Source organism: Caretta caretta, chromosome 6 (assembly GCF_965140235.1).
Source record: "Caretta caretta isolate rCarCar2 chromosome 6, rCarCar1.hap1, whole genome shotgun sequence".
NCBI classification, from domain to species: domain Eukaryota; kingdom Metazoa; phylum Chordata; order Testudines; family Cheloniidae; genus Caretta; species Caretta caretta.
The window spans coordinates 115,241,821-115,385,999 of NC_134211.1; the positions used below are offsets into that span (position 1 = coordinate 115,241,821).

Below are 144,179 nucleotides of genomic sequence, written 5' to 3' on the forward strand. Positions count from 1 at the left end.
CAGCAGGGCTTACCTAATCTGGTTTCCCTTGCCTCAGATGTCCTTTTCCCCCAGTAAATCAAACTCCATATTGCAGACGTTTTTACTATACCTCTCCCCTGGTGAGAATCTGGCTGGTTAACAGAAGAACATTTAAGTAACAGCATATTTCCTACTGGATCCCAGTCCTTGGTGCAAGGTTTTTAGTCCTCCCCCAGCTGAGGGCCTGGTGCCTAATCACATGGTTTCCTCCCAACAAGCCTGGATCCTAGTCACAGGATTCCTTCCATCACCTGACCGCTAGTCTGAGAGGTAAACTAGTTACAGGTGAGGCTGAATGCATGACTCCCTTAAAAGCTAGCTGACCTATGACACTGGCTGTTACAGGCCAGTAAGCCTAACTTTAGTACCAGGCAAACTGGCTGAAACTAACGTAAAGAACAGAATTATCAGAAACAGATGAACACGATTTGTTGGGGAAGATTCAACATGACTTTAGTGAAAGGAAATCATGCCTCACCAATCTACTAGACTTCTTTGAACAGGTCAGCAAGCATGTGGACAAGGGTGATCCAGTGGCTATAGTGTACTTAGACTTTCAGAAAGCCTGTGGCAGGGTCCCTCACCAAAGCAAAGGAAGCAGCTCTTAAGCAAAGGAAGCAGTCCTGGGATAAGAGGGAAGGTCCTCTGATTGATCAATAACTGGTTAGAAGTTAGGACACAAAGGGTAGGAAAAAATGGTCAGTTTACACAGTAGAGTGATGTAAATAGCAAAGTCCCCCAGTTATCTGTACTGGAACCTGGGCTGTTCATAAATCATCTTGAAAAAGGGTAAACAGTGAGGTGGCAAAGTTTGCTGACGATACAGAATTATTCAAGATAGTTAAGTTCAAAAAAGGCTGCAAAAAGAGTTACAAAGGGATCTCACAAAACTGGGTGACTGGGCAACAAAATGGCAGATAAAATTCAATGTTGATAAATGCAAAGTAGTACACACTGGAAAACATAATCCCAACTGTACACACACAATGATGGGGCCTAAATTAGCTGTTAGATCTCAAGAAAGATCTTGGTATCCTCATAGATAGTTCTCTGAAAACATACGCTCAGTGTGCAGCAGCAGTCAAGAAAGCGAACAATGTTAGGAACCATTAGGAAAGGGATAGATAAAACAGAAAATTTCATAATACCACTATGTAAATCCATGGTATGCCCACAACTTGAATAATGCATGCCGTTCTGGTCATCCCATCTCAAAAGACACATTAGAATTGGAAAAAGTTCAGAAAAGGGTACATAGGTGCCGACTTCCCCGGGGAGCGGGGTGCTTTACCCCCCCCCACAAGGTCCCTCCCCCACTCCACATCTTCCCCCTAGCCCTCACCCCTTCCCTGGCCCCACTCCACCCCTTCTCCCAAGCCCCCACCTCTTTCCCTGAGTGCGCCGTGTCCCCACTCCTCCCAGAGCTGACCTGAATGCTATGAAACAGCTCTTCGCGGTGGGCAGGAGGCACTGTGGGGAGAGGGAGGAGTGATCAGCGGGGCTGCCAGTGTGGGAGGGGCTTTGGGGGGCAGAGGGGAGAGTAGGTAGCTTGGCTGCCGGTGGGTGCTAAGCACCTGCTAATTTTTCTCCCTGGGCGCTCCAGGGCTGGCACCTATGGCACCAGAGAGTCGGCACCTATGGTAGGGCAACAAAAATGACTTGGGGTATGGAACAGCTTCCATCTGAGGAGAGATTAAAAGGATTGGCACTGCTCAGCTTAGAAAAGAGGTGATGAAGGAAGGATATGACAGAGCTCTATAAAGTCATAAGGCATGTGGAAAAAAATGAATAAGGAAGTATTATTTACCTCTTTACATAACACAAAAACCAGGGGTCACCTGATGAAATTAATAGGCAGCAGGTTTAAAACCAACAAAGAAGTACTTCTTCACAAAACAGAGTCAACCTGTGGAACTCATTGTGAAGGCCAAAAGCATAACTGGATTAAAAAAGAATTACATAAATTCATGGAGGATAGGTCCATCAATGGTCAGATGGTCAGGGACACAACCTGTTAGCTGAGCTTAACATGCAGTTGAAGAACAAGTATTCAGAATGGAGAACAAATTGAATCCTAATCCCTTTCATGCATTTTAAAACAGAGAAGAACAGGAGAGCCAAAGCTTCAATCCATACAGTTTACAGTCCAGAATATAAAAAGAATTAAGAACAGCCAAACCAGATCAGAGCTGTGATTCAGCTAATCCAGTACTCTCTGTCCAAATCAGACTCATGCACCATCTAGGCCAGATGTTTCTTAGAGAAATGCAAGAAATTCTGCAGAAACAGTTACGAAATAGCTAGTCCAAGGGGAAACTTACTTCCTAACCTATTTTCGATATAGGTTGGCTTATACCCTGAAGTATGACAGAGTTTTGTAACCCTTCCAAAACTCATGTGTAAACATGGTGTGTTAGAATTCTTGCTATTATAGCTCTGGCTGTTCATATAAGCTCCTTTTTTGAATCCCATTCTTGGTAAAGATTCTACTTAATATCAAATGTCTATCAAGCACATGAACTAAAACATCTGAGGAGCAGACAGTCTAGGCAATTCAGTAAGTATCAGCCAGGAGATAGCAAAAACAAAAACAAGAAGCTGGAAAAAAGTCAAAGTCTGGTCAGAAAATACAGGACTATTTCAACCAAACTTTGCAGCCTTAATGCTATATTGTCTCTAAAGAGAAATCCACGATGCAAGAGCAGTAAAACTAGAGCACACCAGGAAACCTCTAAGTGGTGTCAATGTAATCAGGCTGCAAACACAGTATACCACGAAACGGAAATAACCTTGAATGTCTGCTGGTATTTTTCGCTGGAAAGCAACAACAGGATATGATAAAGGGACAGAAGTATGGAGTTGGCTGCCAGCACTTACCTAGCTCCATAAATTACGTACTGCTACACCACATACTGAAAGGAGCAGGAAGAGAGGAGAATAGTCTTTTTATGGCATTCTCCTGCATGTGGTGCTTTTAAAGGCACTATTCTAGGAGTGATGTCAGTTTTGGCCAATCAGCATTGGCTTATATTGTGAGGTCATAAGCAACGGGATATTTACTCCAGGAATAGCTACATTGGTGGACCAGATCTTTGCTTCTTTAGGCACTCAGAATGCCCATAAGGTGTTTTGCAGGTGGAAGGAACGGGCCACTAAATGGCCTCACTCGTTCGAGAGATTTGGCTAAATGCTTGACGTCAGACTCCACAAAATCCTGAACTTAAGCTAAACAAATGTTGCCAGCTGAATTCTGTTTATTTTTAGCAGGGTTATTAATTCTTATTTCTAATGAGCAATTAAAAATGACTGGAGATGAGCCTGAACCAGACCTCTGGAAAATCAAAACTCTCCATGTTTTGGAAGAGTTTGCACAGGGATCCTAGTTTAGCAACGTATGCCCAATACTAAGAGTAGCGCAAAAGCCAACATAACGTATATTTTCAAAACCAAATACCTACATTTAGGCAGCTACTTCGAAGCCACCTGACATTTAGAAGGGTGGGCACCCCTGTATTTCATTGAAGTCAATGGGCGCATAAGGTGCTCAGCTCCTTTGGCAAACAGGCTACTTATTTAAGTGCCTACAGATGTAGGTACCTAAATTTAGTCACCCGAACTTGAAAATGTTGGCCATATATTATGTCTGCTTCATTGACTGGTGTTTGTATCTGGCTGCGCCTCTTCATGCTCAGATGCCCTTAGAAGGCATTGGATCTTGGAACACACTAACTGTGTGCTGTCACTCATCAAAAGGTTTTTATCCATGGTGACATGGTGCAAAGTAGATTCTCCTCCTCACTTTTTTAAAGGATATCGCTGCACTTGAGATAACCTCCCGGGCTTATCTGTACTGAAAGTAATGTCATCAGGCTGTCAGAACACCTCCCTCAAATCAGCTGAGTTGGTGTCATCTTATGTATTGGGTGTGTAAGGAATGCCTAAATGTGTGAGGTTTGTCATTTTACAGCTGTTCAATGAGGCCCTTTCAAGGGAGAGTTTGGCTTCATATCTGCCTTCAGAAGCAATCAGCAATCCAAGCAAAACTAAAGAGGCAGACACACTGCACTTCAAAGTGTGTGGACAAGGCAGGATCTAGGGACACCAAGCCTATTCTGTCATTTGTCTCCGAGTATTTGCCCGTTTTCTAAGCGAGAAGGGATCGTCCATCTCCTCTCAGCTTTTCATTTGCTCCCAATTACTTAAATGTTCAAATGCAGCACTGAAAACATCTCCATAGTATTTAGACTATAAAAAAATAAAAATTAAAAATATTAACCTGCAGATAGCAGATCCTGTGAGTTTTCCATTTCTGTCTCCTTTCCAGAATCTGTGGCTTGAATCCTCCATGGTAATTCTAGCCTTGGTAATAAACGCGCTTGATGGACAAACAGCTCTGTGGCCGAGGCGTGCACCATTCAAACACAAACACATGCCTGCTGGACCATCTATTAGCCATCTGATCAGAGCTGAGTGCTCGCAACTACACAAGTCTTACATCCATCACCCAGTAATAGAGCAAGACCCTTCCTATAGTGATGCCTACAGCTGGTCAAACTGTTCACAGAGTGCAATATATTCATGCATTGAAGCTTAATTTTTCCATCTGCAAATTGCCTGACTGAATTTTACAGACCATTCCCTTTCTGCAGTTGTTTGAAGAACTGTTTCTTCCTACAACTTGTTCAGAAAGTGGCCACTGGTTCAGCCTTTGCTCTTTTTATTTTTTAAGGCAAATTATATGATTGGTCAGTTATATGACATGTACTGTTTCCAATACCTGATAGGGTGAACATAATGTTAGGTTTCTGGTGTTTTTGTGCAAACTTATATGTGAAAAGTCCAACGGACAAATATCCCCACAGAAACAAGGGAGGCTACGAGAGTATGTCAGTGAGGAAACCCTCAGTGCTGTCTTGAATTGTTGGAGAACGCATAGATAGCACAGTTACAGGGGCCTCCAGAAAACCGCAGACAGATGGATGCTGAGATAGATTTCTGCAGCATTCACCCATCTCCAGGGGTCATTCGCATTGAAATCACCTCTATTTATCCATGTCAGGCCATCTTACACTCTAAAATGCTTTCCAGCTAAACTCAGGTTTAAAAGACCAAAAAGCTGCAGCGCTCACTCATTACGCTTTTAAAAGCCGTAAGAGAAGCTAGATTACATGGCATTGAGAGCCATAAACTTTTTGGCATCAATTATTTATTACTGATGACTAAGGAGCAGGAATGTTATTTGTTGACTTCAATCAGATCAGAACAGGAGAGCAACGCACGTCACTTGACTGGTAGGAGACGCGCCCAAATATTTTTCAGACCGATGTATGGGTTTTGCTATTCCTTGAGCTTATTGTTTTAAATTCACTTACAAGTAAAAACACAAACTCTTGTCAGAGTGCTCACAGTCAAAAATGTGTGGCTTATGCTAAGAGTCATATTGGGCAAATATACTACTACCAACATTGTAATCAACACATTTATATTCGAAAACACTGTAGCATGACGTCTTGTTTTAAAGTTGATCTACTAGGGAAGTGTCAAATATAAAGGGAAGGGTAACCACCTTTCTGTATACAGTGCTATAAAATCCCTCCTGACCAGAGGCAAAGTCCTTTTACCTGTAAAGGGTTAAGAAGCTCAGGTAACCTGGCTGGCACCTGACCCAAAATGACCAACGAGGGGACAAGATACTTTCAAATCTTGAGGGGGAGGGGAAAGACTTTTGTCTGTCTGTGTGATACCTTTGCTGGGAACAGATCAAGGATGCAAGCCCTCCAACTCCTGTAAAGTTAGTGAGTAATCTAGCTAGAAAATGTGTTAGATTTTCTTTGTTTTGGCTTGTGAAATTTGCTGAGCTGGAGGAAATGTTATTTCTGTTTTTGTGTCTTTTTGTAACTTAAGGTTTTGCCTAGAGGGATTCTCTATGTTTTGAATCTGACTGCCCGTAAGATTATCTTCCATTCTGATCTTACAGAGTTGTTCTCTTACCTTTTTTTGTTGTTGTTGTTGTTGTTCTTCTAATAAAGTTCTGGTTTTTAAGAATCTGATTGGGTTTTTTGGGTCTTAAAAATCTAAGGCTGGTTCGTGCTCACCTTGTTTATTCTCACGCCTCCCCAGGAAAGGGGGTGTAAGGGCTTGGGGGGATATTTTGGGGAAAATAGGAACTCCAAGTGGTCCTTTCCATGTTCTTCGTCTAAATCACTTGGTGGTGGCAGCATACTGTTCAAAGACAAGGCGAAATTTGTGCGTTGGGAAAGTTTTAACCTAAGCTCTTAAAAATAAGCTTGGGGGGTTTTCATGCGGGTCCCCACATCTGTACCCTAGAGTTCAGAGTGGGGAGGGAACCCTGACAGGAGGAAAGAGAGTCAGACTGATTAGGAATGCTTAAGCAGTAACTTAAAGTAATATGAAACTGAATTAGAAAGTAGCGTATCAACTGTAATATTGAAGAAAACGGTTGAAAAAAATCAGTAGGCTGTAGAAATGGGAGGTTCAGCAATTTCTATACATCTCTTCGGTGTTCATGCGGCCGCCTCCCCATCTGATCATCATTTCTACTCACAAAGCATCCGCAAAGTGGGACAGTGCTATTATCCTCAGCGTACAGCGCTACCAATCAGCTTGCCCAGGGTCACAAAGGAAGTCCATGGTAGAGCCAGGAATTAAACCCAGGTCTCTCCAGTCTCAGACTATGACCCTAACTACTGGACAGCCTTCCTTCCAAAGTCAAAACCCGTGGGGCACTTTACACGCTAGTCAATTAAACAAGAGAGGACAGTTTAAACCGGACCATTATCCTTGGATCATGAGGGGCGGATAGGCTGAAGTCTAGCAGTGTTCTGAATAAAACGAGTCTCTGATCAGAGAGTTAATCTGACCCTCAGACCACACCATCATCTCTTGACTCACACCTACATTCCTGAGCCTGGTCAAATAACAAGGCCATTGTCAAAATTAGCACGTCAAAAGAAAAGGTTGTCCCAAAAATGCAGGTGAGCGGACAGCATATGTTTATGTGAGATGGTGAATGGTTCCCTCAAATTATCTAGCTCTGGACTGCAGTGAACTAGAAGAATTTAAACACTGATCCTAGACAACCTTTTGGCCAAAGGTTCTTTTGGAGTATCACCCATTTCTGCACATGGGAAGGGTTCCAAGGGCAGTTCCAATTTGGTCACTTTTCTCTCTCAAACAGGACTCAATCTGACTGTAGTGGGACCCTGAGCACAGCATTTTTTTGGCTCCCCCTCTCCCAGGTCCTAAAGAGGTTTCAAAACACTCCTGTGTGGTATCAAAAGTGGTTGTTTTTTCCAGGCTGGCAAACAGCATGTTTATGCAAGTTATGGAGAGCAATAAATCTGGCATGAACATGTGTCAGAGCCTGGAAATACCCTCAGCCATTCCCACGATCCAGAGAACTCCAAGGGAGGGAAGGTGGAATTATTTTCCTTTCTCCCCTGAGCATGGAGAAGCCAGACAAGAAGCCTATACACCATCATCCCTGCATTTACCCTCCTCCGTGCCCAGCTAGTGCTTCCCCTACCACTCCCCCACCTCTAGCTGGCAGTAACCTGGTGGCTCCTTTCACTATGCCCCCAACCCTAGTCTGTACTTCTCCTAGTCTCTAACCTGCTTCTCAATACTCACTGCACCAGGACCTTTATTTGGAAAAAAGTCCAAAATGGCGGACAGGCCGTGGATAGGACGATTGACCTCTACGCTCACAAAGGGCTTTGTTAACTCCCAGTTGGAGCTAGGACTTGAGGAGAAGCTTCCCCAAGGCAAAACAGTGACACACTCAGCCTCCAGCCAGATGATCAGGCCTCCAATAGATCTTGGGTCCCGGTGTGCTGAATTCCACTCCTGGGAGGTAGAGGAAGAAGGGGGGAAAACCCTGGCCCATGTCATCCCCCCTCCCTGCTCATTCTGTTGTAATAAATGGCCAATCATAATAGATATACCTACCCAATAAATGCAACCCTGAAGAGATCCCTGCAACCTTGCAGAGTCTTATGCAACCACGGATGGGAATGTTCAGCACCAGATGGAATGGTGGCAATGTCTCACTAAAAGACAGAGCCAGCCTAGCTCGGTTTCAAAACACTACAAGGAGCACGCTCACAGGAATTCCTCGCAAGAGCTATAGCCAAACTCTCATTGTGACATTGTGGCTCAGGAATGGTTTTCAGATCCCCATAGGGCAGACTCAAGACCCGCTCAGTATTTGCATGTTTCTCACACAGCACCATCTCCACTTGAAGGACACTGCAGAGACTTGAATTTCAGATGGGCTTGAGTGCCCATGGCTCCCATTCACTTTAAGAGGTGTATGTGCTCAGTACCTCTACGGGAAGAGAGGAAATTATATTGGGCCAGTAGGGCTCAAGTATGACCAGCAGTACCTGGGAGAGCATCATCTTATGCCAGTATTTTCTTCTTCAAAAAGTCTCAAAAAAAATATCAACCAGCTGAAAAAAGCAGGATATCACAGATCCCAGTAATAAGCAATAAGGTGGGTGTTTTATACACCAAGACCTTTACCCCTTACTGAGATCTGAACATTACCATACTTCCCATCTGAATCTGAAAGTCCTGAACTTATGAACCACTATTTATAATGCAGTAGCACCTACATCAAAAATTTCAACCCCCTCCCCCTCCAAAGTGGCTCCTGAGTATATTCAAAACCTGTCTCATCCAGCTCCAGATACCAAAAATCTGACAAGCCACAGTAGAGGGCCCTTTGAAGGCTTGGAAGGAACCATCTAACCGAAAACCTTTTGACCTCACTCCTGTGTGATATTTTAAAATTGTTTGGAGTAATTGCTGCTATAGCACCTTACAGCAGCTATCACACCATTTTGTATCAATGAGCAGGCTGGCTTTCATCCGGGTCAGTCATACCGGACAGCTTCTGAACTTGACACAACTTATCAGAGACGGATGCGAAAGGGGATTGACTATGGGAGCTGGGTTTGTTGATCTCTCAACTGCCTAACGATAGTCAACCATTGTGGACTCCCTGCCAAGATATTAATGTTAATGAAGAACCACCACTTCACAAAGCTAATACAGACCATACTGGAGAACAAAAGATTCTTCGTGAACTTTTGTGGAAAATGGAGCAGAAGACGATGACGGAAGAATTGCATCCCATGAGGAAGTGTCTTAGCACCTACATTAATTTAATATTTATACAAATGAGCAGCCAAGCTACCCCAGCACAAGGACCTTTATCTGCACAGATGACCTGTGGGTCACCAGCCGGTGCAAGGAGTTTGGTATACTACAGAGTACTCTGGTGAATGCACTTAACAGCCTAGACAAGTACTATTCAGCCAACTAACTGCATACTCACCCAGCAAAGATGCAAGTCAGTGCATTCCATCTCAAAAAACAAGAAGCCAAATGCTAACTCAACATCAGCTGGCTTGGGATGAAGTTTACTCACTCCATAAATCTCATGTACCTTGATGTTAGTCTCTGCCAGACACTCTTTTTGAGCTCACATAGAAAAAACTAAAGCCAAGGTTAGCATGCAAAGCATTCTCAGCAAGCTGGTTACATCAAAGTGGATAGCAGACCCATTCACTCCGATCAACAGGACTGGAACGTTGCTACTTCTCTGCTGAATATGTTTGTGCAGTGTGGGCATAATCCCCTCACACAAAGAATCTGGACCCTGTACTTTACATTGTCTGCTGCTATATTACAGGATACCTTAAGCCTAGCCATGTCAACAGCCTCTATATCCTTGCAGGCATTACTCCTCCTGATATGCGCCTGGAAGCTGAGTGCATAAGACTTCTTACTCTATGTGAGTTGACAGAAGACACAACAAAGTTTTCTGGCCACTGCTAGTCCCCTCATGTTGAACCCTTGTCTGTTTGGGTGACAGTTACAGCAAACAAGAGCAGGGAATGATCCCATAGCCGTGTGCTTCAGCTCCCGCCAGCCCAGCTCATACCACCCAGTGCAGATCAGCTCTGCACTATATGGTATTGCCTTAAAATCGATGCCACACTGGAGCTGGCCAGTCTACAGATGCGATGATCAAGTGGGATGGAATCACTGGCCCCACTACCTTTTTTAACTGATTTAACTGGGAATTGGTCCTGCTTCGAGCAGGGGGTTGGACTAGATGACCTTCTGGGGTCCCTTCCAACCCTTATATTCTATGATTCTATGATTCTGTAACAAAGATCCTCAAAATAGGAAACATCTCCCACTACGACAGTTGCTTGAGCACGAATGCACTTCTAGTGGCCTGGCGGCATGCAATGATCAGGCAATCACAAGTGCACAAATGTGGCAGGAAGCAGTATGAGCACATGACAAGCAGCAGCACCTAGCGAGAGCTTGACCAAGTCGGGACTCCATTGTGCTAAGCACTCTACAAAGCTGGAGTGAGCAATGGTCCCTGTCCCAACCCACATATGAGAATGATGGTAAGACAGAGCAGGTGGATAATGTAAACGAGCAGGCAGGGGATTGGAGGGAAGTAGGAGAGGGTAACAGAAATAACAGGGCATTTTATCATAGACCTGATGTGTGCTGTATTTGGAGTCATTCAGTAATCACAACGGTCACTTGAACTGGATTCACAAATTCTGGATTAACAAAAGTTGAGCTACAGACCCAAACATTTGGGGTCGGGCTCAACTCTCTCATATATAAACACATATATCAGAGATTACATCTGTGGAGGTTATGTTCATACGATAAACTAATTTAACATGCATCTTTGAATGCTTCACCTGTTCTGTCCCCTACTGCCTTACCCCAGGATTCATTCCAACATTCCAACTACCAAGCAGCTTCAAACAGCTGCCTATTTTAAAGCCACACACACACACACAGTACATACATACAATTTGCTCCACATTACAGCTGTCTGAGGCCTGTAAGAGGCAAAATTGAGTCCTAGCTCAGGAATGGCTTTATGTATTGCACCTGTGCTAACTCACAGCCCTGCATAGGCTGTGAAGTGGAGATTATCAACTCCTACATATATGGTATATAAAGAACACCTGATGGTGTGGTGTGATATGAAAGTAAATTTTACTGGCACTTGTAGGAGGGGATCTGCATAACTCCCTTTTGGCTTTAGAATATATGAATAATGTAACCATCCAAAATTCATGCTGACAAAAAGTACTGTGTATCTAAAGCTGTGTGTCCATACTCTCAATTATATCTATTTCCAGACAAAATTTACTTTAAAATGGAGTTAAGATTGAGAGTGCATATCAATAATTTAGGATAATACACAGAACAGGAATGTTGTAATTATCCCAAAATCAACACAACATGCCTAGATTTCTTTCAGGTATGGAAATTCATAGTTCAGACACTCAAACAATCTTAATTATTTCCTGTGGTGACACCAAACAACAACTATAAGATCATGATTTAGGTAGTATAGTATTGCACTTATGGTCCCATATTAGAATAAGTGGATTTTTAAAAAAAAATCAAATGTTTTTTCTTCTCTCTGTAGGGCTTTCAGTTATGAAGAGTCATAGGAAAATAACTGCCACTAATCCAAAACACAAAAGCCTTTCCAAACATAGCCTATGCAGAAACTTTCAGCGAGTTTTAACTGTAAGAGATGTTTGAAGAGGCTTTGTTATTCTGTTGCTAAGATCATTTGGGAGAAAAACTGTCCAATACCGAGTGGTAAATTTCTTAAAATGACCCAATCAACTTTTACCTCAAGCTAACTAAATTGCCAGAAAATTCTGTAAAAAAACCAAAAACAACCCAACCAACCAAAAAGTGTTCTTTACTCAAAGTAAGTACTCAAATTTTGTGGAGGATACACTATATTCTTCCTACATAAAGTACTTGAATCCCTGCTTTAGGTGTAAAACTCAACCTTAACTATGGAATGTATTATACAGTTATGGCAGGACTCTTCAGATGTCACTGTTAAATAACTTGCAAAATTGTGTAAGTGTGAAAAAACAGCTGCAGTTAATTTTGCAATAGATTGTTTTGTGGGGAGGGGAGAGTTCTCTGTTTTAATCTGCCTAACTAGAGTCAACTTTTAGAGCAGAGTTGATCCTTTAGAGCCAGGCATTGGTGATTGCTTGCATGTCATTTGTGACTAGCTCTGTTCCAGGACTGGTCTATATATTGTTTTATATACAAAGCTACACAAGAAAAGATCCTGAGTCTGTAACACAGATGTCTTTTCCAACAGGAAGCTGAGGTGTAAGGCCTTGACGTTTGTTACCATTTAGGAAGACAATACACACCCAACGATTTTCATATGGTCATACATACCCCATTGTACTAAATGCCTGTTAGAGTACCCAGGGAAAGACAAAAGCAGAAGAGCAGATTTAAAAAGAAAATTGACAATGACTTATTACATTGAAAGATTTTTTTTTTTAAATTTTTTGTAGAGTTAGGCACTGTATGTGTGGGTGGGTAAGTGAGATAGTTGTAAAAGGTTATGTCAAATTTGTTATAGCCCTTCATACTATGTCCTGGTTTACCCCCTCTTAACTATCTTACTATCTGCTTCATTATTCTGAGCCCTACAACAGTAAATAAAAATAAAGTTTAACAAGAACTTATGGATGTTTAGAAAGGTCTCTTGTATTTATTCTTAATGCTATTAAGTGATATCCAAAAATGATAATTCAAATTACACCTCACTTCTGCCAGTTCGCCTTTGAGAAGGGAGGGAAAGTAGTGTACAAGACTCCCTTCCTCCCAAAAAAACTCGGAACAAAACCCAACAAAATAAAAAGGTACATTAGATCACAACCAGCATCTATTTTACTATGAGTTTTGACTGTCTGGGTAGTTTGAAGCAGCTTTGTTACTCTACAGCAGCCACAGGAAAGAGACACTTTCTCTCCGTGGTCACCCATTATTTATTAGGATCATTCTATGGACCCTTACTTTGGGCAATTAGCAGTCAAGGGTATAAAGGAGAAAGCTCCCGCTGTTTGTAGAGATTCTATGCTGCCCCTCCAAGAGGTACATAAATATATAAATAATAAGTCTGCCTCGGGGCCCAATGCCATGAGCTATGCAGTCTAGTTACTCTCCCCAGGTACTGGGAAATACCCTTCCATAAATTCCAAGCAGTTCATTAATGTAATAAAGGCAACATCAAGTTATTTTTCTACAATCAACTTTTCACTCAGGCACAATTTGAACTCAAAGGGGTTAATTAACTGGCCCATTGAAGAACAAAAACAAACAGCGGACGGCAAAGGGCCAGAAGAACCACAAGCAACACAAAACTTGGTAAGGTGTTCCAGGTCAGTAGCGCACTGGAGCATAAAAGTGAAATTACTTTCAGAAAACCCCAAAAGGGGAGGTGTACAAGGTTTCTTTGTGAATATACTTGAAAGGCTATATATTAAAAGTCATGCAGTACAAAATTCCTTCTTGCACAGATAGGTCACTGACCAGACTAAAACATGATCACTGAGCGGTTTTATCGAAAATAATGTAATGTTGGCATAATGTTCAAAAAATATCTATAGTAGCAAGCACACTGGTGGCACATTGCAGAAATTTATGGGAAAGATTAAAATGCAAGGAAACAGTACAGATGACAGACAGGGGTTTAGAAGGAGAGGGGGGAAAAGAGATGCAATTAAAAAACAAGCAAACCTTAAAAGTGACTGAGCCTTTATATTTGACATTTGTTTTAGGGTTAATAAAGATTAAAAGCTATCCCACTCTCCTCTTTAAAGGCAATTCTCAAAAATACCTCCTTTTCCTTCCTTTCTGTCCAGGTGCCTCATTCCAAGTAATTTGTCTTGTCACCACATGCAAGTATCATGGAACAATGCCATTTATGCAGTAGGGAATCCATCCAGTATAGCATGGAAACCAAGATCACGCAATCTTGTTTTGCTGCATGATTTCAGAAGTATACCCAAGTGGGAGTGCTCCTTGAACGAGATGGATAGCAACACCAATAGTCTACATTGAACATTTTACTGTGACACCCTAGATATATTGGGGTGGGTGTGTATTGGCCCTTTGAAGAAAATACACAGAGAAGCTTTTCTAAGTATAGGAAAGGTCAGATATTTCAATTGATATTAAATTGCTATCACCCTTTACAGTCTCATTTATAAACATAACCTACAAGACACTAGGTTAATACTTGTTTTGTGGAATATGGGAAGCGATCTTGTAATTCTTTATAATCATTTGCTTATGCACATAAAATGCACTAGTTTTTTGGCACAGATATGTTTTCACTTTGGATTGTGTAAGGGTAACCCCTTCCCTTATGAAGCGATTCAAAAACACTAGCAACTTTTACCTCTGGTAAGCACAATAGCTGTTTGAAGATTTGTATTTCAAATGCAGTGTTTTATATTGCTTAGTGATCTCAAACATTGTTTAAATTACTTGGTATGTGACATCAATTATTTAAATAAGCAAAATTAGCTTTACAAATACCATTTGTTAAGACCCAACTCCAAGCTCTTTGGTGGATAGCAAACGCCATATAAAAATACAACCTGTAATTTCTCATTCTGCTGCAGCTGTAAAAGTCTTTGCAATTGTTTGTGTTTGGACATCAGTCATCCAAAACAGCCAGTAGGAACATCCCATCAATATCAGCACTAACTTCTAATACCAAAGTCTTTCCCCTGCCCTCTGCAGCAGGTAGCCACAAACATCGGTAGGAGTTCCCAAAGGCAATAGGCTGTTTCTGCATCTTGAAAAGATATTTTCTTCTCTGACAGTCATAAGCAGCTAGTGCTGATCCCCTACTGATGTGGAGTGGGGATATCTTCTAGCAAATAAGAAATCCTGGAAAAACCAAGATTGGCTTTAGGAAGTCATAAGGGGAGTGATGTCTCTTCACTATAACTTTGGATGTTTTTTGTGGAACCAAATTTATTGTATGTTCATGTACTCCCTGCAGGAATCAGGCTTATCAGCCTAAAGTAAAAGCAGATAATTCCCGAAGTATTTCAGAAACAGCTCTAGTTTAAGTCAAGCAATATTAGTTCTTCAGTGAAAAATGTATTAACTGGATGAAGAGTGAAAGATGAACTTTCAGGCTATATAGTGTCCAGTGCCCCGGTTCTCCCAGAAATATTAGTCTGTCAGTAGAGGAACTATTTACAGTAGAACCTCAGAGTTACAAATACTTCAGGAATGGAGGTTGTTTGTAACTCTGAAATGTTCATAACTGAACAAAACGTTATGGCTGTTTTCAAAAGTTTGCAACTGAACATTGATTTAATACAGCTTTGAAGCTTTACTGTGCAGAAGAAGAATGCGGCTTTCCATTTATTTTTTAGTAGTTTACATTTAACAGTACTGTACTTTTTTTTTTATTATTATTATTGTCTTTGCTGCTGCCAGATTGTGTACTTCCAGGTCCAAATGAGGTGTGCAGTTGACTGGTCAGTTCATAACTCTGAGGTTCTACTGTAGTATGTTAGAGGCATCATAGGTTTGCATTAATCAAGTAAGTCCCACTATATTTAAGCCATGTAAGTTACAATTGGCAAGGATACAGTTGTACCTAAAGCAGACCATATACTAATATGGTGTCGAGTACAAGGACTGGACAGCTGCAGAAGGTGGAGGTCTGTTTAGGAGAGTAGCTTTTTTTCTTCCTTTAAAAAAGTTTTACACTCACTGCAAGTACTTAAATCACGCTGTAGGATGTTTTAGAGTCTCCCATCTTCAACTGATGAAGCAGGGGAATATAGCAGTAGAAAGGCTACTGTTTACATTAGCCAACAGTTGAGGCTGGAGCCCCTCCATATGGTGCTCAGTTCTAATAGGTTACGTATCAGCTAAAAGCACTCTTAGTGCTCCTGAAATAGAGATGGTGAAGGAAAAAGTCTGGAATTTGATCTGGAAGCTAAAGGTGGATACAATAGTGCCACCAGGTTCAATTTCTAGAGCTAGTTGTCATGTTGAACAGTAAAGTATTCAATTTTGATGGAGCATAAAGGCAGCCAATCAGATAGCACAAGATACTGCTACCATTTTCCCTTAAGTGTGCGGATGTTCAGAGGAAGCCAGTTACACAGGGTTATAGGAACAACCCACAGCTAAAGCAGCACTTTGGTTCCTCGTTAATCTCACCTCCCAATGGACTCAAATTTGAAAGTGCTTCTGCAGAAGCAAAGTAAAATGGATTTCTTGAAATAGCAACTGAACCCACTACTCTGCCCTTCAAAGTAGGATGATGTTGTTCAGCAGAATCATAGGCGTATAGAATGCATTTTGAAAGCAAACACAGTTTAAAATGTATTACACACAATGAGGGAATCATTTTATTAGATTATGGAAGACAGCAGCATTTACAGTACAAAAAGTTACAAGGGTAGCAGAAAGTATTTTTGGTTTAAATACTTAGGATTATACTGGGGAACATGTGAAGGATAGTACCCTTTCTAAAGCTACCTCCTAAACCAGGATATCAAAATAAGTTTTGAATATTTAGCACAAAGTAAAAAAAGTTACAACAAACATTGTTATAAAATGCTTTAATAAATAGTTTTCTTCTGAAAGTTATTTAAGAACATGTCAAACAAAGTGTACTAAACAGAAGATCCTGCAAAACAATTCCTGCATTCATGTATAAAATAATTGGTTTCAAAACATTCATGTTTACATTGTTCATTGGCCAGGGTTTATACTTTTAGATAAACATCCGCTCTTCTCACTGGTAGGATAACTAAGTGTATGCAGGGTTATGTTTTTCCAGTAATTAAAATAAACGTATAGTTTGCCCAGTTATAGCAATAATAAAGCTTTTAAAAAGTCAAAAACAAAATGCACAAGCCTTCCATTACGAACAACCATTTCTCGAGGTACTCCATCTTCTGACTTTGCCAACCGTTTTCTTAGAGCAATAGATGAATAAGCACAACAGAAACAAGAATGAGGAAAATATTGTTCCCTTCATTAGGCCTGTATTTAAATGCAAAAAATATGCAATACCACATGTAATTAACATTCACAAAAGAAAAATGCCTTGCTATGTTGTACTGTACAGTATATGCACCCTCTACTGTTCTTGAGATGGGAAGAACTTGGGTAAAACAAACGTTTCTGGACCTATTTACACGTAAAATGGTTGTGTTCCAATGTAAATACAAATGACCAACAGATTCCTAACATTGATTGTATTAACTAACATCATCTTCTTATCTGGACATAATACAAAAAAGTTTTATAAACTGCCATAAAACCTCCCTTTTGGCAACATAAATTAAAAGGAATGACGTAAAAAAAAGACCAAAATATTTTAAGTTATTAAATCAAATATACAGAGTGATTCATTTAATATATACATATTTACAAAAAAAGCATTTTCACAATTACAAAATAAACCATGTCAGTTCTCGCAATTTAACTATATCGGTATGGCAGTCTTTGACAGTTGCTATAGAAAAAGTTTAATCTCAAGGCACTTGTCACATGCTTCAATACTGCAATTCTAAAGTAATTAAAACAAAAATAAAAAGGCCACTTTTAAACCACAGTTGAAAGATCTCTATAATTTTTGTTCCTGTTACAAAGTGTGTAAGGCAAATTTGAAAAAACTTACAGAAGCTACTAACGTAACAAGTGCAGTGAGCTGCCATTAATAGAGATTTGAAGTCAAGAAACAGTTTAAGTTCACACAATTTCCTCAACCAGGAGGTTTTAAAGCCACCATTAAATTAGAGCAAGTAATAAAAAGAAATACATTCTGTAAACAGTGTACAGTCTCTTGTAATAAACTTTACACATATATTGAAAATACAACCTCTCTCCTCTGCCATACAGCGAGTGTATTACAAGTAAACTTTACAAAAATAGCAACTATCAAAGATTACTTTTTTTTTCATCTGACAGTCATTGAATAATTTATACAAGGCTAAAGAAACAAAATAAACTTTTTTTTTAATTTTATTGTTTTTTATTTAATTTTTTTTTTTACGCAAAATAAAGAAACTATGAACATTTGACTCCAATATTTTAGTCCTTGATGCAAAGTGGAGATGTCAATTTCCCCCTCCCCATTAAGTGTAGGCACAGTACGCCTATGTTCTGAATACAGGTTAGCCTCTACCGCCTTCAAAGTTTGATGCATTCACATTTTTTACAGATCTGTTGTCCATTTTGTTTATATGATGGGATTTCTTTACCGGACTGCTCTCTGATGTGTCAGATGCCTTTGCTGACAAAGGCATTGAGAGTTTGTTTGTGAGGAATTTGTCCATTTCTAAGACTTCTCTTTCCTCCTCCTCCTCCTCCTCCTCTTCCTCATATTCTACATATTCCTCCACTGCATCACAAGTTCTTTTTTGAGGAGATATAAAATTTTTGCATTCATAACGAATGTCTTTGTTACTGTAAGGTTTGTCTATAGGATTTCTTATGGGATTTAAAGGTGCCCATTGGTTGTTGGTACTCTCCTCTCTATGTGGGCGATTTCTCTCTCGCTCTTTTCTTCTCTTTCGAGTCCACCATACACAGATGATTATACAAGTCAGCCACACAATACTAAAAACTACACAAAGTATTGGAACCAGATAATCTAGGGGACAAACCAAAACAGAAAGCCTGGTTACTGAAACTAGTTAGACAACGCTGAACATCTGCAATAAGAAATATCCATACATATGCTGCAGGTATATCCTCTCAGAATCCTTTTGGAAAGGATGGAATTGCCATAAAATATTAAGTTAATTTTCTGCTTGAAACTCTAGTCCTTTTGACTGGAAAAAACGGTTCCTGAGAAATATGATGGCAGAAAATCAGAGGAGATTTCTATTCTACTGGACATTGCTACATGAGTATATACACTGGTATATAACACCATTAGAACTACATTGATTAGTTGATATCTGGATTGACTTTCTTCCAGTTACCTTTCAGGAAGTAAAGTTACATAGGAACTATGTATTCATGGCTTCTCTCTCTTTATGGTATATCTTTATGTGATCTTATGTACTACTGATGATACAGCTATTTTCTACTAAGTGTAGCTATCCAAATACTTCTGCATATAGATAAAGCACTCTCTGTATACCTTCACTTGAGTTAATGGAAACTATATTCCTTTCAAATGTGTCATATGGTTTTTTTTAAACTTACTTCGTTTAATACCCTGAACACTGATCATGTAAATTTAAAAATATTACATCTAGCACTCTTAGAAGTAAAACTAACAAGCAGAAAAAAGTACAAGTTAGTTATTGACATTTGCTGTGACTGCATTCAGTCAGTGCAAACGTATTACCCTTTCTGCATATCACACTACAAGGTAACAGTCAATCGAAGTAGCAGTTTTTCTTCATTCCCTTTCTCCTCTCCCTTCCCAGCAAGCCCCATTGAGTGCTTCCACAGCTACATGAATACAGAAATATATCAGAGAACAGGCTATTTTCCCTGCAAATTATGTTCTTTTAAAATCAACCTCTGGGAGATCATTTGCTTTGGAAATGTATTTTTGCTAGCTACTTTTACGTCCAGTGGAGGATAATTTTCTGTTTACTTCTCCAAAGTCAGGAAGGGAAGCAGTATTAGAAGCAAATATAGAAGAGGAAGTTTCAAGAGAATTCAAAAGATGGAATACGTTGTGCTTTTCTTTGAGACCTGGGGTATTGCTAGGGAATTATCATGAAAGATTCTAGTCATATCCTATGCCAGCCAACACTATGCAGTCAGACTGTGTAGCAGGAATACCATGCAGTTGCCTTAGATAAAACCTTAAGATCAGGAAGAATTAAGTCAACGGCCTACGGGTGAGCGTACTCCAGGATAACTGTTCTATGGCCATGGTACCTAGCTACACCAAGATCTGGAGCACACCTCCTTCTCAAACAAATGCCAAAGAGATGGATTTGCATATTTGTCCTGACTTTTCCAAGAAAGAAAAAAATTGTTCAGAAGTTTTTTTGGACAAGCTATTTTCTTATATAGAAGTCTCAGTTTATTGTGAATAAGGCAGACAATGAGGAGGGTTTGCAAATCTGCTCTGCATATCAGAACATCAAATGCAGCTTAGCCATTAAGACTGGAGGGCTGAGTCAACTTGGAATGCAGAGGGCCCAAATTATATTTCATCCATTTGGAGAATGACAGACTTCTACAGAGTTTTACTTCTTTTCCCTCTGTGACAGAGGAACTCAGTCACCACTGCTGTGCTGTCAAATTCAGTTAGATGGTGGCTGAAGGCAGAATACTTTATGGAGAGGAGGGCCATTCCCACCAACTTCACTGCCAAGAGGATATTAAGCTTGCGTTCTCATGGTAACCAGACTTTCTCCCTCCGCCAGACCAATGTGGAGTCATCACTTAAGTAGGTTTGTGCCAATGGTCACCTGAAAACAAGGGGTCTTGGAAGGAGTCCCCATTCAGGTAGGTGACTCTGTCCCATCACCAACCATGGGATGGTCTGTCTGCTTAGATCTCAAAGTGTATGAGAGGTAGATGAAGTGTTTAGCTCAGAATCTCCTACCTCAAAAAGATGTTCCTTATCATCCCGTATACACCTTATGATTCAGATAGCCATGGACAGAGATATTGGCCTTCAGAGGCAGTTGAGAGTGAAGAATGGGATACTGTTGCCAAGTTAACTTTAAAGTAGGCTAGTCAAAGACCATGAACAGCAATATTTAATCTGTAGATTCCATGTGTGTTCTTAGGAAGAGATGGAGCAATCAGGAGCCAAGCACACTGCACCAACCATTTTAAGGATGGGAGAGAGTATTTGATGAGCCTCCTATAGTTAGACTGGTTTCATCCTCTGGAGAAGTGGGAGACTAAGTAATCCCATTCCCCAAGAATGACTCTCCTGGTGGCAGGAGATATGACAGCCTGGGCTCAGAGTCTGGAACCAATTCTACCTCCTCTAGAGAATTCCTGTCCAAAAAAGAGATGAAGATTATTTTTTGCCTCAGAGGACTTGGGGGAATATGTGAGGAAAAATGTGTCAAATTTCTTGAAGGATGAAACATTTCTCTACCCCAACAGTGAAAGCAAGGAGGCCATACATGTGACTGACCAAGACTGTTGGTAGGAGGACTCCTTGGATGAGATCTTGGAGAAGTTAGGAAGAGACTGGGTAAATCTCCTGTCACTGTAAGGCTCCCATTCTGGGATTCCTGGTTAGAGAAAAAAAGAGTCCACTAGGGATTTCCCACAACTGCTTCCTGTATGTCTCTTGTGCTGGGAGGGACTGCTGGTGTGTGACACCTAGCGTACAGATGTTCTGCACCTGCTCTGGCCTCACATATGCTTAGGGATGTATTGTCAAGTGAAGGATCCATTCAGCTGTGCCATATCCCTAGAGGCAGAGAACCACAATACGAACTGAATGGATATGGAGAGCAATGACTGATTATATCAGGCCAGATGTTAAGAAGCGATGAGTATCTTTAACTCCTATGGAAGTGACTAGGCATTGAGGATGCTCAGCACCCTGCAAGGTTGCTCATACCATGATCTTTTCTGATCCTGGGATAGAGACATGGAAAGTTATACTATATGTTCCACTGGTGTCCTTTTCCCTGTTTTGTTATCTAGAACAAGCTGGGGGGTGGGTGGGAAAAAGAGGCAATTCAGTATGCCATTAAATGACACATCTGTTATGAGGCAGGAAACTGGGATCCTACTACAAAAAAGCAGAGAGAGGGTGACAAAACAGCTTCATGATTGACTGCTACTGCCCTCCTGGCAGGACAGAGGAAGATAGCATCAGAGCACTGAGTATACTTAAAACACTAATGTATCTTCAACTTACCGGATGATGAATGCCCAACAACTATGGTCTCTACTTTGACTTCAGTAACTGCCAGCATAACAGTGCTGTTTTGCCGTTTGGTGATTGCATTTACTATTGTATTAGCAGCGTTCTGTATTAGACTGTTATCTTGCTCATCTTGGTGTGGGATAAAAGACTAAGAGGGAAAAATGGCAAAAATAATTTTTATAATTCCAGATCTGTACTTCTCTATATCAATGATTAATCTTAATTTAAATTAGCCGTACAGATTGATAGTTACACTGAAAGCAGTTTAGAACATCCTAATTTACTATTTCCACAGGGTGGCTGGTTCATTTTGAAGTAGTATGCAAATATTAGGACAATACTATTCTCTAAATCTGTCACATGGCAGAAAGACACTGTCCCCTGCTATATGTCAAGTAGAGGCAGCAGACCTCTACATTGCTTACACCACGGAGCCAAACTTAGTCGTAGTGTAAAGGGTTTCAAGATTATCTCGATATGAGCTTGCACTAGTGACATAATCCATTATATTTAAACTGTGCAGGTCCCCCTACTTGCATCATAGCTCAGCATGCTCTTTACTGGAGCTGGTAAGCAAAGATAGCCTAGCTCAGACTCTCTGTCTGATACCACACCTTCCAGCTGGATGTACTGTCCTACTACCTAAAAGCAACTTACAAAGAAGATCCTGCCCAAACTCCCTTACAAGGAGCCAAATAGTTCAGCAGGATTTGAGTCAACCATCACTTAGCTGACTCATATCCCTGACAGATCTCCCCCATCTCCCTTCACTAATGTTTTCAGTGTTTCCTCTGAGCATCCTGAAGGCTGAAGTTCTCTTTGCCCATAGTAAATATACAGCAGTCATGAAAGCTTCTTTACTCGGCAGATGTGCCCCACCAATAACTTTTTTCCCCTCAAGGGCTGCTCAGTGTCTCTGCTGAGATTGTCAATAACTGTGCCAAATTGTTTTTGTGATTTGGGCCTCTGTAGACTAGTAATTGTATTGAACTTATTTCAAATAGACAACTTCACATAAACAATAATATGATGGCAATTTTCTGCCACTGTGAGAACAAAATTTTTCAATACAGATCCATGAGGTAATAAACAATTCTAGTCAAAAATATAGTCAAACTTAATACGAATACTGGTATCTGTGTTGGATGTAAGTGTGTTTCATTTATTCTTCCCAGGTTCAATCTAACTAGACAAACAATTTTCATGTTTAGTTCAGGAGAACAGTCTAGTACTTACAATAGCAACTTCCACGGCATTCTCTGTGGAGTATGATAGATCACACAATACTATCAAAGTCCTGTCCCTAGATACAGTCCGAGTGGCTGGTAAATATCGAATTTCAGAGCAAATGTTTTCAATGGTAGTGCCCTATTAGAAGTAAGATAAATCATATCTTTCAGTGCAAGTTAAAAATTGTATTTAAAAGACTACTGGTGCATACAGCTTTATCAACAATTTTACATAGTTATATGAATTCTGGCAAAAACAAGCGTGGGACAGATTCTCTGGTTGACTCTAGCAATATTTGGACCAAACCAGAGCAGTTTGAACAGCATATACTGGTAAATACTTACCCAGTTTTGTATATATGTTAAAGGAGAAATATTAAAATAAGCCTTATGTAGCTCTCTAAATTACAGTGGGTTTCTTTATTTTTGCACTGTGGCTGAACGACAACATATTGGAGCAAAGTTCTCATAGTACAGCTTCAGACATATGATGAAAAGAAGTTTTGTAAACAGAGGGCAGTAACAGACATTGATAAAAAGCACGTTTTATATGCACCTACACAGGGTATACACGAGAATCCAGTGTTTCTATGCTATTGGGCAAGTGTAAGAATTTTGTTCTCACCTGGGGTACCTTGTCTCTGTTAAAAATTAAAGTAATTCTGGCACAATTATTGTCTAAATATCCAGAACTAGGCGGACACTTGATATTAACAGGTAGAGGCTCCAATGTGCTGCATTCTCCCCAGTTGGTGCAAGGAGGTTGAAAACATTTGATATACATTATTTCTTGGCATTCTTGACCAATGGGACACCAATTGTTTGCATGATCCTGATGTTTTTGTAATAAACATGGTTTACTCCCACACCACACCTAGAAATTAAAAGGAGATGAAAAAATCAGTTAATTATTGATTCGCTACAATTTACAGTAATTACCAGTAATGCACAGAAAATGGTAATGATCAAACTCGACTTTTATTCTTACTGAAAACAGACAGTTATTTCTACAGGTCATATGCTGTAGTTTTAACTCCTGTCGCTCTCTTTAATAGTGTGCTTCAGATTTAGGTACTCATGATAAAAGCTTGGCCACATTTTCCTAGTGTGACAATGATGATCAGCCCATCACCACCACAGTCTTACAAGACTTTTCATACAAAGCACTTAAAGTATCATTATCCACATTTTACGGAAAATTAGGCAGGGAGGCCCAAGGTCATCCAGCACACTAGTGGCAGAGCTGCGATTATTATTTGTATTACTATAGCTCTTAGGACAAGAACCCCATTGTGCTCAGCACGTTACAAACACAGAACAAGGGAGAGAGAGTCCAGACAGTTTACAAACTAACAGATGGAAACAGAACATAGAGAGGGAAGTGGAAGGAAACATGAGACACTTTTGGTCAGTGTGCTGAGCCTACTGCCCAGCACACCAGCAGTCTCTGTGGTGTCACATCTTTTCCGTGATGGCTACAAAGAGCTCGAATGAGGAATTTGAAGGATGATAATAGTTAGTCCTGCAGATATTTTGCAGGTCTCCTCCTAAGCTTAGGATCACAGGATTATAGAATATTAGGGTTGGAAGAGACCTCAGGTGGTCATCTACTCCAACCCCCTGCTTGAGCTTGAGGAGCGTTCTATCCACTAGGCCAGGGGTTCTCAACCTTGTCATTCTAAGCCTCCCCTCCTGCAACATGCTATAAAAATTCCATGGCCCACCCATGCCACAACAACTGTTTTCCAGTAGATTAAAAGCCAGGGCTGGCATTAGGGGGTTAACAAGCAAAGCAATTGCCCAGAGCCCTGCCAAGCAAAGTTGCTCAGGCTCCAGCTTCAGCCTGGGAGGAAGGGTTCAGCCTTCAGGTTTGGCCTCAAACAGTGGGGCTCAGGATTCGGCTTTCTGCCTGGGGGGCCCCAGAGTGTCTAATGTTGGCCCTGCTCTCTGATTTATTTTGGAAGACACCCTGAAACCTGCCCATGGCCCCCGCCCAGACCTCTCATTGAGAACCACAGCATTGGGGCATGTTACCTCTTCCTGATAACATCTCAGTTAGTCTTAACTTTGGGGTGGGAAGAGACACTCAGGTGAATAAGTACCATGTTACCTCACTAACACGCTTTATTCCTCCTTCCTAGGAATGAGTACTATAGGCACACTCTGTTACTGGGTGGTATAGATCACCTCTAAGTACAGCTACATTTTAACCGTATACACCTGTCAATGGTGAAGCCTAATGTTATACAGATTCTTCTCCTAGGAGCACATATGGTGCCCTTGGAAGTCTAGACTGGATAGTAAGGATGTAGACAGTGTTGTAGCCATGTCAGTCCCAGGACATTAGAGGTAATATCCCTCACTGGACCAACTTCTACTAAGAGAGACACGCTTTTGAGCTTACACAGAGCTCTTCTTCGGGTAAAAGATATTACCTCACCCACCTTGTGTCTCTGGATATTAATGGAATAAAATATATGCTTCCTTATGTATGAAAGCCACAAAAACAAGCTGTTTATTTACGGTGATAAATTCCATTTATAGTGCACCTTTGATCACCTCACTTGCACTACACCCACTAGTCTTCACTAGGACTATCAAAATGAGCCACCAAGAAGCTAGTAATCATCATGTTTTAAAAACAAATCAGATCTCAAATTTACATTATAACTATCTGAAAATGATCTAGAAAATCATAGAAAATTCTTTGCCCTTGAGGCATGTGTAGCTGGACAAAGAATATAAAGGCAGCTAGCTTTACTGCTGGACCAATCTCCAAAGTCATTAGAAATCTTTTAAAAAAACAAAACAAAACAAAAAAACTTGGTATTTTTTCCTACAGATTTTGTAGGAGTCTATACTGTGGTGTAATATTACAGATATTATTGGCACTCATCTGAAATTATCTGTGTAACTCACAAGCAGCGAGCAACATTGGTGCTATTTTTCATAAGCTCTCCAGCTGAAAAGCCAGTGTGTGTTAGCCCCATGAGTCCAACTGTGCAGTCCTAAACACAAGCACTGTATTCTAGTGATGGTTTGAAAGCAGCTCAGAAGTTTGGAATGTTCGATATAGCAAAGTAGAGACTAATTAGTGGGCAGATGCACTCAAATTGAATCATGCATCTTTACTACTATTACCTTACCCAATAGGATACATATATTATTGTATATAGTAGGGGTGATGTACATGGGGAAAGAATGCAGAAGAAAGGGGACTGAAGACTAATAACTTGCACATGAAGAAATCCAGGTAGAGACATACAGCTAAAAAGAGTATTTCAGAAGAATATTTATAGGTCTAATCATTACCTTGGTGCAGTCAATATGTCCATCCAAACAGTGGCAGTTGTTGCATTCTTCATCCCATCTGCTGCCATGAGGAAATGACATTCCTTTAAGCCGGCAAGATTTTCCAAAACCAATCACTTAAAAAAAAAGTTAAAGTACAGTTAGTCTTTTAAAGTACTGAACTGAAAACTAATACAGGCCTAAATTAATTTGATTTATCTACAAGAGCGAATAGCATACACAATAAAAACTATTAGTTATGAAATACTCAGTTGGTTCTTGAGTTAATTTTTTAATAGTTTTAAATTATAAAAAAAGGAAAGTTACCCTCTTGGCATCTAGGGCCAACTCTCCCAGGAGGACAGGTGCACCTGTATCCATTTATTTCATCTATGCAAGTGGCACCATATGCACAAGGCGAGGACTGGCATTCATCAATGTCTAAACAAAATCAACAAGTAAAATAGTCAGTGGCAAAGATTCAGCATGTTTCATTATATGTCTAATTACAAGCAATCAAAAAGAACAAGATCTGCTATCCTCACTTGTAAGGACTGTTTTGCTATGGGTCTGTGCAAGAGATAATTTGACTTTTGTGCTACATGCAACAGCTGCTTAGTCTCAGCAGTTTGAACCTTCTTAAAATGCATGCCCATTAATGTAGGCATCTGAATTCAAACACTAAGTAGTAAATTGGCTTGGCTGTGTTTAAAACAAATGGACTTTGTTAGTATAATCTGGCCCATCAAATGATGAAAAGTAACGTTTATGAGTCTAGTCTCTTCCCCATACACCCATGTAACTTCTGTTAATGTCAACAGGCAGGGAAAACAGATCGAGTTAATAGTTTAACACAAAATGAAGCTAATTATCTTACTTTAAAAAGATTTTAAGAATCTCTCTTGCAATCAGGGCAAGAATTTTTGAAAAGAAACTCATACGCTTGGCCATAAAAATCCACCCCTTTAAAAAAAAGAGCAAGGAATCAAATGCATAGGTAGATGCACAGGGAAGTGCATTTTTTGTAACACTAAGGAAATTAACAGCTGTCATTTACACAACACATTCTTTAACAGCAGAGTATACACGGATACTTAAAGTTGCAAAACCAGGAATACTGAGGATAGGTCTACACTATCGGTTAAGTCAATCTAATTTGCATCAGTCAGGGGTGTGAACCCCCCTCCCTCCCCAAGCGATGGAAGTTGTGTGCGGTCCACACCGGCGCTGTGTCGGCAGGAGATGCTCTCCCGCCGACAGAGCTGATGTTTCTCACCGCGGTGGAGTAATCATGCCGAGAGGAGAGTGCTCTCCCGTCAGCAGAGCGTCTCTCGCGCTACAACAGCGCAGCTGCATCGGTGTAGCTGTGCTGTAGCGGAGACTTGCCCTGCATGTTTTCCTTTCCAATAGCCGTCTTCTCAGCATTTCTCCCTTTCCCAGATCAAACATTTTAAACTTATAAATCAAATTTCTTCCCAAGATTCACCATCATTGTATAAGTGAGTGTGGTTTTTAAAGTTGTGGTTTGTAACTGGAAGTGAAAGTGGTATGGAACAGCAACATGACAGTTATCAGCAGAGCTAATGGAAAATGACAAGTGACAGCAGAAGTACATGTAGGTCTCCGATGCCCTCCTGGAGGGTCAAGAGAGTGGTTTACCATTCTGTGCTAGATTCTTAGCAAAATCCTAGAGTTGGCTGGGGTTTTAGGAGAATACAATAGTACCTACACCAAGCAAGTAGAGCACGTTACCACTCCTTGTTCCTTTCAAAAGGATCCTCGTTAAGTCTATCATTTCACCATATATATGTTGATCAGCATTCGCTGTTATCAGTACCACCACCGTCAACCTAATGATTGATTTATGGTTCAATTCTCTCACTTACTACAGAGTAAATAAGGAAGAGTGCAAATCAGGAATCCTGTAACAGATACAGCTGTAACCATGCTAATAGCTTTATCCCCCACCCCATAACGAGGCCACAAGAGTCTGCTTCAGCCTCTGAGCTAATGGACCTGCTCATGCATTTAGGTACACATGTCCCAGGTTCAGTATCTGCAGAAAAATCCAGTTAAGGGCATCATTGTAAGTGGGGTGACAGTTGCCAAGATAACACCGGACTCATCACTTGATACCCCCTGTTGGGTCATCTAGGAGAGATTAAACCCAGGAACTCTGGGCCTAAAGGCATGAATCTCTATTGCTTGAGCTGAAGGACCAGGTGCACAGGCACAGAGGCAGTCTATATGTGGTCTTGCCACGAAGGGGGACAAAGAGCCACACTATCAGTGTGGGTTACACAGTATTAAAGATTTCGGGGTTTTATTTAAACAAAACTACAAAGTTCATGTTTCAATGTAAGGCTCATGTTCATTCGGTCTTCCATTTCCCCACCTTACAAAACGCAGCAGTTAGTTTTTACCATTCTCATGGTCGTTATTGAAAGATAGCACTAAAGAGTCCTTAAGATAAGCTTGCAAATGAGGTGCTACATGTTCCATGTGTTACTCCTTTTGTGACTATACTCTGCCCTGATCTTTTTGTTTCAGTTAGCTATGAAATTTCCAACCCATTATGTCGGCAGTAAGAATCCAGAGGGAGAAACACGAAGTTATCACTGCGAAGAAGGCATTTGTTATGGTTTAAGCATAAAAATATGTGAAGTGTTCTCTCTCACTACAAACCTAATGGCAGGAAAGAAAAGGCCAAAAAACAAAACACCTACATAAAATCCAGCAACAGAACTTTTGAGTACAATTTAAGCCAAGTATTTTAGTTGCATTTATCAAATGAATAAAGGGATTCTGTCCCAGACAAAAAGAGCCCATTATTTACAATGTGAGGATCAGTGTCTATGAATAATTCAGTTAGCTTCTGCTTCATTATTTGGGGTACAGCTGACCTAAGCTTAATGCATGAAATGTCAAAGGGTCAAGATAACAAAGATTTTGGGTCTTGATGGCATGACCTCTCAGTCCTTCAGCCATACAGGTACTTACTAATTCTGCAGTCAGGACCAGCAAACCCAGGAGCACATTCACATCGAAACCAATTCACACCATCTACACAGATGCCTCCATTGTAACTGTAAAAATAATAAACCTATCATTACAGTGAATGCTCTCAGGGTAGATTCACAAGCCTAAAGATAAACAAAAACCCTAGTTCTTTCACATAGGAGTCTGTTCAAATGCAAATTTCTATTGTCCCTATTCATGGTATTTTCTCACTGTTCAACAATATGGAATTAAAAAATCCTTGCTAATTCATAATATGAGTCTATTTAATAAGCCATATGCATTGTTTTGTTGGTCTCTAATTAAACCTTTGTTAATTAAGCCTTCTGCTTCTGTTTAAAGGGATGATCTGTTCCCACTAAGAGAAAGGATATCTGGGATATTGTTAGATGAGTTATTAAGCAATATAATTTATCTGATAAAACAATATTATAGGAACTGTGGGAAAAAGTATAGTTAGGAATATTTATAAAGATATGAACACAGCTCAGGAAAAAAATGCAATGGCTGTGCACAAGATGTAAAACAGAAATTGAAGGTTTTCCCCCCACATTGTTTGGAAGTGTACAAAATGCAGAGGATGGATCAGAAAATGAAAACTTGCAAGATTTACTGGATGTTTGCTTAACGCAGAAGTTTGCATTTTAAAAACTTAGATTTTACATAAAAAACAGAAAATTATGGGAGTAGCATTGTTAGTAGCAAAATGTGTTAAGACAATGGACAAAGGAATCTGTATTTGCAGTTTCAGAAGAGAGTATGTGTATGAATATCCCGCTACTTATCAAATTTCACTAAGACATTTTAGAAGATTCAGAGCCAATATTTGATCTTAAATGGGATATAATTTCTTGTATTTATTATAGTAAGAGCTAAGCAAATAATGGTCAATGAATAGTATGGGTGAACTAAAATTTGTGATGGCTACATTCTTCTTTCAGGGAGTATCTTCACATTTTTCATTCAAACTGGATAGCAAATATTTTAATTTTGATCTTAGTTGTGATTCACTACATAAAATGCTATTCTTTTTTTTGACTGGATAAACTTTCAAAAGTACTTCTGGCATGAATACTAACACAAGATTTAGAAATTAATTCTTATAAATATTTTCACCAGTGAACTCTAAATTGCTCCATTGTTGCAGAAAGCAAAAACAAAAGAGGGAGCACAAATAAAGCATATTTTGTGAAAAGTTTGAGCAAGAATGTTTAGAATGTTCTCTTTATAAGCCCAGGTCTAATTATGTTTAGAGTACAATTTTGATTCAGTGAAGGATGAATATTTTTAAGAGTAACATATAACAATATGTTCAAGTGCTATGAAAATAAAAGAATGAACAGAAGGTTTGTAGTACTTACCATGGATGGGGGTTGCAGTCATTGGTATCTATAATGGAAGAGTAAATGAACTGTATGAATTTTAGAATATGTAGCATGCCAATTATAATCTGTAAAACTAAATCTATACTAAAACTAAAAACCTAAAGGAACAAGAGTATAGTAAACCAAAAGAAATTTTTAAATTTTCATCTGCAATCAAGAAATTGTAATACGGTATAAATACACTAACTACAAAACGGGTTGTTTTCAGGTGAAACTCCATAAAGGTAACAATAAAATGGTTTAAAATGAGCTTTTACATACAATATAAGTGACAAATGCTAAAGACTGTATCTGGCCATTTAATTCAGTGACCTTTGAACTCGTCTCAGTTGGATAGATCACAACTTCAGAGATTAAAGTGCTGTGGGATAGCAGCTAAACTCAGGAACAGACAGCAAGACTATATTCACAATTACAATGGTATTGGCTATTGCTAATTAAACCAGCCTCTACAGTTTCTTAAAGGAGCACTACTCCTTTGACCTTTCATATGCATGTATGCAATTTACCCAGTTATTTTTTAAACTTTATTGTATTTTACAAAACCTTGCAATTATAAACAAATTCAGAGTTTTTAGGGTTAACATCACCAATATAGTCAACTTTGAACAATCTAATAAAGGCATCATTTCAGAGTTGATTTAAGGTGAAAATGTAGTTCAGAGGCAATGGTTTCTTCATGTTATGTCTTGAGGCAGCAGAAACGCAAACTTTGCCCCACCTAAACAAATCATCCTGTTGGTACGTCACTAAAAGAGTGAAATGTTATACTACAGGAAAATAAAAGCCAACCATTTTAGCATTCTTAACAGGATATATAGTTCAGTCTGCTTTTCCACCTGCTACTAGTTTTAGAGACAAATACTCAGAGAAAAAAAAAAATCTTTGTAAAATTTTGGGAATAAACTTTCAAAGATCATTTCTCCATAGGAAATTAAACATTTATGTTGGCAAAAATTAGGTGCAAAACAAACAAGCTCTCTCAGTTCATTAGACAAGCTTTGTCCCCTCTAGCTACCTCCCACCCTGAATGATTCATACATGTTGGCACCTGAACATTAAAAAGCTGCTTTGGTTTAATTAACAGCTTTGTACCAGATACTCCTAGTATCTTAGTGGAAAAAAAGTGAAGTCTTACTCTGTGTGCATGTACGTCCTTCCCATCCTTCTTTACAGATGCAAGAAAAAGAATCGCCACTGCCAACACATGTTCCCCCATTCATGCAAGGGTTAGGAATACAGCTGCTGTTTTTAGCTTTGATTTAAACAAACAAAACAATTATGTAAAACAGTATCAAAATCTAGATTTCAAACTTATATCCCCATTTCGGTTGGTTCATAGTAATTGCCATACTGGATCAGACTCAAGGTCCGTCTGGCCAGTACCAGACAATACAGGGGAAGGTTTGGGAACCTAGAAATAGGTAGATATAGATTACTATATCTCCTGTGTTAGTTCTGATCCTGATCCCTATTAGTTAGAGATTGCCTTAAGCATGAGATTTAATATACCTTTCAAATTTTTGTTATGACTATAACTCTGAGTATTCCTGTTATCCACACAAGTGTCCAATCCAAAAGTCTTGCTAGTTTCTTGGCCTCATACTCTTCCTGTGTCAACATCTCAGGACACAGTGTGGTAAATATGAATGCCAAGCTATGATTTAAAATTCTATAACCTAGTTAAACATGAGTATGATATATATAAGAAATAGAACCAGAGCCAAGTGGAATGACTAAAATTGTGCTGTCTTCATCTAATTTTTCATCTCACATTTCTAGTGGAAGTTTAGTACTCATGAAAACAGTTCTTTAGAAATGGAGATGGACATCTTCCATTAGTTCACATAACAGGTACCAAAAACAAACTAATAAGACAGACAAAAACCCAGGCCCAGCCCCAGCCAACACAGCAATGCAAGCTTCCCCATATTGCTCCCAATGAATTTCTACCATGCTTCTCCATGCCCACTCCATCTTTTCTTGGAAGTCTTATTAGGTAGGAGTCATGGTGCGAATTGTAATGCATATTTTTTATTATATGAACATTCTACTGAATACTGGATAGACGTGACAAAATTCCTGTTCAGGGTCTACATGAAATGAAAGGTATTAAAAACTTATGGTCACTGGCCACTGGGTTGGACTTGAACTAGCCTCTCCCAATTACCAAATATTTGAGAGCTATCTAGAATCCTCTCTGCCTCAACCCATTTTGGACTCTATCACACATCAATGAGTAAAGTTAAAAGCTTACCAATGTTGCAAGTGCTCCCTTTCCATTCTGGAGGACATGAACATCTAAAAGTGTTTCCATCATCATAACATGTTCCTCCATTGCTACAAGTATTGGCATCACACTGATATTCACCTAGGAGCCACAACAAAACAAGAACTAAGCAGCACATCAAGAGTGTATGGAAGTTAAAACAAGATATTAACATTTTCTGTGACAGACATTGCAGAGTATGTTTGGATGTAGTTTGATTTCTAATTTTTAGAACAAACTTAATATTTCAATGTAATACCATTAAGAAAGTGCACTGTTCCATTTGCTCTGGTATTATAATGAAATCAAGCAAATGGCAGTTATTGTCTTTCCTCCACTGTTAATTCAACAGCCTAACATGTTGACAAGAGTTTTTGTTTGTTTGAACCTTTTAAAAACCACCACCACCACTGTTTTGGACTGGGAAGGAGATTATGAATATAGACTTTGATTCCTCCACAGGTGCGGTCTCAAATCCATTTGAGAAAACTGGTAGTTTCCCCTCCACCCTTTATGGGAGAAAGAATAGAAGTATGTGCACAAAAGATGAATATGAACAAAGTAAACACTTACGTGAATGGCAAGTTTTGCCTTTCCAACCATTTTTACATTCACAATAGAAGTCATTCACCAAATCAATACATCGGCCTCCATTGTGACACGGATTAGGGGAACAGTCGTTAAAATCTATTAAAAAAATTCAAAGTGCTCAACAAAATGCGGTAGACTAGGATAGAGGAGTTTCTTTTTAAAAAAAAAATTAGGTATATTGTCTTTTGTGAAGAAATAAAATGTCTCCACACAGAGACAAGAACTGGTCAGAAGTGCAAAGAAAGCTTCAGACCTTGGCATGAAAACAGTGGCAAAAAGATGACATGAGAATCCAGAGTTTAATACTGAAAACCATGAATTAAAAGATGCCTTAGATGTTTACATTTTCTTTTAAGAATTTTTCAGATTCAAAACTATTTTTGGGAAAGGTACTATACTGACCGATCTGGAGACCGAGCTTTTGCTACCCAAAGAACAGGTACTGCTCTGGCACCGTTAGAGCAAGCTTCCTCACACAAGGCTTGATCCAAAGCCCACTGGAATCATTGGGAAGATTCCAACAGACTTCATGGGGCTCTGGATCAGGCCCATACTGCCCCACCAATGGGCCTCAACCCAGACCTAGAGGGACCATCTCTAAGTGGTGTTCAGCATTTGTTAATTTAAATACTTGGCCCCTCTGATAAATTTTTTGCATGAGATATAAAATCATCTGACACCATCAATATTACCTGGGAGTTTTAGAACAGGAAGAGCAGAATGCTTTTTTCTGTTGAACTGGGGAAAATTTTTGTAGGCAGAACAATTATCTAAGATGGAATTTAGCCAAGACACCATGTTAACATCTCTTGAAAAAGGACCAAAGGGTTAAAGGCCCATGTTTCACATCTGATCTGAAAAATGGCAACTGAAATAGCCATGTAAACCCCTAAAACCAAGATTTAGAAATGCTTTTCTAATTCAGAGGGAAGAGAGATCTTCTTTGCAGTAATCCATCCAAGTACTGATCAAATATTACCCTCTTTGCATTCATCAGTCCAAGGTGATAGGAACATAGGCCCTACTCATTCAAGAGGGGAAGTTTTTCCCTCATGGAAGACGATCCAGATAGGATATAACTTGGTAACAATTGATAGTACATTCTAAAGTCTAGGTTATATTTAAGTTAGTTCTTTCATTCCAAACTCAATTACATCAATTGTTATGGTTATGCTTTTTTAAAATATGAGAGTTCAACATTTGCTATATATTTAATCGACAGTATTAGATGACTCAGTGGGTTCTCAATAGTGGGGCGAATGGCATACCTCTGAAGCAGAAGTCCTTGGGAAGAAAAACTGCTCTGGGTCAGTTACCAGGATACTCCAGTACATCAATTACACATAACTAGCCTAGACAGCCTCTGGCCGGCATATTTTTGTTTTTACTCTAATAGTACTTCTGGAGATATCAGTAGGAATATTTATAATCCTATCTTAGAGTTTAATTGAAGAAAACACGAACATCTCTGCGATGCAGACTGTTTGAGCTATTCATTCTTCCAACCTCTAGCACTTAAGATTTAGTTGTGGTCCAAGTCTGGGCATTAATCTAGATTTCCATCAATACCACCATAAAAGACTGATTCATATCACAGGTTTGTTTGGTTTTTAGTACACCTGGACTATCAGATTGCTTTTGGTATAGTGACAACTGTGTTGCAAGAACATTCTAAGGACCAGCATATGCTTTCCTCTAACTATTCTGAAAACGTATCAGAGGGGTAGCCACGTTTGCCACTTTTAAAGGTCCAGACTAAGAGTCCTGTGGCACCTTATAGACTAACAGACATATTGGAGCATAAGCTTTCGTGGGTGAATACCCATTTCGTCAGATGCATGTAGTGGAAATTTCCAGAGGCAGAAATTTCCACTACATGCATCTGACAAAGTGGGTATTTAGCCACGAAAGCTTAAGCTCCAATACGTCTGTTAGTCTGTAAGGTGCCACAGGACTCTCTGCTGTCTTATTTTGAAAATGTTAATTAGCAGGATGAAAAATGATAATTACTGAAAGCTTTTATCAAAAAGCACGCTGCAAAATCAAAAAAGCGCTGCAAAATCAGGTTACATTCACATTTAAAGAACTGCTCCCCTTAGAAGCTGCATTCTTAAAGCCTCTTAAACAGTCATTTGGCAAGTGGAATAGGAAATGCCACGGTTCTATAGAATGGTCAGAGAAACTCAATTCCAACATTCTTAACTGCAGACTAAATGCCTCAAAAAATGTTATCAAAGCTAGAAATTTTTAGTTGTACCCACTTGTGTCACACAATTCTCCTTCCCAGCCACTTAAGCAGAAACACCTAAATGAATCTACTTCATCAATGCAAGTCCCGCCATTCTTGCAAGGTTTTCCAAGACAGTCATTGATATCTAAAGAGAAAGTCAACACAGGGTTATAATTGGGACTATTTTAATCAGTGAATTAAATGCAGAAGACAGTTTCAGATTCGTGTTAAACATTTTGAAGAGCTAGGTCCCGCAGAGGGTGTGCCAGATTGACAGCTCTGGAACTTATGCGCTCCATTTGTCCATGTAAAATGGGTGCACACGCACACACTTGTTTTCAAAAATGGTTAATGGTTCTAATCATATTCTCACTGTTGATACTGGGAATTTCCTTCCATCTGGCAAATACTCTAAGTCACTGTACCAAAAATGCTAACAGTGCACGGCAGGCTCTCTTACACTGCCTCACCAATATGCCTCAAAACCTGCTCCAAGAAAGTTCAAACTCTACGTCTAATGAATTCATAGCTTCCTGTGGAGGGATTGCCCATGAGGGTGCCAGTTGTAATGAAGACACCCATTCCCTAAAATCTGTATTAAAACCACAACTTGTTTTACAGAGAAAACTGAAATAGTATCATAATGACTAAAAGTCATTACCAAGATGACCCGGCTTTGAACAAGCAACCTAGAAGCGAAGCATTAACATTAATTGTCCATTTTTTAAAGAAAATTTCAAAGCAACGTTCCTTTAATGATTGAAAAAAAAAAATCTCTAAGCCTTCAAGCTCTTTAAAAAGATAGACAGACTTCCACTTACTTTCATGGCAGTACGTTCCAGTAAAACCCCTCTCACAGGCACAAGTAAAATTCCCTCCTGGCTGACTAATGCACCGTCCATGAGGCCCGCAAACATTAGATGAAATGAAACGGATACCTTCCTGTGTAGCATTTGTGAATACTTCTATTGTACAGCTGTCTATTACTAAGAATAAAAAGGTAAATCAGTTACTCTTAACACCATTAGCTATATATAGAAAAGATTGTGCCAACCAAGAACTGTGGCTTTTTTAATCTTAGAGTAGTAAACACATTGTTCATATCTTATTGGAAGACATTTTATGCACATTCTAAGACTATAACATTAAGTGAAAGTTATCTTGCATTACCCTGCAAGTAATACACAAGATTACAAGCATATTTCCCATTCCCCCAGCCATCATGTACTTGACATGGTCTAACTTCTGCTGGTGACAGACAAACTTTTGAGCCACACACACAACTCTTCTGCAGCTCTGTGTGGCTTGAAAGCTTGTCTCTCTCACCAGCAGAAGCTGGCCCAATAAAAGATTTTATCTCACCAACCTTGTTCTCTCTAATAACCTGGGACTGACACTGCTACAGCTACACTGCATACATAGTTTAACTACAGCACTTTGATAAGAGACACTACTCCCTGCCACCCTATAATCCTCTGCATTTTTCTCCCATTGTGTTCTACATGACTGCCCAAGTAATGAATTCCTGGGGGACAGCACATACCTTTGCAAGAACTGTTCTTGCAGTGGTCCTTGAGGTGAGAACAATTCTTTCCATCATAGTCATCAGAGCAGGCACAGTAATAATCTCCTCCTAGATCATAGCATTTAGCCCCATTCTTGCAAGGGTTAGGTTCACAGAAATCAACATCCATCTGTAATAAAGAGTATCAGCCATCAGGAACTATTTCCCAGCACGGTAAGCAGCATTATCAATGTTGCTATAGACACTGATGAAGTTACTTTATCAGGAAATTAATATTAAACACAATGTTTATAAATTGTCTATATTGTATGCCATTCTACAGCTTGGATACAGGCTGCAAGTTACTTTAGTCAAGTCCATTGCAAAATAGTTGTTACTACTATAAAGGATCACTCTGAAGATTCAACAAGGACTTTGTGATCGTTCAGTTTTGTCAGCAAGCTGAGTGTGAAAAAAAAAGGGTAAGAAATGATGCATAAATAAAATACAAAATTTAAACTCAAAAATGTCATATTGTAATCTCTACCCTTTACTATTTCTGTGTCTGCCCTCTAATACTGTAACTGAATTGGACACTGGTGCATCTGTATAGTTTTCATACAATCTACTCATGCTTGCAACTATTTGGCACAATACTTCCAGAGCATTAAAAATTCCCATACAGCTGCTTAATTCTCCTGCCACCTCCATTGATAGCAAACAGGCTTTTCATTACTAACTTCATGAATGTGCATATTTAAGAAAGATGGTTTAAAAGATCTCTTAAATCCTGTCTGTTACTACTATTAGGATGAAAATGCCAAACTTAGACAAAAAACCTCACAGCATGTAAACCTTTACACAGACACATCCTTTTAAGGAAGTGACTCATCTTAATATACAGTCTTCTTGTGTCTGCTACATTTGCTTAAAACAGTCCTTACATGCCAGTGAATGAAAAAAGTACCTCATATCACAGTACCTTTCCTACCAACTACTATTCTCAAGAGCCTGTTTTACTTTAGGAAAAGCTTTAAGTACTATCCTGTTTTAGTGTCCCCCTGAGAAAAAAGGGAGGAGATTTTATTAACTTCACTGCAGAGTTTTCATTATTTGCCTGTAATTCTGACAACTTTATAGACAGTCTGAAAAAATTGTCTGTAGCAAAAAAAAAAAAAAAAAAAAGTAAACCAAAGGCTCAAAAATCATAGATGTGTTTCAATTCAAAGCAGCATGTGCAACTGAAATATTAGAGAGTTTTCAGCAAAATATTTTGCTCTGTTCTTTTAGAGTGTGTTCCATGCAGACTACAAAAAGCATTTAGATTCTGAGAATATCTTTCTATCAGAAGTTTCCATTCGTTTCCTTCCATTAAAGTAAATTTCCCTTTCTCAATTCACGTTTAGTAGCTGCTACTTTAGCATCTGGAATCAGCAGTAGAGATTTCCTGCGACACTCATGGCAGTCAGCCAACTCCCTCTCTTATTCATCAGGTTTGATAAACTTATACATTGTACTAGAAACCACCCAAAAGGAAGAGCATTCAAATCATCAGACCCATGTAGAAATAGCATCTAAGCTGTGAGTTAATGGATCAGTTTAAGAACTGGTTCATGGCTAATACTGGCAACTCATTTTTTAAATTTTAAATAAACAGGGTACTGGTACTGTGAAGTAGTTGTATTTCAAGCAGAGGAATTACTTTTGCAATATTTTATTAAACTGAAGAACAGAGATCCTCAGCAAAAAAACCTGGCACAACCCCATCCCTAAATTCTAATCTACCCTCACTGGTGGATGTTGCTGTGCTACGGTTCTATCACTGCTTGTGTGACTGCTCAGATATTCACATGACTGAAAATAAAAACTAGACACTAGATGTTAAGGGGAAAAAATTCTAGGTTTTGTTTAGAAAGGGTTGAGTGCCCTCCCCACAAAAACAAATCTTCAGCCTCATGAGTGGTTTTAATTCTTACTCATGCTTTTTTATGCAAGTTCTAAACCCTGCAGCAAGCAACATCTCCACACACTTCTGGTGCGATATCAGGTTTAAGATCCAGATTCTGCACTCTACTCAGGATTGGTGAGGCCTCAGCTGGAGTAGCGTGCCAGCTGGGTGCCACACCTTAGGAAAGATGTGGACAAATCAGAGTCCAGAGGAGAGCAACGAAAATGATAAAAGGCTTAGAAAACCTGACCTATTAGGAAAGATTTTTTAAAAATTTTTTTTAAGTGGGCATGTTTAGCCTTGAGAAAAGACGACTGAGGTGGGGACCTGATAACAGTCTTCAAATACGTTAAGGGCTGTTATAAAAAAAGAGGATGGTGAGCAATTATTCTCCATATCCACTGAATGTAAGACAAGAAGTAACGAACTTAATCTAAATCTCCCCTAATGCAGATTAGGTAGTAGAAAAACTTTCTAACTAGAAGTATAGTTAAACTCTGGAATAGGGCTCCAAGGAACATTGTGGAACCCCCAGGATTGGTGCTTTTTAAAAAACATGCTGGACAAACACCAGTCAGGGACGATCAAGGTTTACTTGGTCCTGCCTCAGCGCAGGGAGCTGGACTTGACCCCCAGCTCTACATTTCTAGAATTCTATGAAACAAATTTTTATTTATGCTCAAATAAATTTGTTAGTCTCTAAGATACCACAAGTACTCCTGTTCTTTTTGCGGCTACAGACTAACAGGGCTGCTACTCTGAAACCTATGAGAAACACACTTACCCACATGCTTATCTTTAAGCACATAAATAGCCACAGTGAAGTCAAAGGGACTACTCACAAGTAAGTTTAAGAACAGGCGTAAGTGTTTGCAGGATCAGGCCTAAATACATGTTTGAGTATATCAAAAGAGCAGAGGTCTTCAAAAAGATTCAGAGCAAAATCATTAGACTTGTTTAAGAAATTCTGAATCTTAAAACACTAAGGGTACGTCTTCATTACCCACCGGTTGGCAGGTAGCGATTGACTGATCCCCGAATTGATGCCTGTACTCCACCTCGGCAGGAGGAGTAAGTGGAGCTGACGGGGGAGCCGCCGTGGTTGACTCGCCAGCGTGAGGGCGGCCAGGTAAGTCGAACTAAGGTACTTTGGACTTCAGCTTTGCTATTAGCGTAGCTGAAGTTGCGTATCTTAGTTCGAACCCCCCAGCCCGAGCCCAGGCCTTAGAGAGATTCACCAATATATGTGCTTACAATGCTTTACAGTTACACGCATTAGGCTGTAGCTTTAAATGTTACAGCCACTATACCACTCACTGTACAACAAATTTGCTTATTCACAGAGTATCAAGTAACACTGCATTAATCTGTAATGCTCTGGCCTTGGGCTGCTCTAATTTAAACCGGAAATACGTTTCTTTCCAGAACTCAATCCATCAAAGCTATTACAGCAATTTCAACATCGCTCTCACCTCACAGAAAGCTCCTGCAAAGCCCTGCTGACATAGACAACGGAATCCATTGACCAGGTCCTCACAGTGTCCTCCATTTTGACATGGATTGCTTGCACATTCATTTATTTCTATCTCACAGTTTTTTCCTAGATAACCATGAGGGCATAAGCAATGGTAACCATTCACTTCATCCTACATAGAGGGGGAGGAAAGGGCAAGACTGGAAATAAATGTTTATTGTAAAGTACGGTGTACCTCACATTTTCAAGATTGATCTTGAATACTGTATTTACAAACAGCATCAGACAGATTTTGGCTCCATTAAAAGAAATAAATCAAACTCATGAATTAAGCAATATACAAGCAGTTTGTGTCTCCTCCCACTTCATCTTCTTATTGAACTAATCTGTAGATACACATATTGCATACAAGCACTGAATTAATATGAATTTTGATTTAAGATTTTAAAGATGAGCACTTTCCCTTACAAAAGTTAATGTGATTAATATATTTTACAAAAAGATTACCTTACAAGTCCCTCCATGTTCACATTGTCCATGACAGTCATTAATATCTATTGAAAAAAATATACAAAGACATCAAAAATTTACAGCAGAAGCTGAACCCCTTGAAGTCTAAGGGTCCAGAATTTAAAAAAAAAAAAAAAAAAAAAAAGAAGAAGTCAGTACTAATTATTTTGAAGGAAGGATTTTGACAGGATGCTTAGGGGTAAATAGGTTTGATATCTGACTGCCTTAAAACTCATTCATGTTTAAAATCAGAATACAAGCTAAAGTATCATATCAATTACATTCATTATTTGAGACAATATTTTTCTAAGGTAGAACGGAAAGACTGTATTTTAAACTATATCATTCAGTATATCGTGTGTTTGTATATTTACAGTTTTAGTCCAATTCCACAGCGGAAATCAAATGCTTTATATCCAATAAATAAAGCATTTCTACAGACTTCAATATGCACTCCCAGTTTACTTTGCCAAAAGTTAGAAAAGCTACAGAGGCATTTTGAAACAGCATAAAAGTTCTTTTCCCTTCAGTCATTTAGAACTATGGTTACCATAATCTGTGATAGTTCTTTTTTTAAAGAGAAAGTTACCCTGGGTCGATATATATATAAACAAACACACACACACACACTCTAAAAGAAGAAATACTAACTGATATGACAATTTACTCCTTTCCATCCTGGAATGCAGTCACAGTAATATCCACCAATGAGATTTTTGCAAGAGTAAGCATTAAGACAGGGTTTCCCCTCACACTCATTAGCATCTGTGAAACAAGATAAAAGAAGAGAATAAAGAACAAACCCAGAAACAGACCCCCTTTGCACCAAGCAAAGCCTCCATGCAATCCAAGCATCAGTTACAAGAAACAGTAGAATTTTACTTATGTATGCCACGAAAACAGTCTCTATATTGTAGCTTTTCAATGCAAATTCATTTACATTCTTTTACATGCAAGTAAAAACATCTTCCCCTTAGACAAATCTCACAGATAGTGTTAGTTATGAAAGTGAGAGAAGGCTTTTCCCCGAGTAAATTACTGTCACACTAATTATAAATCAGCCATTGCCACCATTAAGAAGGAGCTACCATCACCACTATTGTATTTTGAAACAGAAAAGTAAACAGGCATCCTCTAAGATCAGTTACAATTGTATGTAGGTGTCAGCTTAGATGCTTATAGGTACTAGTGTTTGCTTCCAAAACTATTAAGCAGGAACCAAGATATCAAGAATAAGTGACCCATATCTTACAAGTTCACTGAAATATCTATCCTGATATAATAGAGCTGAATACACAAAAAAAAATTAAAAAACCCCCAGTGAGTAAATGCAAAGTGTGGAACTGTCTTCAAGAGCCATAAAAAGCAATTACTTACCAAGCTGGCAGGTTGCTCCAATCCACTGTTGTGGACATATACACTCAAAGCCATTAACACGATCAACACAGGTCCCTCCACGAGCACAAGGGTTAGACTCACATTCGTCAATATCTGTAAAATGAAAAGATAGCCATATAGAACATTTCTGGAAAGTATGAATTGAGATTTTTTTCAAAAGGGAGCAAGGGATTTAGTCACACATCTTAAGTGAACAGTGTGGATAAATCCTCTGCACTGCCTAGAAAGTCTCAACCTTTGTTCTTATTTAACTTCAACATGAAAAAAGTTTCAGGACTTTCTGTGTGTGATCTATGACACCTCAACATTGGTGACATACAGTGGTTTTTTTTTTGGTTTTGATAGTATACTGTTCTGTATTTTCCCACTATATTCCAATGAAACTAAAATCTCTTTGGGGACTGAAAGCTGCCACTTAAACACAGTTTTCACACTGTACAGTGCTGTGTACACCATTGTTTATAAATGTATGATTCCCAAAATTTTCTGGAAGATCTCTGTCCTCATAAAGTAAGAAGATTCACTGAATCTATTAGCACAGATTAAGAGGTTTAGGTACTCCTTCACAGGTGCCTTCAGTTAAAGCAAACCAAACCAAACATTCCCTAAGGCATATGAACTAGTGTACACTACCCACAAGGAACTGGTTAATAAATTCCACATATTCAAACTAAAAAGGCTTTCAGATCGCTAATATGAAGTCAGCAACATGACCGACTCTGCTCTTAAGCTAGTTTAAGCGGTGCTCCGGTGTGGTAATGGAGTTAAAACATCACTAATTCGCAACCCATATAGAATGGAATACAAAATATTTACACATAAAATTATAAATTAAGCAGTTTGAAGAGAAACATTTTCATAACATATATTACTATGCAGGAAGATTGATTTATTTAGGTGCAAGGAAACTTGGGGCATAACATACATACACTGTGTTACATAAAGCGGGTAGTTAGACTTAGGGCTTGTCTACACACACGCTACAGCAGCGCCACTGTAGCAGTTTTGTGGAGATGCTACTATGCTGCTGGGAGAGCTTCTCCTGTCGGCATAGTTAAGCCACCTCTGCAAGAGGTCACAGCCATGTTGATGGGAGCAGCTCTCCTGTTGAATAGCCCTGTCTACACTGGGGAGTTAGGCTGGTATAACTCTTTCACACCCACGAAGTGTGTATGCAAGTCTGATGCATGTTTGTAATGCAAACGGGTACTTAGTTACACTTTTGTTAACTTTTAGTCCTATACTGCAAAACTAGCTGCTTCTTTCAATGCCTTCCTGTTTTTCTAAGTAACACAAGAACAAAACCATAGAAATACCTGATAAAACACAGTTTGAAATTCACAACTACTGAACAAAAATCAACTGGCACAGCATGTTACCTACTTTGCCACGTAGCAGATCTTATTCAGCAAAGTGTATAACAATCCTTCAAGCCCAATATGCTAAAATCAGCTGAATTGTACCTACCAACAGCACACGTTGGTCCGCTCCACCCTGATGGACAATGGCATTTGAAGCCCGATGAAATTTCATGGCAGCTTCCACCATTAGCACAAGGATTTGATACACAAGCATGCTCAGCTAAAGAGAAAAGAAAGGTTTTCCTAAGTAGAATGATTACACAGTAACACCACAACCAGGGTCTAAGATTATTTTTATTGGACACCTTCTAGCCAGAACTCACTCACTAGCCAGAGGCAACATAAAAAAGGGAGGATGCCTGAACAGATGGGAAGCTCAGGCTCTCCCATCCTTACCTGCTGTGATAGGAATGGTGCTAGATTACTATCAGGGGACTGAACCTGGACCCTGCTCAGGGGCATCATCTTTCATATGAGCCTCTCACCTCCTGTAACTGCTAGGAAACAAATGAGAGACCACCTAAATGTCTCAGAACCACCTGACACTTGGAGGTATGTCCACTAACCTATTTCTCCCTGCCACTCCCTCCACAGCCTCTGCTTTTTGACCTTTCACTTCTGAACTGCTCCAGTGCCTTTCTCTACTGATACTCCTACTACAGCTTCCCCAAGATAAACAGCAACAGTTCAAGTGAGAAAGGTTTCATTTATAGAGTAATTCACTCTGCAGCTGTTCCCTGGGAATTATTTTGGGGACTATATTATTAGTCCGATGGCCGGTAATATACAGGAGGTCAGACTAAATGATCACAGTGCTCTCTTCTGGCCTTGGAACCTATAAAGTAGAGCTGCCTGCAAACTCAGAACAGCAATGCACTGGATTATTTTTGGAAGGTTTTACACAACTAGAGAAATAGTTATTTTAAAATCAAGTTAGACTCTGGATGATTCAGGTGCTTATCATTTATCAGGGAATGTTTCCCTTTTTGACCTTAACACACAAGGAGGTTACCCAGTTCACATTTAATACAATTTGTTCTGGGCAGCAGTTAGTCGTGGGGGCAATAGAAGTGATTTAACACTACAACAGCTCAATAAACCAATCTACTTTATCAACAAGCAGTCTAGCCTTAATCTGTAGTAATTATAGCTAAAAAGCCATGGCATTAGGAGCCACACATGCATTTTGAGCCCGTCTCCCTTTTTGCCAAGAGAACTAGAAACTTCCGCCATCACACTTTAACAAAGTGAAGAATATATTCTATTATTGTCCATGTTATCCACATTGGTGCAACAAGATCGGCTAGCTACAGCTATAGTCAAAATTTACTACTTCCATAGCACCACTAGACCACATAGCTCCATATGAGAATAAATTAAGCCAGGGGTATGTTTTGATAAATTTACAGTCTATGTCTGGAGATAACACAATGAATCAAGATCAATAGGTAAGTGGGAGAGAGAGAAGGAAGGAGGAAAAGTGCTCAGAGGAAACAGAGTAGGGACACTGTTTCCCTTGCCAACAGTGATTCATGAACAGCAGATTTTGATAATTTGGAAGAGTCACATTAAGTAGTTACCATCATATTGAGATTAGATGCTGGAGTGGCAATGGGGAGCTCCAGTGGTAAACACTGGAGGTTAGCAGTGGAACAATAGCTGAAGTGAGTGAGATTTTTGAAGAGGTTTGATGGAATGAGGACATTTGGCAACAAAGAGAGAAGAAGTAGTCTACAGAGTGGTCTGAAGAGTTCAGTGAGCAGTCATAGCCCATCAATTAAACTGAGCAGGGATAAGAGTGCAGGGAGCAATGGTGAGAACAAGAAAGGAGATGTATGCAGAAGATTCAGGGATAATCTGACCATAGTTACAGTACAGTCAAACATGAACAGCCAAAAAAAAAACCAGGGAAAAGAGAATAAAAGAAATATAGCATAGCTATGAAACAGAGAGGAAGTAATTTTCAGAGTAGAATCGGATAGGCTCAGAGCTGCTACACTGACATCAGAGAAGCTAGAGGGGAGGAGGCTACAACACAATTATGCTCCAAAACTCTTCTTCTGTGCTCCCCTGGACATAGTTTTGTAACTAACATTTTAGTCTCAACTGTTCTTGAGAATACTCCATAGCAGGCCTTGAGCAGAGTTTTCAATCATAGTTTAATCCTGCTGAATGGGGTCCAAACTGATATCCCTTTGTAGGAAATGTAGTTTCTTTTCTTCAAAGTGAGCGGAATAACTGGCTCATTGACTTTCTAAAAGTAATTTTTTTAAAAAAAAATTAAAATATTTATGTGCCCTCCTCTCTCTTCTTTGATCACAGTCAGAATACCTGCCCAGGTAGACTTCTACTTTACTACAGGAGTCAGGGCTAGAAGTGACTTTCACAAAAGCCTGTAGCATCCTTAAGATGATCCAGGTGTATATGCACATGTGCGCACAGGAAGAAGGGAGGGAGAGAGTACAGCAGAAAAAAGGTATGCCTGCACCCTTTTCCCAAAATAATATGGTACAGTTTAATACTTGGGGGGAGGAAGGGGAAGCAGCATAAGAACAAAAACAAAACAAAAACAAAACAAAAAAAAAGGAAGAAAGGAGACACACTGGGCCTGATTCAATCTCCAGTGCAGCCAGCGGAAGACTTTCCATTGTCTTCAGTAGTTTTTTGATCAGGTCTTTAAGAAGGAAGATAGCAGGACGCTAGGTAGCAACACAATCTGTACCCCTCCCTCCAAGGACCTGAATTTGCAGGTTGGTGGAAAAATCCTCTTCCTGCTTCCCAGAAAGGAAAAAAAAAATTGGATTTTGAAAGGGACCTCTTTTGATGACTAGCTTTGAAAGGGAGGGCAGCTTTAAGTACAAGAAACAATTCCTCCCTCTCTCCATATGTGGCTTAGCTGCGGGATGTGTCACTGCAGGGAAACCAGCAGGCTGCTTAGAGCACACAGCTTCCTTTCCCCTCTTCAACTGCTTAACATAGCTTCAAATTAAAGTAGATGCATGCAATGGTCATCAGTACCGATTTCACAATTCTTTCCAGAGTAACCATCTGGGCAAGCACAGTGATATTCATCTGGTTCCGTGTTCATACAGGTTCCGCCATTCAAGCATGGGTGGTGATTTCCACAGTAGTTTAAATCTGGACACAGAAAAGAAAAGAAAATGGCAGCTGACAGGTGTAACATAAATCCCAAAGTTACTGTTTTAGTCCACAGTCAAGAGACTACAGGCAGACATACAACGCCTTCCTGGCTTGAATAACATTATATCCTCCTCCCACTTAATCCATTTTGACTTCAAGTCATCAATCCCTAGCAAGCCTGTCATCTCATTGCTCTCCGTGGAATAAGAAAGGATGGACAAGAGAGAGAACTGTATCAGTAAGAGGGGAAAACGTATCATTCCGAGCCCTTTGCCTTAAAATGTTTTTATTTTTATGATGGTTGAGCAGTCATCTGCCACAAAAAGGATTAGTCACAGATGTGCTCAGATAATTGCACATTGCAAAAACAGTTAATAAGTTCAGTTAATCAAGCAATTTTATTAATTTTTCCTGTAAATTAACATTAAGTACCTTTGTTACATAGCAGACCACCCCAGTTGGTTTCACAATTACACTGCCATGGTTCTTTACAGCTCCCATGAGCACAGCCTGGGTAGCGGACACACTCATCACAGAACTGTCCTTGCCAACCATAATGACACCTAAGAAGTAAGTGCACATGTTAAACGTGCTTAGTTATCTGCAATACAGGTATTTAGAGTGTTATATGTTGAACAATCCACTTGTTTTAAATAATGAATGATAAATGTAACAGAATATTGAAGTGTTATTTTCTCTTTTAGAACTTGTTCTGCAACTTGCCTAGTTCAAGAATGGTATGAATCTTTACTATAATTCACTAGGAACAAAGAAAGCAGACCCCCAAAATATCACAATAGCTTATTCTAAAACAGTACACACACGTACAAACCTGTTCTTTCACAAGAGATCCAGCCCGACACCAGTTAGAAATTGTCATGCCTCACGGTTGTGTAAAAAGATGGACTGCATAACCTAATAATTATTTGAAATGAAGACTGCAAATTCTTTTAGTGGACTAAGAGGCATACATTGTATTTTTGTTCTGTGAAGATGGCTGGTGAGAGATTAGCTAATTTGTTCTAGAGTACTACACTTATTTCAAGACCTGGGGGTGATCAAAGATGCAGCTGTCTTGTCAATTTTCTCCGAGTTATTTTAAGAACTCTTTCTGCAGATTTAGTCTGTTATGTTCCCACTGTTCTTTAGCAGCTTATTCTAGTGTCCTCCTTACTTGGAGCATACAAAATAAAGTAATGAACACTTGAGAAATACACAAAAATTAAAGCAAGTAAAAACCACTTGGTAACAAAACTTTAAACTAGGTTTCTTCAAAAAAACCTTTCCCTTCAGATTGGATTTCTTTGTAACAATGCAGACATATACTACAAGGCCAGAATTCTGTTAGCAAAAATACCTGTGTGCTCTATAGGGAAGTTTTGTCTTGCACTTTAAAAAAACTTAAGTCTCCAACAAGAAGTTATGGCTTTTTTAAGTCAGAAGGAAACTCACTGAATAATTATAGCATTAAAGAGACTGCCCCAAGAGAGTAGGTGTACTATGTTAAATTACCACCAACAAAAACAGCAAGAATTCCTTCCTTACCTCAGATGGTCTTTTTTAAAAAGTATCTAAATTTTCCAATACAATCCTATTTGACAGTTAATTTAAACTGGTTGTCTGCTGAACTGGCTATTAAATATGCTTCACTATATCCAGAAAGTCTCTTTAGAAAAATCGGTTAGACTACATTGTATGGATATAATCCTCATATGCTCTGAGAGGGAGGAGTGTCAGCAACAAAACTACATTTTTCATATCCATGTCAGCGTCTCAATATCAGTACCCCTTTGGAATGCAGTAAAAGAACAGAACTAACATTTGTAGCCACCTTGTGAGTGGAAGAGAGGAATCAAATAGGGAATCCCCATTCACTAGGGACTAATATATTAGACTGTTTAATAAGGAGTTGTGGTTCCTGAGACCATATGCTAGCAACATGATAATTCGGTCCTCTGTGTCAATACCAACACAAACTACTCCTTGCTTAAAGCTCTGAATTTCTGCTAGTTACAAAGGTAGCTTTTTTCATGTACAAACATATGTTTAGTGTCTCACTGGTAAACTTCTGGAACTATACCGTGGAAGTGACAGTGCTAGAGATTCCTACTTACATTGTAATCCCCACAATTTGTAGGTAACTGTAAACACAGTTATCTACATATTTCAGGAGACAAAGTTTATTCAGATAATTAAAAGATTCAGATAAACGGGGGTTGCCAGGAGTCTGCAGAATATATAAGCTCTACAGGACAGCAGTTCTCTCCTCCTGTGTTAATATGTTGCATGGTGAAATGAGATAAATAATATTAGAAAGCTAGTTCATACTAAAAATTCATCCTCTAGGCAGTACCAATTACATACCCACAGAGTACAGCTGTTTCCAATGCTAGGATACCTACTTATGGTAAAGCATGCATGATTTCTTTAATGTTTTAAAATTTGGCAATACAATTCTGATATTTAAGTGCATTCTCAACACACACACACACACAGACAGACACTTACTTCAGCTACTGTAACTTGGTTCATTATTGCCAACACAAAGTCTGTTTTAATCCAAAGAATAAATACCTACTGACAAATGTTGCATGTCAACGTGACTATGACAGGAAAGCGTGTTTCAGTAACTCCTATTTAAATGGGCTATGAGAAACTGAAAAGCTTATGCATTAGCAAAGCAGAATAACTGGTCAAATTTCTCTTTTAAAATTGTGATGTGCTCTAGGAGCACAGAGAGGGCAATATAAATGATCTTCTGAAAAATGGAATTGCAAAGCGGTTTTCGCCCCTGCTAGAACACACAAAAACGTTTATTTGCTAGGAAAGGGTTACTGCTCGTTCATGACATTAACTGTAAACTTTGTTTCCGGTATAAGTTGAGTTACCATAATAGCCCTAGGGAAATCATTTCTACAAGCTACCAGGAGTCCAACCAAAGGAACACTATGTTTACGAGTCAAAAGGTTACTATGTGGTAAACTGATCAGTCTTCAGTTTACAAGGAAGAGCAAATTAGGATTTCCTCTCAAACAGGAAGTCTGGTCGCATCCTACATTAGCAGGTGCTAGAACAGCTTTAATTCCACTTCCTTCTTGAAAGAAAACTTTTACATGGATCTCTGCTTACTCCTAGAGCAAAGTGTGATAAAAAGAAAAAACCTGGTTCAACGGTTTGTGTATTGAAACCTGTGAGAAAATCATGTCAAAGCATTAAGGAAAAGAACTTCAGTTCACCGTGATAAAAACAAAGGTTCAGAGAGGAGTGGAGTTGCATTTAGAAAAAAGAGAATTCATCTATTTCGCCCCAGTAAACAAAGTCTAAAGAGAAGCAGTTTATGCAGCCAACAGTGGACTAGATTAAATTTCTGCCATTATGAATGGGAAAGCATTCTTGAAGTTTCCATAATCCTAGGATTAATTTTGAACCCGATTATGAATATTGTAAACCATTTTTCCTATTTAAAGTGGAATTCACCCTGTACAAACACCTAGGCTCAGAAAATCCAAGATTCTTGATTGGGGTTAATTTCTTGTCCCTTTCTCCCTTCCCTTTTCTGCCAGTTTTACTAGCACTAACTTTATGACCATGGCTATGCAAAAGCAAATCAGAGCTAGTTTAATCTAAATTTCTGGGTCACTATCAGTACAAAGGAAGTTACCATAAATAGATTGTTATAGTTTAACCTTCCCTCAGGAAATCACTAAAGCATACGCATCAAGTCTTAGATCAGACAGGTCCTCTACGTCAGGTTTAAGATCAACAAAGGGAGTGCAACAGGCACATGATCTTCAGTAATTTTAATTAAAAACCCTTAAAAATAATGACCAGTTCTACAAACTTAGCTTAGCTGCTTTCAAAAGCAAAATGAAAAGGGCTGCATTTTCTTTAGACTATAGAGGGATTGGTAACAATGGAAACCTACAGTTTAGATTAAGGCTGAAGTAGGCTATTTTAAAGAACAGTATTAGCAAAACACGTAGGGACATCAAATTTCAAACTAAATAAAGGTAACCAAAAAGGAAATAATTGTGCAGCAGCTTACTACATATGCAGTTATTTTAAGCTATATTAGCATGAACTGTATCATCAATATATTTAGGTTTGTATAAAATATTTGTTCACATTACTAGTGAAGCATGGCATGAAGTAGGTAAATGAGGATTGACAGCCAATACATTTGTAGAAATGCTAAGTCTGAGTGCATTAAGGCAGTGTGAAACAGCTGACACAAGGTCAAGATATCCCACAAGAGTTTAAAATAAATAAAAGTATCTGGTATACACTGCAGCCTCAAATTGTATTCAGAAACAGCAGCAAAAAGCATTGAAAGGCAAGAACGGGTGACAATGTGGCTGCAATATGTTTCTTTAATTTTTTATATTCTACTACAAATAGATTAGATTTATAAGTGTGAAGACTATACAAAGTTAAGACCCAATCTGTCGAACCATTTTGTGGAAGAGGAGTATTTACCAAAACGAGAAACAGACATTAGTAACCATCATGCAAGCGTCTGATCTGGCAAAGTACTGAGATGTGCTCAGAGTCTACTGACCTTAGTAGGGGTTAAGGATTCTTGGCATCTCTCTGGTGGTGCTTGCATCTTGTATGATTGGGCCCTTAGTTTTCAAAAACAGATTCTTGGGGCTTGTCTACATTACCCGCAGGATCGACAGGCAGCAATCAATCCAGTGGGGGTCGATTTATTGCATCTAATCTATCGACCGCTGAGTGCTCTCCTGTCGACTCCCATACTCCACTGGAGTGAGAGGCGCAGGTGGAGTCGACGGGGGAGTGCCAGCTGTCAATTCACCACAGTGAAGACACCGTGGTGACTAGATTCAAGTACGTCAACTTCAGCTACATTATTCACGTAGCTGAAGTTGAGTAACTTAGACCTTGATCCCCCTCCCCCCAGTGTAGACCAGATCTAGGTTAAACACATGGAATTATAAAGCTGCCAATGCATGATCCTGTTCACTTTGCTGTTTCATGGAAGTCTTTGCCATTTACTGCATGTAATTTACTTTATTTTCATTTTTCAACTTGTTCTACTTTAAACTTTTGAGAGGAAAAATGGATCTAGTTTAACACTCAGAAATAATACCACCAGTGTTTGCAAAGTAGACTCACTGGAGACACTTGAATCTTATTCCTCTCTTATTCACCTACCAAGACAATCAGGCTATCCCTACCAGTGTTTAAAATAGGCCAATGACTTAGAGGCTATAGAACAGCACATTGTACACTGGAATTCGTTAAATCACCACTCTCTCTCTCCTAGCCACAGATCTGTGGAAGTCAGGATTTAGCTGCACACTTCTTTCCTATGAGAGAAGTAGCTGAGCTGAAGTTTCACTAGACAAAACTCGTAACATACGTTACTGTTGAACAAAACTAACATTTAGTGACCAGACAGAAAAGGTGTGTGAGGTAATTATATATATTTATTGGACCAACTTCTGTTGGCAAGAGACACAAGCCTTCAAAGTTACTCAGAGGTCTTCTTCAGGTCTGGGTGACCAGAGCAGCGAAATTGACTTACAAAGAGGGACATCTTAATTTTGAGAGCTCCTCCCTTGCAGAAGCCAGGGGAGCATTTCATATGTCAGACTGTCACATGAGTCAGACTCCATGCATAGGGTCCAGGGATAGCACCCCGACAGGAATCTCAACAACTGAAAGCAGCTGGGCTTGGAATTGCATATGGACTTCCCTTGGGGAGTCCAATTAATCTTTTGCATCTACTTTCAGCTAGTAGGCTTCATGGTCTGGCTAAATATTTCCAGCCCTGGTGGTAACAAATCTATATTATCAATGTTCAAAACAAAGGTGAGGAAAAACTTATTTACACTCAGAGCTAAAGCCCACCTTAAAGGCTAATTATCTCTAAAAGAAATTAACTGCAAGTGGGCTGAATCTAGTGATCTTGAGTCCCATCACTTTGTTTTTACTGGTCTCTCTTTAAGAGTAACATGAATTGAATGGCTTACACACACACACACACGCCCCCATCAAAAAAATCCTTTTTGGGGGGCACAGATTTATGCCATTTGCAGACCACACTTCTATAGACTGATAAAACTCCTCAATACAATATGCAGGATTCTTTCATTATATCTGCATTAACAGATACTTCACCACTACAGTTGCACTTCAAAAAAAACCAAAAACAAACAGGAGTACTTGTAGCACCTTAGAGACTAACAAATTTATTAGAGCATAAGCTTTCGTGGGCTACAGCTCACTTCATGGGATGCATAGAATGGAACATATAGTAAGAAGATTTTATAAACACACACACGGTGGAAGTTGCCATAGAAATTGTAAGAGGCTAATTAATTAAGATGAGCTTCAGTATCCCTCTACCATGTATCCTGGCAGGCTGCGGAATATTAGGCTCCTACCACTCTTTTGGTTAAAGCAGTTCAAGGAAGCGGAAGGAACCCATTACACTTCCAAAGGCTGAGCTGAAACACTTCAGCCTAAAATAAAAATCCTACATCCTGCAAGGCAGAAGCAAACATCACAACCGTGTCCTGTTACTCACATGTGTATTTTTTTCCCCTACAGAACCTTCCTGACAATAATAAAACTCCTCCTGCACTTAGACTTCAATTAGAAATTTTAGCCAAAACATTTATGACAGGAAAACAAAGCAGATCCAGTGATGCTAATGACAGAAGCAAAATGCATCATTCAGTGGGTGGAAAAAAATCCACTAAATCTTCTGATGACATACACAGGATGGTGTTGCACAAGCCAAAACAATAGCCATGTCTAGTTATTTACTTAAAATAGGTATAGTCTGCTTAAATTTAAGAGTTAAATTGTTATATATTAGGAGACAATGCTGTCTAGTTACTAGAAGAGGACACTGAATTGGGGATCCAGGTTTTAAAACCTGTTCTCGTACAAGCTCAATGAGGAGTGCTTCGCGATGTCTGCTCAGGTCTGTTAGAGGCTTTTTCCCTCCAGATCTGAGAAAAGCTTAAATTGGGCCTCCCTCGTCTTCTCAAGAAAGAATGCCAAACTGAACATCTATCAGGAATATGCCCTCTACACCAAAACAGAAAAGGCACCTTGAGTCCCAGGTATTCAGCAGGTATTCTAAACCCCTGTGTGAGAAAAGGCCCCAACGCTTTTTTGTTTTGTTTTGTTTTTTTGGGGGGGAAGGGGGTTACTGTTGTATTTGAACAGTCTTTAAACAACTAATCCTAAAACTACACTAACTACAACTGTACTATTTACACTAGTACTAATTATACAGACACATATACACACGAAGAGAGGACTTAAATTGCATAGTGTGCAAAAAGCAGTGGACACTGCCAAGGGTTCCCTCTTGTAAGCACAGGCAGTAAGAAAGAAATGAGGAAAGATTGGGCCCAACTGCTCTTTATCTCTCGGAGAGGGGGAGCAAGCGTACCTGGGGGCACGGATACCACCCCAATGAACAACGCTGGCCAAAATCTCATTTCCAGTCCATCTGACTTCGTCTAAACATCCTCTATAGGACACGTTTCTCTTTATATTTTAGAAATGAATTTTTTTTTTGAAGAACAGATGCATGATATACACCTACCATAGTTCTATGCTGATTAAGTTTTAATTTAATAACATATTGAATACTGAGATTTGGGCCTTTTAAATTGTTTTTGAAGCAAGATTATTTTTAAGCTTTTACAGAGAAACTAAGAGGAAAGTACACAGGCTTTATACACAGCACTACCATCCTGGCAAGGTGGGAACAATGTAGCTCGGATACTAGACATACCTGGAACTTCTCCAAACACATGCCAAAGTGGATCATGAGGAAATGAGAGATTAAATTATTAAGTCAATGACAACTTGTTGAGAATGGTACCAAAAGACTCAGATAACCCATCTAAGAACTAGCCTTTAGGTTCTCCCATATCTATTGGCCATCCGGGATCACTGTGGTGTGCAGGGCCCAGTTACTCTGAATAAGGTTACCTCAACAAATAACTGTTGGACCAAAGTTAACCCATTGTTGTATAGAAAAAACAATACAATCTAGTATTTAAGATCTGCTGTTGTCCAAACTGTAAAAAAAATCCACACACCAAACACACACAAAAACAAATCACCCTCACCACCTGAACTTTTAAACAATAGTCTGATGTGAATCAGCTCAAGGTACTGTGATCAACAAGAGCACTTAGCCTGCAACTTAAGAAAAACCCAGTTTTTAAGGCAGATTGGTGGTCCCAAATCTAGCTATTTTATCAGACCGTTTTTAACAGTTGATTCCGATCTACACAAGAAGCAATTGGTTTGATATCAATGTCATTTTGCCTGTCATCTGAGCAAGCTTTTCATGGTTGTTTCTTCTGAATGGACTCTGCAGTAAAATCACCACCACATGAGGAAAGCCATTTCTGAAGCACAGCCTATTCCTTACCAAGTAGAATTCCTACTTATAATGTTATGCCCTGTAAAATACTTTAAAATTACTCAACTCCATGTGAAAGAGGACTTGTGGCACCTTAGAGACTAACAAATTTATCTGAGCATAAGCTTTCGTGAGCTACAGCTGCTGCTACTCTGAAACCTGTCAACTCCATGTTGACACTTATTCTAGAATGAGGTACCAGCATAGCCACCACTTTCTCAAGAGAAGAAAATAAAACAGAATGAAAAAAATCCTATTCCTCGCCCCCCAACCACAGGACACATCAGACCATTAGTTCTCAAGATAACTTTTTACAGGGGCTTGCTATAGGGGTTCCCAAAACAAGTTAAAATGAAGACCTTTATTTTTGTTTTCCTCCCTACAGTGCTAACCAGACAAAAAGATTAATTGATAAATAGCTCAAGCAACACTAACAAAAGGACTTAAAAATCAGAGGCAAGAAAGCTTTCCAGCAGATAAGGATGACAGTCCTGCTCCTGCCAAAGGCATAACTGAGAATTTAGTTATTTACCAGTGGAATGGCTGCATCAGACTGCTACGGTTCTAAGGTCTGCCTCTGCAGAAGCACTTAGTCCAAGGAATCACTCTGAATTACTTGATATCAAGAATAAGAAAGCAAAAAGCTACTTCAATAAAAAGCTATAATTAGGATCCTCACACTAAATCAGAGATTAAAAACAGATTTTGAAATTTTTTCTGTATACAAAAACAATTGTGAAGTTTCAGAATAGGGCAAATCAGTTTATGAGCCAGACAACTGGCACCAGCAGACTTCCACTCCTCTCACACCCATTCGCCTTCCTCCCATTTTTCATTTTCCTTTAGAGTTAGAAAGCAGTCATTGTTTTTACCTGTTAAATGAGGGTGGCAATAGTCCAAAAATCCAAAGAAGGAATTTAGATTATAATTCAATAGCTCCAAATGCAATTATCCCAAGTATATCTAAACAGTCTTCCTTGCAAGGCTGTAAACAAAAGGTCGTGCCTGCAAGTCTTGTTTATACTTCACTCCACGTTTTTATAGAAAATTTCTACCATCTAGTCAAAGTGTTATTTTCTAAAGTACACCAATCTCTACTATGGCATGCAAGAACGAGGTACATTAAGTACCAACTGTGAGGCTGGCTTGTCCAAATCAGTAACAAATCATTTACGGAAATATATTTTAAGACTTGTTGCATTAATGGGAGCTTTAGTGTCATTGTATTAACTTCTATAGATCAGTCCAATATCTCTTTGAAGGACATGAAGATCAAGGGCTTTTTTTTTTTTTTAAACAGGGTATAAAACTGTAGTATCGACCTACTAGTAAATCTTTGATACCTTAGTTAATTCTAACAGTCTCTCTACTTGCTAACCAATTTCCATGGATTCGTGACATCATTTGTAGGTATGAGGCAAGTCTCCAAAAAGGGCCATATTTTTGGAGTTTAATGAACCCTCCCTACACCTCTCCACCCCCCATATACATAAAGTAAGCTTTCCAATGGTATGTTCAAAAGAAGAGCTGTCAAGTGGTGCTGGAAGACTGTAGGCAAGGTGAAACAATGGTATCCAAAAGGAGGAAGTGTCATTTTTTGCAGTTCTAGAAATACTCCAACATGACTATGACTACAGTTTTTGCTGTTTCAGTTAATTTCAAACACCTTAAGGTGGTGCTTATTGGCCAAAACTATGACATTACAAGATTTTTTTTTTTTTTTTTGGTTTTGCACAGGCAAGTTTTTCCCCCCCAGAAGTGATGAAGCTGTTTAACATGCAGGAAAAATGGCAAATATCTACATTTTGCAATATACTAACATGAAATGTTTTCACATGGCATATTCTTAATTGTTAAAGTATTTTACAAGGGAAAACATTTCCTATATTTCCAATTGACATTTGCTGACCAGATCAAGCTCACACTGAAGATTGTACACCAGTAGCAGTAGATTTCATGCCCACAGTTTGTATTGCATAGTGGAAGATAAATGTATTTGAATTCCTAATGTAATGCTTCTCCATTTGTAAGCTTTTGTACATACAATGCAACATCCAGTCTGCCTGGAAGAAGGTTTTAGTTTGCAGCTAGCTCTGCATGCAGTACTAGCCTTTGAAATATTCTAGAAACTAGCTTTTTAATTCAGTTATGCTTAAGTACAGGTCAGCTACAGTGTTAGAGATGAAAATACACAGCTTTATATTATGAATATGCAAAACCTATGAACGAAATGGCAAAACAAGTAGCAGCAAACATACATCTACAAAAAAAGTCCTTGACTCTGCATTGAAGAGGGATGAAAAGAATGTTCTCTCTTCCCAGCCATGTCATCCACAATATGACAAACCCATTTGACACTGAGTCACAGCCAAAAGGTACTTATCAACATATTTAATGGACTGCATGTGACAGACATACAAGAGCCTCTACTAAAATAACAGATGTTGGTGAAGAACAAATGGAGAGATCTGAGAGATGAACATTTGATTTAATGGGACAGGTAGCTTCTTCGGACAGTTAAGAAACCTGGCATCACTACATTTGCTGACATGGCCAAAACCACCAAACAGAAGTCGGGTGAGAGGGACAATCACAGCAGCTATCAGTCCAAAAATGGTCTTCCCTTCCACAGAACGCTGTCCTTAGCAAGGACCTGTCATCCCTATTTGGTATTGGTGGGGAAAAAAACAAAACAAAGAGCCCACTGCTTCAGAGATCTTGCCAAAGTGGGAGAGGGTGATGGATAAGCTGCAATTTCTGCAGCAAGGAAGTTGGTAGATTACTAGAGCTGGAAAGGAGATCCACAGAAAGCTGGATTGTTTGCGCCTCAATCTAGCCATCAACAAGGACAAGTCACTGGCTAAACATTCACCATGTGAAGACAGTTTTGAAGAGTATATCAAAAAAGCATCTTGGAAAAGACTGGGATATCTTCACATATAGATAAACCATTGCAACATAGATGGAAAAGTGTGGGTGATGAACTACTTCATGTATTCTTCAAGGGCCCAACAGCATCCGAGTTTCTACAAGATCTTATTTGTGCCTGTACCAGTAGGGATCACTGCACAATCAACTGTGTCTGTAGTCAGAACAATATTCCCTGCACAGAAATATGTACGTGCCAAGACAATGAAGACTTGGTAATCCATACATGCTCAGCAGAGATCATAACGATGAACAAAATCACAATAATGATGGTGACTAGAAATGTCACCAGCATTATTATATTTCCAGGATACCTGTTCAAGTTAATTAGATTTTGTTTTACTCTTTAGTTTGTTGTGATGCTTTGAGGCCACAAAGAAATCCAATTTTGTGTCTTGAAATAATAGACCGTCATTAAGCTAACAAACAAATTAAAGTGACCACTGAAATACCTGCATGTCTTGATGGTGTCATTGTTTACCTGCATTTCTATGAAAATGGCACCACTTGATAGCTCCACATCATACCGCATCTTATAGTAGACATAAGCAGCTTTCAAATGAGGTGCATGTGGGTAGAAGGTACATTAAGACAACCAAATTGGTAGTGTTTGCCACTTTCTGTTGAGACCTTAGGTGTATTTTCACATCTGTCAAGAATCTGGCAGGTGGAATACAATCCATCTGGAGTATTTTTACACCTAGACTTTCCTCTGCTATCTTCTCTTCCAGCAAAAGAGAGGCTGCTGTTTAAACTTCCTGAACATATTGGAGTGAATCCAACTAGACAGAACAGAATAATGGGAAAAGCCTCTAGTCAGAGCCCTTAAAAGAAACTGGGACTCTACTTTTCTGAAATTTAACTCAACTGGGATACCTTAGAAGGGCCATATGGATATCAAATAAAGAAACAGCTCTTCATGTCCTTTAAAACTAAAGGGAATCCTGTTACAATATCCCCTTGGTTTCTAAAGCTACCCCTTTAAAAAGCCCCCTTCAAATGCATCTGGTCTCTTGGGAGCCTCAACCTAATCTTTATGGTCCTACGTGTTTTCCCTTTTGAACCTTTCAAAGGTATTTTCTTGCACTCTCTTCTGCTAGAACGCATTCCTATTTACCCTCATCTTGCTGAAACAAATAAAGGCTCTTACACTACCTCTCCTACACGGTTATCTGTCTAGCTTCCCCCCCGCCCTTGTAAAAAAGGTACTACCTTGCTTTGCCTATGGCTATGTCCACGCTAGCACTTTTTTTCAGTAAAGCTTTTGCCGGTGAGGATGTGAAAAAAAAATACACCCCTGACTGACATAAGTTCCACTGTGTGAACAATGCTCTGCCAACCCAGCTACTGCTGCTTGTTGGGGGAGGTAGTTATGCCAACTGGAGAGCTCTCCCCCATCGGCATAGAGCGGTTACATGTGAGACCTAGCCTAAGTTTGTGTTGTCTTTTCATCTCAGTCAGTATTTCCTTAGATGCCTTCTCACATCCCACTACGCTGGGCCAAAGAGATCGTGTGGTACTACCTGGACATCAATAAAGCTTCAAAGATGCCCCGCCTGCCTGAACCATAATTCAGGAAAGTAGATGCTCAGTTTTTTTTCCCCCTCAAGCGTTTTCCCATTGGGAAACATTCCCAATTTAAGCGGATGGTCATTTGCCCAAGTCAGAGTCACGGTCTGAACTGGTGGCAGTAAAATCAAATGCCTTTTATAACACTGTAGGCAATGTTGTTGTAGCTGTGTTGACCCCAGGATATTAGGGATACAAGGTAGGTGAGGTAATATCTTTTATTGGACCAACTTCTGATGGCGACAGACAGACACTTTCGAATTTATACAGAGCTCTTCTTCAGGTCTGGGAAAAGAACTCCAAGCATCACAGCTAAATACAAAGTGGAACAGATTCTTTAGCATAGGTAGTTAAAATATATTTCAAGGGACCCTTCAAGGTAAGCAGCCCGTTAACACCTCTCCAGTCATAGCGGAGAAAAGGAAAATAAAATTTTTTTGAAAAGGAGGGGTGAGTTTAGTAGGCTATGTAACTACCCCCCCCCAGCTTTTTTCTTGTATTCCACAAAATAGGAACTAACCTCAGTCAGCCAAGACTTTCATGTTGAGAGCTGCAAGATATTTTCTTTGCAAATAAAGAATGAGTCTAATTAACAGAGAACTCAGTGTTTTGATAAGTTGGCAAGTAGTACACAATTACAGGAGAATAGACTGATGCTTACGCTGTGGCCACAAACATTTTTGAATATTTGTGCAAGCGGCAAGTTTTGAAGAGTTGGGACAAGTATATTTACAAAGCCAGCTGCAATAAGGTAGCACTGGTTCTCTCTTGACCGACCCTGTTAGCTGATGTTAGAACTACTGCATCGAAGTGATGACCAATTCATGTTCACTGTGGCAGACACTACATGTTCACCTCCCCTTTATTTTCAGAGTGGAGTTAAGTGGTTCAACCCAGAGGGAACCAGAGTCTGGGACATATCTAGTATCAGCAAGGAAACCCGAAGAACAGGCCTGGCTTGAGGTAGAATTCATATGCAGTGTTTTATTTAGTGTTATCTCAGTTGAAAAATATCACCTCAAGAAAAGGGTTGAGTATGGCACTGATCCAGAATTTACCTTCTGTGCTGCAGTTGGGAAAGGACCATCTACCCATATAACCCATTCTTTAAAAATAAATAAATAAAAACAAATTGAAATGAAAGACTGTCTGTTTTTTCGAAAGCCCTTGATGAGACCTATGGGAGACCTAGAAATATTCAAAGTTAGTGTAGGTTAATAAAATTTTCTGCTATCGCAGGTGATCTTTAAATAAAGTGCTGGTTCTTGTTTGAAGCGCCTCATCTAATCCCAATTGTGTTTTTTGCAAATCCCTTCAGTCACAAACACAGAACTTGTTACTTTCAGAGGTTGTCTGCTTCTGTGAAACTCAAAGTCTGAAATAAATGTAACTTAATATGGCATGGTCTGAATAGAATCCATACCTATACCCAGCCAGACAATTTTTATTTTATGTACATGGCCTGATTGCTAAAAATTACTGCTAAAAGCAAAGTACTGGAAAGCCAGTGTTCTTCCTTCACACTAAAATAGCTAAGTACATATACTTACTTGCATTCCCCAGGTACACTGCAACCCCCATGGAGTAAATTACATCCTTGTTTACATACAGCTGTGAACAGAAAAAAGGTTTAGACTTCAGTTAGTATGGGCAGTAAGACTTCAGTTAATACAGAAACACTGGCTCCTAGCCCAGTAATTAGAACAATTTCATAATGGAGTAGCTTATTTGTTGCTCATTCCTAAAACAGTTTTCCTTTCAATTAATTCTTACACAGACAACAAATCACAACTATTTAAAAAACAAACAAACAAAACAAAAACAAAAAAACCCCATCTAGCTCTTCAAGCTAGCTATTTCATTAAATCAGCTCACTTTTTATAAAACCAACTGAGGTAGCCTCTTGTCTAGCATGGATCTACAAACATGGATTACATTTTTAATGCTATACCAATTAATTTGATTTGTTACATGGGTTCAGACACTTAAGTTATTCAACCTTTTAAAATAAGATAAATATAGAACTGAAGACCAGTATACCTTCAAAAGTTATACAATATTGGCTACAATAGTTCTAAACTGGTGTTCGATTATCACTTGAAGTTTGTCATAAAAAAAACCAAAACAATTTTAGTGCTAATTACCAACTGAAAGATAGGAGGAAAATTGCTGTGGGTCTAAATTGAACATTCCAGGTATATTTAAGAAGGACTGCACTTGAACATTAACAGACATCAAAAAGCTTTCAGCTTTGTATACATTAAACTTTAAAACAGCTTTATCCTCATTTTCAAGAGTTACAAGGACATTTTTCCAGGACTGGAAAAAACTTACACAGTATTACTGAATCTGGTACTGTAAAATGTTATTAAAACCTATCTTCATTTTAGAAACCTGTTAAAAAGCTATAATGCATCATTTTTTCTTAAAAAGGTAGCTCCTTGAACAAAGTTAACCAGTACCTTCAGTTTAAGTTTAAAGGGCATTTAATTCACTGGTTTGAAGACCTCCTGGTTTGATAGGCAGTCAGACAAGTCCTCGCTACAGCAACTGGATCCCTTTATCATATTCTGCCAAGAGTCTCACTTCACTCTTACTAGAGCAAGTCAGGCTTTTTTTGCTTTTGCTTTTAAAAAAAGCAAAAGAAGCACCCAGCAACAAAATAGTGTTTGCATTCATAGTGATAGTGAATAGGCATTGGGCCAAGAAGAGAGAGAATGATCAAGTTCATTTACAGTTGAGCCATAATTTATTTTTTTGGAATTGCCAGCAAACCGAAAAATCCATTATTTGCCAAGCTTTAGCAACAAAGTAAATCTACTTGTATTGTGCTATTGCACATGACAGTATAGTTGGTGCAGCATGCTAAAAAAGATTTCACTTCAATATGACCTTTAGTTTCAATAATAATTATGTAAAATAGTAAACAAAATATTACCTTGTTTACATTCTTCTCCCATCCAACCTTCCATGCAGGCTTTGTTTCCATATTGGTCACACGTGTAGTGACCAACAAAGTCATTACGAGGTCCGCAAAATTTATTGCACCGCGTGCTATAGTAATTCTCATCACATTTCACTCTTATTTGCACTTCAAAATGAGCTACATGCCCCTTAAATGGTAGGGTCTTCCACCGATCCTCAGGGTTGATCATACCAGCGTACGACATTCTCTCTATTAACAGCTCTTCATCTTTTATAAAAAGAAAACAAAAACCCCAATATATTGCAAGCCTGGTACAGAAAAAAGTAATTTTGCATTTGTGTGTATTAATTGGTTAAAAAGACCTTCAGTACAAAACAAACAAACAAACAACCTAAAACTTAAGCTGCTAAAGGGCTACTAACCCCAAATTTATTTTTCTCTGCCTTGCAAAGTTATTTATAGGACTTTAAGAAATGGAACATAATCAATAGGAAATGCATCCAAATACACCATACCCACACAATGTCAATCAACAAGTTTATCTTTATATGAGGCTCTGATCTTTTTTATTCTTAAATTGCAAAATCTGCATAAATCCAGTAAATAAATTGTTGGAATAGGGGATCTCTGATGTGAGTAATTTAAAAAAACAAAACAACCCCACCACAGTATGTTCAGCTAGGTTGCTCTAAATAGACACATATGCAAATGTATCCCTCAATAAATCCTATTTTATGTATGTAAAAAAGCTCATCCACTTCACGGAACCTCCCGCCAAAATTTGAAATCCATGACTTTAAAAATGCCAAAGTGAGATGGCATGTGTTATTTGGAAGTATGACATCTAGAATCAGAGAGAGTAAACTCATGGTAATATATGGAATATTCATGATAACTATCACTTGTTCATTTTTTTCCAGTACAATTAAATGAATAGCATTTCACCATTGTTTAACTTTCATATTATTCTCTAGGAAACGCCAGTCTAAAAAGAAATAAATCATGGCAGGTGGTAATCACAGTAAATTAAAGTAGTCTCACCCGACAAGAGGGTCATAGAACACAAATTTAAGGAACTGCTACCATTAAACATATTTCATAGAAGACTTAATGATTGCCAGCATTAAAAAGTTTTCATGAGCAATACAAAAAAATTAAGGATTTGTTCACCAGAAGAGAGCTTTAGCTAGCATTCAGTGTTTAGAAACAATAATAAGCATTACTTCCCCTACTCCAGATGTTATGTACATGAAATCCTAAAATGAAAGGTTAATCACATGGTACGACTTGTCTAGATTAACTTCAGTACGTTATCTAAGATTGCACATACTTTTACTCCTGTGAAGAGGTTATAACAACCCCTGAAGTAGTCATGTATGTACCGACTTCATGCATTATAACAAAATGTGCTCAATAAAGACACTTTAGCATTTGTTTTCTTTGAACACAAAGTGTTTCAAATAAATAAAAATAAAGCATAAAAGGAAAGCTTAGATGCGTACACAGTTTCCGACTGGAAAGATCAAGTCCCATATCTCCAGGTCTATGGTTCACATCTAGTCCAGCCCAGGCATGTAGTGAATGACACTGTTACCACTGCATGGTTTCAGCACCCTATGCAAAGTAAGTTTGTGTTGTCTATCCAATTACTAATAGACAATCATATAATTAGTGTAACAGTCTTGCTGGCAGTTTTAGAAGATGAACATGAGACCTGTGACCCTACTTGCTCCTATCATGGCTAGGCACACTATGACAGTATGGGGCCTCTTGTATGTCAGTTGCCATAGTTATATCTCTTCGGTAAAGGACTTCAGTGGGACTAGAGGTCAAGTGAACATTTTTCAAATAAAAGTAATTTAAACATGAAAAGAAAAAAGACTATAGAAGTATAGCCTCTAGAAGTAGAAGTCCTGCCCCCTCCCAAAAACAATTTACAAGCATTTCCTCTTAAGTTCTGTCATTAGTGTATGCTTTCTATATCTTCCCTTCAAAAATTAAAGAATTATGTAAGTTTAGTTGATATATATATATATATATCCATCCACCAATTTTTTTTTTTTAAACTGCAGGAACAGAACCAAGGATGTAGATGGATGTAGAATCCACTCTAATCTGACTAAAGGCTCAAAAGGAGGGTCTTGATGAGATGAAGGAGTTGCCTTTTAAAGTTTATTTTATGTCCTTGTCTAACGATTCTCCAGGCAGCCTACGAAACTTCACTTCTGTGAATTGAGCAAAGGGACTTTCCCTAGTTCTTAGCCAAGGTTACTTGGCAGGGTATTTAAGAAACCTATCTTGCTGCAAGTCTTATCGATTAAAGGAAGTGTGTGCTACAGAGAGACAAGAGACACCTTACTCAGTAGCAATTTGACTTTTTTCCATAATCAGAAATAAGTTTTCCCACATGCCTATTTCTTTGGAAATAAAGGTGGCAGAGAGGCTTGCATAACAGCTGATGCTCTTAGAGTTTCTTCTGAGTTAACAGACCTCGCAGTCCACCTGGTCTTTGGGAAAGGAATCCCTGCAAAAAAATGGCTTAGCCAGAGATGCCATAGCTGTATCTGCAATTGGTAGCTGTGCCATAGATTCTACCTACTCAAGAAACAAAACAAAAAACAGAAGAATGATTTCCCAGTTTACCACCAGAACTGCCTTTGACACGGGTTGGGTTTTACATTAACAAAAAGGTAGTTACTGGCTGGTGCCTAGGCACCACCTACCAGTCATCTGCAAGCAAACAGATACCCAGAAACCTCCTGTTAATTTCAATACTGTTCTGCCATATCAGAAAGTAGGTTCTGAAGAAATTAGCCTCTGCTGAACCACCACTTCCACAAGCTCTAGCTGAGACCTTGCAGCCCTTCAAAGGAGGATTTGGAAGACAACAACCAGTGTTTTGCCTCTGTGGCCTTCTTATATTTTATGTCTGATCTTATTCTAAAGTGGGATAAAGCATATAAGAGAGGAAAGTGCATGTGAGTCTATCCCCTCTTCACAGAGACTTGCAGTAAAGAAGGAGATGTGCCAGGACCCACAAGTAGCAGGCTGGCAGCTAGTTACATTGCAAGCTACTTTACCAAGCAGACACTAGCCTGCTTTCCTAAGGGTCTACGCTGGATTATGCTGGGCCAAGACAATCTTCCTTCCCACTCCTAGTAGAAAAGAAAAGGATTCTATCTAAAGGCTTGTCTACTTGAGGCCACTCACAAAATTTAATCCAAATTAACTAATGGTGTGAATTAGAAATAGATTAGTTAAACTGCATTAAATTCCTGTGTGGGACTTGTATGATAACTGGTTTACTGAATTAAGGCCACTTTAATTCTGAATGAGAGGGTGCACACAATTAATGCAGTTTAATCCCTCTGTAGACAAGACTAAATCAAATGACAGCTGGAGAGTGGACAGCAGGGCCTGTTATGTTTGAGAGGAGAGAAGCTAGACCTTTGCATCAGCTTTACATCCATGCAATTTGTCCCTTCCTTCCACCCCAAACAAAAAAACCCAACACATTCATTTTCTCCCATCACAAGTAACGTAATGCTGCTTAAAGCATCTCTTTGAAGCATAAATCTTTTTAACAAGATACTGGGCTAGGAAAATTTGAGAGGAAGCAGAAGAGAAAGCACTGAAAGGGAAGGGGATGGATCAGAAAAAGACAGGAAGTACAAGAAGAAGATCTGGCAGTTTTGGCCTGCTCATAAAATAGGGTCTCTACGCCTTAGCATTCTTTATCGGATCTTTAAAATCTCCAATGTTAAAGAGTCTTTCCTAGAACCCTAAAATAGCAAACTTAAATCTCAACATGTCAGAAAAAAAATTACATTAAGGGAATGATAAATAGCTTAACTTCACAAATCAGGTATTTTGTTTAATTGGTGCCTGGTCAGGTTATGGGCTTGATAAAGGCTTCCCAAATTCAGATTTAAAGTTTTGTTTTTGGGTTTCGGATGCCAGTCCAACTAACTACATTAGCATGCACCCAAGAATGAAGGAAACTTACTCCACTCGACTGCACTTGTATGCCTACACATTAGCACTTTCTTTAAAGCTGCAAACTGTAATCTGACAATTCTGTGGTCTTCTACAGGTTATGCAAATCCATCCCTGACAGAGTCCATAAGCATTTTTTGGTCTATCGCTTAGTCCACAAATGTTTTTCTAGACTCAGTGAAGTTATTATAATAAGTCTTCCCGTATATGCTTTTTACAAGATTGTAACACATTACCCATTCCCTCAGGCCCAAAATACCAACACTGATTACCCTTCCACTAAGCTTCCTTTAAAATTCAAAGCCATTTTAAGCTCTGAATGTGCAAGACATTGAAACCTTATAATATGCTTCTCCGACTGCCAAATATTTGTAAGAAGTTAGAAAAGTGTCACGGAAGCACTGAAGTTTCATCAGCTCATGTCTTTTGACATGTCAAATGTATACTAGATGGGACCACCACATCTCCCCCTCTGAAAGCAGAGGCCTCCATGCATGCTCAACAGATAGTTCTTTACTTCCCCACCTCTAAGGGGATTTTCCAGATAGCACTATGTAATTTGAGTATGCTAGTGTGAAGCTTTACTTCATGGCTGCTACTTCAGTTCCTTCTGGAAATTTAAATGCATCTTTTGAAGTTTTAAAGGAGTAGATGCTGGATTTATATGGCACTTGAATTCCCCCCTTCAGAGCTATGGTCCAGAGACGGAGGTGAGCTAAACCCATTCAGGCTGCACCCCCTACGCCAGTGGTCATCCCTGGAACCTGGAGGGGACAGGGAGCTTTGACAGACCATAGGGTTAGCACAGACTAGTAGCAGAACCTGGCCTAGTGCTAGCAGCACAAAATATAAAGTTTTTAAATCAGCTTGATTTTATTTTTCAATTCTATAAGCAACATAGTTCTGCCAGAATTTAACCAAGATATTTCTTGCAGATGTGTTCTCAAAGCACTTTACAAATATGAACTTATTACACATGAAGTTGAACATCGAATTGTGCTCCTAAATGTGTTGGTGTGGACTGCTATTAGTGGCACTACCAGCTGGATTCTTAGCTGTTTCAAGTTCACAAGAGCTAATCCAAGAGAACAGAGTAGATTACTTCAGTTTACCACAAAACAATTTAGCATCCAATCACTCAAAATATATCCAATTTTGAGGACATTCTGGAATGATACCAGTGCAAGACAAAATTCAGTGTTTGATAGCTGAAACAGACAATTGTTTCTATTTGGTCAGGTGCACATTGGCAAGACAGCTACCCTATTACAGGTCTCCCAAATATAAAGCTATCAAACCATTGTTTTGATTTGTAACTAGATTCTTTAGTGCAGCTGAAGTGCTTTTTTGTTTTGTTGTATAATATAGCATAGAGTTCTTAAAATCTGTTACTAGAGCAAAAAGGTTTGTATCAAGCCTTAGAGTGTTTACTCTAAAATCTTAACTTCATCATATTACCCAAGCTTAATTAGAACCTATGCTTGAGGTCTCATTTAGGAAAGCATCCATCTATAATACAGTGTCAAGTCTTGACAGTTACACACATTTTTCACTTGAATAATCATGTTTGTCCTGTTAAATGGGCTGATAAAGTGAGGGTGGGAAGCTAGAGCTAGTCTGAAAAAGTTTGAGACTTCCAACCTCTTTTACCTTCCTCTAAATGTAAATCAACTTTAACAGTAGCCATCATAGAAGTCATGAAGCTCTAACTAGTCTAAACATTCAAAACCCAGCACCACTAATCAAGACAAAAAAGTAATGGGGTATCACATTTATATGTTCTCCTAAGCAGTGTGTTCAAATTAGATTCTTTTAGGCTATTGGGAAAAGAAATGGTGACCAGTTTACTCAGTCCATTTTAAATTTTACAGTACTGATACAGCAGGATTTATTTTTCAAGAAACAGCAAGCGGACATCCCTGCCCAGGTTGTCTGCACCAGCCAGAGTTAGTAAATACATTGCCACTTGAGTACTTTTTTTTGGTTTAAGAAAAAAAAAAAAACCTAATGAAATTATAGGGCAAAAAAAAAAAAAAATATGGTGAACAGTAGTTACAGAGGTCAATCCTATTTAAGTATGTTTTCTTTTGATGGATGAGGAAGAGAGAAATAGGGGTTAGTTTAATGCCCATGAAAACTGGGAACTAACCACACTTGTTAAGTATGAGTTGCAGAGACCAAAGAACAGTGTGTGTGTGGGGGTGGGCGGTGTTCAATAATGTGGGCATAATTCCCCTAGCAACAAGAGCATTCAAGACTTGCTTTTCTTTGAAACACAATTGAAAACTACAGGTCATCAGGAACCAATGACTAGAATATATTCACTTGCCATCATCCAGTCCCTCAAATAGCTTGACAAAAAATATATGAGTCATATTTTTCTTCCATCGGACTTCGAACGAGTTTTCCACTTATCACAGAGAACTGCTATTCCATAAGCGCACACTATGGAGTCTTCCCCTGATTATGCTGCTTTCAGAGGTTTCATTTACCTCTAACAATGAGCCACACTTGAAATTTTAGTGACTATTAACCTATATTTTTCCCTGTTAAACTTCCAATTTTCAGTGCAATATCCCAGGACACATGTATTCAGAAAAGGCTTCCCAAATCCAAGATTCCAGTTTCAAACATACACAATTTTGCTGTACACTGTGTAAATACACTTTTGGATGAGCGAAATATGGAAGTTCTTCATAAATACTCACCATTTTTTGTTTCGTTATCCCAGTCCCAAGCTTCTATTATTAATGTGAATGATCTCTGAAAAGAAACAAACACCAGTTTGATACGGGTTCAACAAAACCAGCCAACCCACTCACCCACATTTACAAAGCCAGCCACGAACAGTGATTTGGAAACAGCATTTGTTACTGCCAAGATAGATCCAAGGTTCAAAGCAAAGCAATCTCAAAAAAAATCTCACTTTTTTTTGCAGTAATATGAAATTCTTCAAAGGTACTACTTAAAATCTTGCATTAGCAACATTAGTTTGTGAAGCAGAGCTGGTTTAAGAAATATAAACAGCACTAACAAAACAAAACACATATGGAGACCCTCTGTTGTTAACGTAAGTTTTAGTTCCAATTAGGCAGAACACCACAACTGTATAAGTTACTGTCCTATTTTAACCAATCTTCACTTCACATGTATTGAAGCTACTAGCTACAAGAAATAGCTAATAAGTGTTTAGGCTAAAAACTAAATTAAAAAGAGGAAAGCCACCATGTGAAGATGTCCAAAAATCCAATAATGTAAACTGATTCCTACTGAAAATTTAGAATGATCTTCTCATAAAAGGGGATATATGAAGAATGCACCTGGAAAAGGCGGAGCTCTTCAGCAGAATTAAACAGAGCAAAATATTGAGGGGGGGGGCAGGAGGAGGAGAAATGTACTTTGATGGACATGTTCCCTTTCAAGGAAAAAAAAAAAGTGAAAGCAATACTTCCCAGGTTTTGTGATCTAGAATGAAGTAGCTATAGTTTGGAAGCAGCAGCGGGGAAGAAGAAAGCTTTAAAAAGTTAAAAGCTTTCAACAGTCTTGAATATTGTTTTCACCACAGTATCCAATTAGTCCGATCATAATGGTCTAGCACATTTAAGTGCTGCACTTATTCAGAGGGGAAGCTACAGTCCTATTTGTAGGTCTAAATATTTACTAGATCTCAGTTTCAACTGAGAATAGCTGTTTATTTTACAGGTCTTGTTTACAACAAACTGAAGTGCTCATATACATTTAACTAAAACAAAAACCAGTGTGCAACAGTACCCCACAACACTTATGGGAAACATACAATATTTATACTATTTTATGCTTAAATTTGACGCATAAAAAAGTCTCAAGTTCTCATTTACCACACTTAAGTTGTACAAAATTTAGCATGTGCAACGTTCCTTAAGTACAGCAAGTTACAGAGTTGAAGTGACCTGGACAAGTTCAGTTTTCAAATAGAAGGCCCCTTGTTAGGAAAAGGAATCTGGGTCAATTTACATAGGTTATTTTTGGAAGGAGGCACCAAGGAAGGCTATCTAGGGATACCCTACCTTAACATTAGCAGATGTATACCAGTGTTTTACCATAGGTCTTTAGCACTTAGCCCCTCTCAAAAGAGCTTGTTAAGACTCCAGAGTTTACATGCTTTAAAAGCATAACTTGTGCAGCACCCCTAAAAGATAAATATAGAGTATTTTTTTAAAATACCAATTGTTTTGGTTCCTGTAGGTATACTACAAAAAGTCAGCAGGACCTATTTAGACATGCATCTTCTAGACCTCATTTTTTAAGATACAGAAATGCTGAGGAATATTGGGGACAATTGTTACAATGTCTGAATAAATGTGCCTCATGCACTTTCAGCTAAAAATGCAGTTTGTTATGGTTTGAAGATTCTCTCTAGAATTCTGCAGACTCCTGCACTTTGCAGCTCTTCAACTGATAATTTTAGTATAAAATTACTTTTCATTTACCAAAGTACCAGGAAAGATTTAGCCCAATTTCTGACTGGAGGAGGTAACAAGGGGACAGCAAAAGTGTTGGGCAGGGAAGTGGATCCTCTCTTTAGTAACAGGTTTCAGAATAGCAGCTGTGTTAGTCTGTATCCCCAAAAAGAAAAGGAGTACTTGTAGCACCTTAGAGACTAACAAATTTATTAGAACATGCAAAATAGATACCATTAACTTGGGTTTGAACAGAGACTGGGAGTGGCTGGGTCATTACACATACTGAAACTACTTCCCCATGTTAAGTATCCTCCCACCTTCTTGTGAACTGTCTAAATGGGCCATCTTGATTATCATTACAAAAGTTTTTTTCTCCTGCTGATAATAGCTCATCTTAATTGATTAGACTCTTACAGTTTGCATGGCAACTTCCACCTTCTCTGTATGTTCCATTCTATGCATCCGACGAAGTGGGCTGTAGCCCATGAAAGCTTATGCTCTAATAAATTTGTTAGTCTCTAAGGTGCCACAAGTACTCCTGTTCTTTTTTCTCTTTACTGAGAGATTGCTTTGGAAAAGGACAGCTGGCAAGAGCAAAGCTAGGAAAAAAAACACAGTTCTTTACTTGTAAAAAGCCTGACAGCACAACAACCTTCACATTTCCAAGAGGCCCCCCCTTTTTTATTATAATAATATTATTATTAATTATTATTATTATTAAAGTGGAGGTAAAAGGGATTATTTCAACTGTTCCTCAAAGTTTTAAGAGCTGCCTAAATACACATTTCTTACACAGCTACTATTCATTTAGGGTATAAAGAAACTACATGCAACACAGATATACAAATATTCCATGAAAGTTGTATTCTAGTGGTTAAGAGATTCTCAGCATACACTCTGGCAGCCCTCTGACTGAACATTGTTCTAGTAAGGATATTGTAATCTTGGATGTATTACACAGTTTCTCTACTGCTCTCTTGCTTTTGAATGCGAGCTCAAATACCGGCCCTAGACCAAATTGCGCCACAGGTGAGAAGCATCTTCAGAGCCCTCCCTCCATTTGTCAAACTTTTGAATACCTTATTTTTTATTACATTTGTGGCCCATTTCACGACTTAAATGCATAATTTGCACGTATGATTTATCTCTCTCACGCAAGATAAATTTGCGCACTAGGATCTGTATTTATTCATGCCATATATAAGCAAATAAAAATGGTTTCCTCTAAGATTATAGAAAACATTTAATTTTAAGAATAACTTTAAATGTACTAACATCAAGAAATTTAACTGGGCACCAAGATCGGGTGGACCAATATTAAATAGTGTTACACTAGGTGACAGCCTTAGAACGTTAACCCTAATCCTTTAATTCAAAACGTCGCTTTTCTCATCTTTGCCCTTGTGAACTGAGGCATAGCCTCAGAGAGATCCAAAGACTGGCCAATGGCATTTTAAAGGAATAAAATAGCAGGCTGTCAATCTCTCAGCCATCAAAGATATGTTTTAATGAGCCGGAGCTTTGAAAAGCTGCGTTCACCACTAGTGACTGTCAAACATTAGTGCTTTTGCCATGCTTAACAAGTAACAGTATTGCTTTTATACTGTTGCATAGACGGGAGTTTGACAGGTATCTCTGATGCCCAATTGAAGAGTGTAAGCAACTAATAAAGAACATATTTAAGTTTTAAAAACACAAGTACAATTACACAATAAAACAAGGTTCACAATATTGCAGCTGGGCTCTCACTTGGTTTTTATAGCTCACTGACTAATTGGCACCACCCCGCCCCCATACATTCCACAAGGGCATGGCTGACAACATTCTAGGACAGAGGGGGGAAAAACTATGGCCCGCAGGCCACATCTTGCCCACCGGACCGTCCTGCCTGGCCCTTGAGCTCCCGGCTGCTCCTGTCGGGGGCATGGCTGGCTCTAGCATGGTAAGGGGCAGGGAGTCCCGGGGGGGGGGGGGGGGGGGCGTGGGCAGTCGTGGACAGGGAGCAGTTGGATGCGGTGGAGGTTCAGGGGAGGGGGTGAGAAGTGGTTAGGGGACGGGGAACGGAGGGGTCAAGGAGCAGGGGGGGGGTTAGATGGGTCAGGGGGTTTGAGGGGGAAGGGGGTCCTGAGAGCGGGCAATCAGGGATTCAAGGAGCGGGGGGGGGTGGGGGTTCTGAGGGTCCTGGGAGCAGGCAGTCAGGGATTCAAGGAGCGGGGGGGGTGGGGGTTCTGAGGGTCCTGGGAGCAGGCAGTCAGGGATTCAAGGAGCGGGGGGGTTGGGAAGGTTTGAATGGGTCGGGGGTTCTGAGGGAGGCAGAAAGTGGGAGGGGATGGACAGGGGCCAGGCTGTTTGGGGAGGCACAGCCTTCCCTATCTGGCCCCCCATACTGTTGTACAACCCCGATGTGGCTCTCAGGCCAAAAAGTTTGCCCACCCTAGTTCTAGGAGGTTCAACAAAAGCATAGTTCTCAGTCTGGAAGGTTCCACAAGACTCTACATAGGTCCAGAACATTCTAGGAGGCTAGTGAAAAATGAATCCATGTACGGAATACCTGAAGCAAACATTCTATTTTCCCTTTTGTCACTAACAAAAACACCCCAAGCCCAGCACCCTCAGTGGTCACCTCGATTGCCTGCCCCTAAATCCAGCCCTGCTTGGTAACATCTATTCCTTCCCCCAAACCCCAACTCAGAATTTTGCTTAGGTTCCTGCTTTTATTAATTTATGTTACGTTTTTATGTAAAGGATCAGAGTTCTTTCTAGTCTGTAATTTTACCTCTTAAAAGACTTCCTACCATTAGTGTGCCATTGCATCCTGTTTTAATTGTATTAAAACAATGGGCTACATGCTTTAGGGCCTGATTTTTAGACCATCAAGACTAAGGGTTTCAGGTTGTCTCACTTTTTGCACGTGCAGTAACACAGAGGTGCCTTCTGCATATACAATGATCTCTGTTTACACCAATACCAAAAGGGTTCTGCAAAGTCCATACCCATCTTGAATGCTGCTCAAAAATATTCTGCTGTCCAAAAAAGTTCTTTAAACTGCAATCTACTCGGATGGCTATAGTTTAGTCTAGATTCTAGGAAAGTTTGAGGTAAAGTTCAGTTTAGTTATTCTACAACTCCTCTGAATCTTCAATTCAAAACACGTGTTCAGCATGACCCAGCACAGGAATCACTGTCCTTACATTAAGTTCACTAATTACTAACCTGCATACACTAACATCCCCAGTTTCACATCTCAACCTAACAATATGCGATTTTTCTACATTTCTTAAAATGAGAGTATGCAATATTTTCTCGTCCATCCTCCCTGTGGAAAGAAAAGGCCTGGGTAGGGACCGTCGAATCGTGGAAGTCAACGAATGGCTACGCAGGTGGTGTCGGAGAGAAGGCTTTGGATTCTTTGACCATGGGATGGTGTTCCATGAAGGAGAAGTGCTAGGCAGAGACGGGCTCCACCTTACGAAGAGAGGGAAGAGCATCTTTGCGAGCAGGCTGGCTAACCTAGTGAGGGCGGCTTTAAACTAGGTTCACTGGGGGAAGGAGACCAAAGCCCTGAGGTAAGTGGGAAAGCGGGATACCGGGAGGAAGCACAGACAGGAATGTCTGTGAGGGGAGGGCTCCTGCCTCATACTGAGAATGAGGGGCGATCAGCAGGTTATCTCAAGCGCTTATATACGAATGCACAAAGCCTTGGAAACAAGCAGGGAGAACTGGAGGGCCTGGTGATGTCAAGGAATTATGACGTGATTGGAATAACAGACTTGGTGGGATAACCTCACATGACTGGAGTACTGTCATGGATGGTTATAAACTGTTCAGGAAGGACAGGCAGGGCAGAAAAGGTGGGGGAGTAGCACTGTATGTAAGGGAGCAGTATGACTGCTCAGAGCTCCGGTACGAAACTGCAGAAAAACCTGAGTGTCTCTGGATTAAGTTTAGAAGTGTGAGCAACAAGAGTGATGTAGTGGTGGGAGTCTGCTATAGACCACCAGACCAGGGGGATGAGGCTTTCTTCCGGCAGTTCGCGGAAGCTACTAGATCGCACGCCCTGGTTCTCATGGGTGACTTTAATTTTCCTGATATCTGCTGGGAGAGCAATACAGCGGTGCATAGACAATCCAGGAAGTTTTTGGAAAGCGTAGGGGACAATTTCCTGGCGCAAGTGCTAGAGGAGCCAACTGGGGGGGAGCTTTTCTTGACCTGCTGCTCACAAACCGGGAAGAATTAGTAGGGGAAGCAAAAGTGGATGGGAACCTGGGAGGCAGTGACCATGAGTTGGTTGAGTTCCGGATCCTGACACAGGGAAGAAAGGTAAGCAGCAGGATACGGGCCCTGGACTTCAGGAAAGCAGACTTCGACTCCCTCAGGGAACGGATGGGTAGGATCCCCTGGGGGGCTAACATGAAGGGGAAAGGAGTCCAGGAGAGCTGGCTGTATTTCAAGGAATCCCTGTTGAGGTTACAGGGACAAACCATCCCGATGAGTAGAAACAATAGTAAATATGGCAGACGACCAGCTTGGCTTAACGGTGAAATCCTAGCGGATCTTAAGCATAAAAAAGAAGCTTACAAGAAGTGGAAGGTTGGACATATGACCAGGGAAGAGTACAAAAATATTGCTCGGGCATGTACGAATGAAATCAGGAGGGCCAAATCGCACCTGGAGGTGCGGCTAGCGAGAGATGTCAAGAGTAACAAGAAGGGTTTCTTCAGGTATGTTGGCACCAGGAAGAAAGCCAAGGAAAGTGTGGGCCCCTTAATGAATGAGGGAGGCAACCTAGTGACAGAGGATGTGGAAAAAGCTTATGTACTCAATGCTTTTTTTGCCTCTGTCTTCACTAACAAGGTCAGCTCCCAGACTGCTGCGCTGAGCATCACAACATGGGGAATAGATGGCCAGCCCTCTGTGGAGAAAGAGGTGGTTAGGGACTATTTAGAAAAGCTGGACACGCACAAGTCCATGGGGCCGGACGAGTTGCATCCGAGAGTGCTAAAGGAACTGGCGGCTGTGATTGCAGAGCCATTGGCCATTATCTTTGAAAACTCGTGGCGAACGGGGAAGTCCCGGATGACTGGAAAAAGGCTAATGTAGTGCCAATCTTTAAAAAAAGGGAAGGAGGAGGATCCTGGGAACTACAGGCCAGTCAGCCTCACTTCAGTCCCCGGAAAAAATCATGGAGCAGGTCCTCAAAGAATCAATCCTGAAGCACTTACATGAGAGGAAAGTGATCAGGAACAGTCAGCATGGATTCACCAAGGGAAGGTCATGCCTGACTAATCTAATCGCCTTCTATGATGAGATTACTGGTTCTGTGGATGAAGGGAAAGCAGTGGATGTATTGTTTCTTGACTTTAGCAAAGCTTTTGACACGGTCTCCCACAGTATTCTTGTCAGCAAGTTAAAGAAGTACGGGCTGGATGAATGCACTATAAGGTGGGTAGAAAGCTGGCTAGATTGTCGGGCTCAACGGGTAGTGATCAATGGCTCCATGTCTAGTTGGCAGCTGGTGTCAAGTGGAGTGCCCCAGGGGTCGGTCCTGGGGCCGGTTTTGTTCAATATCTTCATAAATGATCCGGAGGATGGTGTGGATTGCACTCTCAGCAAATTTGCGGATGATACTAAACTGGGAGGAGTGGTAGATACACTGGAGGGGAGGGATAGGATACAGAAGGACCTAGACAAATTGGAGGATTGGGCCAAAAGAAATCTGATGAGGTTCAATAAGGATAAGTGCAGGGTGCTGCACTTAGGATGGAAGAACCCAATGCACAGCTACAGACTAGGGACCGAATGGCTAGGCAGCAGTTCTGCGGAAAAGGACCTCGGGGTGACAGTGGACGAGAAGCTGGATATGAGTCAGCAGTGTGCCCTTGTTGCCAAGAAGGCCAATGGCATTTTGGGATGTATAAGTAGGGGCATAGCGAGCAGATCGAGGGACGTCATCGTCCCCCTCTATTCGACATTGGTGAGGCCTCATCTGGAGTACTGTGTCCAGTTTTGGGCCCCACAATACAAGAAGGATGTGGATAAATTGGAGAGAGTCCAGCGAAGGGCAACAAAAATGATTAGGGGTCTGGAACACATGAGTTATGAGGAGAGGCTGAGGGAACTGGGATTGTTTAGTCTGCAGAAGAGAAGAATGAGGGGGGATTTGATAGCTGCTTTCAACTACCTGAAAGGGGGTTCCAGAGAGGATGGTTCTAGACTATTCTCAGTGGTAGAAGAGGACAGGACAAGGAGTAATGGTCTCAAGTTGCAGTAGGGGAGATTTAGGTTGGATATTAGGAAAAACTTTTTCACTAGGAGGGTGGTGAAACACTGGAATGCATTGCCTAGGGAGGTGGTGGAATCTCCTTCCTTAGAAGTTTTTAAGGTCAGGCTTGACAAAGCCCTGGCTGGGATGATTTAATTGGGGATTGGTCCTGCTTTTGAGCAGGGGGTTGGACTAGATGACCTCCTGAGGTCCCTTCCAACCCTGATATTCTATGATTCTAATAGCTTTGTCGAGTCCATTGGAACCCCCATGTCTCATGATTATTAGTAGTCCAACTCATGCAAGGCAGATACTTAGTGGTAACAATTCTGCCACAAATTAGGTTTGTATTTCAGATGCAATATAGTATCTATTAGCTGTTAGAGTGCAGACACTTCCCTGTCTCTTCAGATGGTTAAAATTCCTCTGAAATAACAGAGGAAGGGGATTCAAAGTGAGTCCAATCCTCTATGCAATTCACCAATAAATGTAAACAGTAGGTCCCCTAATCCAATCTCTATGCTTGTGTTGCAGCTTTAAAAAAAATAAAATAAAATAAAAAAAATTAAGCATGAGTGGTCCCATTGATTTCACTGAAACTACTCACTTGCTTCAGACACCCACGTAACTGTCTGCAAGATGGAACCAAGGCTTATACTGTGATACTGGTGATCAAAACCGGAATACTTCTGGAAGAGCAGTGACCACACTTGTTAATTAAGGCTGTATAATCCATTTCTACCCTCCGTTTCAGTTCAATTATGTTTTTCAGTTTGAAACTCTCCAAAAAGAGAACGTTTTTCATAAAGGCATAAAGCAGTTCAGCTTTTAAGGAGGATCATACACATTTTTAGAGCCCCGCCTCCTTTTTTTAATTAAATAAAGGCAAGAGACATATCCAACTTTTTTTTTTTTTTAAGTTTTTTTTACAGCAGTGGCTGAAGGTTCAAAACTAAAATTTAGCATGGTATTAACCTTCACTGAAAACAAGAGTCCTTAAGCAAATCTTCGTTTTGATTTACCACGTTATGACACTTGGAAAGAGGGTGTTTCTGTCGGAAGTGAGTGTCATTAGACAGTCTGCCCAGTTTATTTTGCCAAGCATATCAAGTGTACAGCTGAAGAGAACTTTACTGAGAATGTGTCCATGGCTAATTTAGTTGCATACTGTAGTGTAACAGAGGTGCATATATGTGCTGAGAGAAGGACTTCATAGGAGTCCAAAAGTGTGAACAGGGTTATGAGGTGTACTTTAAATTGTGTGTAACAGGGAATCCCACAGCTGAAGGTGCAGTGCCTCCTGTCTATACTTACACAGTAGTATACTATTACTAAAGTAATACAAAAACATGGATTTTTCAACAACCTTGTATCAACTTGCAGCTTCTTGTACTGTATATATGACACTGTATTTACAATATTTGGAGCAACAGAAATTTCCTGGCATACACAGGTCACCAAACTCAGCTTAGGCAATCTGCCTCATTCCCTGAATTGCACCAAGGAAAGGCTGCATGTTGGCTAAAGAGAAAATTTACAACACAGAGGTGCCCAAAATCCTAAAATAAGATATGCCACACCAATATGGAAGAGGAAATTAAAAGTATACAAGAATGAAATTACAAGATGTTACGCATATAAGGTGCAGAAAAATTGTATGGTTTGATTTGACAGTCACAAATTGCATGATCACACATGTGCAGCTTAAGTTTTGGACTCAAATTTAACATTCTTATATATTTGTTTTAATTAATAATTTAGAGACTACTAAAAGGCGCAAGACAGTCTTGTAAAACTGAGGAACTACATTAAAAGTACTTTCTCCCTGCCCCAACACCTCAAAATGTTTAAAAGCTACATCTCAAAATGTAAGACATAAATGGGCCAGAAGAGTGACGAAGAAAGGACTCATACCATTAAATTCTGAAACTTGCTGGTATCCCACACTCTCACCTGGTCTTTCATATTTTGTATTAGGCAGAAGTAGATATTTGGATTATGAATGTAGTTTTTTTAACTACCACTGTACCTATGTGAGTATATGAAATTAAAGGCATTGCCAAGAAGTTTCATATTAAAAATGCTATCAACCCTACACTTGTCCATCAGTAGTTTTCTTTCAATAGTTCTTTCATTATACTAAAGGGATGTTCTCAGTTAGGGAAGTTCTCTATTATGAAATTTCCTGATTTCTACTTGGCTGTGGAAAAGAACATGAGTGCTTTTGCGTAATCATTATTTTATTCAGCAGTTGAGTTATGAGTATGGTATCAGAGCCTCTACCAAATTGAGGTATGCTCCAATTCAGAGTTTACTCTTCTACCTCTCTAGAAAAATATACCAATACGCATGGCCATCTCAGCTTCTAACTCTATCCTCAACTCCAAATATGCGATATGTTTAAAGAAAGGAATTAATTTTTGTGGTGGGAAGAGGTCTCATCTTGGATACAGTTAACACTAAAACAAGAGACAACTCCATAACTTAGTCCTCCATTTAGTGCACGTACAACTATTACAGTTTCAACATCTGCAAAACAAAAAAGCCCCACTCTTTTCAAGCTGATAATGGGTCTGTTCTATGAAATAAAAGACTGTATTAGCCTTTTTGCAGCACCAGTTAAGGTAATAGCAGATATCCATCTGACATACATAGCGCTACTAGACCCTCCAATTACCTCTTTGAAGGATATAAGATGCATCTTGAGGCACCTAAGATTATAGCCCAACTATCAAAAGTTATTCAGCAGTTATGTGACTGCATTAATGACATTATATATATCAATATTGTGTATTCTGACCTTATCATAAGATCAATAATTTAACATTCATTGCCTGCTCACAATAGGGACAGATATGTACCAATACTAAATAGTTTTATTAAAAAGTCTTACAGAGTACAATTTTGATTATAATAGTACTGAAAGATCACATTTTATAAATGTAAGATTGGTCAAATGTAGCAATGCTCGTCTGTTAGAAATAATAGTTACCTAGAAGGCCTTATCTTCTGCCACATGCAAGAAAAGATTATTCTCCAATACAAGGTGTTTTTTATCAAACAGTGTTCTGTATTCCTAAAGGCAACAATTTGTGGAAGATTTATGGAAGCCAGTAAGAACACTGAATTTTTTTTTTTTTTTTAAATATGGTGCTTTAAGAGTTAGCCAGAAGCTTAGCTCCAAAAAGTCAGAACTAAATCAAGAGATTTAGTGTTAGTTTTAAGTATATTTAAATTAGAATATAGGCTACTAGTCTAGACAAGATTTCCCTATTAATGCAACCCATCATTGTTCTTGCATAGAGACTTAGTCACCTATGGTTTTCTAAAATATTTTACTAAATAAGCAACTATAAAAACCTCTCAAAAGCAATATGCCCAGTGAAACTACTTTGAAAAAAGTCAAAACTACTGCACATGAAGTACGCAAGTTAAAAACTGATAAAATATCAACTTGTACGTTATATGAAGCAATTAATGGAAGCTGTTTGATATCAGATAGCATTTACTGTTCATCATCGTGGTAGCAAATGTTACACTAGAGGACAATCCCCCACCCACCCCCAAACCCTTAAACACCTACTGTGAGTTACTGACATATGAAGACTGTATGAACAGCTGATAGCACTGTAAGTCAAGTCTCATTTTTATTGACTTTGATGTGCAAGTTTCTTTCAAGAAGAAAGTGATTAAACCCAATCAAGTGTTCACGTGAATGAAGCAACTAAGTATGTGTCAAAGGCTACCGGTTATGCAAACGTTCAGTTTCTATTTTCCTCCAAGAAATACTACTCTCTGTGAACTAGACTACTTGTTCAGCTTTCTGAAGAGATGCATTTAAAGACTTATTAAATAAAACTGAATCAGTATCTTTGGGATGATTTTAAGGCTTCATGTTGACCAAAGCCACTTGCTGAATGATTTTCATTAAACAGACCCAAAAATAAAGTTAGTTTTGTTTGGCAAGGTCTTTTCATGGGTTAAACCTTTAACACTTATGATATATATTCTCAAAAAGCAAACACCACACAATGAATCAAATCCTAATTTCAAGGACATTAACATATCAAGAACGATTCATCTCAATCACACTTAGCCTGCTGAAGTACACACCATAGATTAGACTGTAACCTCAAATTGTTGTTAGCTAATTTGTACCCTCTCCCTCACGTTCAAAATAAATTTTTTTTTTGTACAACTGCAAATTTTAAGTCTGTTAGCTGGAAGTGACGCTAGATGCATTGTTTCCCGTTTCAGATTCCATAACAAGCCACTGTATATTAAAAGGGACTTACCCTTAATTAAGGGTATTTCAACTACATTTGAGATTCTGTCACTAAAACAGTTTAATCAATATTTTAATAGGGACAGAAGGTTGGAAGAAGCAAGGAATGCATTATAAAATGGAAAAGATTGGCCAGTGAACCTCTCTACATCCAACTGTTACCAAGTATATATTTTCTGTTCCATGGTTAAGTCAGCACTTTTCTGTATGCATTGTCTACTCTAGTTTCACAGTCTGCTGTCTTCAGTGAAGCACGATCCCACCAGTATCGAGTAACATCACTTATCCCTGGCATGCCTCAGAGCGGGGAAAGGGTGGGAAAAAAAGGAAGATGCTTTCATGTTGTAGAAAGAAAAGGCGTACTTGTGGCACCTTAGAGACTAACTCAATTCTGTCATTTTGGTGGTCTCACTTCAGACCTCTTGCACTTCACAGAGCAGTATTATTCTGACTCGATAGTTACCAAGGGTCAGTGAACTAATAGAAAGAACCTCTCACCATTGCTTCCTGTCCAGCTGGACCTATTAATCCAGTGCAGTATGGCTGAATCTCCCAGCTCTTAAGAATGGCATGGGAGGGGAAAGACATCTTAAGAGAACCCTTTAGGTTAGTGAGACAGAACACAATCCAGGCTCCTACTCATTGTCTGATAGCAAGGGGATTGGGTACAGATGCTGCTCTCCACAATAATCCAGTTAGTTCACTCAACTGCATGGTAGGCAAAGAACAGCTAGTTCAAAATCTTGATAAGATGCACCCAAGGAAAAACAAAGTGCAAGAATCAGATCTCCTCCCCTCCCCCCAAACAAAAAGGGTGTCAGAATTGAGGCTAGAGAATCCTGCAGTGATCTCTTCAGAGAAACTGAAGTTAAATAACATTTTCCTTCACTTATACGGACAAACAAATATTTTTTGTATTCTCGCTCCTGGAGAGCAAGAAACTTTACAGATGTTCTAGATGCGAAGTTAAAATTGTAACAAACCCTATGTGCAAGAATTGGCCAGCTGAAGAAAAGGAACATCCTAATCACCATCATCCCCCTTACCTTGGGAAAAAGTTCCAGGCCTGGGGAGTCCCAAATAGAGATTCCTTTTTGGAAGCCAAAGCCAAGCAATTAAACTGTGTATTGAGAGGGGAACAAATAGCTATTTTACAGACATCTGTAACAGATAATGGTAGCAGCCTTGCCTCAATTTTAAACCAGCTTTGTTAAGACCTATTTTCAAACTAGGTCGGAACTACAAAGACAGTTACGTGCCTCTTTCAGATAAAAAAACAAACACAAAACCCAGCCAAAAGGATCTGGCCATGGACCTAAGTTCCAGAGCAAGTTTTTCAGACTCTGGATTCATTCATCTAAGAAAAGTGTTGCAAAATTAAATAAATAAAATCTTCCTCCCCAAATAAGCCTTTCGACCCTAAGAAGAATGACACAGACATACCTACCTACCCAAATAAAATCTTGAAACAAGCAAACAAAAAAACCCAAGCAGAATTTTTACTCCAAAAGAGGCGATCCAGAGGCTCCATGAAATCCACCACAGACTTCACTGCTGGTATTAATTGTACGTGGAAGGTGCTCAGATGCCAAAATGATGGGCTAGCATATGTAACTTTAAGACAGAGGTAACAATGTGAAATGCTATCTGACATCTACACAGACATAGCATTTTGTTGGACAATGCTGTTAAATGGGTATTTTAAAAAAAACCACATACACACAAACAAGGAACTGAGGTGCTTTAGTCCATTCCAAGTAGCACCCCAAAAGGACCTTTTAACATCAAGTGCACAGCAATGGGCATACATTTGTTGGAAGAACACAGTCAGACAAATAGACTCATTAAAGATGGAGAACAGTATTCTAGATTTCCCTCCAAGGTGCCAAATCCATAGCACTGCATTATTGGAAGTCTGATATTTAATGGCAATGGTTCAGCAACTAGAGCCTGAGACTCACTATACAAGTCAATCAGTGATCAGGAAGACATACTGTTCTAGTGAGTTTCAAGGAGCAGGGGTAAAGGAAAGGCATTTTTAGCCACCTTGTTAGGACCTCAATCTCTTATAGGACAGGGATTTTTTTTTTTAATTTTATTTTATTTTAAGCCACAGAGACACTAATCTAATCTACTTTTAGTAAGTTCATGATAGGCCAAAATATCTGGAGAGAGTGGTCCTTTAAAGTTCGGCTCAACAATTAAAGTACTCAATCGCTCAGTTTTTGCACAGGGTGAACAGAGGACTCCACGTTGGTCTGCAAGCTTTTTCCACTGGCAATTGTTCCCCCTCTGGCACCCACCAGAAGGACATTACTCACCTGCTCCGAAATACAATTTCCTCCATCTATACACTCTTTTACAAGCCAAGCTATCAACGAAGATTCTGGGGCGGGGATGAAGTAAGGTGCCTCAGTTTTGAGGGATCCAAGGCCCAAATCACAGCCTGATGGACACTTTGTGAACTCTGTTGCAAACAGCAATGCAACCACACTTGTCTGCACCAGTACAAGGATATTAGGATCAAATTTTGTCTCTACTGAGTTTTGCCAGTACCTTTGCTGCCAGAGCGACTGGTGCAAAAGCATATAGCAGCCTCCTTCTCCAGAGAAGGAAGAACATGTTCCCTTGCTAATGCAGTTCTTTATCTGAGCCATGAGAAGACAGACATTAGCTTCTTGTTTCGTCCAATGGCAAAGAGATCCCTTCCCAACACCTCCCTAGAGGAAGGTCTTATCTGTCACTCCCTAATCCAGAGACCACTCAAGGATCTACCAAGGAGACTCATTACATCATTAAGTATTCTCCTTTCCTGCCAAGTACGTGGCAATGAAAAAGTTCACATGGGACAGAGTGCACTCCTGAGGGAGGGGTGGGAAGATAGAGAGAAGAATACTAGGTCTCTAGGCCATAATCTCCAGCATGTTTACATACAACTACTGTTCTTGAATAGACCAAGTTCCAAGTATGTGGACTCTTGATTCTAGGCGGTCACAACTCTAGCCACTACAATTTAGACATCAGTGTTTGGAAGTCCATCTTTAATTGTATCCTCTCCCTAGACTTTGACTAAGCTAGACAATCCCAGATGTTCTCAGTTATCCAGATATGAGGATCTCTGTGATACTTTCTTCCACAGAGGCTGTCTGATATAGAGATATGGTATAGGACTGACACAAACATTCATAGTACAGTCCAAGCTGTCACCTTCTGACTCTTTTCCTTTCTGTTAGACTGGTGATGTCTATTATGACACTAGCTGGAAAAGTCTTCCTGTGTACTCAGAGTCCCAATCTGTCCAACAAAGGCAATTCTTTAGTTTATCATGAACTCTATAGACTAGCCTCATAGTGGCAACATGGAATGATCTTAGAGCCTTCAGTCATGTACTTGATCAATCATTTAAGTAGACAAACACTTGTGTAAAGTAGCTCATAAATAAAAAGTTTAACAGTATTCTGATTATATGGGCCAGAGAATGAAGAGGTTACCGTCTATTTAAAACTTTTCTAGACTGACTTACAAAGTTAATCCTCCCCATGACTTTTCTACAGCAATTCTGACAGCTGTGTGTGCAATCATTGTACTCCCACTTTAACAGTCAATTTTACATTTGTCATTCAATATAAGATAGTTTCAATTTAGCCACAATCATACAAAACTCAAGTTTATATGTTTAATTACATTTCTAGGTTGGGTGAGAATACCTCACGTAATCCTGTACTACTTTAGGTATGTCTCCACTTCTAAATTCTGTAAGTACTTTCCTCCTCTTCAGATTAAGAGTATTTGCCTGTCAAAACAAATGCTTGCCTCAAAGTTTGAGCATCTAGTTCCATGAACAAACTACATATTACATTCCGCTAACGCCAGCATTGTGGTAAAGCAAGTAGTGTTTACAAACTAACTACAAATTCCATGGTTGATCAGGTGGTGTCAGAGATTTGCTTTCCTCCTTACCTAACCAAAGAGACAGAACGTCTTCAGCAACCATAACAGACAAACAAAAGCCCTCAGGAAACTATGCCTTCTCTCCTAGCTAGCCGTAAAACGTTTGGCAGGTGAAACAAAGTTGGGTGATCAGAAGAATGCAAAGCAAGGTTTCTTTCATCTTTTTTGTTGTTTGTTTTATAGTACAATACCTAGATCACATTTGCAGTATACTAGTAGTTTATTCCACACTAAACTAGTCAAATCCTTAAATAACTACAGTTTTGAAAATTCTGAGTTGTAGAATTGTATTTATGGCTTTCAAGGAAGGGAACTTTCAGTCTGAGATACTAAAAGATTCTCCACCTCACCCCCACCCTCAACAAATTCTCAAAGATAGTGGTAATTATGACACAGAACAAAGTCACAAAACAGTTTGATACTTCAGTGATTTCTGTAAGGTTATATACACGTGTTCTCACCATTAAAGTTAGTAAAAGCCACCATATGAAACCAGAGTCCACTGCATATGTACAGGAGTCCACTAAATGGTAGTTACCTGTAAAAATGACTCTGCAAAAGATGGTGCTGGCTTTGCTACTTAAAGTACATCACAATAGAAGTTGAAAAAACAGACTTTGTAAATACTAAAAAAAAAAATATTGTGGGACTGATATGGTACAAAGAACAGGAGTACTTGTGGCACCTTAGAGACTAACACATTTATTTGAGCATAAGCTTTCGTGGCCTACAGCTCACTTCATCAGATGTAAGCTGTAGCTCACGAAAGCTTATGCTCAAATAAATTGATTAGTCTCTAAGGTGCCACAAGTACTCCTTTTCTTTTTGCAGATATAGACTAACACGGCTGCTACTCAGTAACTGTACCATATCAGGTTTCAAAGTACACACACTCTAAATAAGGCCCAGAGTGTTTAGACTATTAATTTGAGGCTCCTTTACTATATGTAGAGGAAAGTAAAGAGGAAATGGAAGTTTCATATGCAGATGATTAACCATGATTTGTTGGGGAAGAGTTAACATGGCTTTTGTAAAGGGAAATCATGCCTCCCCAATCTACTAGAATTCTTTGAGGGGGGGTCAACAAGCATGTGGACAAGGGAGATCCAGTGGATGTAGTGTACTTAGATTTTCAGAAAGCCTTTGACATGGTCCCTCACCAAAAGGCTCCTATGCAAAGTAAGCTGTCATGGGATAAGAGGGAAGATCGCTCATGGATCAGTAACTGGCTAAAAGATAGGAAACGAAGGGCAGGAATAAATTATCAGTTTTCAGAATGGAGAGAGGTAAACAGTGGTGTCTGCCAGGTCTGTACAGGGAGCAGTACTGTTCAACATATTCATAAATGATCTGGAAAAAGGGGTAATCAGTGAGGTGGCAAAATTTGCACACTGGAAAACAATCCAAATTACACATAAAATGATGGGGGTCTAAATTAGCTGTTACCACTCAAAGATCTTCGAGTCATTGTGGATACTTCTCTGAAACCATCCACTCAATGCTCCCGCCAAAAAAACCTAACAATGTTGGGAATCATTAAGACAGGGATAGATAAGACAGAAAATATATTGCCTCTATATAAATCAATATTCAAGATGTGGGCGTACCATGGAATGCAGATGGGGTTGCACCATCTCAAAAAAAGATATATTGGAAATGGAAAAGGTTCAGAAAAGGGCAACAAAATTAGGGGTATGGAATGGCTTCCATATGAGGAGAGAATAATAAGACTGGGACTTTTCAGCTTGGAAAAGAGATGACTCGGGGGATATGATAGAGGTCTATGAAATCATGACTGATGTGGAGAAAGTAAATAAAGAAGTGTTATTTACTCCCTCTCATTACACAAGAGCTAGGGGTCACCAAATGAAATTAATAGGCAGCAGGTTAAAAACAAACAAAAAGAAGTATTTCTTCACACAACACAGTCAGCCTGTGGAACTTTTTGCCAGAGGATGTTGTGAAGGCCAAGGAACAGGGTTCAAAAGACCTAGATATATTCATGGAGGAAAGGTCCATCAATGGCTATTAGCCAGGATGGGCAGGATCATGTCCCCAACCTGTGTTTGCCAGAAGCTGGGAATTGGCAACCGGGGATCACTTGATGATGACCTGTTCTGTCCATACCCTCTGAAGAGCCTGGCATTGGCTACTGTCAGAGGACAGGATATTGGGGATAGATGGACCTTTTGTCTGACCCACTATGGCTGTTCTTATGTAGAACAATTTAGTATGGCTGGCAAGGAACTCCTCACCTGAAGTCATGAGGCACTGTGACAATCTGGAAATTCCAGCAACAGACACAGACTTGATAGTACCTTGAAGCTAAATTAGAAACGGCATGTAGGCATCCCAGAGGTTGATGGCAGAGAATTCCCCTAATGAACCACTTCAGTCACAGACTGAAGTGTTGTCATCCATAAATATGAAGTCTCCAGACACTTTAACAAGTGCCTAGAATCAGACCAAGATACTTCAACCAGGGAATATTTTTCTATCCAGTCTCTTCCAGAACGAAAAGGACTGATTACCTGAATTCCTGGAAGGGGCCATTAGATAGCCTGAATTGCTACCTGTTAGACTAAAGAGACTGCTATCTCATTTCTGTTCCCACATGTAGGCACCTACATAGTGATCAAGCCACTGCTTAACCTTGTCTTTGTTAGAGTGATCTCCTTAAGGTTACTTAACTTATCACTATAAGGACATGTTTTCCCATGCTCCAAATCATTCAAATCACACTTCAATAAAAATGATTAAAGATCTAGAACACATGACCCTATGAAGGAAAATTGAAAAAAACTGGATTGGTTTAGTCTGACAAAGAGACAATTGAAGGGGGACATAATCTTTTATGTACTTGAAAACTGTTATGAGGAGGGAGAAAAATTGTTCTCCTTAACTTGACGATAGGACAAGAAGTAATGGGCTTAAATTGCAGCAAGGTTTAGGTTGGACATTAGGAAAAATTTCCTGTCAGAGTGGTTAAGCACTGGAATAAATTGCCTTGGGAGGTTGTGGAATCTCAGTCATTGGAGATTTTAAAGAGCAGGTTAGACAAACACCTGTCGGGGATGGTCTAGATAATATTTAGTCCTGCCTTGAATACGGGGAACTGGACTATAAAGACCTCTCCTGGTCCCTTCCAGTCCTACGATTCTATGATCTCATGGCTCTTCTCTGTGACCTGTCCTCTTCATTATTTACCACTTCCCAGTTTCTTGGGTCAACTGCAAAACCATAAAATCATTATTGAAAGAGTTATTTTCCAGGTCACTGAGAAAAAAATCAAAAACAACTGAACCCTGGGAGACCCTGTTCGAAACACCAGTTACTGACTATTTACAGTTACATTTTGAGATCAGTTAGCCAGTTTTTATTTCATTCAGTACATGCCACATTGATTTTATATTGTTGTAGGTTTTTCTTTTTTTAAAAGATCAAAATATCATGTGAATATAGAATAGCCCCAGGAGGGTGCACCTGGCATCAGCTGTCAAACAGGGCCGGGTCGGAGTACAGCTTCAGAATTTGGAGACAGGGAGGGAATAATTTTGAGTCAAGACCTAAGTCAAACCCCATTAGATTGGGGGGGTGAGGGGTGGGGGAGAAGAATAGAGGCTTTCTGGATCCAAGACTGCACGGAGGCCTAACCGCAGGTTTTATAGTTAAACGACTGAATTAACATTTCTGTACTAAATTCCAAGGTGTCATTATTCAGTAAAGCCATAAGCACTACTATGCTGGGAGAGGTTTTGATTAATACACAGGTACTATGAGGAACAGCCTTCTCAGAAGTCCTTTTTAGAAGCTGGAGAAATTTCCAGGAACTCAATATGCATATCTAGTAATGCCATCACTTCTTCCACTGAGGAGAGCAGGATCCCATCAGATTTTGCATGTCCTCAGCCTTACGGGCAATGTTTGACTGACTCTGTCTGAGACATGAGCATGCCTCCAGAGGTCTGCTATGCAGGACTAGCGCTCCCTAGTAGGCTGCATGCATCAGGAGTAACAGCGCCTCTTATAAAAGAGGAGCAAGAGCCTCTCCTGCAGTGCCATTTCTTCCAGATGTCAGAGAAATTGGACACACTGTTCACACACAGATTTTTCCACAAGCGCTGTGATGTCAGGAAGGAGAGGCTACTCAAGCAAAGTAAGATACAAACTGAAATGTAGCCTTATTTCCCAGGCCTAACACTTATCAGCTTCCAAAACAAAGCAAGGAGACAGCATGAGAATTACTTCCACTTGCTGGAGCCAGAACAGGAAACAGAGCTAATGCAGCAAGCAAATATCTGTTTGGGAAAGCAACGCTAGAGCCCCCCCCCCACCACCACCTTCCTTCAGTTAGCTAATGAAGCAAAGCCACTTGTACTGGTATGAGAGAATAGTGAAGTAGTCATGTTTCTGTATAATATCCTTAACTATAATCTTTGATAACAGTTTTGAATCCTTAATGTTTTGGCAACACAGTAAATAACTGACTTAAGTCATCTGGGAGTCTCAAACTATAGCTTTTTTATTATAAACAAAAACAAGGGTATAAGTCAATTCAACTAAGATTTCTTTTTACACCCCAGGCTGCTGACTAATATCAGAAATGTCACTAAGTTGCTGAAAACAAAACTGATGGTCCCATGAATTGCAAACATTATTTTAGTAGCTGTTGTATGTAGGACTACTACCAGGCAACATCCCCATTCCCTCAAACGTAACTTATATTTCCAAATAAAAATTTGTACTTTGAGCTGGGATTCAAGGTCATCAACAGACTTAAGTCACATGAATCCAATTTTTTCTATTTTACCAGATTCCCAAGTGAGTGAATCTCATAAATCCTCCCTCAATGTCACTCTTCATAATGTGACGAAGCTCCTCCTCTACCTTGGTGGGTCTTGCGCTTATTGGCGGATTTGCTCGCCTCAGAGATTCACGGTTTGGCCATTTTCATGAACCCATAGTCCAGGTCAACTCCTCCTGTGTCTGATCAGGAGTTGGGAGGTTTGGGGGGAACCTGGGCCCGTCCTCTACTCCGGGTTCCAGTCCAGGGCCCTGTAGAATGCAGCTGTCTACAGTGCCTTCTGAACAGCCGTGCAACAGCTACAACTCCCTGGGCTACTTCCCCATGGCCTCCTCCCAACACCTTCTTTATCCTCACCATAGGACCTTCCTCTTGGTGCCTGGTAATGCTTGTACTCCTCAGTCCTCCAACAGTAAGCCTTCTCACCCTCAGCTCCTAGCGCTTCTTGCTCCCAACTCCTTACACACGCACCACAAACTGAAGTGAGCTCCTTTTTAAACCCAGGGGCCTGGATTAGCTTGCCTTAATTGATTCTAGCAGCTTCTTGATTAGAACACCTGCAGCCAATCAGCCTGTCTGTCTTAATTGTCTCCAGAAGATTCCTGATTGTTCTGGAACCTTCCCTGTTACCTTACCCAGGGAAAAGGGACCTACTTAACCTGGGGCTAATATATCTGCCTTCTATTACTCTCCTGTAGCCATCTGGCCTGACAGTGTCACAATAAATACTTCTGAAGTGGTGAGAGGAGAGCACACGCGCGTGCACACAGAGAAATTTCTCTTTTTTTTAAGTTGTCACAGAAAGTTCATCTGTATGTCCCCCCTTACTATTCAAAGTAGAAGCAATCTTTTTATATATAGTTAATCATTGTAAAGTTAATTTAAGAAATCAAAGTCACTACTTCAACAGAAAGTGCTTTTAAAATTGTTATGCGAATAGCTTTTTAACCGCTTTGAACTTTGGTTTCAGACACAGCCCAAAGATTTCTCCTTCCACTAGTTTTCTGAGGAGGATATTGTCTTCAGAGGAGAGACATGATGAAGACAATAGACATGCTCTTTGCGTGGTCATAACAGCCTAGAGCAATTTCCTTCTTTACTTCCATCCCAGATGCTTTCATGACTACACAATTATTTAAGATTTAGTGCTCTCTATGCCAGCTGATTGAAGTGACCTTCAAGCCATTTCCAGGAATTCACATGGAGTGCTCCAATAGCAGAAATATACAATGAAGCATCTATGAAGTTAGAAAACTTGGAATACAAAACAAGTGTGAACGGTCTGCAACGCAGTCTTGTGTGAAGTGCTGTCAACACCATTCATACTCAAATATTTGAATATTCAAAAAACTTCCAGCCTTACTATCATCCTTTTGAGTTGTTTTGGACATGCAGGGTCATCTATTCACTTCTCAAAAGCTACTAAGTTTTGATTTGTATGTTCTCCATGACCATAGCTGTTACAGGGAAACATACCTCCTGCATTCTCTTCTAATGCTGGTGAAAATAAAGTTAAATTGTCTCTTTCAAAAGTGTATGTAATGACCATGAAGAGCCATTAATGGTTTACATTTTATACTGATATTTAGAATTCAAAGCTGAACTAGTAATTAATACTGTTCTTTCCCTCCCCCCATGCTCCATGTGGCATGGATATTATCAGGTCCTCTGCATGTTTCAAGCTCTGCATCATTATAATTTCAACTTCAAGTCAAGAGGGAATTAAACTAGCCATGTAATAATGTACTTTAATTACTGGTCTAAACAGAGAACATCTGCATGCATTGTATTTTATATTGCAACTGTGTATACTAAAAGGTAAAATTATATTTTGATTATGCATGTCTTATAGTTTCTCCAATGTATGGCAAACATTTTTGCAAGAGTGAGTTATTTTTAACTCTTAAAAAGAAAAGGAGTACTTGTGAGTTGCTCAGATAAATTGGTTAGTCTCTAAGGTGCCACAAGTACTCCTTTTCTTTTTGCGAATACAGACTAACACGGCTGTTACTCTGAAACCTTTTAACTCTTAGCAATTTTAATATTCTAAAATAAAATGTTGTAGCACTGTAGTCTAAAAGCTTGAGTAATTAACAAATATTAAACAAAAAGTTAGATGTATGCTTTTTAACAAAGCCACATACACATCCAGCAAGACAAGAGATCTGTTTTTAAGTAATTAGAACCTCCTGCTAAAAGATGAAACATTTATCCATTCAGACGTGCAATCATGACATGTCCCTATGTAGGCAGCTTAAAAATAAAAACAAAACTCTGTACTATCAATATCACCCCTATTTTGAATGGTCAAGTAGTTGAGCAAGTTCTCCACCCCCAATCCTTGGCTTCTAGCTAGTTCCTCAAAGGGTACCAATTGCTACTGCTTCTGTGATATGGCCAAGTGACCATGAAAAACTGGAATGAAGATGTTATCATATCATAAAGATGTTAACAGCTCTTCATCACTTTTTAAATCTAGTCCCATAACAAACTATTCCCAAGCACTCCTAGCACAGCATTGTTCAATTAGTAACAGCAAAACATGCAACCACTAAAAAAAAAAGTTAGTTTTTAAGCTGAAAAAGTGTCCAGTTTGTCATGGCTTCCTCATTTACGGTTGCTCAATCCAGTTTCTTGGCAAGCTAATAAATAGGGATACTTGATTTTGCAGAATAGCAAGCGTTTGAAGATCTTATTTGTGACCATTACAATCCATGATACTTTGGCTGGTAGTTCTCATGAGGGGCAGCAGGATCTAGTGGTTAAAGCACAGGGATTTGAGTTCAGAGAGCCAGTTTCTCTTCCAAAAAACTTTGCCACCAATTTATGTAGCCTTGGGCAAGTCATTTAGCACCCCATTTTCCTCTCTGTAATAAAAGAATAATATGGCCTTACTTCATAGCACATCTGTGCAGTGTGAAGTATAAAGTTTTGAAACCCTCAAACAAAAGGCACTATATAAATATGGTGATAGCTCTCGGGATATTCAGGACTGTGATTCACCTTGTTACCCCCCTGCCTCCAGTGAGACTAGCCCGTGCTTAACTGGATGCCAGCTCCCTGACACCTCCAGCCTGCTAGTCACCCAAATAATCCCCTCTGGGTGATACCAGCCCTTACTTTGCCTCACAGATTAACAATAGGTGCACCTCAGACCCCAGAACCCTTTGCAGCATTCTCTTGAATTAGACAGCCCCTTATTCACTGAACACTTATGAGGTCTGCTGCCCCCAATGGGACCAGCATACATGCCTTCTTGATTAATTCAATTTAGGATCAGCTCCTTGTACAAACGCCACAGCATTGAGATATTTATCGTGAAAACAAAGTTTATCATCAAAGATCAGGATTCAAAAGAATGAGTGAAGATAATGGAAATACATGCTTTCTAGAGACTAAACTTAACCTCCTATCTAGAGCAGTCTTATCTCACCCATAGCCTTGGTTGGAAACACTGCAGAAGGCGGATTGTGATCCCATTTTGTACATAAATATGCAGTCCGTTTACTTCTTAGGTACAGGATAACAGGGTGCTTTACATGTCCCCCAGTTATAGTCCAATAAACCTTTGAGGTGCACCCTCAGATAAGGCTCTCTTCCCCCGCCGTTCTTTTCTTCCTTTTAAGTCTCAATCATTCATCTGCATTTAGCTCAGACTGATGATTGAGAGTGAGACAATACTCACTTTACATTGCAACAGATGGATAAACATCTCTGCTCTGACAGGAAACCAGTTTTTCACCTCTGCTGGGGATTAACACCTTGATACAAACCATAAGTAAGTAAATTTTTTTATAAATATATAGTGACAAAGTTCCTCCTCTACCTTGGTGGGTCTTGCACTTATTGGAGGATTTGCTCGCCTCGGAGATTCACGGCAGCCCTCAGTTTGGCCGTTTTCGTGAACCCACAGTCCAGGTCAACTCCTCCTGTGTCTGATCAGGAGTTGGGAGGTTTGGGGGGGAACCCGGGCCCGCCCTCTACTCCGGGTTTCAGCCCAGGGCCCTGTGGAATGCAGCTGTCTACAGTGCCTGCTGGAGCAGCAGTATGACAGCTACAACTCCCTGGGCTACTTCCCCATGGCCTCCTCCCAACACCTTCTTTATCCTCACCATAGGAGCTTCCTCCTGGTGTCTGATAATGCTTGTACACCTCAGTCCTCCAACACTCCACGTTCTCACTCTCAGCTCCTAGTGCCTCTTGCTCCCAGCTCCTCACACGTGCACCACAAACTGAAGTGAGCTCCTTTTTAAGCCCAGATGCCCTGATTAGCCTGCCTTAATTGATTCTAACAGCTTCTTAACTGGCTGCAGGTGTTCTAATCAGCCTGTCTGTCTTAATTGTCTGATTGTTCTGGAACCTTCCCTGTTACCTTACCAGGGGAAAAGGGACCTACTTAACCAGGGGCTAATATATCTGCCTTCTATCACTCTTGTGCATGAAAGTTCTGGCCGATGCCCTTAACAGCATCAACGATGCAGAGAAACATGGAAAACATCAAGTTCTCATTATACTGTGCTCTAAAATAATCATCCGGTTTTTAACCGTAATGATGAAGCATGGTTACATTGATGAATTTGAGATCATTGACGATCAGAGCTGGGAAAATTCTTGTTAATCTCACAGGCAGACTGAACAAGTGTGGTGTGATCAGTCCCAGATTTGATGTTCAGTTGAAGGACCTGGACAAGTGGCAGAACAACCTTTTGCCTTCACGTCAGTTTGGGTACATAGTGCTGACAATTTCCGCTGGCATCATGGACCATGAGGAAGCACGGCGAAAACACACAGGAGGCAAAATCCTGGGATTCTTTATCTAAAACTTGTAAAAACGGGCATACTAATAAATTGTTCAAATGGAAAAAAAAACTCTCTCCTGTAGCCATCTGGCCCGACCCTGTCACAATATATATTATAAAATGTACTTCTAGTTTGTGTACACACACACCCCTCCTTACACAGTAGCAGTACATAATATTTATGACAATATTCCTAACCAGTGACTCACCTGTTTTCCTTTCAAAGTGGTAGCCATGTTAGTCACGAAAGCTCATGCTCAAATAAATTGGTTAGTCTCTAAGGTGCCACAAGTACTCCTTTTCATATTGGAAAAGCTGTTCATTGCTTGTTTGAGAAGGAATACACATGTATAGCTTTCTAACTGAAACTGTACTTTTGATCTTTAATATTTGCATCTTCCTTTCAAGTTAAAAGGTAATGCTGTGGAAGCACTATGGGCTGTCAAAAGGACCTTAGTTAGTTAGTTTCTGGAGATTTGAATAACCAAATCAGTAAAACCTCAATGTTACAAACACCTCAGGAATAGAGGTTGTGTGTAACTCTGAAATGTTCGTAACTGAACAAAACAGTTATGGCTGTTCTTTGACTTAATACAGCTTTGAAACTTTACTATGTGGAAGAAAGTGCTGCTTGTAACCATCTTAATTTAAATAAAACAAGCACAGAAAGTTTCCCTACCTTGTCAAATTTTTAAACTTTTGTTTTTAGTAGTTTATGTTTAATACTGTACTATACTGTATTTGCTTCCCCCCCTCTGCCCTTCTGCCTGATTCCCCCCTCCAGTTCCAAATGAGGTGTCTGGTTGATCAGTCAGTTCATACATCTAATGCAGATCCATAAAACCTCACTTACATGATTCCTTTACATATGTAGTGTTCATATACAACAGTTAAAAATCCAAAAGGACTAAGACTATGTGAGCAAAAACATTATAGATTGAAATCCCAGCAAGACAAAGCTCACCATTCAAACTGCAATTAATTCTTAACATTTGCACTGTACAAAATTTCCAGAATGTGGGGCAGATTTTAATCAGATATTATTTAAAAAAATTAAGATAGACTGGTTTGCTCTGCACAAGTAATAGAAGAAGATAACCTTGCCCAGAAAAAGGCACTAGTAGTTCAATGAAGTACACAAGAAATAGTTACCCAGGAAGATTAGTGAAGAGATGAGTCAAAACAAGCAGACACTGAAGGGCAAGAAACAGAAGTTTCACATTTATCTAGCTTTAATCGAAGGTAGGACTCTGGAACAATTTCCAGTCTCTTAACGCAAAAAGTATGTTAGAAACTAGCAGCAGAGATGACTATTCAGGAGGGATAAAAGGTAAGAGGAAGATCCCCTTTGTAAAAAAAAAAAATGTACATGAATGCTAAATACAGTATAGTCTAAAGAATACAGGGAATAAAAAAAAAAAAAGACAAAAACACACCAGAAAAGATGTGCAACAAAGGAAATTTTTAAAAAATATATGCACTTTAAAACTTAAGAAGCAGTTTACTTAATACTCCAGTCTTCCCGCAGGTTTAAAAAAAAAAGTTACTTCAGAGAGCAAGGACCTGTGCATCTGTCCAAGGGGCATATAATTGGTTATTCAAGAACTATTAGTCTGTTTCTTAGCAACCTCTGTAAGCTCTAATCAAGTAAGGCCAAGATTGTCATTTATCCTTGAAATGCCATCCCCTTTCATCTAATAGAGGATTCTAACTGCTATTAGGCAACAAATAATAGTTTTAGCCATGGATAATATCCATGCTCATTACACATTTCAGCTGAGAATTCTTTCTAATACCAGAGATCAGGAAAGCTCTTCACTATATGCCTTTTGCTTTATTTCATTTAGCTAACAACTAAAATGCTGACTGCTGAAATAATCCATTTTCTTCCCCTCAATTTGTTTAGATGAGCTGCCAAGCTAAAACCAATGAAACTAGGGGATAAGTGTTTGTAGTTGGATCCTTTGGGAAGAAAGGCACTATATAATCAGAATAATTAGTCACTGGAACAATTTACCAGTGTCATGGTGGATTCTCCATCACTGACAATTTTTAAATCAAGACTGGATGTTGTTTCTATAAAATATGCTCTAAGAATTATTTTGGGGGAAGTTCTATGGCCTATACTATAGAGGAGGTCAGACTAGATGATCACATTGGTCCATTCCAGTCAAACTCTATACAGAGGTAAAAGAGCCTGGTTCACAAAACAAGATTTTTGTAACAGTGAATGTCTTCAGTATGACTTTATAGAAGAAAAAGCATCTTTATACCACAAGCAGCAGTACGGACATGTTTCCAAGCAAACTATAGGACTTGGAGATGAAATTTCATGAGCCCCCAAGAGTATTTAAGCCCCCAAAACTTGTGAGATGGGTAAGAGGATTATTTTTTCTACCATAAAATGCAGCCTTTTCAATGTGGAACACAGCTGGCAGAGCAACGCTATGGCAAGAGCTAAGACCAAATAGTATATTGTATCCAATTAAAAAGCACACAGTTAACTTAGATAGAAAGAATGAAATTATCGAAGTAGGAATTTGGATATATGCCACTGAGGACTGAACTGACTCATGAACACGGTCTCACTGGATTTCTGATCGCCTCTATTCTAAAATTCACCCAAGAATGTTCCATATGACGTTGTTATGAGTTGATCCCTACTAAATTAAAAGCAACAATCGAAAGGATTTAGATACCTCCTAGCCAGATGTGAATGGTGGTACCAGCAGCAAGGTCCAGGGCAACTCACTGGTAAGAGGTGTAGCACCTTGACACACCTCCACTGAAAGGGGCAGGATGGTAGGATTCCTGAATAGGTGCTCTCTCTATCCCCTATTCAGCAGCTCCATCTTTTGGATGATCCTCTGCTAAGTTTTGATACATTTGAAGCACCAACCTTGCCCTTCCTCCCCCCCATCCCTTTCCTGGAAAAAATATTTCCTCTTTCAACCTGCCCCTAGGAGCTCCTTGGCTGCTGTAAGTAAACCAACAGGGTGGGGAAAGAAGAAACAGCAGAAAGTACGTTTTCCTTCAACTACTGTACCACATCTCCAACCACAATTTTTTATACCCCTTCCCCCACCATGGAGTAGCACCATTGCTTGCTTCTGCCAAGGACTTTTCAATCAGCGTCTACACAAAGTTGACAAAAGAGCATTAGTTTTATTCCACTGATTGGGGGGGGGTGGGCGGAGGAGACATGCTTGTGGCAGGGCAGGGGAAAGAGAAATTTATGAGCACAAGAGCATCTACAACTGTCTGCAGACCAAAGGATAGTGCTGCATCTATTCACAATTACTTTTTTAAAATAAAGTTAGTTGAGGTAAAACTACAACGTGCCCTGTCTACACCTAATTTTTATAACCTTTTAGTGATCTCCTTGTAAAAATACTTTTCTTGCTGTAGACATAGCCAGAGTGGCTTCACACTTCATAATAGGGTCAAACTGCTCAAGACAGTATTATAAGTGGAAAGGATACAGAGCTTCTACTATAAATTGTGACGGACAAGAACCTCCTTCCCCACCCTTTACCCTAGGTTTATTTTGTTTAATATATACGTGATTCTTTGATTGAAGATAGACTAGATATTAGAATAATGGATTATTGCATATGTCCTGTGTACTGCAACAAGAGTGTAATGATCTCATTGATGCACAGCCTGGAGTGCCTTGTGAAAGAAATTCTGATTGCCAGGTATCAGTCCATTTCCGATCTACAACACTAAAGCCTGCAGTCTGAATTAAGCTTCAGTATCCTTAAAGAAGAGAACTTTAGTAAAACACTGGTGTGCCAAAGAAGTTTTAAAATGTTAAAATGTTAGAATTAAATAAGCTTTCAGAGGCACAGATGTAGAATCACAGAAATGCAAGACTGGATTTAGGACCATCTAGTCCAGCCCCCTCCACTAAGGCAGGGCTAAGTTTAAACTGTCCTTATATTACTACTATCTGAAGAGTTATCCATATGCCTTTAAGAGTACTTTGAAGGAAGAAAGGTTAAGAAAGTATAACACAACAGGTGGCAGGCCACTAATCTCTCTGCAATGCAAGATATTTTTACAAGAAATTCTAGGTTCAGTTACAACGTCTGAAATATGCAGAGGACATTAAGGGTTCTCTTTTCACTGAAATTTGGAAGACAGGACTTTTCTATAGTTACATGAAAAGTATCTCTTCATAGTTTCTGCTCTGGGCAAGCTGCAATATTAGTTGTTGGCACACACAGCATGCCCAGAGTGCTTTTTGTGTGTGTGGGGGGGGGGGGTAAGTGGCACCTGCAACTACCATTGACATCAAGTGGAGAAGTCCATACTCAGCACACCTGAAAAATCAGAGCCTAGATCACAGTTTCTCAAATACAGCCACCATATTTCCCCTACAGCCACAGCAGTTTCCTGGGCAATGGGAATAGCATCAGCCCCTCTCCTTCCTCCTGCATGTGGCTCCTGCATGCGCTGCCTCTCTGGAGGCAGAGGTGGGACACACAACACTTAAGGAGCAAGGTGAGGAGGGGGTGAGGAGGTGAGCAGCGAGGTGAGCAGCTGGCGGGGGTGGGGTGAGGAGAGGAGGCGAGTGGTTGTGGGGGAGAGGAGGCAAGGCAAGTGGCAGGCGTGGAGGGGAGCCCAGCGGGGGAGTGAGGAAGTGAGCAGCAAGCCAGCAGCAGGGTGAGGAGGCAGCGAGGGGCGAGCGCATGTGCACCAGGTGGAGCCCCTGACTCCACCCCTTCACCCCCGTGAGCCCCTCCCCTCCCCCCCCCGGCAGCCAGAGTCCCAAGACCCACTGTCCTCCCTGCAGCTGAAGCCCCTGCCTGGAAAAGCCCCAAGTGTCCCCCCTCGACCAGAGGAGCCCTGGGCTGGCTGAAGCCCCAAGACACCCTCCCCTCCCCCACAAATCTGGCCCAAGTCCAGAGCACCCCACCCCCCCTCGGCCAGAGGAATTCTGGACAGACCAAAGCCCCAAACCACACCCACCCCAGAGGAGCTCTGGGCCAGCCACAGCCATGCCTCCCCTCCCCAGACCCAAGCCACCAAGATCTTTTTAATTATTATTTGCACTTCTATTATGTCAAAGCATTTTTAAATTTACTTCAGAGTGGTTGTACAGACAACCACTTTCACCAAAAAAGCAAAAGAAATTAAAAAAAAAAAAAAAAGAAAGTGCTTTCCACGTTCTTATTTGTGTTTCTATTCTGTTAGGTCCAGTAAAGAATAGAGAACTGCACATTTTTTATTATTGCAAAAACAAAAAAACAAAAACCCACCCACAATCTTACATATATAAATCCAAATCATTGTAATTTATTTATGTGCATATTACTTTAACAACTTTTGGAAAAAATAAATAATTTTAGGAAAAGCGTCAGTGTGTTGGTGGCTGCACTATGAGGCCACCACAAATTTGTTGTGAGAACCCCCTGGCCTACACCATTACTATATTATCGACAGTGAACATGTAAGATTTAACTCAAAAGCTCTCTGATCTAATATTGAAGGGATACTGTTTACATACTGAAATAGTCCCTCACTCTTTCACATACAAAATCCCAAGAAGAGTTAGATCTGTGAAGACAAGTACTAAGCAGCTGGAAATTTATCCAAACTCACTTACCCACTAAGCCACAGGGAACAGAGAGCAAGATTTTCTTGTACACCCCAGTCTTCTATGTATTCATAAATGCACAGCAGAGAATCTGCAGGGGATGATTTCTGGTGCACATCCATACGTTATGATTATCTGGAAGTGTCATTTTGGGCTATTAGCATTGAGCATGTCCTTTTAGAGTCATAAGAGAAAACTGACTGTGATAGTTATTACAACACTGCTAGAATGTTCTCAAATTGCCTACCCAAAGTGCCACAAAAAGGTACTAATTAAGGAGTAAATATTTCGTTTGAAAGATGATTAAACTAGGGGCTTACCTACATAAGCACCTATTTTGTGGCAAACTGGGGTGCAAATCTACCCCACATTAAGTGTCCATGTGAATGTTGCTACTGCACACTAAAAATTCCTTACTCCACTTGGATCTATCCTGCTTTGAAACAGTAGATTGATGCGCACTAGGGAACTTTTAGTGAGGGGCAGTAGTGTCCACATAGACACTACATGCACGGCAGGCTAGCACAGAGTAGATTTGCATCTCAACTTGCCACAAACTGAGTGTTCATATTGGTAAGTCCCAAGAGTTTATAGCAGGGGTGGCTAAGCCAGGGTGGATAAAAATCAATCGCTTTTTTTGATAAAAAGGTTTTTCCCCCTCAAAAAGCAATCTAAAGATAGTTTTAATTAAGATACATTATAGCTCAAAGATATCTCATCATGGAATAGGGATTATACATTCTAATTCTATAGTATGAGACAATATATTCATGTAATACTTAAGAAAAGTTTTGTAAATGAGTTCCAACAGTTCATGGATTAGGGACGCAATCTTATGGGGTTCCAGGGGCTTCTGTATAGATTATTTAGGTTAATCTTTCTATCTACTCAATGGGACTCAGTGCTCAGTCAAGAAGATACCATCAGAAATGCTTAGTTTTGCAGTTCTCAAACTGTGGATTTGTCTCCAGAAGTAACATGCTTGTTGACAGCAAAAATGTTTTTAAATAAACAAAAAAAAACCCCAAACAAACATACAGCGGTGAGAAATAACAGACCTCAACCCTATTGTCCCTCTGCAAATTTGTGTACAAAGAGTCAATCCCTTGCCTCTCTCTAAAAGTGCAAAGTTTCAAAAAGTTCAATGAATAGAAGATTGTTGGGGCAGAATAGATCCGGACAAGGAGAAGAAGTCTGGAGATAAATGTGAGAAGGGAAGGACAGGCAGTAAAAACAAAAGTGAAACTGTTTGAGCAGCATATTCCAGAAGTCTTCAGGTCTTTCCGAGCGTAGCCTTCATTGATTTGAGATCTACCAAACCATTCTCTCACTAGAAGGGAAACCTACAATGGCAGCAGGCCGTAAAAGAGACCCAGTTTGGGAATATTTTAATGAAGTTCCTCTACCTGTGGGTAAAACAGACATACATGCAAAATGCAAACAGTGCAACAAAAAAATGCAAGGCCTAGTTGTCTGAATGAAACAACATCATGAGAAGTGTTCCTTCTCAGGAGGAACCTCCTTTGAAGATGATGAAAGGAACATGTCTGAACATGCAGGATCTTCAGGTTGGTAACAACCAACAAGAATGCACTTTTATGTAGAAATCCATGATTAAATAGAGTTTTCCTGACTAGTAATTTAATTTAAATCAAATCCACCCTGGGCCAAACCATGGCTTGCAAGCTGCATGCAGCTCTTTTACAGTTAAAGTGCAGCTTGCAGAGCCCCTCATGCTCCCCCACCCTCCATGTACCAGACTGGGCAGGAGAGTTGGGGACCTCTACCTTGCAATGGGGTGGTGGTGTAGGGGCTTCTGCCTAGCAGGGAGCGGAGTCTCAGGGCTTTAGCAGAAATGGGGCTGAAGCCCCAATCCTAGCAGGCACCTCCTGCGAGACTGAAGCCCCGAGCCTCGGCAGATGTGCCCTGGCTCTCGAACTTCTGAGGACTGTCATATGTGGCTTGGAGGGTCAGTAATTTTGGCCATCCCTGGTTTATAGGGAAACTTCGTATTATCAGCACAGACTTCCAATAAAAAAAAAACTGCAGTCAAGTTAAGTTGCATAAATATTTTATGTTCTTAACTAATATGTAGCTACCATCTACTTCATTTTTCATATTAATTTCCCATTATACTGTCCTAATTCATATAATGTGCTTATACTGCACCCATCCCCAAGTTTGTTAGATCTTATGTTCACTTTCTCACCTTCCCCTCACCCACTCTAGTCTATATCAAGTTTTGTTGTTTTAAAACTATAGGGTCAATGGAGTTAAGGGACAGCTTGTCAAAAGTAGGAAGTTTTACATTTCATTCTAAGGCATTTAGTTTGCATCATCAACTTGGGCTGGTCCCAAGGAAGACTGAAAATGACATGACCTTGAATTTGATCCAGTAATCAATGGGAATCCAGTGAAGAAAGCATTGCTGATCAGAGATTCCAAGTGCATTGCATTATGGTAATCGATGCCTGAGTGACAAAAGAATGGCTCACTGCAGCCAGACCCAGAGCTGAGAAGATGGGGAGGCATTTTCCAACCAAAGCTATTTGGGTGTCCAAAGGCAGCGAGGAGTCAAGACCACAGGCCTTCCAATATCTAATTCTGCCCTTGCTACAACCATGCAGCTCTCAGATTTTGAGATAGGGGAGTCTGCATGAGCTAGCTGTGTGTGCAGGATTATGCTGAAGTAAACAACATCTAAAGAACAGGTTTAAATTATATATTAAAGGCATAGTGTCAAGTGGATCTTAGATCTACTTGTGCAGCCAAGTTATTATTTCAACAGCTTCGCTTAGGATATATTCTACACTCTAGCTTATGCTTTAGATCAAGTTTGAACAATTCCAGACATCTGGATGAGACAGATCACCCTAGTATCTGTGTACAGCATACAAGACTTACAATTTAAAAACCACTTTCATACATAAGATCCAATACCTGAAAGTTCCCCTTAAAGTTCCTACAAAACTTCAACTGAGAAGGATACTTACAGGCTAGATAAGAAGAGCTGAAATATTTATGGAAATCCTGGACACATTCCAAAAGTGTAGGGAACACTAATCTTCTGGCAAGTTCCTGGCGGTAACCAGTTACTAGAAAAAAGCCTAACCACTCAGGACTCATTCTTGGTTAGTTACCCTGAGTTTCCAGATAAACAGGTTCTGTGACACAAGGAGAAGAAAGGTGGTAGCAAAATCTTTTAGGATTTTGGAGACAGAATCACTTTAAATTTTACCTAGAGAATTTGACAGCCTGTGTGGAACACTGGTGTAACCAGTGACCATCACATTCAAGGGTCTGAAAAAAATGGGGGTGCAACTACTGTTCTTCCATTCTCTCTGCTCAAAACTTTCAACTTCAAGACCTCTCAGTACAATATACCTGCATGTTTAACTCAACTGTATGGCCAGATAAGAGTACCAATAGTTTTGGTGCCTGGTGCAGAAAAGTGAAACATTTTCGCCGTGGAATTCACCATTTCGTGGCATGATGGAGAGGTGCCAGATTGCATGGCTACAGAAGACCAGAAGCAACGGAGCCTTGAATGTAACAGTTCACACCTTTTAGGGCTATTGTTTCAGTGAGGAATCACTCCAGTGGTTTACACTTTCAAGGTTCTCTGCTACCAAATGGGCTAAAGTACTATTTCATGAACGGAGGACAGAGGAATGGTGGTAGCAATCCCAAAACCATTTTGTTGCAAACCACAGGTGGAGAAGCCCTGGTCAACATTCTAGGATATCACTCAGCGCTCTGATAAGTCAAGATGTGATTCAGTATGTTAAGGTATAGCACTTTTTTTTTTGCGCAATAGCCAACAAGATATTTGCAAAACATTGGCATATATGCTCATCTTCTTGGCAGAGACCTTACAGATACAGCTTGACTCCCAGAGGAGCTGACCTCTTACAGAGCAGACAGGCCCCTAACAGGTGGAGGGGGGCAGAGAGAAGACAGACCCTCTTTTTCAATTGGCAAAGCAAGAACCTAGCCTTGCATAATTAGATACTAGGTATTTTGATAATGATTATGTGTATCTTCCAACTAAGATTCTTAGGAGCTCCTTACAAAAACTAAGCCTTACAGATGCAACGGAGAGTCAGTACAGTATTAAGTGACCCAACTCCCAATCTTTTGCTCTAACCATTAGTCAACACTCCACCATTTAAACAGGTTGTGCTGGGATAGCCCCATTTATATAAAATGCACTTTTCAATGTTTCTCTCCTGATCAAGGAACAGAACCAATTTTTAAAGTTAATGGAAGCCTAAGCATTTTGTGGAAATGCAGGACTGATTATTATAGTCCTGCATCTCCACAAGATGTTTGATAGCCCAAGCTAAAGAGATACTATTGCAGAAAGTCTGAAAACTACATTATCACTTATTTCTTACATGTCACTTACTAGTTGCCATGGCAAACTTATTCCAGAATCAATCCATCAATTCAGGAAGAGCCTGTTCTGAAGCAAGAGATTAGACTCTACTATAAATGTAAAGTGTCTCATGATCTCTTGATGCAGACAGTTCCCAGTAATGCAAGTTAATGCAATATTGGGCAAAGAACCCACCACTTTAAAAGTTTGTGGAATGTGAGCTTTTAATATAAAAATCTGGTAGAGCTGAAAGTCTGCATACAGAAGCATCCCAATTGCATTCAAGATACAACAGTTTTGATGCTCAACAAGCCTTGCAATGAAGTCAGTTTTCAGTAGTATTTTAGTCAGATGTTGAAACTTCTATACTTAGAACACAGAGTAAGATGAAAGTGGTTTAGAAGAAGCAATTATTGCCACCTATGCAGTTTATATTTATGAATCTTTCATATTTCAGTTATAACATTTTATGTAGTTCTCAACTTGAGAAGTACTTTTATTTTAACTAAGTTAAATTTGTTTATTGATAATCATTAAGCTTCTCAAATTTTAGAGCAGGAGGGAGGGGAGAGTTGAGGTGGGTGGGTGAAGACAGCTGTATTGTTCTAGCTGTTCCTCATCTTCTCCCACTGCCAAAATTTCTGCAGAAGACATATCCCAAGGTAGCAATTTTAAGACCTTCTCTTGAAAATAGTTGTTTTTTTTTAATTAAACCTTTCTAGTCTGATCTAACAGGAAACAGGGAATGAGCAACAACTGACACTTCTATCTCCTTGTAGGCATCATTGAACTCAGCTGTTTCAGCTTTATAGAACAGAGTTGTCATACCTCAGACTACTCTAAAGAAGACTGTCTTTTTAAAAGAGACTTGAAATATGCAAGTCTAATGGACTTGCAAGTCTAACTGAAGTCTAAATATGCAAGTCTAATTGAAAAGTAGTATGTTTTATTGTAATAAAGCATCTTAACAGCTGAAAAGGGTGTTTCTACTAACACTGTTATAAACAGCTTATTTACAGCCATTGTTAATTTGTGATATTAAGAGATTACACAGAGGGAAGAATACTGGAGACAAGTTTTCCTCTGTATTCAATTGGTTCTAGTCAATACTAGAAAGTTAAAAACAGTCTCCTTAAGTAGGCAATCAAGCCTTCAATTAGCAGCCAGTAAGAAGTCCACATATACCAATTTTTGTTTTCATTAAGTGATATTTTATCTACAAAGATTTTTATATTTTTTTCCTGGTTTATACAAGAAGTTTTAGACTTCAAGTCCCTTGGTGACCATAGATGCCAAACCAAATGCATTTTATGCAAGTTAAGGATTTTTTTCTTGCCCCCTTTAGTGGCATCTCCTGCAACTTGATCAGTAAGTGACATTACTCATTACTGGTGCGCTTATGTGCACACTGATGTGCACAAAACTAGCTCCATGACAAGAGTACAGGAAGTGAGTGGTATGCCAATATGAAGAGTTTACACAAAGTGATCTGTTTTGAAAATGGTAGTTTTAAGGATTTGATATTTGAGTCATTCAAGAAGTTGACTTTAGGACTATTCACCAATGAACATAATTCAGCTCCAAAAGCATTTGTTAAGCTACCTTTTTCTAGTATTTATGTTACAATAAAAAGTCTTACATGAACTGGGAAGTCTTTCAATTTACTCTTGTTCATCATAGGTCTTATTGTATAATTTATCATGGAAGTCTGGAATTCCCAAGATCTTCCCCTTAAAGCTTGACCCTCATGATGGGGCTACAACATACCTGTTTAAATGCAGCATATAAAGCAGCTTGGGTAGTTTTTAAAGCTGTAGTGCAGCTAGTCTACAGTTATTTTTAGAGTTACGGGTAGGCAGGGAGAGGACTTTATTGCTTCCAAACTCAAACTGCAAGCCACCCACCAAACTCCATTTTGTAACTGGTTGCACTGTTTAAATAAATTACAGGTTGCTTTGCAACAGCTGCAAAGCCACACTGGAAATGAAACACCAAGTGTTTCAGCTTCAATGCTTCCATAAAGTGGTGTGGGTAGTGGTGTAAAGGATTTGAGGGTTGACAGATATTACTTGGGTGCTGGAAGTATTGTAAGTGTGCCTGAAGTAGAAAGGCCTGTTAAACTTTACGACTTATTCAGTATACAGGAACATAGTAGAGGGCAGCTGCAAGATAGGAATGTTTATTCTGACAGAAAACATTAGAGGGTCGATTGAGCTCAGAAACCTGTATTATGAGGACTACTCAATTCTCTGCCAATTTCAAGAAGCAGTACTAGAAACTGGCACAATAAAATAATGACCTAACTTACCTCTACTTCCTCAGGTACATCAAGTATAAAATGTTTTCAGATGCTAATGTTGCTCACTTAGCTTACTCAAAGTCTATTTCACCTCACCTGTATTTAACAGATGACTTTAAGAGAGAAAAATCTTTATTTAATGCTTGATCACATTTCAGCTAGCTGTTCAGTTGTCCCACCTATCACATTTATATAGTATTCACCATATTCCATCAGCAGGGAGCCTTATAATTCTAAAGACGACTAGGAAAGAGTTAAGTATTGTCTTGGACATTAGAAGCTAAGCCACTTTGTACACAGAGATCAACATGTAAGAGCTTGTATCCATTCCAAAGTTCTTCATATGGATTTAAACAGCAAAAAGTTAAAGTATCTTTCTAATCTGAAGCATCCCCTCTCCCTCCTGTACTACAAAAAGCCTCTTTTAAAACTGACCAGCTCCCCCATTAGTGGGAAATATTCGGAGGAAGAGAGTCTTCAGTAGTACTGAGGATTTAAATGTTGTGGGATTTATTTCTTTAGCATGGCCAGTCTTTAACCTGAGCTTCACCATTTAACATTTCCAAGGACTGCTGATTTCCAGAAGTAAGAGGAAGATCGTTGCACAGCCCAAGGCAAGCGGGATCCAGTCATCTGTTGTTCACAACGTGAACGTGCTCGGCCCGAGAGCTGCCATAGTCGGGGGTCACCCTCCATTGTCAGGCTCCCGTCCTAACTCGGACACTCTGCCATGACGAGTCCCCACTCCCCTGGGCTACAGCCACTAGCCACCCTCACCCCGACGGCCCCGGGCAGCTGCAGAGCGGTGCCTGCAGGATCACACCTGCCCGGCGCGGGGCGGGGCGGCTGGAGTTGGCTCCCGGCTCGCAGCCTCTCCCGAGCTCACCCCGCTACGTGACACCGACCCCTCGCTCCCCTCCCCCACACCAGGGAGGCGGCTCCCCGGCTGCCAGTCACACGGGCCTCCTTGGATTTCGCCCCCCCCCCCCCAGCGCCAGTCAGCGTCACGCTTGGCTGCTGCGGCCCCACACCCCTGGGCAGGGCGCCACCAGGAGCCCTGAGACCGAGGGCAGCCCCCAGGCCGGGGGGTGGGGGGGGGGCGGTGTGACCGGCCCCAATTCACCGCCCTGCCTCAGGCCAGGGCGACGGGGGCCCCCGCCCCTAGGGGACGGTTCCCAGCCTCCCCTGAGCGGGGCAGGGCTCCTGGCGTCTAGGCGCCGGGCGCTGCGTACCCCACACGCCTACCAAGCCAGCGGCTTCGCCTCCCAGCCTCGGCCCCTCCCACCTCCTGCAACGGCCGCCCGCCAGCCACTTCCTCCCGCCCCCGGGGCCGGTCTAGTTCCAGAAGCCGAGCAGCTCGCGCCCTTCGCGAGCCGCCGCACGCGCTCTCCACTCACTCCCCACAGCCTGGGGCCAGTGCAGCGGCCGCCGCCTCGCCTCCCCACGCCCCAGGCTCACCGAGCTGCCGGCGCCCCCTGCCGGGAGGCTCCTTTCAATGCATGCCCCATTTAACTGCAAGCAGGCAGCACCTTGCGCCACAAACAGGGGAGGCTCCAAGTCTGTGCAACGCTGCAGGACCTGGAGCCAAAAAACAACGTATCTCCTTCCATGCAGAGGAGAATGCGTTTTGCACAGGCTTAGTGCCCACACCTGGTAAAGCAGGAACTGTCACGCAACTGATTTCCCAGTTGCTTCTGCAGGACTGAAACGCCCTTATGTAGTTACTTCTGGGATTAGTCTTCGTTGTATGTTTAATTTATTATTACACTGCAGCCAGTGCGGTGCTTTATATCTATTACTGCCACAAATATTCCCAGTCACTAGGCTGCAGCCTGTTGCAAGCGTTTCTTGAATGCCTCTCTGTCACACAAGGGAGTTAATACAGCTCCCCTAGCCCTAGAGATCCCGATCTGCAAGACAAATGAAATCGTTGCTGGTGAAAAGGGGAAACCCCAGCTTTGCAAATGTACATTCAAACAGCAAGCGTTAATATTAACCTGGTAACCATCACCTTCCATACCGTCTCTAACCTCCACAAGCAAAGAGCACACACTACCTTCAGTAGTCTACTAGAAGGACTGCAGCGCGGGATGGAAGGAAAAAGGCAACTCAAATTAGAAAGTGGAGCAACGAGCAAAGGGAGGTCATAACTATTCAGCCATCCATTTGCAACCATCGGGGGGGGGGGGAACCTTATTTCTTAGGTTATTCCTTCCAGCCTATTCAATGCACAAAGAAAAAGGATTTTGCTTTGAGGAAATTAAAAGGTTACAGAAAAAGGGATGAGAGTCAACCTACCGGCCATGCAAACTGAAAAGGTATAACAATCCTGCCCACGTCATGATTTTTGCCCTGATAATATTTGTTGCTGTTCAAATAAAAAGTATTTCCACCGAGAACTGGGGTAGATCCGGATCCGTAGTTGCAGGGTCCAATGGGAGTGATCTTGGCCTGATATTCCTTTAAACAAACTTTCACATAAGTATCACATTCATCCCGGGTACAGTTCAGGTTCTGGGGACTTTTCATGCCATCACAACATTCCCCATTCAACAATTCTCCGTTTACATTCTTCACCGAGTTAAGCTGCAGCTCGAAATAGCCAGTGGATTGGGACACCTAAAAATAAAAATCAAAAGGGAGTCAACCTCATTACTACAGCGTCTTGGGAAAGTGCATGGAAGTTTGCAACCAGCCAATACAAGGTTTCCTCCCAAGCCTTCCAGTAAAGCGTTTTGCTATTAATTATATTTACTATAAAATAATACAACTAGAACTGTAGAGATGTTAGCACAGCAATAAAAAAGCTGCACTAGGTAACTGCACTGCAAAAGTACTGTACATAAATATGCCACTGCAAGTGATATAGACACATTTTAAAATCCCTCAAGGCTGAATAAATTATCGAGAGAGGTATGAAGAGACGTAGTATACAGAAGTGAGCACCCAACTCCTGAAATACAACAGTAATTATGATCTCTGCAAATGCAACCGTTTTCATACAGAACCGCTTAAACTAAATGGGCGTGAAGAAAATGTAGCTGCAAATTCTATGTTCTTCTAACACGGCATATTGATTTCCTCCCCCCTCCTTTAAACCCACGGATCCAATGCCATGAACAGGAGACTGATTGAAAGGCTACAGAGACAGAAAGAAGCCATGGCAACCCCCACAATGAGATCAGGGCTTTAGGTCTAGGAGCCATGCCCCAAAAGGGGCAATGCTAAAAAGACAGTTACCCCTGGCTACGAAATTAAATGCATTCCCCCCTCCTCCACCGCACCCCGTTTGGTGGGAGAGGTGTATCCCTTTCAGGGAGGAAAGCCTTCTGCTCCAGCCCCCCCCAGGGCATTTCCCCAGCACCCTGCAACCGCCAATCTTCTTACCTGCACCCACAGAGTTAGGAGCAGCACCAGGCTCAGCGCTGCTGTGCGGGGAGCCCAGTGCCGCCTGCTAGAACCCAGCATGCCTGCTGCTCCGAGCCGAGTGGTGCTTGATCAGAGACGGGCGAGGAAACCAGCCATGGACCGGCCTCTGCACGGAGCATCGACGGCGAAGCTCTTTACATGCACACGGCGGAGGCTCCTCTGCTGCCCGGGAAGCTTTTCCCCAACGCCCCGAAAGGTGCAGGGCATGGGCTGTCAGCGCGGACCGCCGAGAGCTCCCGCTGTAGCAGCGCTGGTTCGCAGGCAGCTCGGCTCGCTCTCTGCGCGCCCGCACCGCACGAACACCCAACAAGTAGGTGCCAGAGTGACAGCTTCATTACCCATTAGTCACCGGCGCCTCAGCCTTCATATTAATGAGGGGGACGGGCCCAACCCAGGAGCGGGCGGGTGTGGCCACGCGGCGCTGCTCCTGCTCTTAAAGGGCTGGGGACGGGGAGACGGAGGGGCGCGCCGGAGAGGGGCACGGCCCCGGGGGCGTGCGCGCTAAGCATAGCCCAGGGGTGCACGCCGACTGGCCGCAGGGATCGGGAGTGCGCGCCCCAGTACTCCCCGTGCGTGCACAGGCAGCCACCTGCCCGCGGGGGGTGCCCCGTCCCCTGCGGCGTGGTCAGAGCTGCGTGCCCCGTGGATTGGGAGAGGCGCGCCATCCCTCGTTCAGCGGGTGTCTCTGGGGGTGGAAAACTTTACCAGACCTTGGCAAGCCCAGAGCAAACTGGGACGGGGGTGATAAGACAGCAGCGAGGGCGAAGGCACCGGTCCTCTTCCCTTCCCTGGCCCCACCTGCTGCTGGGAAGGGGAAGGAAGTTGGGGGAGGGGGTGTCCCTTTTTTTTTCAGTCCACCTTTGTGTAATGAGACATGTGACGTTGCCCTCTGGCTGATGAGAAGGAAAATGGATTTTTCCCTGTCTTACCACCCAAGGGCCCCTGGCCGGGGAGAAGATGTCGATACTACTCCACTTCTGCCAAGTTTCCTGCTAGCTGAGAGAAGGCCGGCTGCTCTGCGCCCCATCTACCAGCCTCCTGGCTGCTGAAAGGGGCGACTCCAATTTCTGCTCCTCCACAGCCTCCATTTTTGTGGTCGTCTCCTTTCTGAATGGCTAGAGTCCCGACTTCTGCTGTTGCCCACAGCTTTCCCAAGCAGCCGCCTCCGCAGAGCGAAATTGACAGGAATCTTGCCATTTTACTGCCCTCTACATGGTTCTGAACAGTACCGACCAAACTGAGCAGAGTTTTGTTAATTTCACTCTGTTTGAGAAATCTCAGAACAGCAGAGGCCGTAGAGTTGCCTGTGCAACCTTAATTTGCCCCCCTTTTGCCCAAACATTATGACACAGTCCTTAATTGCAGGATCACTTTTTCTTCAGGACCCCTGCTTTATTCTGCACATGCTACAGACCTATTCTGGGAATGAATCAGAGTGTTGGAGAGGAGACTGTTGTCTGTAAGATCCCTACTTCATTTGTTGCAGAAGTTGGAAGGTGTTTAGTGAATGAGTCAGAGGTTTGTAGGAAGAGAAAAGAGGGTCTCATTGTTAAAGCACTTGAATGCTGCCTTGGAGAACTGGATTCTGTTCCTGCCTGCACCACAGATTTCCTGTGCAATGCTAGGCAAGTCGCTTCAACCATATTTCTCACAGGTAGTCACTAATTGTGTGTTCCTCATTTCCTGGGTGCCTGACTTGAAATGCTGGGGCCTGATTTGCAGAAGTGCTGAATACTCACAGGTGCACTGAAGTCAATAGGAGTTGTGCTTTAAACATATGAAATGTTATCAAATGCTATGTACTCTGAAAAATCAGGGCATAGGCATCTCAAATTGGGCACCCAAAATGAGTGGCAACTTTTGATCTTTATATCTGTGCCTCAACTCCCAATCTGTAAAATAGTTTCTGTCCCAGTCCTGTCTCTTCCCTACTGCTAGCTCCTTATCCTAGTCCTATTCTCCCTGCCTACCCAATCATACCCTCCACGAATCAGGAGTCTCATCCCAGTTCCAGTTCCTTTACACCAGCCAGTCCCAGTTCCCCCACTCTCATCCCAATTCCTTGTCACCAGTCTCCTTGCCCACCCAGTCCTAGTTCTCCCCCTGCTGGGCTCCCCATCCAATCTCAACCTCCCTGGCTCCTTGTCCCAGTCTCTTTGTCCAGCCAGGCCCAATATGCCCCTCCCACAGCTCCTCCTCTGATTTCAGTGTTGTGCCCCTCTCAAGCCAACTGGCTTCCACGTCTTCCAGTTTCCCTCACTGACTCCCAGCCTCCCCACCCCCACTAGGTCCCACCCCCAGCCTCTCATTTCACTCTTCTTGCCCACCGGTCCCAATCTCCCTCCCCTTCAGCTCCTTGTCACAGTTTCTCTCCCTCCAGTCCCTGACTCCTTTTCCCAATCTTCTGCTTCCCCTCCATGCCCCCCCAGTCTGGCTTTTGTCCCCTCTGTATCTAATCAGAAGGCTTCCTTCTCCACAACACCTGGTTGTCAGCAGGGGTGTCATTGAGAGCACTGGCTCCCTGCTCGAAGTTCCAGTGTCTGGCCCCACCCCACCCCACCTCAGCTCAGAGCAGCAATTATAGAAAAATCTGGCTTCACCACTGTAGCCATAGGCAACATGCTCAGTTGCTCTGTTGGAATGGTGCAGGCAGAGTCTGGTCAGCACTAGCAGTTATGAGGGGATGGAGCAAGGAACCTTCAGAGATTTAACTGCTAGTAGGAAAGACGTCTCTACTGAGTATTAGTGAACTGTGATTACTCATTGTTTTATAACCTGGCCAAATTTGGTCAGATTTTCATGAGGATGGCAAGAAGCACATCCCTGACACAGAGGCCACCCTCCCTAACACAAATGGTGTTTGATCAGAAAGCCCAGGAGCACTGTTCAAAGCCATTCAAAGAAAATGTCTCAAATTTTTTAAGATAGGCAAAACAATGTATTTTTCCCTAGCCTCATTCTTAGGGCAGGTCGGTGTGGACAGCACTTAGGTCACTGTAACTTGCGTCACTCAGAGATGTGTCTTTTTCACACCCTTGAGTGACGTAAGTTAGATTGACTTAAGTGGGAGTGTAGACCTGCCCTTAAAAACAGCTGAACCACTTTGGCTGAAATTTTCCAGAACAATTCAGCCTGAAGCAGATACCCAGCATAGAAAACGTCATCCAAAATGGTTAAAGTTTCACAAAGTTACAACCAACTGAAAACAGGGTCTTATAATGGGAAGGGCTGGGCAACCTTAATAAAAGGGGGATGCTACTAGCCCAGCTTATAATATACAGAACGGATGACTAGGTGATGTGATCCTGTCCTCCTCCTAGGCCTGGCTCAAGGAAGTGTAAGAGCCTGCTATAGGAATAGCACAGTAGAGGATTTCTCCTTTAGCTCCAGGGCAGAGGTTTTGGTGCTAAAAATAGCAGGTTTGATTTCTGCTGACCGCAGAGCTCCAGTGTGGTACCGATACATTATAGAAGACTGGCTCAACCGTTAGGCCCTAACATTTTCTGCCACTCCTCCTCACATTAACCTTCTATTACTGATGATCCAGTAAAGTGGACCATTGGGAACAAACAGCTCAGAAATCAAAGGGCTGTAGCACACCCAGTGTGCTGAAAACCTCACAGAGCCGCCCTCCTTTCTTTGCAGAGACCCAGCCTGACTCTTCATTCCCTCCAGCAGCCAGCCAGTGTACCACTTCTCCACTATTCATGGCCAGCACGCAGCTGCAGCTACTCCCCTAGGCTGACACAACAGCAGCTGCGATATGTGTGCCAGCTGGCCAGCCACTCACCAAAGTCCTCCTGCCCTCCCCATCTTCCTTTGCTGCTGTGCTTTGCTGCTTACCCACCGATAGGCCTGCTTCTCCTCCGCCACCCCTTTTCCCACTCACCACAGTCTGCTACAGGTACCCATTGCCCTGCTGTCCTGGACCCACCCAGCCACCCCCACAGCTATCATTACTCACCTGACTTGACTTCAGAAAGCATCCTTCAATCCCCCAGTTACTCCTGATTTTCTACTTTCCCCTCTAAATTAAAATAGCTCAGGCTTGAAGAGATGAATATTCATTTTCATTTATTCTCTCTGACACCGCCCCCCCAGTAGATGTCCCCAATCATAGCTGCATCCATATGTCTATTAGTTAAGATAGGGTTGGCACTTTCATCTATGGTGTGTGCACAAATCTTCCTCCTCAAGACATATCACCAACTTTAGAAAGAGGCATAGGGTAATTTTCAGCAAAGGGGAGGTGGAGAAGGAACTGGCATGATATTTTAAGGTTACTACATCTCATTGCCATGCAAAAATCTTCACTAACTCCCATCCTCCCACCTCTTTCCCTTCCAAGTTCCAAAAGGAAGGGGAAAGTGCTATTTAGCTTTAACCTCTTCTCTCTGGCTGCTGGGGAGAGGTACTAAGTACTGTTCTCTGGCTAGTGATGAGAGCATGGTAGCTGAATATTGATTATATTGAAGTGGCGAGCAGCAAAAAAAAATTTTTTTAGAATTTAGCTAGCAGGCCAGGCACAAAATGCTAAGGCAATTCTATTTGTATATATCATCATTACAAGTATCACAGGTCTACTTCAGCATTCTAAAGCCAGCATGCGTGTGGAAAAAGAATACAAGAAAATATAGCACAAAGTGGAAAGATGGTGCAGTAGTTACAGCACTATCCTGGGACTCTGGAGATCCAGCCTCACTTCCTTGCTCTGTCACCCACTGCCTTGGGTAATTTGCTTCATCTTTCCACTTTGTGTGCCTCCATTCCCCATGGGTAACTATTATCAGTGATCAGATAGTCTGGTAAAAGGGCACATAACTATCTATGACACATCTAGGGGAGAAGATGTGCAATGATATGACCCCATTTAAAATTTCTTTCTCAACTAGAGATGAGCTTCCATTCTTCTTCTTTTCTGGTTATGCGTTTCTCCACAGTTTTAACTATTCCCTATTGCATCACAGCCTGAATCACGTGTTCCTGATGGGTATTTTACTGTAGCTATTGAGCATGAACTTGCTTCAAACTTTATTTCCTCAGAGCGCCATAGGTTTTTACTTTCTTTTTCTACATGGAGGTATTTGTGTGTATAATGCTAGTTATTTGAGAAGGTGAAGGTAATGTTAGCATGCCATAGAGGTGCTGATGAAAATGTTTTTCATTTGTGAATTTAGTTCCTTAGAAATGTTCTATGTTACCACCCCTGGGCTCTGATGGTCGCTATTCACAGAACAAATACAGCACAAGCAGCATCAGAGGAAGCTTCCTTCATGGCTCAAACAGTGTGCGTTAGACCTGGCCCACCTACCTCTAAAGGTAGTGACGGTTTCTGTGATGCGGACTAGTGTCCCCTGAGAACTGTACTGAGATCACAAAATCCATGTAACAAAGGGTATCAGACAGCCATGCGTAATAGCAGGATCTACCCTCAAATGGGGACCAGAGCCCTGATCCTGCAGACTGCTTGAGCAGGCACATGGAGCAGTGTTTACAGTCCCAGACTAGATTTGAACCCAGAACCCAAAGGTGAAAGGGTGCACAGCTCTGCTGAGTGTAACACACCTCACATTATACATACCCCTGCAACCCAGCCTCACTATCACCCAATCCCACCTCCTATCCTGACTGTCATGCATCTGGCTAGGCTGCAGAGAAGCAGCAGCAGGTGTTTTGCTCACAGTTGCTCCACGTGGTCAGGGACGGCTGTCCTGCCTGCTGAGCTGGTGGCCCCTTCTGTCTCCCAGCTTGCTACTCCCCCTGCTGGATCCCAGTGGGGAAACAACAGGGGCTTCCTTTGGGGGCCTAGGTTACCCCCATCATCAACTTCTGCTCCTCCAACTACTTACCCCAGCGTGAGTAATTCTCTGACTATCCTCCACACACTATTTACCCCTGCAGCTACCCCTCATAGCTCCCTCACCACTCACACAACTGGCCTTGGCACCAACACCCTAGATTCATTAGACTGCCCCCCTCCAGTTCCTCCCTCACCTTAATGGGCCATGCACCTGGCTGGTAGGCAGTACGCTGTCTGCTCTGTGCCTGAAGCACGGTGATCTGTGCCAAGAGACACTTATGCTCTGCCTGGAGGAGGGGGCTCTGGGACTCCCCTTCCCTCCCGCACCCTCTTCTGCTTCTCCCTCCTGGGAAAGGCAGGCTCCCAGATGCCCCTTCCTTGCCCTCTCTTTGTGGAATCAGTGGCTGCTGAGCTGAAGTTTAACTTCTAAATGCACAGTCTCTTCCCCTCCCTCAGCCCCATTCCACTGGCTCATTCCTATTCCACCTACAATCCATACTGGTAAGTGTGAGCCATGGACAGTATAAGGAAGCAGCACAATCCCTGTGGAAATGGGACTGGGAGAGACTGTGCTTTCTTTAAACATGTTTTAAACTTAAATTTGGCATCTATGCATTGTACACGCCAAAGGAAACCAGAGAATATTGGTCCCTGTGGCAGAGGAGGGGCTCAGCTACCAATTCCTTCAAGACAGGGTGGGGTTCCACTCCTACTTGCTCCTAATGCTCTGGGGCAGGATTTGTGCCTCTCACACTTTTTAAAAATGATTATATGCAAGTAACTTGCAAATGTGCACATTGGCTCATTAAATCATTTGTATAAGCTGTGACATGGAGCTGCAGAAAACTTGGCAGCTATGAAGACACAGCAGACTGTATTCACCATATTCACTTGCCTTGTTGTCTTCAGCAATACATAGAAATGGACATTCAGTATGTGTGTAAAATGGGAACCCTTATAGGATTAACCTCGGCACAAAAAGTGGGAGTGTGCTAATAAAGTTTGTGGATGATATGAAGCTGGGAGGTATTGCCAATTTAGAGAAGGACCGGGATATCATACAGGAGGATCTGGATGACCTTGTAAACTGGAGTAATAGTAATAGGATGAAATTTAATAGTGAGAAGTGTAAGGTTATGCATTTAGGGATTAATAACAAGAATTTTAGTTATAAGCTGGGGACGCATCAATTAGAAGTAACGGAGGAGAAGGACCTTGGAGTATTGGTTGATCATAGGATGACTATAAGCTGCCAGTGTGATATGGCCATGAAAAAAGCTAATGCGGTCTTGGAATGCATCAGGTGAGGTATTTCCAGTAGAGATAAGGAGGTTTTAGTACCGTTATACAAAGCACTGGTGAGACCTCACCTGGAATACTGTGTGCAGTTCTGGTCTCCCATGTTTAAGAAGGATGAATTCAAACTGGAACAGGTACAGAGAAGTGCTACAAGGATGATCCGAGGAATGGAAAACTTGTCTTATGAAAGGAGACTCAAGGAGCTTGGCTTGTTTAGCCAAACTAAAAGAAGGTTGAGGGGAGATATGATTGTTCTCTATAAATATATCAGAGGGATAAATACCGGAGAGGGAGAGGAATTATTTAAGCTCAGTACCAATGTGGACACAAGAACAAATGTTTTAAACTGGCCACCAGGAAGTTTAGACTTGAAATTAGATGAAGGTTTCTAACCATCAGAGGAGTGAAGTTTTGGAATAGCCTTCCAAGGGAAGCAGTGGGGGCAAAAGACCTATCTGGCTTTAAGATTAAACTCGATAAGTTTATGGAGGAGATGGTATGATGGGAAAACATGATTTGGGTAATTAATTGATCTTTAAATATTCATGGTAAATGGGCCTAATGGCCTGTGATGGGATGTTAGATGGGGTGGGATCTGAGTTACTACAGAAAATTCTTTCCTGGGTATCTGGCTGGTGAATCTTGCCCATATGCTCAGGGTTTAGCTGATCACCATATTTGGGGTCAGGAAGGAATTTTCCTCCAGGGCAGATTGGAAGAGGCCCTGAAGGTTTTTCGCCTTCATCTATAGCATGGGGCACGGGTCACTTGCTGGAGGATTCTCTGCTCCTTGAAGTCTTTAAACCACGATTTGAGGACTTCAATAGCTCAGGCATAGGTGAGAGGTTTTTCGCAGGAGTGGGTGGGTGAGATTCTGTGGCCTGCGTTGTGCAGGAGGTTGGACTAGATGATCATAATGGTCCCTTCTGACCTTAGTATCTATGAATCTATAACCCAAGCCAGAATTTATCCACTGGGAAGGTTAAGGAAGGGAGGAGTATGTTGGAAGTTGTGGTGATATATATAGATTCCATTACAAGCTTAGCAGAGAAGGGGTTAACCGTCTCCTTCAGGGTACAAGGAGGACCACAGTTTGTTGTGCTAAGTGCAGCAAATTGCAGGACAGAACCGGCTTGAAAAATTCCTTCCTTCATCATCCAGCACACTCCCAGAGGAAAAAGTGTGGTGGGCTGAGTCTCCTAATAAGAGTGGGGAAGGCTCTTCAAGAAGAGAGTTGGCATTAAAAGGTAATTGGAGGAGAGGGATTTCTTTTCCTGTCAGGAACTTGGCTGAATTGAGACATTTTTGAGCTTTGCTGTGGACATGACTGAATCTGACTATGTCTTATCCCTGGACTTTGTCTGGCCCATTTAGTGTTTTTACAAGCATCTTTCTGCATGGAAACAAAGCAGCCTGAACGTGAAGGCTATTGTTTGATTGGAGTTACTAACACAAGACAAGGGACCAGATTCACACAAGTGGGACGAGGGAGGTATAAATTGCTAATCCCACGGACCTCAATAAGATGGACAAGAGAAGCTCATGGATGAAGAACAGCTGAACCCTAGCAAGATGGAGGTTATGCTGGTGAACACAGCAAAGCACTCTGAGGCACTCACAGCTACAGTGCCGCCTCCTTAGGTTGAAGGCAAACACCCACAATTGGTCAATTCAGTCCAAAGTTTAGAAATGCTCCTGGATTCCTTATTGACACGAATAGCAGATGGCAGCATCCTCAAGTAATACTCGTCTTGGCTAGGAGACTCTATCCTAGTCTGGCAGATGATGACATGGCTGTGGTTACACACATCTTTGTCACTGTCTGTCTGGACTATAGCTACGCAATATACTTGGACATGAAGCCATCCACCCGTAGGAAATTTCAACTAGTACAGAACACTGCAGTGCATCTCCTCAACCACACAGGGTACAAGTACCACCTCAAACCTGTCCCCCACTCCCTACATTGGTTTCCCACAGAAAATCAAATCAAGTTCAAGGTCTTGGTCCTTATCATCAAGATGCTCAATGGCCCAAGTTTAGGATATCTAAAAATTTTCCACAGTTGACAGCTCTGTTCCTCAGGCACAATAGAACTTTCTCCCATAAGAGTAACGCTTGTCTGTGCAGAAGACAGAACTGTCCTGCTGGCTTATCCCAGACTGTGGAACAAACTCACATCACAAACTTCACCATCTTCTTCTCCAAGTGCTTCAACCTGCCTTTGTGTACAGTTAATTTTTTTTAAATATAGCCTCCCAAAACGAAACACTATTCTGCACCCACGATTCTTCCCCTGGGGAGAGAATGAGAGCAAGAGAATAAGTCATACGTGACAGAAGTTAGTGAGGTCACATAATGCACTACTGGAAGGGCTCTCAGATGCTATTAAGGGTGTATAATAGAACACCCCACCCCACCCCCACCCCCTCACACACGTAATGCCAGACATTTTTTTAGGTTGTGTCCCATCGTACCAACATATATTTATTTGAAGCTGGTGTCCAGCATATCATTTTATTTAATGTGCACCTTTATGTGACCTTTCTGCTCTCCCTTCTGCACATCCTTCCCTTTTATTTTGGTTATAAAACTGGTATCATGGTCTTCCATGTTTATTGTGTCTAAGTGATTTCTATGTAAAATATGCTCAATTTACAGTTAAAACGTCTTTCTATCTAAACTGCCAGCCCTGCAAAGTCCACATGGGATCTGCAAGTCAAGTTGGGTTCCCTCTTCTCATAGATCATCACCAGCAATAAAGGTGCTGCAGGCCAAATTATCAATGGTCAGTTGAGGTTCTTAGTTACATCTATGCCATCCTGTTACTATCAAAGGGCTTGAAACTGGCTAGAATTTAGTAAGCAACTCCGTTCCTAAAGCACAGGAAAGAACAGAAACTAGTTGGTTCAGATCTGTGGGGAGAACATGAGTAAAAACTTATTTGTCACCAAAGTCAGCAGAACAGACTCTGAATACACCCAAAATCAGATCTGGGCTTCAATCCTACAATGATTTTTTCAGTAGCACAGGGGAGCTCACTGCAGAATCGGGGCCCTGACGGATAAGACAGTATCATTTTTACACAGTCACTTTTATGGGAAAGTGATACTTAAAATCACACACAGTAATGGCAGCAGATAGATTAAAATACCTGTGGGTTTATTTGGGGCCATTGTGTGCCTAAGAGAAGTGACTATCCACACAAGAATTCTTGGATTAAATTACCTCCATGAGCATTTATTTTCATCAGGATTAGATTCAGCCTTTGCCCTTTCTTTCGGTCAGTGGCTGACACTGCTTTTCGTAAGAAGTTTTGTGGGGTGGAAGGAAGGAGCAAATGCAAATATGGGCTCCCTCTTCCAGATGAGGTCTCTTGCCCCAAAATAGAATTCCATTCTCTTCCTCGAGCCAGGTGAACTAAGCCCTAGGGGTGTCAGATGATTTAGCCATCGGCATCTGCCTGTCACAAACCATAACTAAAACAAGATTACCCCAGAGAAGAGTGCTATTAAAGGAGGAAACTACTGCTGTAATTTTGTTAAGGGACAGGATATTATTTAAAAGCCTTTTAAAAGCCTTCTTTATACTACTCGCTTTCCTATAAAGCTTGAAGTTGATTTGTCTGAGCCAGCTTAGATAGTGATGTCAAGACATATCATAGGTTTCATTACATTAGTCCCAACAAATATTTGCCACCTTGGCTTATCAGAGGCTGCTAGCATACAGTGAAAACTGTATCCATTGCCATGGTGGATTCATACTGCACACGATTGTAGTTTAGGATTTTTTCCCATCATCATTTTTCTGGCAATAACCACTCCCTGCCCTGCATTTCTATACTATAACAATTTTACATTGTTCAAAATGCTGTACAACTATTAAAGCCTCAATCTTGCAAATACTTAAGCACATTCATAACTTTACCTATGTGAGTAGAAACATCAGGACCTCACTGCTTAATGCACACAGCACCACTGTGAAGCAGGTAGTTGGATATTATCAGCAGTGATTTGACAGGAGATCCAATGTATGCTCATTTAGTCATCCATATAGACTCTCCATGGATGTATTCACTATCCCCAAGAATGCTGAAAAAAAGTTAAATAAATTGCATGGCAAATATTTGCTTCGCTGACACTGTGGCTATGAGGGATTGTGAAAAACCAGCCTGTATGCAATGCTGTAGAGATCCGTGGGTGCAGAATCACAGATGGTTACATGTTGGCACATCCACAGAACAACAGAAAATTTTGGTAAAATCTGTCACAAAATTATCTCGCACTTGCTGCAGAAATAAGCCCTGGAATGCTGTAGAATTCCATCTACCCCAATGATAACAGAGTCCCTGCTGAGCTGAGCTGGCCCAGCTGTTCCTTTAGATCAGTGGCAGATCATTCACTCGGAAAGTCAGAGATCCTACTCTCCTTCTCAGAGTGACTTCTTCACATACCATCTGTACACACTGTATGTATATTGAGACAGATAAAGAAGATTTGTGGTGGTCTCCAGACAGATTACTGGCCTGGAGTAACATATAGCACCTTCCAATGTGATTTTTGGTGAAAACAGGAAAATAGCATAGCAGAAGCCCAGGGTTAGTATGTAGGATAAAACTAAGGGTATAAAGCGATCCATTAAATCAGATGCTTTAATCAAAAGAAAAACATTTTTGTACCATGTCAACCCGCAGGTGGAACTATCAGTTATCAGATTCACAGATTTTAAGGCAACAAGAAGCTATAAGGCTGATCAATCTAACCTCAGCTTTTTCCAGACTTTCCTTTGCTTCAGTATTTAAAAAGAAGACTAGACTAAGTATCAGGTGCTGATTATGTGAATAGATTTCCCCATGACAAAGAATATTTTAGAATTAAGTGAAGATATTTTTGTCAATGTAACATTAAAGTTGTGCTTTATTATTCATAATAAGTAGGGTGACCAGATGTCCTGTTTTTTTCTTAGATAGGCACCTATTACTCCCCACCCCCATCCCGTTTTTTCATAGTTGCTATCTGGTAACCCTAATAATAAGTAATTGATTTCCTATTTTAAATGCAAACCTCCAAAGCACCATAAAACACAGGCTTTGAAATGACACTGAGTTAATATTGGTGTGGGACCTTTGGCCCTTTCTGACTTTTTTTTATTTTAACTGCACAACTTTAACACAAGGATCCTGAAATCCATTCAGAAAAGAGTCCCCCTGAAGTCAAAAATACCAAATAAAAAGCCTGAATAAAATTTGAATATGAAGTTCAAGATCTGGTCCATGATTTCTTTGCATTTAATTTCCTTTTTATAGTTAAGAATACAGGAGAAAAAGTTGTGTCTGTGCTTAACAACAAGATGGTCAAATTCAGGAAAAATTCCCATTTTTTCCCCTCCAGGTTTCCACTAATCCCACTTGATCAATGTTGCAATAGGAAAGATGTGAGTTAACATTTTTGAAAGCTAAATCTAATATTGAGCATCTTCACTGTCTTTATATTACAAACATTCAAAGTAAAGCATAATAGGGGTGCCACACAAAAAGCCTTCATGTTTACATGCAAATGTGTAGTTAGACCCATATGCACATGCTGCAATTTCAGGATTTTGTGGGCGTAACACGTATAAGTGCAGTTACACCTGGCTTTGAAAGACAAACCTTTCCAATTAAAAAAGAATGATAACAGACCAAGCACTAGCCATTCCTTCCATTCCCTAAGTTTGGAAGGGATATTGCAAATCTGTTCTGAATGGAATCGGACTAAAAATGCTAAATGTGTTGATGCAAGTACTGAGTTAGCTGTCTGTTAAATTAGAATGAATGTTGCTCATTTCCCATCTGGTCCTCTTTGACATTACTTCCAGAATGCATTCACAGCTCTTATTGTACAGTACAAGTGGCTGGCTATAATAACAAGTTTACCTTTTAAAGGCTGCTAAAATACCTCTTTGCCAAATCACAAAATAATGCTCTATTTCTACCAATGAAAGGTAAACATCCGCAGCCATTATGAACTCCAGCCACCTTTACTTATTAACCTCCTACTTTCTTTATATTTAACATAATATATTAAGTGCATTTCCTGCCTTTAAAAATTGGTGACTTGACAGTCCTGGAGACTGGACTCTTCCTTGCAGAGAAAAGACAGCACATCCAGAGGCAGATCAAGCAACCCGACATCACCCCCACACAACTCTGCTCTGCACAGACTACCACTGGGGCTGAAAGAGCAGTTAATTCTCCATCTCTGTTCATGCCTTGCCCTCTCTGCTGGGACGGCCAAGGAGAATGCCAACTAGTGACAGTTGTGCTAGTGAATCTTTGACGTGAAGCCCTATCTACTTGGCACTGTGCTGGAAATGCCAGCTAATTTCACAAACTGCCATGAGACAGTAACAACTTCATTATTACTGGATTTGAACAGCTGATACCTCAATTTCATATTCTCTTACCTAAATCACTGAATCACTCTCCTATGGTCACTTTCACAAGTATTTGGTTTTGATTGTTTCACTGCTAGATTTTTTGAGTATTTTGATTATTTTAGCTTATCTCCTATGATGCATTTCAAATATAGTTCTGTGAATATTGTGTTATAAATCTGAAATTCTGTCATGGGGCGCTGCCCCCCAAAATGCCCCCCTTTTGTGGCCCCTCATGGTCCTGTCAGTGCCCCCTTGGGTTCTTTAAATCAAAGTACCCCCTTTGTTGGGTCTGATTAAGTCTTCTTGCAAAGTGTAAGTCACTTTATTAGTCACCCTAGTTCACACCCACTCTGGGTGCTGGCTTCTTGCTCCTGTCCAGGAGGTTTCCTAGCCCTCAGGTTGCCAATTTTGGTTGAATGTATTCCTGGAGGTTTCATCACATGACAATCTTTAATTCCTGGAGACTCCAGGACAATTCTGGAGAGTTGGCAACCCTACCCAGCCCCCTTTCCTGGAGTTGAGTTTCTACTTTATTCTCTGTCCCTCCTTAAGCCAGGAGTCCTCAGCTGTCCTTCTTGGAGCTGGGATGTAATTTAGGTCAGCTGTAGGAACTCAGGAAGATTCTGCTCCACCTGGCCCTTTTCCTAAAATTAGTCCTTCACTCCCATAGTAGAAGGGTTCAGCAGGCAGACCATCTCCTGGTCTGGTGTGGTGTGGTGTGGTGTCCAGTCTGGTCTGGTCTGCCCTGCTATAAGGGAGGAGGCAGCATATATGCCAGTCCCCTTCTCCAGCTCATTCCCAATTGGTCAGGTGAAGGTAACCTTGCCCCGCCCATTCTGCAAGGCTCCTGGTCCCTTAAAGAAACAGTAACTAACTTTTTCCCGAATATTACTTATGCTTAAGACCGCTTCCTTTCTACCAATACCTCTTATTTCCTAGGACTATGCATACATCAAACTTCCCCAAATTTTAAAGGGCCATGCCACATGATGGGGTGAGGGGGTTGACCCCTAGGCACCACTGTGTTTAAATGGGCAGATTATTTTGTCACAAACGCCTACGTTTTTGTCTGTTTATAGTGACCAAATAGTACAGCACAGCACAGAATTCTCTCCATAGCAACTACCGGTATTGACAGAATTTCACTGCTTATTAAATAGGCTGTCTATTTACATGTTAGGCATGAAAGAATAGATTGAAATGGCAGTGAAATTTTGTAAACTGAACAATGCCATCCTGCCTCTAATATCTCCACATATAAAACATACAATTATAGCATTTGGCAAATGAAGTATGGTTAGAAAGTCTATGTGGGATATGAATGTTGATGGTGGATTGTGACACACTGTCATTACCATCAAACCAACAAGGGAGTGCTTCTGAAGCTGAGGGTATAGTGGATGTTCTTGACATCTATCCAGCAGAGTGAGAGGAGTTATACTGGTCACATCTCCTGGAAGGAGGATAACAATTTAAGTGAAGGTGTTTACCAGCTAGCAGACAAAGTGTCAGCAGGTGGTTAGAAAAAACCCAACCATGAATGGTACAGCACCAGAGAGGTAGCAGGCGGTCACTTCCTTGTAAACGCCACAATGTAAATGGCTTTTCAAATGTTTGTCAAAGACCCAAAACAAGGAACAACAAACACAGGACAAACCCTGTAATGGTACTAGATTAATTTCCAGGACACACAAGGTTTTCTAAAATTTGCAGCTCTCAAACTGTGGTCCATAAAGCTCCTCCGTTAATCTATGGAATTGCTTCTGTCACAGTGATAAGGCACATCAGTTTCATAGCTCATGGTATCCAAAGGAGTGATGTGGCCAGCATCATGTTGGACTGCCTTTGATTACCCTAACCCCATGGACCAGCTACCCATTTTGCCGCTGGGTGAACTGTAGGGGTATGTGGTAAGGTGGTGTGGCTCCCCGCCACCCCGGAGAGGGATGAGCTCATACGGGTGCCGGAGTGGGCAGAGCTAGGGAGCTCTGAGCCCACCCTTCAGATGGTCAGGTGGCGACCCGGAAGTATAAAAGCTCACCCTCAGAGCTCACTGGGGGCCCAGCCACCGGGGAGGCCAGACACCTCCAGTCTGTCCTGCAACTGGGAAGCCCCTGCGGCCCAAGGTGCATGTCAGGACTGGCCCGACTTGCCCTGCGCCCGCTACCCAGAGGAGTTGACGGACTTGCCGCTTGCCCACTACCCTGAAGAACCCATGGTGCTGGATGCCCCAGAGGACACCGCCTGGACCCAAGTACCCCAAGAGGGGGAATCAGGAAGTAGCCCAGAGGCAGCCTACCGTAGTCTGGCTGAGGCACTACCAGAGCCTATGACAGTGTGTTGCAGCCAGGAGCCCCACTGACCCAGCAGCAGGTCTTCTGCCGCTGCTAGGGCCCCGGGCTGGGATGCAGTGGAGTGGGAGGGCCTGCGTCCCCACTGCCACCCAACTCGTGGGTGGCCGTCTCCCCCTCTTCCAAGTCCTTTAGAGGCCTGGGCCTGCTAACATTGAACTGTTTGCTCAGCCCCTGCCTGAGGGCCGGAGCTACTGACTTGGTTGCCCCGCCCTGACCTAGGGCCCGGGCTTACGGTGCTTGTTTCAGTTGCTGCAAGGGCTGCCGAGGGAGACTCCCGCGGCCGGACTAATTTCTCCAAACATTATCTGTGTGTTGTGAACCGGAGTGGGTCCCTGCCGCCCCGGAGAGGGTCGAGCCCTGGCTAGCCGCTTTACAGGGTAACTCACTTACCTTAAACGCATCAGCCTGATGAGCAATTGGCTTGAGGAAACTGACAATGATCAGGTATCTCAGTCTTTAAGTAATGATGCTTCCAGTAAGTTAGCTCAATCCAGGACTCTCTTGGGCTTCCCATAAGGCTTCCCAAAGGCTTTTTGTCTTGCTGCTATGGCACAGGAGGAGGAATCAGGAAATCTGGGTTCTACTCTTGACTCACTTCAGTCCAAATTTTCAAAAATGGGGTGAAATCCTGGCCCTGTTGAAGTCAAAGGCAAACCCCCCACTGACTTTTAAGGTGGCCATGAGATCACCCATATCCTTTACTTTTGGGTGCCGGAATTTAGATGCCAAGGGCTTGATTTTCAGAGGTGCTGAACACCCACAGTTCTTACTAAAATCAAGAGAAGGCACTATGGAAGTGCAAATGTATAGCGCTCACTCGTATTGGTTAGAGACGTTTTCGAAATGTACGAAATGGACAGAAGGAGGAGTCACGTCATCTTCTTGCTACTGCTGATGTAGTCTTTACAAGGGTAAAACTCCTTTTGAAGTAAGGACTGTACGATCAGCCCTGGGGAGAACTTTTTGAGCTGATGCGTAGCTCCAGAACACAGGAAGACAAAGTTGAGCCAACAAGGGTCTGGGAACAGAGGAAATGTAGGAGAAATATCTTGACTCAACCAGTAATCCATCTGTGGAATCAACTACGTAGAACAAAGAAGCAATTAGAGGGAATTAAAAATATGTCAAAATTAGTGAGGTAGGAGGGGTGAGGTGTTTGTTTGATGCCAAAACTTCCTTCTGTCCCTTTGCTTCAAAGACAGCAGTCTCATAGCAGTACTCTCGACCCATTTACGTGTGACTCTTTCTGAGCTATCTTTCAAAGCCTTAAGAAAAGTAGTTATAGAAAGTGAGTAGGACTGTTGGTACAAACCAGCCAATAAACCCCATTATTTTCCATTCTTTCACTGGTCACCTTTCATTACATCTTTCACATTGAACAAGTCCAACTAACAGTTAGCAAAATCACTTCTGTGAAAGAACTAGCCTGCTGTAAGATACACCCATCTGTATCCATTTTCATTAGCATCCCTGTCAATAGAAATTAAATTACACGCATACAGCACCATCACTGCCAACATCACTGTGGGAAATCATTAATTAATCCTCATTTACATTACTCAGTGCTACCATCAAATAGACTCTTCTGTTGCTACAAAGACATTTTCACAAATGATTGTTGCTACATGATAAACCGATTTACAGCACCTCACTAACTCTCTTATTGGTTGCTTGCCACCAGATGTACCAGAGGGTTCTTTTCATGGCCCAGATTGATCACTGGGCCTCTTAACTATATTCAAACCTGACACAAACATTGAATGGGCTTTTTGTTATAAAGAAAATAACTCAGCTCTCCAGTCTAATTTACTATAATCAGATCTAATTTACTTTTACGGTATTTTTAATGTGCCTATCACCATTGTGTCTAGACACCACAAGGCCTAAGCTTAATGACCTTTCATAAGGTACTATAACAACAAGAGGACTGATCTGGCCCTTGGCTTGCACATGGAGGAAATGTTAAGAACTAAACTCTTTCCAGACCAAATGACATGAGATGTTCCCTAAACAAAGCTAAAACCGCAGAACTTTGAGATTTTTCAGTCTGGACCTAAATCTGGTTTTGAAAACAGCTCCTATCTTTATAATGGGCCAACCCCCCAGGTCCAAACACTCCTGACCTTTAAGGTATTTAAAATCCCAGTGCAAATTCTGCAGCGTGATTAATTCACATCAGGGCCTGATTCTGCATTGTTTTGTGCCTTGTGTAATCATTCACAGCTGTGCAAAGTGGATCAGAAATGCTACCAAATCAGGGCAGGAATGTTTTGCACTCAGTTTTCACAGATGCAAAGGACTACACAAGATGCCAAGGAGTGGAAGAGCAACCCCAGGAGTCCATTCAAAGTTAAATGTCATGGAACATTTCAGGATAGTTTATTCTTAGTTATCATCAGCTTTTCGTTTAGAGCAGGGGTGGGCAAACTTTTTGGCCTGAGGGCCGCATCTGGGTATGGAAATTGTATGGCGGTCCATGAATGCCCGGGGGGGAGGGGGACTCTAGGGGATTTAGCATGGGGGTGCTCTATAAGGGATGTTACTGAGGTGGGGGGAAGGGGGACTCAGGAGGTGCGGCACGGGGGAAGAAGGGGCTCTACAGGGGCTGTACCGGGGACTCCTAGGGGCCCTGCCAGCAGTGACACCAAGGCAGCTGTACCAGGCACTGCCATGGACGGAGGCACCCTAGCTGGGATGGGTGCAGCCCTTAGGCAGTTTTGAGGCTCTCGAGGGTGGGGCTGTAGGAGACTGGGAGGGGATTGGGTATGCTTCTGCATGGGGGGTTGGGGGGGGTTCCGACCCCAGAAACAGCATGGTGAAGTCACACCTGCTCAGTGTGGCTCTGCGTGCCAGACGATGGTGCTCATCAAGGGAATTAAGAGTCGGGGGCTGAGGAGAACTGGGTGGGCAGAGCGGGGCAAGCCCCTGACCCTGCTCCCTGGCAGTAGCTCTAGGGCTGGATAAAAATGTCTGATGGGCCAGAAGCAGCCCGTGGGCCGTAGTTTGCCCACCCCTGTTTTAGAGGGACTGTCCCCAAAACAAACCTGAAGTTAAGGGCTATACAGCACAATACCCATTTCTGTTTCCTGGTGCAGATCCTGGATGAGAATTTACACTAGGGGAAGATCTGCCTCCCTATGTTTAGATCACAGGAAGGGAACACACTTCATTATTCATTTTCTAAAAACAAGCATCCAGTGGTGTCAGTTCAATTGCTGTTTGGGCACCTTGTCCAAAAGAACATGGACTCCATCATAAATTTGCACGGACTCCAAAGTTTCAGCACCACAGAGGCAAGATCTCTGCAAGCTGAGGGGATTTCATACCTGTACACTTCCTGCAACTCATGGTGTTCCACTGCTTTTACTAAATCTGTTGATAGTCTGCTTTGCCCAGGCTTAGGGATGGGGCTTCGTTTCCAGTCAAGCACAGACAGCCTTGCTTGGAATTGGCGGCATCTGCGCATGAGCACTGCATGGGTGCCAGGCTCTGGGGGGAGGAGGAGCTGAGGAGGTGCCAGTTGTTAGGATATAGATATTCAGGCCTGTCTGTAAAGGCCTATACGCTAAGAATTTAGGTGTATTCTTATCACTTGGCTAGTTCTAGAGGTATAAAAGAAAGAATCAAAATCACTGTCTGCCAGTGTAAGGTCCTTCTCTTATAACAGTCTGAGGCCCTGTGCTTAGGCTGAGGCCTTTGGCTGAGCAGCAGAGGCAGCCATAAGCTGGGAAGCGAACCGTCACCTCCTCACATTCCAAACTAGTCACACTGAAATAAGGTGCTATTGGGCTGTTAGGAATACAATCCTGTCCTGATAGTGCCTATCGCCTCCAGAGAAAGGGAAGTGCCTAGAAAATGTAAAAGGAAACTTAGTTTGATAGCATCCTGTCTGGCAAGAACTCACTTATCAATAGCTGGGATGTGAAATCCTCACTTCTGTATTGTTTTGTCATTATAGTTCCCACTTTGCTATTGTTTGTCTGTATAATCTCTGTCTGGTTCTGTGATTGTTTCTGTCTGCTGTATAATTAATTTTGCTGGGTGTAAACTAATTAAGGTGGTGGGATATAATTGGTTACATAATCATGTTACAATATGTTAGGATTGGTTAGTTAAATTTCAGGAAAATGATTGGTTACGGTATAGCTAAGCAGAACTCAAGTTTTACTATATAGTCTGCAGTCAATCAGGAAGTGGGTGGGAAATGGGAACAGGGAATGGGGGTGGGGAAATTGGAATCATGTTTAGCTAAAGGGGGAAATGGGAACAGGGACACAGGTGTAAGCCTCTCTGGTGTCAGAGCTGGGAAGGGAGACGCTAAGGAAGGAAACTGGAATCATGCTTCCTGGAAGTTCACCCCAATAAACATCGAATTGTTTGCATCTTTGGACTTCAGGTATTATTGCTCTCTGTTCATGCGAGAAGGACCAGGGAAGTAAGTGGGTGAAGGAATAAGCCCCCTAACACCAGTCACTTCTCGCGTGGCTGTCGGCAGCAGCACATGGCAGCCATGGCTGAGTTGGTTGCTGTTGACGCTCGAGAAGCAGCAGCATCGAAGACAGAGCCTCTGTCTGCAGATAGTCTCATTGGGCTTGGCAGGTAAGAGTCAGGGGAAGCCGAGCACTCTGGGGGGAGCCCCCCACCCCCGACCTTAGCCTGGAAGGGAGAAGTTCCCTGCTGGTTCATGTCTCTACAGTGGGACATGGTGGAGGGGAGGAGAGGTCCCGATCTCTCTGGCGAGAGAGGAGGGGGAGAGGGAGGTTGCTGCAATGTGAAGGGGGAAAATCCCATTCACACACACGCACCCCTGCTTCTCGCCCCCGCCTCCCCCCCCCCCCAGGAAAATTCTAGTTTTGTCCCTGTGGCTGAGTACCTGCTCCTGACCAGGGGATGCACAGGGGAGGCACCCCTGCCTCCCCACCTCCTGCCCCCACCCCTGCTTTCCTCAGACACCAACACCCTGCCTCCTACATAATCCCTCCTGCCTCCCCTAGACACCCAGCATCCACCATCCCCCCAAGCCCTTGCATCCATCTAGATGCCCAGCACTGAGCCCCCTGCATCCCTTACCTCTTTCAGGCATCCACAGCCCAGTTCTTTGCATCTTCCTAGACACTGAGCACCCACCAGCTCCGTGCATCCCCCTAGACACACAGCTCACAGCCCCCTGCATCCCTCACCTCTCTCAGGTACCTACCACTCAGTGCCCTTCACCCCCACACTGCCAGCACCCATCTCGCCTTAGTACTCTGCATCCCCCAGACACCCAGCACCTTCCCTCAGGCACTGGTCACCCTCACCACTTTACAGAGTCCCTGACACCACCCCCTGAGACCCATCATCCTGTGTCTTAGACAGAGCCTTTTGCCCAGCTCTCAGCCATCCAGCACCCATAATGCTTCCACAGAGCTCTCTCCACCCCCAAGCACTTAACCCAGACCAGTTACGTCCTGTCACAGTATATTTAAAAGGGGAAGTATTTGCAGCAGAATCATCAGATTTGTCCTTTTCAGTAAAAGAACTAATCTCTTGCATCCATGCAGAAAGAAAGTAATTGGTAGTCCTGAAGCCGGTATTCACTTTATTTAAAATTCACTGTTACTGATTTTAAAACTCCCATTACCTGTTTCTGTAGCTGTCCCGCCGTTTGAAAGAAGCAACTTTTCTGTTTAGCGTTTATATTTTTGGATTTTTATTGCAAATTGCATGCTACAGTAACATTCAAAAGTGTGACACTTAAACCTGATTCCACCTCCATTCGGGTAAAACCCATATAGAATAGTTCAAGGTTACACTGATGTAGTTCATATGTTAACCATGTTTTTCAAAAAATAAGAAACAGAAACAGAGGGAGGGAATTGTTCATTAAAATGTACCCCTGCAAACAATTCTATAAAAGCATTACAACGCATTCCATAAAGTGTTACCAAATATCAAAACATTGCAATCATATGCACTCTGGTTTTGTTGTTGGTTACAACACTCCTACTGTTTAGGCTGCTCCAAGTCAGTTACTTTAATAGCAGTAGAATCAGGCATAAAATCTAGAAAGTAATGTGGAGTTCGGACATCTTTGTACCATGCAATGACAGAAACCAATAGAAAGCAATCAGGCAGTTGGCCAGACTCGAACACAGGCTCTCTGGAGTTTATAGATATTTTGCACTGTCTAGAGACTTTTCAAGGTCCATCTGGTTCATTAAGTGGCAGTAGCTAACACTGACAGTGCTCTCCGCATATGTACAGACACACGGAAAGCTTGGCTGAAATCCATGTCTCCTCCTCATTGCTTCTCTCCTTTGGACTTAAAAAACAAAACAATAAAATGCTGCTTATACTGTATGTCTTGTCTGATCTTAGGGCTTTGTACTGTCACCCATCACCATAGGATCTTACATCTTATCTTTCACATAAAATCAATTAAACAGTATATATATTCCAGTATCTGTTGAAGTATTGGCTAAGGGTGTAGGAAGAGGCCCTTCAAAGTTGGCCTGTGGGTCAGAATTCTCCAGTGTGCCAGTACCTGAGTTACGGTTCTGCTAAAAGGAAATTTGAGATGAAAACAGCAATCTCAGCTCAAAGAAAATTAAATGACAAGGAGGTGAGTAAAAACCAAGAATGTTTCTAAACTGTAAAGCCAACTTCCTAAGAGCTCTCTTCACAACCCATCTGCAGAGCTGCACTTTGCAAATTATGTTGTGTTGCTGGCTTCTCAGAGCCATATATACAACTGTGAATATCAGACAGATAAATGTTTTGTCTCGTATTTTCTCTGCAGGAGCCATATCAGTCTCTTTATACTGATGGGAGTTAAGAATGGGTAGAAGGGGAAATCGTGATCACCAATGGCTTTTGCAGATAGTCTATTAGCAGTTCTCCACAGACTGTTCTTGTGTCACATTCACTACCTTTCCTCCACCACACAGGGGTTTGTTTTGGCTGGAACTGGATGAGCATTGTACCATAATGCTAACTCCTTTGACTTACACAGTACAAGTTCTTATAGCTACTAGAGATCCTGATTGGTCTGCTGGAGGATATAGTACACTGGGTCTTGGTTTTTTTCAGGAATCAGCATTGACACTAAGCAGTGCGTTAAGAAGTGTTTTGAACCACGGTTTGCCAGTAACACTGGGTAAAGCAGCAGCAGAAATATCAGCCTTGGATTTCTGCTTTTTCAATATGTTTTGAAGATCAGCTGAGCTTTGTCTAAGGCTACTAGGATATGGAAATGTATTGGAGAGCTGAGAATGTACTGAGGTATGACATTTTGAAAAAGAAGGTTACATTGGAAGCGGATGTAACAACACAACAACATCGCTTTCCCTCTCTCTGCTGTTTTAGCTATAGAAATTCATATACAGAGTTGCCAAAGAGCTATGTGTGGGTGACATTAAACAATGAGCAGCAATTTTCCAGCTTAATTTAGCTAGAGTTAAAGCTGTAAATATGTATCAGTAAATGAAAGGGTAAAGGCCAGAACATCAGATAGTTCAGAAATGCAAAAAGTTAAAAAATTACACATTACAAAATTTCTAGCGAGGAAATGCACATTTAAATAACCTTAATTACCCACCCTTATCCTGCCCCAGCATGAACCCCCCTGGTAATATAGATACTGGGGGGACGATTTGGGCCCCTGATAAGTCAGACTTAAAGCTGCCCTTGAAAGATCCCCCCCCAAGTGTAGCCAGCTCCTAACCTCCCCTTCCTGGCTCTGCCCTGGTATAGGGGCATGGCATGGCTGGAGCATAATGGCCCATGGAGGAGCCATTCAAGCAGGAAAAATTTACATCAGCCTTGAGGCTACTTTATCTTGTGCCCCAGGATCAGAGGGTGGAAGGGTCTCCCAGTAATTAGTGTCATCAAGGTTCTTCTGTATATTCCCACGTTTCTAGGAATGAATGTATATAGATAATTTCAATACATATTCTGCTGCAGCTAATGCCATGGAAAGCTCTCTCTAGGACAGCAGTTCTCAAACTTTAGCAACCTGAGGACCTCCATTTTGATTTTAAAATTTTCAGGGATCCCCAAGCCCCTCCGCTCAGCCCTTGCCCTGCCCCCTTTCCTGAGACCATGCCCCTTCCCCACCCCTTCTCTTAGGCCCCACCCCCTCTCACTCCATCCCCCCTCCCGTGGTCACTCGCTCTCCCCAACCTTCACTCATTTTCACCAGGCTGGGGCAAGAGGTTGGGGTGTGGGAGGGGGTGAGAGGTGGGGGCTCTGGGAGGGAGTTTGAGTGCGGGCTCTGGGCTGGGACAAGGGGTTGGGGTGCAGGAGGGGATGAGGGGTGCAGGCTCTGGCCAGGCGGTGGGCAGCTTGGGCAGCTCCTGAAAGTGACCAGCACATCCCTCTGGCAGCTGCTCCTAGGCGCAGGGGTGGGTGGTCTCCGCATGCTGCTCCTGCCCGCAGGCACTGCCCCGCAGCTCCCATTGGCCACAGATCCCAGCCAATGGGAGCTGCGGAGTCAGTGCTCAGGGTGGGGGCAGCGCACGGAGACCCCCGCCTCCCTCCAGGGGCCACAGACAGGTGCTGGCCACTTCTGGGAGCAGCGTGGGGCCAGGGCAGGTAGGAAGCCTGCCTTAGCCCTGCTGCGCTGTTGGACTTTTAACGTGCAGGAGGTGCTGGGAGGGAGGGGGAGGAGTTGATCAGCGGGGCCCCAAGGACCCCAGTTTGAGAAATGCTGCTCTAGGAGACAATGCTGTACAACTCTCAGTGAAAATGTAAGCGAATTCTTGATTCATATTCAGTGGAGTTACTCCAGATTTGTAAATGCAACCATAATCAGGCCCCAAATGTTAAATCAAGGTGAATTACTTGTGACTGGAAGCTTGAGCTTTATGAGATAAAAAGGCAGATATTTGAGTTTTTCAATCATTTGCAATTAGCTTCCTCTGCAGGAACTATATTAGTCTTCCTATAAAATAACACCAGTCACTTTGTTAGATTACGAAGCCTTTGTTCTCCAAAGCAAAGTAGGAATGTATGTGTGCTCTTATTTGGTGGAATACTGACAAGATTGTGTCAAGTAACATTAAATAGCAATCAGACAAAAATAATGTGGCATTATTAAATAGTAACAGTGCTGCCAGTGCAACAAAAATGGATGACGTTATTGTTCTATTCTTGTTACATCAGGCTTTTTGCAAAAATAAATTCAGTAAACAGGTTTTCAAATACACACAATCCAGAAAGGAAATCACTGGGCATTTTCCTAACATGATCACTTAAACTGAAAACAATCTCCTTCACTAAACCCATTAATTAATTTCAATAATGCCATCTGGCTGAGGTTTCAGTCAGGGTGCAGCTGGGATATCCCTTCTGGAGCAGGATATATCACTGTACCGTCCTGACCATTTTACCTTCTTTCCTCCCTTGGACTGGCCTGGTTTCTAGAATGCCTTCAATGGTGAGCAGAGATGGCTGGAAACAAAGGCCATGACAGCTTGCTAGCCTGGTCACTGCCCCAAAGAACTTACTGTCTTAGGCTTTGATCCTGCAAAGATTTATGAATGCGCACAACTTTACTCATCTGAGCAGTCAGTGGGACTACTGATGCATATAATCAAGAATGTGCATAAGTCTTTGCCCACTTGAAGCCTAACTTGAATACCATCAGGACAGGGAAAGGGATTCACTCCTCCCCCGCTCCCTATACATCTCTCTGGCCTCCAGGGCCTGGGGGAGAATTTCCCTGGCTCAAGAGCAGTACAGCATTGGTATAATTGACTGTATACACAAAGCAAGCCCTGGGAGTGTGCTGGAGGCATGCTGGGGCAGGAGGAGCCATCTCCATAGTGCATGGTCCATTGGAGATTCTGGGCTGTGGCAGTTGGAGCTGCTCTGATGTATGCTGCGGGCTGCACTGAACCCCAGAATCCAAGCAACACAAAGGTGGCTTAAAACAATAATTTCAATGGGAGGAAAAAGGAAAGAGAGGAGTTGAGTATGACACCAACACTGCAGATACCAGGAGCAAGAGGATAGTGGAGTTATCTAGCATGAGGACTTGAGCGGAAAATGCACAGTTTTGCTTTTATCAAAGATTTTGGGCTGAGATGCCAAGAGAGATGGCTGCAGATGAAAATGGAAAATATGGGGAGAGGTCGGGGTGACAAGATAGCTTTGGGAATCATCAGAATAAAAGTCATTGAAGCCATGAGAGAATATGAAGTCACCTAGAAACATGGTATAGAAGGGCAAAAGGATGGTGGCCAAAGATGCAGCCCTGTGGATACCAACAGGGAGCAGGAAGTGTGTGCAGCCACCAAGGGAGATGTTGAAGAAGTGGCTGGAGAGGGAGGAGAAGAACTGGTCCAGCATGGAGTCTTTACTGTCCAGGGAAAAGAGAGAACTAAGGAGGATGGAGTGGTCAGCAGTGTCAAAAACAGGAGGTACGTCAAGGATGATGAGGATGGAGAAAAGTACCTTGCGTTTGACTGGGAAGATGACATGTAAATTCAATGACACAGGCAATATTATAGGTTGTGTCACTTATTATTAAGGTTGCCTGAAGCTTTCCATTCTAAGATCCTGTTTTCAGTGCTTATATCTTATCTTGAATGGTTTATGCTTGCAAGAAGTTTTCTATGCCAGGTGTCTGTCTGAGGCTGAATTTTTTTGTGGAAAGGTCCAGCTGCTTCTCAGAATGAGTTTAAGGGAAAATACATTGTTTTACTCATGTTAAAAAAAAATCTTAACCATTTATTTGAGAAACTCTAGCATCTGCTCCGTGCTTTGGAGCAGGGTCTTGAAATTTAGCAAGGGGCTGGGGATCACCCTAATGTCAGGACTGTGCCTTTTGCCATTCATGTGAAAATGTGCCCAAACTTGCCCAAGTTATAAGTCTCTGAAAAATCTCAGTTTGCACATGCTCAGTAGAGGTTTGTTAGTTTGGCAGCTACATTTTTAGAAGATTCTGTCAGCACTGAGCATGTTCCAGTTTCTCACAGCTCCTGCATGCCAACCGGACAGCACATGCGCCATTCCCAATTGCTCCGTTCTTCAGCACTTCTGCCTCATTTCACACACACAACACACTGTGCACTGAGAATGAATCAGGATTGTGTGGTACAGGAGGTTGTTGTCTGTAGGATCCCAGGCTCCTTTGTTGCAGAAGCTGGGAGGTGTTTAGTGAATGAAGTACCTGTACTGGAAAGAGGAAAGGTTGTCTCATGGGTAAGGCAGTTTGAATACTGCCCCGGAGATTTGGATTTCATCCCTGCTTCTGACAGAGTTCTTCTGTGATGCTAGGCACGCCATTTAAACCAAAATTTTCACAGTTGAACACTATTTGTGTGTTCTTCATTTTCTGGATGCCCAGCATGAAACATTTATCTTCTGTCTATCTATATAACTTGTGCTTTTATACTGCTGGCCATCAATATAGCATCTGAGTGCTTTTCATGTAAAATCCATAGCAGTAGCAAAGTAGCTAATTGACTTCATGAAGTCTCTGGCACTTAGTTCGGTTCAGGATAAAAACTCTGCTTAGGGTAGGGGTTTTTTTTCTTTTGGTTGTTTATTTGGGTTTTTGAAAGATTTTAATAATTTCTTTTGCTTTGGTTGGTGAGGGTTTAGGTGTGGAAGACAGTTTCAGTGTTACACTTGGTTTCAGATTTGCAGAAGTGCTGAGTACTGACAACTGCAGCTAAAGTCAGTGGAGGCTGTGCTTTGGACATATAAAGTGTTATCAAATGCTAAGAACGCTGAAAAATCAGTCCCCAAGTGTCCCAAATTGGACATCCAAAATTAGTGGACATATTTGGCTTTAATCTCACTGTGCCGCCGTTCCCCAGCTGGATAATAATACCCCCAATCTCACAGGATATTGTAAAGATAAATTTATTACTGTTTATGAAGCTCTCAAATACCTTGATGAGAGTACCATAGAAATGCTCATCACAAAATTAAGAATTTTGTATTCAGCGTAGGGTTTGGATGTTGTGTGGTAAGTAAGAGCTCTAGCCACACATTGAATGAGAAAGATAAAAATAAATACTGAATAACTACCCATTCTCTAAACGAGTCCTGTGGAAAAAATAGTATGCAAGCATATAATTTAAGACTATATCATAATACATACAGTCAAGGGGGCTGAATTAAGGTTACACAGGCAACCTTAATTCTGGCATTTCCTAACTTTTGAGTGCTTGACTTTGCAATCTTAATGTTTTTTTAACATAAAGGGGAGGGGCTGTTTTTGTTTGTTTGTATGTTTTGAGGGATTTTTTGACGTAATTATTTATGTAGTGCCAAATTTATGACTGGTGCTTTAACACCTGTACAAAAGACAGATCCCCGTCTCATAACTGATCCTAAGACTTGTTTATCATGCACAACCTCCACTGTCTTTAAATATCTTTAGATAACTCATTCACTTTAATGGCAATTGCAGTTGGTCAAACCCAAATCAGATATAACAGCATGGCAAATTGTTAATGAACAAAGGGTGGTGGTGGGCTTAGGAGGAAGAATAATCATAACAGTAAGATATCAAGATAAGCTTTATTATGCAACTTATTAATTCATTAATTATTATTATTATTATTGCTATTTGTACTACCTAGGAGCCATAGTCATGGGCCAGGACCCCACTGTGTCAGGTTCTTTTTTGTTCTTTTTCTCTTGTTTTATTTTAAATGTATTTTAAGTGAATGGGTTATTAGTTGAGGAAATAAAGTTGGAAAGAGACCAGAAGTACAGGTTCATGCTCGAAGGCTCTCCAGAAGAAATAAGTCTTACATATTTTGTAAGAATACATAAAACATACATCAATAGGACAAGATTTAATCATAATTGACAATGGTGGACCTTAAGAACTGGCCAATTGCCTCAGATGACTAAGAAATATCTGCAGCTAGATGATGTCAATATTAGCAACATTCAGGACGTTTCCTATGGCAGTAAGTGTAGGACACTAGAGTTGAGCTATTTACTTAGGTAAAACTGTGACAGACTGGCAATTTCCTGTTATATCCTGAACAAATCTTACTGAATTAAGTTAAACCGTACTGAATTAGGGCTAATACCTTTGGGATCCATTGTATTAAACATGCAGTTGTGTGATTGTGAAATTGTATGTAATTTCATGGGAAGGACAAATAGGAGAACAACAGAGGATGAGCAGACAAATTAATTCAGGATGTCACCTCTCCAGAGAAGCCACCCCTGTGGAAAGGTGCACATACACTAGTTCATAGAATAACAGAGTTGGAAGGGACCTCTGGAGGTCATCTAGTCCAACTCCCTGCCCAGAGCAGGACCAATCCCAACTAAATCATCCCAGCCAGGGCTTTGTCAAGCCTGACCTTAAAAACTTCTAAGGAAGGGGATTCCATCACCTCCCTAGGTAACGCATTCCAGTGCTTCACCACCCTCCTAGTGAAAAAGTTTTTCCTAATATCCAACCTAAATCTCCCCCACTGCAACTTGAGACCATTACTCCTTGTCCTGTCATCTGCTATCACTGAGAATAGTCTAGATCCATCCTCTTTGGATCCACCTTTCAGGTAGTTAAAAGCAGCTATCAAATCCCCCCTCATTCTTTTCTTTCGTAGACTAAACAATCCCAGTTCCCTCAGCCTCTCCTCATAAGTCATGTGTTCCAGACCCCTAATCATTTTTGTTGCCCTTTGCTGGACTCTCTCCAATTTCTCCACATCCTTCTTGTAGTGTGGGGCCCAAAACTAGACACAATACTCCAGATGAGGCCTCACCAGTGTTGAATAGAGGGGAACGATCATGTCCCTCGATCTGCCGGCAATGCCACTACTTATACACCCCAAAATGCCATTGGCCTTCTTGGCAACATGGGCACACTGTTGACTCATATCCAGCTTCTCGTCCACTGTAACCTCTAGGTCCTTCTCTGCAGAACTGCTGCCTAGCCATTCGGTCCCTAGTCTGTAGCGGTGCATTGGATTCTTCCGTCCTAAGTGCAGGACTCTGCACTTGTCCTTGTTGAACCTCATCAGATTTCTTTTGGCCCAATCCTCCAATTTTGTCTAGGTCCCTCTGTATCCTATCCCTACCCTCCAGCATATCTACCACTCCTCCCAGTTTAGTGTCATCCGCAAACTTGCTGAGGGTGCAATCCACACCATCCTCCAGATCATTAATGAAGATAGTTCAGATTGGATTCTCCTGGGACCAACAGACAAAGAAAGAGTTTTTGGATAAATAGCCTGGTTTTAAACTGGCTCAGGGCCTTCTTCTGGATCTAGCTAATGGATGGGCTCTCTGGTCTATGGAGAGTCCCAATCCGTAGGGTGGATTGGAAAGACTGGGCCAATTGGGTGCTTGTTCTGAGCTGGAGCTGTGATGAACTTGTGACTACAAAACAATTCCCTTGGGTGTGGTGTTGAAGGCCTGCTCCCACCAGAGCTCACGTGAATGGTGGGGTTAACTCTGGTGAGCTTATTAGCACATGTAGGTTCTTTTATTCTTTTTAATATGTTTTTTCTTTATAATGCTTTATACCTAAAAAGCAGGTTTGGATAGGAAGCACTGAGTGGTACCTTATAACTGCAGCAATTACTCCTGTAAACCAGCTCTGAGGAGAAAGCAAGCAGGGGGGACGGATAGCTCAGTGGCTATTGGCTGCTAAACCCAGGGTTGTGAGTTCAATCCCTGAGGGGGCCATTTAGGGATCTGGGGCAAACATTGGGGACTGGCCCTGGTTTGAGCAGGGAGTTGGGCTAGATGACCTCCTGAGGTCCCTTCCAACTCTGATATTCTGTGGGGGGTCCTGGGCTACCTGGCTGTGCTGGGAAATACACATTGCTGACAGGGAACTGTCCAGCCTGGCAATACCCCATTTGGAAGGGAGAAAGGCATGAGTCTCCACCCAGAAAAGCAATGGCTGGAGAGCCAGAAGCCTGAGGGTGGGTGCCCTTACTGGCTCCCTGAGGGGAAATACAGGTGCAGTTGCCCTGAACTGTGACAAAAAACTATTTAGGTAGGTACAGGGTAACTCATGTACAAACAGGCACCATGTATGGAATAATGAGTTCCTGCATTCTCCTATTTCATGATCATTCCAATGAGAAATGAATCAAAGGCCAGAGCATAGGTAACTGGTACAGGTAGGGAATGTCCAGGTTTCAATGGCACCCCGTGTCAGACTAACATTGTCCAACTGCGGTCACAGGCTAACACAACTGCTGTAACCCTGCCTAAAGCCAGGCTCAGGTTAAGCTGACTGGGGTATCCATTAATCCTAGGTTCTCATGGAGAGATTTAGCAGGGCTGGGGGTATTTTTCCCAATTTTATCAAAATATTTTTTCTCCTGTCAGCCAACGTCCTGCCTAGTCGTACATATGCTCAGCCACCCTACTTCCTTGCTGTCAAGCACCGCTATCTGAGATCTGCCTCCCCGTTAGGGCAGAGATAGATCTGGTTAGAAAATGGGTTGTTTTCTCCTCACAGAACGTGTTGACCTTTCAGATGAAAAAAATCAGCTTTTTTTTGGAAAACTGAATATTGCCACAAAGTGAAATATTTTCAGCCAAAATTTTAGAATTTTTTTTAAATCAGGTTTTGAGTTGTCTGATGAAAAATCAAAACATTTTGAGGGATGCATACACGATCCACAACAACGTTCACTGCGTCGAAAGCCCAATTTTCTCTCACAAAATGTTTCAGTGAAAAAAGTCTTTGACCAGCCCTAGTTGGAAGCTCCAGGACTTCACATCCTTCCATAGCCACCACTGCTTCTCTTGACTGGCAGAGAGGCCCCTGTGATTGCCACTGATCATCCAGGATCTTATCTTGGCTCTCCCCACCCAATCTTTGGGGGAATAAAGATCCTATTACCTTCCCTTACTCCCCAGACAGAGGGCCTTCTGGCACCCAAGAGACAGCAGGTATGGGTTGTCATAAGATCAGGTGCTGGAACAATTTGTATAGTGAGGGTGCTGAGAGCCATTGAACTGAACTGTAAACCCTGAATATAATGGAAACCACTTCAAGCCACGGGGTGCAGCAGCACCCTTGTTCCAGCATCTACGACTAAGATAGGAGAAGGACAGGAACAATTGATGTTGGAGGGATAGGTAAGAAAGAGGTGAGAGATGGGATAAGGAAGAGGGAAACGGAAAAGACTGGGGAGAAACTGGGGAAATGAGCGAGAGGGCATGACTGTGGGGGAAATAATGAATGAGGTGAGGGTGAGCGGGGTGAATGAATGCAGGGAAGAGAGTGAATGAGAACAGCTGGATTGAATTCAGAGGTGACTGAGAATGCGAAGTGGGAACAGATAGCGGGCATCTGAATGTGAAGACGCTGTGCTCCTAATGTCTAAACTGGTGCTCTGTTAGCCTGGCATTAGAGGAACCTTGCTCTCAACTATACTGTAACGCAAGAGATTGAACCAACTGAGTATATTCTACATAAACTAAGAAAAAGTGCCCGGTGGGCGGGAGGAGGAGAAAGAGAGAGATCAAGAGAGCCGCTTACACCAGAATCTAGGCAAAGCATGTTCCTCACAGGGCGATGTTTCTGTGAAAGGACCAGCATAGATTGTAACTTTTTCTAGCTACTTAAATATACACACACACACACGCACATCTTTATGACAAATCCCCAAGCCTAGGCAAAGCTCTGGTATGCCGGCCACTCGGCTGAATCTGTGCAGAACATTATACAGATCTACAGACCCTGGAATGACAGGGATTTTACAAGGGACATATACACATAAGATCCTGAAGCCTAATAAGGCAACCTTTTCCCTTTTGTTTAAAGACCTCGTAATTTATGTTTTTCATCATCTTACCAGGCAGAGAAGGGTGTTTACTTTTATTTGTTGATGCAGCAATTTGTAATGTATGTTGGAATCTGAGAAGTGACACACCTTATTGACTAGACAGCAACCTCAAACACCTAGCAAATGAGGAGGTAAACTGGATAGGTAAAGGACAGACAACTTAAAATATCGGCGTTATCTTACACAACCCCTCCACCCACATTTTATTTAACGTTCATGATCACAGAATACTTTTGCAAGGAGGATCAATGACAGGCAGAAATGAGGAAGGTAATGTTACTGCACGATTCAAATTGGAGTGGGGAGCATCTG

At 41.3% G+C, this 144,179-nt stretch overlaps 1 protein-coding gene and 1 pseudogene across 2 annotated transcripts; one reads left to right on the forward strand and one right to left on the reverse strand.

The window, feature by feature from the left end:
• Nucleotides 1–16,287: 16,287 nt before the first annotated feature.
• Nucleotides 16,288–111,564, reverse strand: JAG2 (jagged canonical Notch ligand 2). Of its 2 annotated transcripts, XM_048853593.2 has the most exons (26): nucleotides 111,181–111,564; nucleotides 110,092–110,412; nucleotides 69,680–69,734; nucleotides 62,988–63,242; nucleotides 61,600–61,660; nucleotides 47,566–47,696; nucleotides 47,011–47,130; nucleotides 44,099–44,212; nucleotides 42,611–42,724; nucleotides 41,885–41,998; nucleotides 41,231–41,277; nucleotides 40,722–40,895; nucleotides 37,341–37,491; nucleotides 36,619–36,783; nucleotides 35,829–35,942; nucleotides 33,550–33,663; nucleotides 32,965–33,078; nucleotides 31,846–31,962; nucleotides 30,684–30,711; nucleotides 29,305–29,390; nucleotides 26,632–26,745; nucleotides 26,326–26,441; nucleotides 23,639–23,887; nucleotides 23,021–23,152; nucleotides 21,776–21,932; nucleotides 16,288–18,565 (listed from the first exon to the last, which is right to left on the reverse strand). In XM_048853593.2, exons 1-26 carry the CDS (start codon nucleotides 111,259–111,261, stop codon nucleotides 18,087–18,089), a joined length of 3,723 nt encoding a protein of 1,240 aa, XP_048709550.2. In that variant the 5' UTR covers nucleotides 111,262–111,564; the 3' UTR covers nucleotides 16,288–18,086. The 2 variants fall into 2 exon arrangements, with proteins under 2 accessions (XP_048709550.2, XP_074986027.1); XM_075129926.1 differs by lacking the exon at nucleotides 41,885–41,998.
• On the forward strand, nucleotides 95,148–95,571 carry LOC125638205 (small ribosomal subunit protein uS8-like; annotated as a pseudogene).
• Nucleotides 111,565–144,179: the final 32,615 nt, after the last annotated feature.

Coding starts and splice junctions, on each gene's coding strand:
- JAG2 (XM_048853593.2), bottom strand. CDS start 111,261: ATGCTGGGTTCTAGCAGGCGGCACTGGGCTCCCCGCACAGCAGCGCTG. Junction 47,697..61,599: donor AGTGTACCTGGGGAATGCAA/GTAAGTATATGT, acceptor CTTACTTCTTAG/GTGTCATTATGGTTGGCAAG. Junction 41,278..41,884: donor AGGAGTAAATTGTCATATCA/GTTAGTATTTCT, acceptor TTTTTTCAATAG/ATATTAATGACTGTCATGGA.